The sequence below is a fragment of the Maylandia zebra genome, linkage group LG14, assembly GCF_041146795.1.
Source record: "Maylandia zebra isolate NMK-2024a linkage group LG14, Mzebra_GT3a, whole genome shotgun sequence".
Lineage (NCBI taxonomy): Eukaryota > Metazoa > Chordata > Actinopteri > Cichliformes > Cichlidae > Maylandia > Maylandia zebra.
Genome location: NC_135180.1, coordinates 25,164,403 through 25,292,293, shown reverse-complemented (window position 1 = coordinate 25,292,293; position 127,891 = coordinate 25,164,403). Strand labels below are relative to the sequence as shown.

Here is a 127,891-nt window from a genome sequence, read left to right as displayed (position 1 = left end):
GCAGGAACACTCCTAACATGAATCGTTCCTAAAAGACTGTTAATGGCTCTACCACTTTTGTCCTATTCCTGAAATGAGGTCAGTGCAATTGTTGAACAAAAATGCATAAAAGGCAAATGGGATCTGTTTTTTGTCCTATTCTCCCCGCATGAGATAATTGAAGAACGTATGCAGTTCAAGTAGTGACTTAATGGTTTGATTAGTAAGTGCAATATGATCACTGAATATCATACGACAATGCATTATAGTACTGCCTTACACATGAGAGATGTGATTATAGTAATGGGTTACTTTAGAACATGTTGAAGCCAATGCTGGTTACCACAATACATATTTTTATGCGTGGGTTGTTAACTAATGACATCATGGCCCCAGCCCTTACCCCAACACTAACAATCTTTTTTCATGATTTTGCAGCAACAAAACAGCTAAAAATGTTTGTCCCTGGACACAAACCTTGAACAATGCTTGAGTAAATGAATAATTCCACAAAGTTAAAAAATAAAAGTCAGATTTATTCATTCATTCAGTATGACTTGAAGCAACTGAGCCTATAAACTCATACTGAAACATTTTTACAGAGAACATATTGGAGCCAATGGCTGTTTTTTTTACAAACAAAGCTTTTCTGCAACCACAGAAGTCACCTCCTGCTGGTAATTGCAGAGAATAGCAGTATAAAGCACTTGGGCTTGGTTTAGGTTCTTAGGATAAATTTTCACACCCAGAGGCTATGTACATCTTTACATTCAGTCTGGATGTGGATGTGTGCTTATCCTCCACATCCTCCTCCTGTTTCTGACCTGGAAACCGAACTACAAAGGCAACGGCTCTACATACATCCACCACGTGATTCCAAGCAGAAAAAAAAACAAGTATTTCTGACAGCTGCAGAAATTATGGGTTCACATTTATGTTTATTTTGCAACAGCCTTGTTTATCTGAATCTACTGATGATGACATTTACATCATATGCACACCAGTGCATGACTTGCAGATGCAGAAAGTATGACACTGATGCAAGATAGGCTGCTTACTGCACAAAGTCATTAATAGATTCCTATTTCAGTTTTAACTGAAACTAACACTGAAACTCAGTAATTGAGGTTTCAGCTGATGCACTATGGAGGTTATAAATCTCTACTTTTCAAAGATTCATCAATATCTGAGTTGTTCAATTGTGATTACAGGTCCAGATCAATCTGTCTCCTGCTTCATAAAACAGAAGAGTGAAAGTGTGTTCTTGATCTAATAGTTTGACAAAAAATAATAAAACATTAACCTCGGCTTTTCTCTAAATATATCAAACATGTACTTAGCAAAGTTTAGCAGCTTGACACTGACTTTTCCCAAAGTTTATAAACAGGTGTTCACACTGATTGGATGTTCCTACAGAATACTGGGTCCAGGCTTTTGGAGACAGCTTTTGCATTTTTTTTGACAACATGTCTTTTCATCTGATCAATATCACTGATTGATGCTAGAAGTGCTGTGGTCAGTGTAGAACCTGTATTTTACAGTATTTTAACAGAATTTTTTGAAGTTGTCTTGGTTTTTGATTTATTTTTGTTGAAATTATAAATGTCTGTTCTGCACTTTCCATCAACAGTTTTGTTTTAATATAAATCTGGGAAAACAGCGTAAACGACACTCAGCGTAAACGCTACTCAGTTGAAACAAGACTGGGCTGTAATTCTTAACCCTTACAATTTTGCAAATTTGTTCCATATCTATTCAGATGGATTTTAGACCCACAAATGTGGGAAAATGATAGTTTTAGAGAATCTTGAAACCGTAAAAGTGTGTGCAAAGTTCAAAGGGGACCTTGACACTGTCACAATAATTGTCTGTGTTCCCACCACCTTTCCCAGGTTCTCACATACAGGCTGTTGCTGGACTTTGACGGATCAGTGTAACAGGGTAAGAGTCGTATATGGTGCACAGAGGTCAGAGGAAGCCGTGGCACAGACACAAGATGTGTAATAGAGCAGCATGGTGCTTAGCACTGTCACCTAACAGACACAAGGTTTCTGCTTCAAATCTGGGTGCTCCAGCTTCCTCATTCAGTACAAAGACATTCCTGTTGGGTTCAATTTTTACCCTTAACCAGTGAGAGAGATAAAATAATTGAAGTGTACAGAATAAAATGTTGTATGAATGTGTATAGGACTTGTGTGTATGACTTGTAATTAAACACATGTTGAGTAGTCAGTAAGACTTGAAAAACACTATATAAATGTGAATACATTATGTTTTTATCCACAGCGTTAGAAAATAATCTTGTGTTATAAGTTTTAATTAAAGGTGAATTAATATTGGTAATCAAAGATGATTTTAGATTGTAGTTTACATAATAAATACCAGCAATTCCAGAAAGTTGTTTCCATTTTAATTTTCATTTAAATTATTACATTATTAAATCAATAAAAAATCTTTAAATAAAAACATTGAAATTATCATGGTTGTTATGTTTTTGTTATTTAACTAATATGCACTTATTATGGGTGTATTATGGTATTATTATGGGTCAAAACTGACCTGCACCACACTGTGAAGGCATTAAAAGTGAGTAGTATGTAAAGGTTAAATGAAAACCAAAAATACTTTTCCTTAAAGAGTCGTTAGCTCAAAAGCTATGAATAGATGGACCAGAGGATCAGTCTGTCTTACTATTCTGCATTGGCATGCATTATCCAGTGGAGGGCAGCAGACCTACATCCATCCATGTTGATGTGGTGACATTTTGTACATTGAATTAAATGCAGACAAGGAGGAAACCCTCAGATGAGTTATTTGTGAAATTTTAAGTTATTTTACACAAAAAGGAAAAAAAATGCCCAGGAAAATGTGTGGGAGTTGACATGTTACTGTTATATGATTTGTTGTGATCTGCTATATGATTTTTCTTTTCTTTTTTTTTTTCTCTTTTTTTTTTTAATGCAAAGATTCTGAAACAGGGGCATATAAAATTCACAAATATACCACAAAAGAAGATTTAAATTTAATATTACTGGATAAGAATTCAGTATTGTCCAGAGGAAATGGAGACAAACGGCTGTTGTGTTCTGTGAAATGCCACTATTGTCACCAGCAATGCCAGAATAGTCTGGAGAAACTGATGGGGCCATTCAATCTGTGACATACAACTTTATAGCTGATCAAAAAAATTAATCAGAAGAGCGCATGAGGATATGTAATCCAGGACAAGGCAGAGGGCAAAAAACAGAGAGGACTGGTAAGCAGAAAGAAGCAGGGTGACAAAGAGAGGGGAGACACAGGGTCTTTCATGCAGACCACAAAGCCGCCCTTTCATGTGTGGAATTTGGCCATCATTAATAATACATACAACTCTATCCAGTTCAGTACAGCTGAGTGCTGGGGGTTAAAGTTTAGGGATGAGAGTCACAGAAGCCATCATCATCACAGTGAAGAGTCTGACATTCCCACTTCCTCAGTGAAGCTGATGGGGGAAGTTCGTTAATAATGAGAAATGCTGTAAGCGAGTGTGTTCGCTTCATGGTTTGGAGTTTGAAGGTTGCCTCGAGAGACTGCAGCAGCATTGCAAGTATTCTTGTCATAAACAGATGTCATTCGGGAGAATGTGAAGTCTAAGGTTCAGTGTTGTGGTCAAAAGGAAGCTACTGAATCGCAACAGCGATGCCATTACTGCTGCTGCAAACACAAAGGGAGTAATTCATCTGTTAAAATAAGAGGCACTGTTCCTCTAACCTACTCCAAGCACACAGACACACACACACACACAGTGGAAACGGCTTCGAATAAGCACCAATAAAGTACTTCATATATCTTTGCCTTCCGCCAGTGCAGGATGTGCTCGAACAACATTCAAGTTCATACTATGAGAAAATATTTGTGTGTCAAAGGATGCCTGCACTTCAGGATCTTCTTTTTCCTTTTTTTTTTTTTTTTTTAACAATTTCATCTCTAATAGCCAAATAATAGCCTATTTTGGAGCATGGCACAATTTTTGGAATTACATCTTCGAGCAGTACGTTTGCTTTCTTGAGAATCAAAGAAAAGTCAGGACCCCCACCGAACAATGGATATGAAACATACAGTATTTATAAAAACATCACAGCTGAGTGAGCATGGGACATGTTTAACTGTATTTGTCTAGAGATGGACTGAACAATAATAAAAAACCAATGTGGTGTCTAAAAAAAGCAGCTGGTTAAACTTTGGAAATTTAGTTAACCAAGTGATTTCTCACAGATGTTAATCTGGAAATGTTGTTGGACCTTAAATCTGTGGTTCACATTTAGGGTCTGTGGTTCAAGGTGGTTTAAAGGAAAAAAAAAAACATCTGTTATGATGACAAATGAGAATGCTCGTTTGTTTGCTAATGGTAGCTCTATTTCCACACAGATGGTAACTGATTTCAGAGAAGTGAAAGCAGAGCCAGCAGCAGCTTGTCTAGTACATTATTCTCCAATCAGTCTCCTGTCAAAGACCAGAGGTTTATCCACAGTGTGCATTAGCAAACAACCTGCTGCAAGCTGCTGGCCTCTCAGCTTGACAAGCTCTAGCCAACAAGGACATAGACCTACCCCATACAGATTTTAGCATCTCTGTTTGTCAAGCTGCATTAATTCAGGTTCCAGAGGCAAGAGCCAACTGCAGCCACAGGATGGGAGATATATAACGGATGGATGCAAACAGATAAGAGACTTTATGACAGAACGCTGTCTGAAATGAAAGAAGAGAGACGATTTTACTTTGATATGTTACAATGGATATTCATTTTTAGATTTCACTTCACAAGCCCTGCCTGATTCCTTGCCCTCAAGGAACACCACTGCTTTGGATGGACTGTTTCTTGACCTGACATTATGACTCCATGCAGTCTTTTCTAATCTTTACTCAAGCCAGAGTTTAAACTTTTCCACTAGACAGACTGTGTGAAATGAATATATTAGAACTGTGATCTTTTTTTTTTTTTTTTTTTTTGCCTGTCCCGTTTGGCTCTTTTGCCATCAGAATTATTGTCTAAAGGCAAAGAAAGATGCCCAACGGATTTACTTTACCAAATTGACCATCCCAGCCTTGCCATAATGGTCCATTTGATTCACCTCTTATTGTTTATTTTATTTTCACTTACTGAATACGGGACAGACTTGACTGGGGGAAAGAAGGGGAGAAAGAAAGAGGGAAAGAGAAACAGCTGAGAAGAGGGACGGGGAGAAGGGCAAAAAACAAAAACCAACAGAATGGGCAGAAGAAAAAAAAAGAAAAAGAAAAAAAAATGCATATATCGATCACCTGGATCACCTGCTGAGAAAGAAAAAAGAAAACAAGCAGAAGAGAACAAGAGTAACAGAATAAACAGCATCACAATGATATATGGGAATATGACAGTAAATACTAAATGTTAAACATTATTGTGCAGCACATAAGATCAACAGAACACAGTGTGCTTTGAGGTAGGAGCCAAAAAGGGTGTAGTTTGTGGGTGTGATCACCCGTGTGTACACCTGTGAGCATGGACGCGCTTGTTTTTTTAAAAGGTTCCTTCATGTAATGATCTGCTAGAGGGTGTGGGGGAGCCACTGCCCCGTCCTCCAGGGCATGAAGCAGGTATGGAGGAGATCAAAACTCCAGACATCCAGAGGCCCCCAGAACACAAGAGACCAAGGAAGACCAACAGAGGGGCAGCTGCGCCACTATCCCAGAGAGAGCTGAGGAGAGTCCCAGATGAGGGCTCACTCAGCAGCCGCGGAGCAGAAGCCAGGGGGAGTTGCAGTGACGCGCCCGTGAGCTCCGCCGGCAGCCAGCCGTGCCTGAGTGACCGAGCCCCAGGCCGAGAGGCTGGGGGCACCCCACCTCCGAAGTGGCCCGAGCGAGCCCCAGGCTCCAGGCCCCGATAAGCGGCCGCCAAGGAGTGAGCCGGTGTGTACCTGGACGCCCATCCCCAAACACAAAGAACCACCAACGCACTGATGTCTGAGGGAGTCCGCCACTGGCAGGGGAAGTGGTGGTGGGGGGGAGCTAGGCCTCCAAACCTCTGCACCCTGGTGACATACCCCTACTCCAAGGCCCTGCATGTGTGGGTGGTTGTGGTGAAGCGGGAAGAGGGAGGCAGCTGGAGATGGGGAGGGAAGGAAGGGAGGGGCAAGTGACCCCTCCCTGGGGCCAGCTCCCCCGCTGACCCCAGTAGGCACCCCCATACTCCGCGACCCGCCAGGGAAAGGGGGCCCAGGCCCATCCAGACCGGGGCCCAGTGCAGCAGCGCCCCCCGGGCCCACAGAGCCCGGGACAGTCCACCCAACCCCACCACAGAGAAAACTGCACCCACCCCACCATCCACTCATCTTCCAGACTACATGAGACAATAGACGCCCAGGCTGAGATCTTCCTCCACCTCTCCTGTATCTCCCCCTCCTGCAGAGAGAGTTCCTGAAGAGCGGAAAGCTCCTGCAAGATGTGATAATCTCGCCCACCAGTTGAAGAGCCCCCCAGGTGGCTCGACGCACCGGCGGCACCCTGCTCCAGGGCTGGGCCCCCATGCACCCACCCGCCCACAACCCCGGCAACACACCAACCAGGACCCAAGCCCCCGAGGCCCGGCCAGGGCCCCAGCCCAGAGACGGAGCGCCCCCAGAACCTCACGCCCATCCCGGACCCACCCAGGGGCAGCCAGGCTACCAGGTCAGTAACCCACGTCCGTCAGCACAACCCTGACGGACGTAGCCCCGCTGCACGCAGACATGAGGAAACCGTCACCTGAGAGCCAACAGAGCCCCTAACCGGACATGACCGCTACCCCGGAATGAGCCCCCCAAGGAAGATGCCTCCGGGGAACCCCCCGACGCCCTAAGCCTGTCCCTACCCCCACACCAATCACAACAGTGAAGGCGGGACCAAACTATGACCCCCCACCCCCACTAGGTGATGGAGCTGATCAAAGGAGCCCAGAGCAATTGATCTGATGTGGTGGCAGAGGCTGTATCAAGACTGATGTAATCTAATAGATAATTTCTATATTGGTTAGAATTAAGATTATTTTTATTTTTCCAGTTCATGAGGACTGTTTTCTTGGCTATGCATAGGGCAGTGAAAACCATATGGGCTATATTCTTTTCTGAAGCGACATTATCTAAGCTGCCCAACAAACACACTAAGGGGGAAGTTGGAATGTTACATTTCAGACACTTTGATAAGTCTTCACATATCTCGCGCCAAAACTTCTGAACTGGTGGACAGAACCAAAGAGCGTGGATATAATTGTCCGGTGAATTGGTTTGGCAATGTGAGCAGTTGTTGGTAGACGTAAAGCCCATCTTGAACATCCGATGACCTGTATAGTGTACTCTATGTAATATTTTGTATTGAATTAATTGAAGACTGGGATTTCTAATTAGATGAAAGGTTTTTAAGCAAATCTGAGACCAGAAGTTTAGGTCTAAGTTAACTGATAAATCCGCTTCCCATTTTGCAATAGGAAGTGATATTGATTCATCTGTTTTAGAAAGCATTCTGTATATTTTGGATAGTAATTTGGGGGTTTTAAGAGTAAGAAATTGAACCACACTTGGTGGTGTTTGTAGTTCAACTTGACCCGGTTTAAATTTCTTTTTTACAATGGATTTAATTTGTTGATATTCTAAAAATCTTTTCTTGTTGATCCCATATTGTGTAACTAGTCCGTCAAATGAAATAAATTCTGTTCCTTCTAGTATATGTTCTAAATATTTGATTCCTTTACCACTCCAATCTGAAAAGTTTATCATATTATTGTTTTGTAATATGTCAGGGTTGTTCCAGATAGGTGTACGTTTGCATGGGATTAATGAAGACGCCGTCAATTTTAGAAACTCCCACCATGCTGTCAGAGAAGAGCTGATGTTGATGCTTTTAAAGCATTCATGTCGTTGGATGTTTGAGCTGATAAATGGTAGGTCTGAGATCTCTAGATTATTGCAGAGTGCTTGTTCTACATCTAGCCAAGGTTCATCTAAGAGGGTGTGTTTTAGCCATCCTGAGATAAACTGAAGCCTGTTGGCTAAGAAGTAGTGCTGAAAGTTAGGCAGTTCTAGTCCTCCTTTATCCTTGGTCTTTTGTAGTGTTTTTAAGCTGATACGTGGGGGTTTATTTTTCCAAAGGAATTTGGACATACATGAATCTAGAGATCTGAACCAATCTTGTGGCGGTTTAGTTGGGATCATTGAGAATAAATAATTTATTTTTGGTAAGACCATCATTTTTATAGCGGCAACCCTTCCCATGAGTGATATGGGTAGACATTTCCATCTAGCCAGATCATCTTCTACCTTCTTTAAAAGTGGGATATGGTTTAATTTAGTTAGATCTGCAAGCTTGGGAGAAACATTAATACCTAAATATTTTATATTTCCCGATTGCAGTGGTGTAGAAGAGGAATTATGGAGGGAGCAATTAATCGGTAGGACTGTAGATTTTGACCAGTTAATTGAGTAATCTGATATTCTTGCAAAAGAGTTTATCAATTCAATCACCCCAGAGATATTGGTTTGTGAATTTTGGAGAAAGAGTAACACATCATCCGCATAAAGGCTGATTTTATGTTCCACGTTCTTGCATTTTATGCCCTTAATTACTGAATTCTGTCTAATTGCTGCTCCTAGTGGTTCAATAAAAATTGCAAACAGTGAAGGGGAGAGTGGGCATCCCTGCCTGGTGCCCCTCAAGAGACAGAAGCTGGAGGATGTCTGGTCATTTGTTCTGACACAAGCTGTTGGGGAATTATATAATATTTTTAACCAGTTGATGAAAGAGGATTCAAAACCAAATTTGTGTAAAGTTGCAAATAGAAATTTCCAGTTAACTCTTTCAAATGCTTTTTCTGCATCTAAAGAGAATATTGTAGTTTCTAGGTTTTTACTGTATGAGTAGTCTATCAAATTAAGTAATCTGCATGTATTTGTTGATGAGTGCCTACATTTTATGAAACCAGTTTGGTCAGGATGAATTAAGAGGGGGGTTATTTTCTCCAGCCTCTTTGAGAGAGCTTTGCAGATTATTTTAAGGTCTACATTTATAAGGGATATTGGACGATAGCTTGAGGGATATACAGGGTCTTTGCCTGGTTTTAGCAGGAGATTAATGTTTGCAGAATTCATATTTGATGGAAGTCTGCCCTTTTCTTTGATTTCCAACAACGTTCTGTAGAAAACTGGTGCTAGAATCGACCAGAATTCTTTGTAGAATTCTGCAGGAAAGCCGTCTGGACCTGGAGCCTTATCATTGTGCATACTTATCAGGGCTTCCTGGAGTTCACCTGGTGTCAGTGGTGAATCCAGTGCCATTGCTTGAGCATCCAATAATTTTGGAAGAGTTATGTTGTCCAAAAACTGATCAATTTCTTTTTTAGATGGGTTTATTTGTGGTGAACACAATGTTTTATAGAAATCCCTGAAAATGTTGTTTATTTGTATCGGTTCATATACTGTGTTCCCAGATGGATCTTGAACAGCACATATAGTTGTTTTTTCTTTATTTATTTTTAGCTGGTTTGCTAGAAATTGACCGGATTTATTACCATGTTCATAATTTTGTAAGCGTAGTCTTTGTACTAAGAATTTTGTTTTTTATTAATTATCTCATTTAATTCTAGTTTTGTTTTGCGTATTTTGTTCAATGTTTCCTGATCTTTCCTGATCTAGAACTGTGATCTAAATGAAAGACTAAAATCAGTGGTCCCCAGCAATGACTTGATTATCTTACCCCACTCATTTATTTTATAAACCATTCATTTTATAAGCCATCAACCTGCCAGGGACTGCTGATAAAGAAAATAGCCCATGAGGCTAAATCTGGCACATTTCCATAATGGATCCAAGTTCTCATGATAATTAATGGGTATTTACCCCTTAACCAATCAACGTAAAGACTTCATCTATGGGCTTATGGAGTTAAAACCAGTGCTTTTCATTAGCAATCATAACTGTGTAATCACCAAGCCTAACTGCAAAAATCATGGATATCGTGGATTCAGTAGCAACATAGAAGATTAAATTACTTTGTTAAAGGCTTGGACTCATTCAGCCTTTGAGTAAAACTAAAACCTATTTTAGTCTTTTCAGTAAAAAGATAAGTGACCATGAGCCATCATTCACAATGCCAGTACTCTGAAAGTGAAGGCACTAACTGAAAGTCAGCCTTCACTGATTTTATTATCTTCTTCTGTGTTCTTCCTGCTTTCTCATGTTGAAATTTCCTTCTGTAGAAAGGGCAACAGAAATACAAATATCCACAATAAAGCCAGAAAAAAAAGGATATATACAATCAGAAACATAGATATCATGCTGTAATCAATGTTCTAATAAGACCAGTGTCTCAAAAAGGAATAAACCAATTTTGAAGAGACAATCCCAGCTTTATTCGTTTATTCGTCTGCCTACATGTGGATATGAGGGAAAATGTCTATATTTAATATGTATCAGTACGTATATGACCTTAAACCCACTGCCTGCCTGCAAACCTCAGAGTCCAGCAGAAGTGACTCACACAGCAGCCACCCACTGCTATCCTCAGCTAGATCAATATTCATTTGATCAGCTAGTTTGTGTGTCCCGAGGCTAAAACTACATGCAGGTGCACGGCAATTTTTAGTGAGACAAAGGTTTCTGTTCAAACTAGCCTCTGAATAAATCATATCGATGATCATTCAGTCATTGCTGCAGTACCTTAGCTAAGTTTAGCAGGGAATCCAGGACAAGTAGATCACCTTACACACACACACACATTAGTACAGAGAGAATCACAGACATAGGAAACAAAAGTTTGTACAGGAAACTGTGGTATGGTGCACTTTTGTCTTGACGGTCATTTTAAGCAATCGTAGTTTCACTGAAAAATGCACAACTCCTTTTTTTAATGCTTATCACTTCCACTTCATTTTCACTACATCCCCCTTTCACTTCCCTCTGTGAACCAGTGCACTGAGACACTATTTTGTTTTTGAATCTGTTTTTGTCCAGAGAGGCAACTACCCCAGACAAGACATTAACAGGACACCTGTAAAGTGTGTGTGTGTGTGTGTGTGTGTGTGTGTGTGTGTGTGTGTGTGTGTGTGTGTGCGTGTGTGTGTGAAGTATGTGCATGTCCGTGTACCTGCATGTGTGTGTGTGTGTTAGTTGCCATTCTTCACCTCGCCTAAACCCAGACCATTAATCATTTGAAGACATTCGATGGCCACTACACTCTCATACTGGCACCACATGAAGCCTACACAGACATCTGTGAACACAAACAAACACACACACTGAACTGCTAGGATTAATAGGGTGAGGCAGCCAAGCAGCACAGGATAATAGAATCTCAACAACAAGGCTGGAGGGAAAGAAAAAAGAGGAAAGGAGAAATAGGGGGAGGCATCTGGAGACAGAGTGACTAATCACTGTACGACATTGAGAATGGAAAGGGGAGAATATAGGCAAGTTAGAGAGGTCATGGGTGAAACGGGGAATATGAAAGCAGGTGTTGTATATAAAAACTGTACGTTTTATTGCAATTTTGTGCCTTTCTTCGATTAACGTTTGCCCCTTTAAGATGTGGGCAGGTGCTGATGCTTCAGTTTTAGAGGGCAGAATGTTTCATCAGCTGTTTTCTTGAGAGGAGAATGCACTTGAAGCTGATTGTTTCTTTCAGCTAATGGAGAATGGGTACAGAGTGCAGATGCAGAGAGTGGATGCATCTGTGCATGGGCTTGTTCATATTTGAGTGTGTGTGTGTGTGTGTGTGTGTGTGTGTGTGTGTGTGTGTGTGTGTGTGTGTGTGTGTGCGTGTGCGTGTGTGTGTGTGTGTGTGTGTACCTAGAGCTGAAAGAAAGTATGTTACAAATCAAAAGTAAAATAGGTGGTGCGAGAAGACCAAAAAAAACCATTACACACTATTTTATTTTCTTAATTTCTAGCTAGCTGCTGAAGCCTTATCTTCATGTGGGTTTAATGGGGAATGACAGGACCTTCCCTTAGTACATTTTACACTATAAACACACCTAAACCAATAGTGCTGTAGTAATAAAAGCACAACGCACCCAAGAGTCACCTGCTAAGCACGCAAGGAAAGACACTCCTCCCTTGGGAGACTTCATATCTGTGGTTGATCAGTAATAGGCCAAGATATGCTACACATGGTGACTGGGTACAAAAGTACTGTCAGTGTGCACGTTTCTGAGAAACAGCTACACATACCATAAGTATGTGTTAAATGAATGAGGCGCTAAATTAAAAGAACTCTGAACTCATTAAGTCGGAAGAAGCTAAATCAAAAATACAAAGGCAAAGTAAAATACCAATTAACACTATGTGTCAGGCTCAGAAGGGATCTGCAGTCGCTGCTTTTTCATGAGTGTTTTCAAAGCTGCCGTTGCTAATTAGATTCTAAAGAACTTTGCAATGTTTAAAACTATATTTATTCAAAATTTGATGAATTGTCATTGGACTTTTTTTTTGTTTTGCTTTGCTGAAGCTGAAATTTGCAGGATATAGTATTGTCCCACCTACCCTTTGGTAAAATTAAGGTCAGAGAAAGGAAGGGAGGAAAGGGATATAAAATAAAACAGGAAGTACAGTGCTGGCATGTACACGAATTCAAACACACAGTCTTCATGTGATTCACACATCAGGAAACACAGAAGATAAAGAGATAGGGAAACATCAGAAAAGAACCAGAAACAAATTATGGAGCACAGCAAAGTAAAGGGTGTAAATTAGAGCATATCAATGACTTGCTCTAAAATCCAGTTTTTCCATACACAGAAGCTTTTTTCCATTTCTGCTAATACACACACTAGCCCACTGTAAATATGGAAGTGTGAATGTAATCTGCTGGAACATAAACTTTGATTTTGAGAGATTTATCATCCATCCTTCAGCAGGGCAATGAGCAGACTGATAGGCTGCCAGCTAATAAAAGCATAGACTCTCAGTAGAGTGCATATCTCAACATCCTTTAGAGGAGTTTCACAACTTACGGACAAGCTGCAGGCAAAAGGAAGCCAGTTTTATATTCTTCCTTTATTACAGCAGGCCGTAGCTGTAGCTAAGTTAGCTGTAACTCTTAATTTTATTCCTTTTTTCTTCTTTTACATGTGAATATTCAGTGATTCCATTAAAAGTAGCTATTGCTGAAGGCTTTGCTATCTTTTTCACGTTATAAAAAGCTCTTGGCTTTCTATAATTCATAGTAATTTCAGGGTGTATTTAGGAAAACACATCCTATCTTTCAAGAAAAGGGCACCAGACATTAAACAACAGACAAATGCTGTGAATGGAAGACCAGAGCAGCAGAACATGCACGAGCCTCTTCGGTTATTAATCTAATATGTTATTAAGCAAGCCTTTGTTTCTTCTGTTTGTAGCCCTCCCCTGCCTCATCCTTAAGTAATATCCTGTATGTATACTGTTATATGGAGTTAATAAAGTGCCTTCAGGTACCCTTTTCTATCTTGTGTTTCTTGCCTGTTTTTCTCCTTATGTTTTTATGTCTCCACAACACATTTTGTATCTCCTCAGTTCTCACCTTCTTGTTCTAACACCTTACCTTATCTTTTCTCGTCCCTATATTCCCAAGCAGTAGAAGCCCTTTAATTTAACCTCAGTTCATTTTGCAAGGATACTTCCTATCTCATAACTCTTATCAGACAGTCCAGCCTTTCTCTGCACTGTCTGACAGCGCTATCATCACCCAGCGCTACTAGGCCCTCAGCAAAACTGCATCTTTTGATATCGGTTAAAAGGGAGCTGACTTTCCTTCTTAGGGTTTCTCTTATTTGGGAATAAACTGCTTGATGGGCTAGTTTTTACCCCACTGTACAGAATCAAAGGCGCGGGTTTGTGGATGTTAGCCAGTGAGACAATCGTTCAAGCTGAATGATGACGATGCCAAGAAGCGGCAGAAAATCAACAAGAAGCGAGACAAGAGTGGCTGCAGAGATATTGATCATAAACCTTATGACAGCAAAAATATGACAGCCCTTCCTCTGCCTCACACACCCCCTCACACACTTGCTGCTCCAGCCTGATCTAATTTTTCCACATCTTATATGCAATAACACACTTCTATGAATGGTACTGGCTGCAGTCCAAGCCATACGCATTTGTGGTAAGTGTTTAGAAAAACACTGAGCTACCACAGAGTATAAAATTCTGAAAGTCCCCATTCATTGCTGTGCATATTCCATATGCTTATTCCAATATGCTCACTTCAGCTGCATTTCTCCACCTATTCCAGGAGGAGATAGGCTGAGATCTGACAGGGAGAGAGAAAGAGAGAAGGACAGAACCCAGCAGCTGGAAACACAACACTATGTCACGTAACAATCATATTATGCGATAATTACTGGTGCATTCTTATCTAAGCGGCAGTTTAATCTTTCAGCCATGTATGGAGGAGCAAATTTTTCCAATATTTTATGCACTGTTGGCTGGTTTAATTTGCTGGATAATTTTACATACTCCATATCAGTCTGTAATTTTAGCATCCAAAAGATAGCTGTGGACTTTTGGTACTTAATGTAGTTGGTTTATTTCACTGTTTACAAATGCTTATAATATGTGGACTGTAACACAGCTTATTTCTCTAGCTGACTTTCCCAGGTAAAAAAAACAACAAAAAACAACAACAAAAAAACATGGATCCATGATGCAAACCTCCTGTTCTGCCGCATCCCAAACGCGCTCTATTGGACCAAGAATTTTCAGATGATTTGAGCTTCGTGACATAGTGTGTTATCATTCTGGAAGCAGCCATTAGAAGATGGGTACATTGTGATGAGAAAGGAATAGTCATAGTCAGCCACAACACTCAAGTAAGCTTTGGGGCGAGGTGAATGATGATAAACTCGTACTGAGGGGTCCAAAGAGAGCTAACAAAATATCCCTCACACTATTACACCCACTCCAGCAGCTGAACCACTGATACAAAGCAGGATGGATCCATGCTTTCATATTGTTTGTGCCACATTGTCACTTTACCATTTAACGGTGCAGTACCAGGCAATGTTTTTCCCAACCTTCTGTTGACTAATTTTAGTGATCTTGTGTAAATTGTAGCTTCAATTTCATGTTGTTTAGAGGGACTCTTCTTCATTGTACCAAGTGCTTACTTGCCTTCCTTATCAGCACAAAACAGTCAGGCCATTGTCTTCTGACCTCTGACATCAACAAGGCCTTTTCACCCAGAGAACGGGATATTTTCGGATCATTCTGTGGAAATCATGGCACTATCACTCTGCCTGACGTACAAGTAAACACTTATACCTGTAATACTTCTAATCTTTTTTCAACAGTAGCAAAGCAAGTTCAGGTTGATACCCGACCTCCAAAGTGTCATCTTAGTTGGGATATCATAAATACACACACGCATTGGCAAAAGGCATGCTGGTTTGCATTTGGGCATGCAACAACAGCTTCAGTCCTTTCACAGGTATGCTGATTGCCAATGAGGTGTGAACTTTCCCTACCTGTCCAGCAGTGTTTTGTCTGGTGTTAGAGTGAGGGTTCTTCTTTCTCAAGCACGCTGCTGGCTCATATGGGTGTGGTTAATGGGAAATTTTCCATGAATTGTTTTCTTTTCTTTTTGTTTGTTTGAAGTCTAGGATAATATCCAAAATGTGTCAACGCAGTCTGACTTTACCAAATAAGTGCAATAAATTTTACCACTGTTCTGCTGTGTGGTAGGTCGATGACTGATAGGAGCAAGTAAACACATGTTAATATCAAAGCACATCAGTATCAGCACTGCAGCGCTGTAACCAAGAGTCACATAACGAAATGTTTTTATAACATATTTACTTGGCTGCAGGAGCAGGAAAACGCATAACTGGTTGCGTGACTTTTCTTGCAAACTGCTCCATGTTCTGCACAAACAAACAGTTTCATGCTTGTAAAAAGCACTTGAAGCTTTCCAGAGCACTTAAATCGTCCCAGAAGTGCAGTGTTTTCTATAAGGTTTTGTGCACGTGTCTTGTAATATGTTACTATTCAATATCATGAGGCTTTTTTAGAGTTCACTGATAACACAGAAAAAATTGGAAACTTATGTAAACAGAAGTTCATATTGCCTTGTGGTTATTACAGCACTGTCACATGACGTGAATGCAGCCACTACAATTTGTAACCTAACCACAGCCTTCTCCTGATTGTTTGTATCACAGGACCACACACTGACATTTTGATTGCATTTGTTGTTTTGCGGTTAGGGATAGTTTTTGGCTAAAGCGGACAGTGCCCCCTGTGATGGATATGGATCCTGTGCCAGGTCCCACTGTAAATCTGTGGAACAAAGTTGTGTGTTTTTGTTTGGCTGTCTTGACTGTGATTACTCTGTGGGCCCTGTACCACCAACAGGGTTCTCTAGAAAAACAAACACAAATTTTCTTTCTCCGCAACTCCCATTACTCTTTACACTTGATTCTTCCTTCTGTTGTCCTCCGTCTTCCCAACAATTATTCAACTAACATTCTGCCTCAGGGTAGTAAAGTAAAGAAAAGGTTATTTTTTTTCTGATTCTAAATTCAGAAACAAGAGAGGAAGATGTTGGAGAAAAAAGGTGAAAGGTGGCTAAGATGGGAGGGAAGAAGCACTGGCAAGCATCCCAACTGTTTGCAAGTCAAGATTTGACGCCCATGCGCAAAAGCACTGATGTTGGCAAGATATCCTGCTTTGGCTGAATTTAACCTTCCTTCCATGTGCATGCAAACAGTAGCTGCTTTTGAAAATTAAAACACCACTACCTAACAAACCAAAATAAAGGCAACAACAGCCACTCACTGGAATAAGGTCTTCATTGCCTTCAGGCTGTCTCATACAGACACACGCACAAACAGCGAATACATACACACACACATTTGCAAAGGCCAGATATGCAGTTTGCACCTCAAAGCCAGGAAATCAAAAGCCGTTTGTATTCACGGGCGCTGTGTGGAGGAAGAGGGTTGGTTGCTTTCCTGTGCCCGCAACACTGCACCGCCGCCGGGTCCTGGCGACAGCTTCACACCCCTGTCTGCTTCAATGGGTCTGTGGCATTGTGACGGACACAAAGGAAGTCTTAGGATAAGCCAGGAGGAAAAGGTGCCACTCTTTATTCCTGACTCGTCCCCTCATTTCCTCCTAGCTGTGCTAAAAGAGAAAGTCAAGAGCAGTGATGAAAACAAGGGGGAGCAGCGAGAACAGAGCTCTGCACGAATGTCTCCAAAACAAGTGGCGTTTGTTCTCTCACACCTCTGCGAACATTTAAGCGAGGGTGCATGCAGCTGGTACAAACATGGTGAAATTATACAAGTGCTTATAAATTGTCGACTGTAAATACAAAGATGTACTGACACAGATATGTGTGGCCCCGTATCTCCTGTATAACTAATTTACTTCCTTCCTTGACACTTATAAATGACCACATTACAGATTTACAAAGGAAGTACAGACAGCAAACATTTACACAGACCAGGGTAAAATATATACCGATAATTTCTCCAGAATGTTTACAACAGATACACAACAGAAGTGATTATCTGCCAAAACTCGGACACAGTGCACCAGTTACTTTGAGGTATCTCATACAAAAAAATCTTCAATATGCGGATTGAGTCACGAAGCAGGTTATAAAGTATGTGCGTTTATGCGTTTAGATCATTTAAAAGCTGATAGTCTTTATTTTGTAATATACACTCGAGTACTCAGAACCTGTTCTGGTGATTCAGTCTGATGATACTGATAATGGATTTTGATAGTAGGCTCATGTATGAAGATCTGCACTAAAAATAGCGACAGTTAAAAACACAAAACTAATCTGGAACATCACAATATTCTGCATAGTCCACCTAAGAGAAACAAAGATATTATTTTTAGTATCATATACACAAAATACTGTCATTATTTTAGTAGGTAAAAGGAGTGAAAGCTTGCGGTAACAGAGCCGTTGGAGACCTTCACCTCAGAGCTGTCAGAATGAAAAAGTAGTTGACCACATTTCACACCCCTTCAGTAATGGATGTAGAAAGAAAGGAGGAGGGATAGATAGCCCTCTAAAGGGAGAGGTCCCAATTTTAGTGCATTACAATGTCTGTATGGCACATCCATGCAGCAATCTCAGGTTCAGTGCATTTAGTTTTTTCCTCTAAAGGAAAAAAAACATCATCCCATGTCCACTTCCTTAGGCACAAGCTCTTAGGTGTTCAATAGCTATTGATTATTAAACATCAGCTTGTGAATAGAAAATGTGCTTCTAAGTCCTATTTTTACTGAACAAATAAATGAACAGGTTTTTAGTGCCTGTAGGAAAACCTATTTCCCCGAGCCTGGTTCATCACAATGATTACTAATGATAAGAAAGAAGAGTGATTGCTCTACCATTTAAAGTACAATACAAGTACAGGACGATACAGTACAGTAGCTTATCAATATCAACAGGCTGCAAGCAAGCGATATTTATCACAGGGTTAAAATGACTATTTATCCTAGTTTTATAAACTGTTGTCCAATGAATTCTACATACAGTGTTCAGGCCACACACACTGCATTTATTTCTGCCAAGTCCAAAATGTTTTCTAAAGCTAAAAGAGATCCACAACCTGGTACACACAGGTATCTCGTTACAGCCTCCGGCCCCCATTCTCCACATACTCAGTTAGGCTGTTAAGCACTGCTTCATCACTCTTTGATTGAAGGACATTCTCTCCTTTCCTCGAAGTCTTTTTAGTGGCCCGTGACAGCTTCCTCCTGAAGGTGTCTCCAGCCAGGAAGTACAGAATAGGATCCACACAGCTATTGAGGCTGGCCAGACCCCGCGTCACCTGATAGGTGGCATAGACGCGGTTATTAAACTCACACATGTCAGGGGTTTGGAAGTACAGCCTGGCCCTCATGTTGAGGTTCTTCATCACATGGAAAGGCAGGTAGGAGACGGCAAAGACTGCAAGCACTATGATAACTAGGTGAATGGATTTCTGCCGCAGAGGCGCATTGTTCATCTCATTGCAGATTAATGCTTTGACAATCATGCCATAGCAGCAAAAAATGACAATAAATGGGATGCAGAACCCAAACACCGTCAAAGTCATACTGTAGATGAAATACCCCGGCAACTCGTCCACTGTGGTGGTGTCGTAACAAGTGGTTGCATTACGCTTTAAGCCAGTCCGGGAATAGTAAAGGATGGGGGACATGCTGATAACAACCAAAACCCACACCAGTGCACTGGTAATAACTGCATTTTTCTTCTTCAGTCGACCCAGAGACTTGAGCGGGTGCACCACCCCAGTGTACCTGTGAACACTGATGCAGGTCAGAAACAGAATACTCCCATAAAGATTCACATGGAATATAAAGCGCTGCAGTCGGCACAGAACGTCCCCGAATATCCAGTCTGTTTTGTTGAAGTAGTAGAAGATGAGGAAAGGCAGTGAGAGGACGTAGCAAAAGTCAGCTAATGCCAGGTTGAACATGTAGACAGAGATGCTGCTCCAGGGTCTCATATGGCAAACAAACATCCAAATGGCCAAGCTGTTGCCCACCAGTCCAGTAATGAAAACTAGGATGTAAACAGTGGGCAGGTAATAGAACTGGAAACCTGTCTTGGTGAGGGAACATCCTCTTGTGTGGTTATGAAGCTCTGTCACATTCATTAGAGAGGTCAAGTTCAAGTCTGTGGTCATGGTGTCAGGGGCAGTGGAACGTCCTTTCACTGCATGAAAGCAAAAGACACATGAGTAAATATTTAGTATCAGTTGAACTAATCTGTTTTTCACACGCTATAGGCTGGCTGCTTTGTTTAAAGATGACCTACGCCTGAATTCAAAAAGCAGTTGTGCGCACACTTGGCATTCAATCGCTTAATTTAGCAGAATTCCTACAGTCCGACAACCACTTGTGACTGAACACACACGGAGCGAGCGGGGGAGTGACAGGCACATTACGGCACTCACCGTTGAGGCTGAGTTGTATTCCACATTCCTGAAGCCTTCACAGTTGGACAGATTTCAGTCAACACGCTGACGGGGCGTCACGAGCTGTCAGGTATTCCTTCCGTCTCCTTCCAGTAATGGAAATTGATTAAAAGTTGCGATTTCCTTCGGGCTGGCGCTGATACACTTTAAGGGAGTGGAAAATCTGCTGTCTGTTCGTCACGCGGGACGACGATTTCCCACAACAGCGGCAGTGGGACGCAACTGAGACAGCTGCAGGCTCTGGCATGAAGAGCAGAAAACAGGATCCGTAAAGAGAAAGGAGGCTCTTTACGCGCGAGAGGGGAGGTGCGCACACACAAAACCACCGCACGGTTCCCAAACGCATTTTCTGCTGCTCCCGCCTCCTCCTTAATCCGAAAGGCGTGCGACAATTCATTCTAAAGAAACATGCCTATAAATAATCGCCTTTGTTCACCTTTGTTAACAATTGATTGTTATGCTAGTTAAACTCACTTGCTTACAGTTGGAGTCCGTTTCAGTTGACGTCCCTGCTGTTAAAATATAACCTACGCAGATCTTAGATTTTATTTAGCTGTAGATTCGTCTAAGTCTAGACTCACAAAGCAAAAAGTTCCCTAAATAACAACACTGTTTTTCAATTTGACATCTAGTGGGAAATGTTAACTATAAGAAGATAAATCAAGGTGATTATCTATTCAAAATATTCCGAAAGTTATTATTGCTCGGCGGTAATCGAAGAAAAACAAATACTATTTAAGTGGGAAGTGGGCAGATTCCTCATTTACTATAGTGATTTGTCATATTTATGGGTTTGTCTTTGCAGCTCTTATTTTGCACGTTCCTGCACCATTACTGTCAAAGCTTAGACAAAATAAAGGCACTAAAAAATCTAATGTGTTTCGTATACATGGAGATCGATGATCAGTTCGTGTCTCCTGAAAAGCTGAGACAGACAGCTGGATGTGTGCAACATTGCCAAGGACAAACCAGACACTGGCAGAGACATGGAGAGGCTGGTGGAGAATAGTGAAGGCTGTGCAATGACGGAGCCAAAGGTTAAGTTAATTTAGCTGCGATGCCAAACATCTTAAAAATGGTGGAAAATGCAGCGAGCCAAGATTCAAACAATAATCTAATGGATGGTATTAATAAGACAGACAATAAATGGCCACCATTAACTTGGACGAAGATCTATCAGTGGATAAAAGATAAGGTAAAGTTCACCCCCCCCCCCCCCAAAAAACCCCCCCCCCAAATAAATAAAGAAATAAATTAATAAAATAAATAATAATAATAATACATTAATACACAATTACATATATTGAACTTAACAAAAATGCAAAAATGGACAAAAACAAATGGCAAAACTCCATCAAGGCAGCTCACTCCATGGGCAGTATTTACTTTCAGTATTGCATTTTGTATATATTCATTTTGTTTACTTTGTTGTTTTTAAAAATACTTTAATAAGTTTGTAGTTCTGTGAAATTACAGATTACCTTAACAGGAATAGGTAATGGAGGCTTGACAAGACTTTCTTTAAAGATATTTTGGGGTCAGGTTTAAAAAAGGCAAATGTGAATTGTAAAAGTGAGATCAGAGGTCAAAAGGAACATTACATTTTAATAAAATCTATAATATGGATAAATATATAGAGAGAGGGAGGGGCTCAGAGTAGAGCCGCTGCTGCTCCACATCGAAAGGAGCCAGCTGAGGTGGTTCGGGCATCTGACAAGGATGCCTCCTGGACGCCTCCTGGGTGAGGTGTTCCGGGCATCTCCCACTGGGAGGAGGCCCCGGGGCAGACCCAGGACACGCTGGAGAGATTATATCTCTCGGCTGGCATGGGAATGCCTTGGTGTTCCCCCGGATAAGCTGGAGGAGGTGGCTGGGGAGAGGGAGGTCTGGGCTTCTCTGCTTAGGCTGCTGCCCCCGCGACCCGGCCCCGGATAAAGTGGATGAAGATGGATGGATGTACAGGGAGTGCAGAATTATTAGGCAAATGAGTATTTTGTCCACATCATCCTCTTCATGCATGTTGTCTTACTCCAAGCTGTATAGTCTTGAAAGCCTACTACCAATTAACTCATTCACTGCAATTGACGTCTATAGCCGTCAATTGCAGTGAATGAGTCAATGGGTTTAACTCATTCACTGCCAATGGCTGGCAGTGAATGAGTTAAGCATATTAGGTCATGTGCATCTCTGTAATGAGAAGGGGTGTGGTCTAATGACATCAACACCCTATATCAGGTGTGCATAATTATTAGGCAACGTCCTTTCCTTTGGCAAAATGGGTCAAAAGAAGGACTTGACAGGCTCAGAAAAGTCAAAAATAGTGAGATATCTTGCAGAGGGATGCAGCAGTCTCAAAATTGCAAAGCTTCTGAAGCGTGATCATCGAACAATCAAGCGTTTCATTTAAAATAGTCAACAGGGTCGCAAGAAGCGTGTGGAAAAACCAAGGCACAAAATAAGTGCCCATGAACTGAGAAAAGTCAAGCGTGCAGCTGCCAAGATGCCACTTGCCACCAGTTTGGCCATATTTCAGAGCTGCAACATCACTGGAGTGCCCAAAAGCACAAGGTGTGCAATACTCAGAGACATGGCCATGGTAAGAAAGGCTGAAAGACGACCACCACTGAACAAGACACACAAGCTGAAACGTCAAGACTGGGCCAAGAAATATCTCAAGACTGGTTTTTCTAAGGTTTTATGAAGAACATAAAACAATATGAAACATACACTCCCACCTCATAATTATAGGAGTATCAGTGGGTGTACAAAAAGAAAAAAGAAAGGGTCCAATCTAATAATACGAGTAGCAAACCCTGGAGTACAAGATAACAGTTCTTGAGTGTACAAGAGATATGTGGAGAGTTTCAAAGCCCACACCCCCACACAGACACAGAAAAAACAAAACACACAAACCAAGAAAAACAAAAACAAAAAAAAAACACAAATAAAACACAAACATAATGAGTGGTCAGCTTAGTTGTAGAGATAAGTCAATTCTGTAAGAGAAAAGAAATATGTATAAAGTAGGTAAGTAAGCCATCATAAGGCGCAGGCACAATAGAGTCCATATACTTAAACTTAAACATCTTACTTAAACATAAGATAAAATAAAATCTAATAAAGTCTAAGCTGGCTAATTGGGAGCGTTGCGAGACCGCAAAGTCTGAACATGGTCAAAAAAGGGTTGCCAGGTCTTAAAAAATTTGGCCATAGACCCACGCAGGGTGAATTTAATCTTTTCGAGTTTGCTAAAATGCAAAGCGTCTCTGATCCAGATTTCCCAGGATGGGGGAGAAGGGGACTTCCAACATAACAATATTCTGCGTCTTGCCAATAAGGTGAGAAATGCTACCAGATCCGCTTGGGGCGTCGGCAAGGCAACTGTATCAGGAAGAACCCCAAACAAAACAGTTAAGGGCACAGGTTGGAGGGTTAGCTGGATGGTCTTTGATAAAGTCAGAAAAATATTAATCCAGTATTGTTTGAGGGATGGACATGACCAAAACATATGTATTAGAGAGGCAGGTGTTTGATGACAACGGTCGCAATCAGGGCTAAGGTTGGGGTATATTTGAGCTAGTCTGGCTTTAGTCCATTGTACACGGTGCAAAATCTTACATTGAATCAGCCCGTGTTTGGCACATAATGAGGAACCATGGACCCGGTAAAGAATTTTATCCCAAGAGTCATCCTGAATCACACACCCCAAATCCTGCTCCCATGCCATTTTAGACTTACGAAGTCTAAAATGATCTGAAATTTTTAGGTATGTTTCTTGTAAAAACACAACCTGGGCGCCCAAAAATTGCAAATGATGGAGGACCTTGCTCCTTTTAATAGGTTGGTTCAGACCTTTACAATTCCAGCTACAGAACTTAAATGAGTGACCTGCTTGTTGATTATTAATATTTAATTGCGATACCATGTTAGAACATAGGTTGAAAAAAACCAAAGCTGACCGATGAAAAACACAGAAAAAACAAAGTCAGTGTACAGAACAGTACAACATAAAAAACAAAGAGCACCCAAACTTCCCCCTAAATGCTGAAGCATCTTCCCTAACAAGCTGCGCGCACCCCCACCAAACACACCCCTGAGCACTTTCTCCCAACCATTCGAAGTCCCAGTTGAGTTTGAGCTCCTTGCATTACAAGGCAGAGACAAATCAAGGATTGTATGAAAATGTATTAGAACAAGACACATCCTATAAATCAAGCTCACCTCTAATGAACATAGATATGTTATTTTAAAAATTTTTTCACAGAAATTAACCAAGATGGACATATTAGCCCATGGGCTAAGACACTTATGTGCCCTGAGAGGCAGGGCCCCCCAGGATCTTATTGGCAAAGTCCGTGGCAGATGCAGGATCAGTAAACTTACGTACAACTCCATCTGGAAGTGTCACCCTCAGATAGAACAGGCCGAACTTGATCCCAGGACAAGAGTGCAGAAGGCGCTTGACACCAGTAAACTGTGAACGTTTTTTAGCCACTGCAGGTGTGAAGTCTGGAAAGATGGAGATCCTTCTGCCCTGGTAAAGTAGAGGAGAGTTTGCCCCTGCAAGACGTAGCAGCTGTTCCTTGACATGGAAGTAGTGGACTCTAATGAGGAGTGGGCGAGGAGGCGCTCCCTCTCTGGGCTTTGGTCCAAGGGACCTGTGAACCCGATCTAACAAAGGTGCTTCATTCAGTTTCAGAAGATCTTGCAGGAGATGGGAAATAAACTCCCTAGGGTTAGAAGTCTCCAAACCCTCGGGGATGCCAATAAGGCAAATATTATTACGCCTTGATCTTCCTTCTAGATCCTCACATTTATCTTGCAGTTGTCTGACCTCCTCCGTTAGGACACTTACAGCAGATTGAAGAGAAGTCAGGTCGTCACTGCAGGTTGTAGCTGAAAGCTCCAAATCTTTAATGGTAGTCCCTTGTGCATTAACGGTGGCCTGTAGGGTGGTTATAGCAGCTTTAAACTCAGCCTTCACAGATGATATTTCTGACCGCAGTGTATGGGTAACCGTATCAATCTTGCATTCAAGCTTGTCGCAGATGTCCCGTTTCAGAACCTCCAATGCTCTGGTAAATGTGACTTCGCCGAGCGGTGCGCCCGCACCCTGCTCGTAGTTGCTCTCTGTGATAGCCGCGTCACGTTGAGATTCGCGACCCAGCTCCGGGCTCTGTGAACCACCTGCGCCGGCCTGACCCCGTTTTCGACGTTGCTCCCTCTTATCTGCCATTGTGCAGAAAAAGAATAAAGAGCAAATGGTGAGACTTTTAGTGAGAGAACTTGATTGTCCGGACGCAGCCGCTACGGTCACCACAGCCAACCAGGAAAGAAACTCCTGCGGCCTTTCCCAGAAGTTGTCAAAAGTAGGTTTCCCGACCTCAGAGAGTGAAAAAGTGAAAATAAATAAACAAGCGGGTGCTCAACGGCAAAAAGGGTTATTTAGAGCCCACAGGGCTGATATAGAAAGTGCGGATGCGTCTTAAAACAATATTTTTGTCACTGCTTTGCAGAGCCCCGGGAGACACGTCTTCACACCGTAGTGTCTAACAGCGCCCCCAATATGTTTCATATTGTTTTATGTTCTTCAAAAAGAAAATGGCATATAGTTCAATTTGTCTTTTGTAAAAATGGATGCAGAAACTTTAATAAAAATATCTGAGGAAAGGTTTTATGGACTGATGAAATGAGAGTGAGTCTTGATGGGCCAGATGGATGGGCCTGTGGCTGGATTGGTAAAGGGCAGAGAGCTCCAGTCCGACTCAGATGCCAGCAAGGTGGAGGTGGAGTACTGGTTTGGGCTGGTATCATCAAAGATGAGCTTGTGGGGCCTTTTCGGGTTGAGGATGGAGTCAAGCTCAACTCCCAGTCCTACTGCCAGTTTCTGGAAGACACCTTCTTCAAGCAGTGGTACAGGAAGAAGTCTGCATCCTTCAAGAAAAACATGATTTTCATGCAGGACAATGCTCCATCACACGCGTCCAAGTACTCCACAGCGTGGCTGGCAAGAAAGGGTATAAAAGAAGAACAACTAATGACATGGCCTCCTTGTTCACCTGATCTGAACCCCATTGAGAACCTGTGGTCCATCATCAGATGTGAGATTTACAAGGAGGGAAAACAGTACACCTCTCTGAACAGTGTCTGGGAGGCTGTGGTTGCTGCTGCACGCAATGTTGATGGTGAACAGATCAAAACACTGACAGAATCCATGGATGGCAGGCTTTTGAGTGTCCTTGCAAAGAAAGGTGGCTATATTGGTCGCTGATTTGTTTTTGTTTTGTTTTTGAATGTCAGAAATGTGTATTTGTGAATGTGGAGATGTTATATTGGTTTCACTGGTAAAAATAAATAATTGAAATGGGTATATATTAGTTTTTTGTTAAGTTGCCTAATAATTATGCACAGTAATAGTCACCTGCACACACAGATATCCCCCTAAAATAGCTAAAACTAAAAACAAACTAAAAACGACTTCCAAAAACATTCGGCTTTGATATTAATGAGTGTTTTGGGTTCATTGAGAACATGGTTGTTATTCAATAATAAAATTATTCCTCAAAAATACAACTTGCCTAATAATTCTGCACTCCCTATATATATAGAGAGAGAATAGATGTTTAGAATCCACATTTACCAGCATAATTTCCTAAATGCTGCCAATACAAACAAAAGCAGTAGAATTTAAAGCATAGTTTCAAAGATAAGACTTTTTGTGAAAGTTTGACCTTATTTGACCTTGAAGAGGTGATATCAGTATAATTCCATATATGCCTATATGTTGTCAATATAAATAATTACAGTAAGAAACCATTTTAAATGGTTCTATATAGCATAATTGTCACTTTGACCTTGAATTCAATCTGTTGGCTTTGGAGGAGAGGTCAGAGGTCAACTGTGACATGATATTTTAAATCTTTACATGGTACTTTTTATCCTGACAATACACACAACACTTCAGATCAGGATCATAGCTTCTACGTTGTACGGCTTTTTGTCAATTTTGACCAATAAATCATTTAGTTGACATTGAAGATTTTGGTGGATGTAAGACACATTTTAATGGATCGTTAACGTGACCCTGCTCTACACTCTACAAAGTTTTATCAGAAATGACACCAGTCTTTTTGAGCTATCGTGTTCACAGGCAGAGAGAAACACACGCACGCAAACACTAAAAAAAAGATAACTACTTCATTGGAGGTAATAACATTGTGCAAAGGTTACTGACAAGAAAAACTGGTATGACCCCCTAGTCTTGTAATTAATGATTACAACTAATTAGCATACTTTTTCCAAGCAACTGCTTCAAGGTTAAACTAGAAAAGTGCTTTCCTGGTTCGTTCTTCAAAGCACCAAAGATATATGCTTAACAAGCACAGTAGGTTTAGCTTCTTCCATACCAGCCTGAGGTTTTGTGTAATGCTGTGAGTATGCTATAGTTAGGAAAAAGTGCATGATTATGATGTGTAATAAAATAATTAAACTGAAACTACTGAACTCAAGTCACAGCTTGGCAGTCAACATGAAGATCAGCTATTAGCTACTGTACAGAGATGCTTAACAGTCACATATCAAAGTAACTCTCCCGTGAAACTGTATCATTCACATGAATGAAGCCATCACATGAATAGACGGGAGAATGCGATAGAAAACCATTAATGGAAAAAACGGTTAAAAGGTTTAACTGTGTGTAAACATTAAGATTAGGAAATGACAAAATGAAGTACTAAGCAGAGAACATATAGGGCAAATTTGGTCACAACTATGCTTCTTCCACACTATTTGAACATTTGTGGCCCCATACACAGTAATAAAGAGTCGTTTAAGCATCTGTTTTGGAAACCTGCAGCATGGTAACTCTCTTTAGGTATATAATCAGTTTAAGATATGAGATATGAGATATGATAGGTTTTGCATCGGCCAAAAGTGAAGCATGCTGGTTGTAGTTTATCCTGTCGGTGCACTACAAACACAGCAAGTATGCGCTGTTGGGAAAGAGTCAGTCAAAACAGATTTCTTCAGGCTTTCAGCAGAGCAAAGATTGGCATGTGACATTTAGACTTAGAGTGTATCTGGTTCTTCTGTTCTGTCTAACGTATGTCCACGCCAAGCACTTGTCTTATAAGACCGAAGTTAATGAAAATATGTAAATCCAAGGTTTTAGGGAGGATTAGCAAAGTCAAAAAAATGCTGTCTGCACTTGCCATTACGTTTCCTGCCAAGGACTCTATACTATTTGGCTCTGGCCTCCATTTTCTTCCCCAGAGGCTGACAGGGACAGAGACATAATGGGCATGGCTGGATGCTCACAGTAAGAGGAATTTAAATCTAGAAACCACCGACACTGGCAAGGTCAGTGGACCACAGCCTGTCACAAGAGCGACTATGCTTGGTTAAGATTTTCACCACCTTTGTAAAGTTTGTAAAAAAAAAAAAAAAATTGTTGCGATTCACCCATTTAGCAAAGACCACAAATAATAAAGAGTATGTCTAAGGGGCTTGGACTTCTTTTTTTTCTTTTTTTTTTTGATTTTATTGATTAGCATTCAAATTCAAATCTCAGTGAAAACAGTGAAAAAACAAACAAACAGTGAAAACAGAACAAAAATCTACCATAAAGAAAGAAAGCATGAGACAAGGCTAATCATAAGGTATTGGCTGAAGCATTTGCTTATTACGCCAACCCTTTTCACAAAATATCTTTTTGTATGCAGCTCCTGTACACAGGGCTTGAAGAAAATAATAAAACAAAGCAAAAACCAAACAAAACAAACAAACAAACAAACAAACAAACAAAAAAAACAAAGAAAAAAAAACTTTCCACCTTAGATAAGTAACTACATCAAAGCAAAAGAATCAAGAGGTTGTTTTTTTTTTCTCCTTTTTGCTCTTTTCATTCTTGATTTATATATTTTTCTAATACTCTATTTTTAAACATGTTTTTAAACAAGGAAAATGAACTACACCTTTTTAAATCACTGTCATAACTATTCCACGGGTTAACTCCTCTAACAGAAACACATCTCTGCTTTATATTTGTCCTTTTCTTGTTTTTTTTAAAGAAATCTGTTCCCCTTAAGTCATATTGACTCTCTCTGACTTTGAACAGCTTCTGAGTACTGGGGCAAAGCAAGTTATTTTGTGCTTTATACATTATCTGTGCCATTTTATATTCAACTAAATCATAAAATTTCAGGGTATTCAAATTAATAAACAAAATGTTAGTTGGTTCTATATAGTTTGATTGGTTTATAATTCTTATAGCTCTTTTTTGTAACTTGAAAATAGGAAGAGTGTTCGTTTTATATGCATTACCCCATATCTCCAGACAGTAAGTCATATATGGAAGCAACAGAGTACAATAAAGTGTGTATAATGATTTTTTGTTCAGGACATGCTTTGTTTTATAGAGAATAGCAATGGTTTTTGACATTTTTGTTTTCACGTGGTTTATATGAGACTTCCAACTCAGCTTATCATCAATTATCACTCCAAGAAATTTATTTTCGTACACTCTTTCAATTTCAATTCCATTAACCCTTATTTTAGATACATTTTTCATTTGTCTAGTGCCAAAAATAATCAATTTTGTTTTCTTTATATTTAATGATAACTTATTTACATCAAACCAGTTTTTTAATATATTTAACTCCTTTTCCGCTGTAGTCAGAAGCTGTTCTAAGTTTTTACCTGAGCAGTACAGAGTGGTATCATCAGTAAACAATACACATTTTAACAGTTTGGAAACACTACATATGTCATCTTTAAGTTACCTGAAGACGTTTCACCTCTCATTCGAGAAGCTTTTTCAGTTCTAAGAGCAATTGGTGGAGAGTCCCATTTTAAGCCCCATGGGAGTGTCCCCAAGAGGCTCATGGACCGCCTGTTGATCCTCTACCTAATCACATGAGCCAAGGAGTGAAAACGCGTGTAGGTCACAATCAGCCAAGGTTTCAGGTGAACCTGCTGTGAAACCTAGCCCAACACTATCATGTGATGTCCTGAGGTCAAAAGACCCAGGATGTGAGTGGGTGTTAAAGCGTCTAGGAAGGGATCTCAAAACTGGATTATACATGGCAGACAGTTAATGTTGTAAATAGAGATGGCACGATACCACTTTTTTATGTCCGATACCGATACCGATATCATAAATTTGGATATCTGCCGATACCGATATTAATCCGATATAGTGTGTTTTAATCAACAAAACTGTTTTTTAAATATCTTGCTGCATTTTGTATAAGTTCATACTCAAGTTTAAAACAACAACTACACTAAAGCTATTCTGTTATACCTGTATGCAAAAAAATATATTTCATAGTTCAGCAATACTGATCAATCTAATAAACTTAAACCTACACCATCCTCCCTATTCTGGTATTTTAAAGAGTACTTAGCGTAAATATTAAGCAACCTAACTAATAGGGTTCCAACTCCCAGCAACAACAAAAATAAATAAATAAAAAATAGGGAACCACCCCTCACGCTCCACCTCATGATGCTTAATCGACGTAATCAACCTTAATTTGATGCAGTGTGAAAAAAAATGAACAGAAATCAATTATTTTTCAAGAAATATTAAATAGATTCAACATCTTTCTTCAACAAAATTGCAGACTGCACAGATGGTACCTTCCCAAAGGAAAAAGTACTATAGCTTACTAGGATATATACAGTGGGGCAAAAAAGTATTTAGTCAGCCACCGATTGTGCAAGTTCCCCCACCTAAAATGATGACAGAGGTCAGTAATTTGCACCAGAGGTACACTTCAACTGTGAGAGACAGAATGTGAAAAAAAAAATCCATGAATCCACATGGTAGGATTTGTAAAGAATTTATTCGTAAATCAGGGTGGAAAATAAGTATTTGGTCAATAACAAAAATACAACTCAATACTTTGTAACATAACCTTTGTTGGCAATAACAGAGGTCAAACGTTTACTATAGGTCTTTACCAGGTTTGCACACACAGTAGCTGGTATTTTGGCCCATTCCTCCATGCAGATCTTCTCGAGAGCAGTGATGTTTTGGGGCTGTCGCCGAGCAACATGGACTTTCAACTCCCGCCACAGATTTTCTATGGGGTTGAGGTCTGGAGACTGGCTAGGTCACTCCAGGACTTTCAAATGCTTCTTACGGAGCCACTCCGTTGTTGCCCGGGCGGTGTGTTTTGGATCATTGTCATGTTGGAAGACCCAGCCTCGTTTCATCTTCAAAGTTCTCACTGATGGAAGGAGGTTTTGGCTCAAAATCTCACGATACATGGCCCCATTCATTCTGTCCTTAACACGGATCAGTCGTCCTGTCCCCTTGGCAGAAAAACAGCCCCATAGCATGATGTTTCCACCCCCATGCTTCACAGTAGGTATGGTGTTCTTGGGATGCTACTCAGTATTCTTCTTCCTCCAAACACGACGAGTTGAGTTTATATCAAAAAGTTCTACTTTGGTTTCATCTGACCACATGACATTCTCCCAATCCTCTGCTGTATCATCCATGTGCTCTCTGGCAAACTTCAGACGGGCCTGGACATGCACTGGCTTCAGCAGCGGAACACGTCTGGCACTGCGGGATTTGATTCCCTGCCGTTGTAGTGTGTTACTGATGGTGACCTTTGTTACTTTGGTCCCAGCTCTCTGCAGGTCATTCACCAGGTCCCCCCGTGTGGTTCTGGGATCTTTGCTCACCGTTCTCATGATCATTTTGACCCCACGGGATGAGATCTTGCGTGGAGCCCCAGATCGAGGGAGCTTATCAGTGGTCTTGTATGTCTTCCATTTTCTGATGATTGCTCCCACAGTTGATTTTTTCACACCAAGCTGCTTGCCTATTGTAGATTCACTCTTCCCAGTCTGGTGCAGGTCTACAATACTTTTCCTGGTGTCCTTCGAAAGCTCTTTGGTCTTGGCCATGGCAGAGTTTGGAGTCTGACTGTTTGAGGCTGTGGACAGGTGTCTTTTATACAGATGATGAGTTCAAACAGGTGCCATTCATACAGGTAACGAGTGGGGGACAGAAAAGCTTCTTACAGAAGACGTTACAGGTCTGTGAGAGCCAGAGATTTTCCTTGTTTGAGGTGACCAAATACTTATTTTCCACCCTGATTTACCAATAAATTCTTTACAAATCCTACCATGTGAATTCATGGATTTTTTTTTCACATTCTGTCTCTCACAGTTGAAGTGTACCTCTGGTGCAAATTACTGACCTCTGTCATCATTTTAAGTGGGGGAACTTGCACAATCGGTGGCTGACTAAATACTTTTTTGCCCCACTGTATATATTAGACTTAATAGTCACTATATACAGTAATGGACTTCTATTCATTTTGCATCAAATTAAAACTTTGGGTGCCAGATAATTATTTATTAAAAGCTAGACATTTTAAATGAGAATAAGAAAGAAAAGTATGTCTTTGTGCCCCCTTTTCCCTGTTAATGCCCTATCGGCCCCCCTGGCTAAACTTTGCTAGATCCGCCCCTGCACAGTTACCAGCGTCAGCTACGTAGAAAAAGATCCTCGAGTAGAAAGTAATATTAAATAAATTCTAACAACAGCTTATCAAGCTTAAACGTGCTGCTGTTGTTCAGCCACTGGTTTCCTCTTTCTGGTGCAAAGTGGGCCAAAAGCAAACTAGAGACACAGACTCGCACAGAAAAGCCGATCAGCTGATCGTTAAGCAGTTTCATGATTGAAGTAGCAGCAAGAAGACGCAGTCGTTTGTTAAGCTTAACGCAGGAATGCTTTACAAACATTCAGAGATGGACTTACACACTTGCTTTACTTCTCTCGGGATAACTTTGTCGGAGATGAAATGCCGGGTTGCTAGCGAAGCTCCAAATGCTATCCAGACCACCGACAGGTCCCGCATGCCACAGCCGCTCTATCACGTGATGCATACTGCTCCGATGTGCTAACGTTCTGAGGTGAGTTACGGCGTGTTGCAAGTTTTGTGAGGTGCTTTCGTGATATTTAATGGATCGGATTACATTTTTTATTTTTCTCCGATATCCGATCCAGTAATTTAGGTCAGTATCGGACCGATACCGATACGTAATATCAGATCGGTCCATCTCTAGTTGTAAACCACAGTTTACGACATCAACTGTCTGCCTCCTTAGACTACAATGACCTGGATGACTTTGCACACAGACAAAGAGTGGGAGTTTCTACAAGTCATTAATACACACACACACACACACACACACACACACACACACACACACACACACACACACATACATATATCTATCTATATATATATATATATATATATATATATATATATATATATATAACACCCAGCACGCCCCTGCGGGCAGTTTATCCTTCAAGCTCGGGTCCTCTACCAGAGGCCTGGGAGCTTGAGGGTCCTGCGCAGTATCTTAGCTGTTCCCAGGACTGCGCTCTTCTGGACAGAGATCTCCGATGTTGTTCCCGGGATCTGCTGGAGCCACTCGCCTAGCTTGGGAGTCACCGCACCTAGTGCTCCAATTACCACGGGGACCATCGTTACCTTCACCCTCCACATCCTCTCGAGCTCTTCTCTGAGCCCTTGGTATTTCTCCAGCTTCTCGTGTTCCTTCTTCCTGATATTGCTGTCATTCGGAACCGCTGCATCGATCACTACGGCCGTCTTCTTCTGTTTGTCTACCACCACTATGTCCGGTTGGTTAGCCACCACCATTTTGTCCGTCTGTATCTGGAAGTCCCACAGGATCTTAGCTCGGTCATTCTCCACCACCCTTGGGGGCATCTCCCATTTTGACCTCGGGACTTCCAGATTATACTCGGCACAGATGTTCCTGTACACTATGCCGGCCACTTGGTTATGGCGTTCCATGTATGCCTTGCCTGCTAGCATCTTGCACCCTGCTGTTATGTGCTGGATTGTCTCTGGGGCATCTTTACACAGCCTGCACCTGGGGTCTTGCCTGGTGTGATAGACCCCAGCCTCTATGGATCTTGTGCTCAGAGCTTGTTCTTGTGCTGCCATGATTAGTGCCTCTGTGCTGTCTTTCAGTCCAGCTTTGTCCAGCCACTGGTAGGATTTCTGGATATCAGCCACCTCCTCTATCTGCCGGTGGTACATACCGTGCAGGGGCCTGTCCTTCCATGATGGTTCCTCGTCTCCCTCCTCTTTCTTGGGTTTCTGCTGCCTGAGGTATTCACTGAGCACTCGGTCAGTTGGGGCCATCTTCCCAATGTATTCTTGGATGTTCGTTGTCTCATCCTGGACTGTGGTGCTGACACTCACCAGTCCCCGGCCCCCTTCCTTGCGCTTAGCGTACAGCCTCAGGGTGCTGGACTTGGGGTGAAACCCTCCATGCACGGTAAGGAGCTTTCTTGTCTTTATGTCAGTGGCTTCTATCTCCTCCTTTGGCCAGCCTATTACCCCAGCAGGGTACCTGATCACGGGCAGGGCGTACGTGTTGATGGCCCGGATCTTGTTCTTACCATTCAGCTGACTCCTCAGGACTTGCCTGACCCTCTGCAGGTACTTGGTGGTTGCAGCTTTTCTAGCGGCCTCTTCATGGTTCCCATTCGCCTGCGGAATCCCCAGGTACTTGTACCTGTCCTCTATGTCTGCAATGTTGCCTTCTGGTAGTTCAATCCCCTCAGTTCTGACTAACTTCCCTCTCTTTGTTACCATCCGACTACACTTCTCCAGTCCGAATGACATGTTATGTCATGACATGACATGACATGACATATATATATATATATATATATATATATATATATATATATATATTTATTTATTTATTTTTATTTATTTTTTTTTTTTTTGAAGGCATGCCGGCTCGGACGTCGCCCGGATCAACAAGGTCCACGTCAGGTGTTGAGGAACCAGGGCACCCTGATGAAAAGTGGGCTACTGGAACAAGAAGGCATCGGTGGGCAAGAGACGAAAACAGGGCGTTGTTGGAATGCTACTACGCAAGTAACCCCGGCAGAAGGGGCTACATGAATAGGATGAGGGACCTATGGATTCTTCGATACCCAACATCCACAATGACGGCGAAACAACTAGTAGCTCAGTGTTCCAACATTCGAAGGAAGGGACTGCTCACACAGCTAGAGATTGACGAGGTACAACACAAATGCTACGGCAAGGAGGAGTCAGGATGGCAGGTCAGGGGGGAGATATCATCACCCCCACCCGAGATTGGGTACATAGCCCCAAGTGCGATAGGAGAAGGATCGTTGAGTGCGAGAGGAACTGACCTGAAAAATAGGATCATGGCCAAGCTTGAAACCTGGATCCCTCCTAGCCGGTTACCAAGATTATGTGAAGTACCCTCAGAAGGTCTGCTAGATGATGTTAATGCAGCACTACGGACAATACCTACAACCACGATTACCGACACTAACAAGCTGATCTACAATACGGCAGCAGTGATCAGTGAGATTCTTGGCTATAAGTTGAACAGCCACAAGGGGCAGTACCCTGGAGAAGGAGGCTAGAGGGCAAGATCAAAGTAGCACGGAGGGAGGTTAGCCAACTAACGGAGTTGCAGAAAGGTGCGACAAATAAGGTGCATAAGAAATACAGCAAGCTGTCCATACCTGAGGCCTTGGAAACTGCCAAGCAAAGAGTCACAGCCTTGGCCAGCCGCTTGAGGAGGTACACCAGAGAGATAGAAGGCAGGAGAATAAACCAGCTGTTCTCCACAGAACCAGCAAAGGTGTACTCTCAGTGGCAAGGGAACAATAAGAGAACAGCACCACCAAGGCTAGAGACGGAGCAATACTGGAAGAGCATATGGGAGAAGGACGCAACCCATAACGGCAATGCTCAGTGGCTAGTGGATCTGAGGGCAGACCACAGCGACCTCCCTGAACAGGGTCCAGTAACCATCACAGTGGCAGATATCCAAGAAAGGGTCTCCAGTATGAAGAGTTGGACAGCACCAGGGCCCGACATGGTTCACGCCTACTGGCTAAAGAAGCTGACTGCACTCCACGAGCGCCTGGCAGCACAAATGAACCAGTTGCTAGTTAACGAGAGACACCCGGAATGGCTAACCGAAGGTCGGACAGTCCTGATCCCCAAGGACCCCAAGAAGGGACCAGTCCCCTCCAACTACCGACCAATAACCTGCCTCAGTACTACATGGAAGCTCCTGTCAGGCATCATATCGGCTAAGATGAACAGGCACATGGGTCAATACATGAGCGGGACACAGAAAGGAATTGGCAAGAATACCAGAGGCGCAAAACACCAGCTACTGGTAGACAGAACAGTCAGCCGAGACTGCAAGACCAGACTGACCAACCTGTGCACTGCCTGGATTGATTACAAGAAGGCCTAAGACTCAATGCCCCACAGCTGGATACTGGAATGCCTAGAATTGTACAAGATCAATGGGACCCTAAGAGCCTTCATCAGGAACTCAATGGGGATGTGGCGTACAACACTAGAGGCCAACTCCAAGCCCATAGCACAAGTCACCATCAAGTGCGGGAACTACCAAGGAGATGCTCTGTCCCCACTGCTGTTCTGCATAGGCTTGAACCCCCTCAGTGAGATCATTAACAAGACTGGCTACGGATACCGACTACGGAACGGAGCAGTTGTCAGCCACCTCCTGTACATGGATGACATCAAGCTGTATGCCAAGAGTGAACGAGACATCGATTCACTGATCCACACTACCAGGCTATACAGCAATGACATTGGAATGTCGTTCGGACTGGAGAAGTGTAGTCGGATGGTAACAAAGAGAGGGAAGGTAGTCAGAACTGAGGGGATTGAACTACCAGAAGGCAACATTGCAGACATAGAGGACAGGTACAAGTACCTGGGGATCCCGCAGGTGAATGGGAACCATGAAGAGGCCGCTAGAAAAGCTGCAACCACCAAGTACCTGCAGAGGGTCAGGCAAGTCCTGAGGAGTCAGCTGAATGGTAAGAACAAGATCCGGGCCATCAACACGTACGCCCTGCCCGTGATCAGGTACCCTGCTGGGGTAATAGGCTGGCCAAAGGAGGAGATAGAAGCCACTGACATAAAGACAAGAAAGCTCCTTACCATGCATGGAGGGTTTCACCCCAAGTCCAGCACCCTGAGGCTGTACGCTAAGCGCAAGGAAGGGGGCCGGGGACTGGTGAGTGTCAGCACCACAGTCCAGGATGAGACAACGAACATCCAAGAATACATTGGGAAGATGGCCCCAACTGACCGAGTGCTCAGTGAATACCTCAGGCAGCAGAAACCCAAGAAAGAGGAGGGAGACGTGGAACCATCATGGAAGGACAGGCCTCTGCACGGTATGTACCACCGGCAGATAGAGGAGGTGGCTGATATCCAGAAATCCTACCAGTGGCTGGACAAAGCCGGACTGAAAGACAGCACAGAGGCACTAATCATGGCAGCACAAGAACAAGCTCTGAGTACAAGATCCATAGAGGCTGGGGTCTATCACACCAGGCAAGACCCCAGGTGCAGGCTGTGTAAAGATGCCCCAGAGACAATCCAGCACATAACAGCAGGGTGCAAGATGCTAGCAGGCAAGGCATACATGGAACGCCATAACCAAGTGGCCGGCATAGTGTACAGGAACATCTGTGCCGAGTATAACCTGGAAGTCCCGAGGTCAAAGTGGGAGATGCCCCCAAGGGTGGTGGAGAATGACCGAGGTAAGATCCTGTGGGACTTCCAGATACAGACGGACAAAATGGTGGTGGCTAACCAACCGGACATAGTGGTGGTAGACAAACAGAAGAAGACGGCCGTAGTGATCGATGCAGCGGTTCCGAATGACAGCAATATCAGGAAGAAGGAACACGAGAAGCTGGAGAAATACCAAGGGCTCAGAGAAGAGCTCGAGAGGATGTGGAGGGTGAAGGTAACGGTGGTCCCCGTGGTAATTGGAGCACTAGGTGCGGTGACTCCCAAGCTAGGCGAGTGGCTCCAGCAGATCCCGGGAATAACATTGGAGATCTCTGTCCAGAAGAGCGCAGTCCTGGGAACAGCTAAGATACTGCGCAGGACCCTCAAGCTCCCAGGCCTCTGGTAGAGGACCCGAGCTTGAAGGATAAACCGCCCGCAGGGGCGTGCTGGGTGTTTTTATTTATATATATATATATATATATATATATATATATATATATATATATATATATATATATATATATATATATATATATATGTATATATATATATATATATATATATATATATATATATATATATATCATAGTTACTTTTATATATTATATACATATATATATTTTACTTCCAACAACTGCTGACATTTTGATTAAACATACCTGAATTCAAGAATGAGGTCATCCAAAAGATAAGTTTGCCTCAATTCCAGGCTGTAACCTCCAATGAAAAAAGATGTCAAACACTTAGAACGATAAAACATATAATATACAAGATTTGGTAGTAACCTAGAACACTGCACAAAGGGATGGACCGTCAACAAAAATAAGTGATTTCTGGCTGCTCTGAAGCTTTCACTGATATCACGTTGGTTGTCCTTAGCAGACAGAGTTGGCAGTGTTTAGTATTGAGGTTTATATTGCCCTAAGTACAATGTTAAGGCTCCAGTCACACAGGCCTAGAGACCACTCCACCACCATCTAGCAACCACTGGAAAAAGACATACATATTGTGTGATTGGTTGGCAAGAGGCTGCTGATAATCACTGGGAAATTGATTGTTAAAACCCCAGATACACTGATATTGAGACCAGTAGGTGACGCCCTGGCAACCACTGGTTGCTAAGATAAAATATTGGCAAAAACCAGTTGGCGAAAACCTTGTGATTGTTGCTTGTGTTGTACTTTTCATGGAAAACTCCCACTTGTTTACAAGCAGTTGGCAGCTACTCTCTGAGGTGTTTTACTACCGTTCAGCTCATAATTAGATATTATTTACAGGCAGTTTGATGTCTTTTAGGCAAACTACAGGTGACCGCAGATATGTGCTAGCAACTAAACCAATCACAAGGAGGTTTTTGGTGCACCACATACTTCACAGCCAATTTCACTTAGTAACAGCCAGCAACCTCCAGTGACCGCTCGCCAACTGCTCGGGGGATACATATTTTTTTCCTTAAAGCTGGTGGTTGTATCACACCAAATATGACAGACAGCTCTCAAGCAATGTCTGCATGATGTGATGTGAGGAGGTCCTGAAGGTGATGACATTTTTCTCACCAAAGAATTTTCCCACAGTTGACATGGATTAAAAATGAAATAAAACGTATACACATCAATTTAAATATTTAAAGTTTATCCAAAAAAGCACGTTATGATTTGTTTGTTTTTGATGAAACATTATAATGTAAACTATAACTGCAAAGTTGAAGCCAAAAGCAATGAAACATGGCCTTGAACATCTCAGTGCGCTCGGGGGGTTTGTAGCTTTAATGGTTAGAAGCTAAAGGTGGCAATCACATAACAGACATTCTTGTCTTTTGAAAGGATCATTCATTTTTATATAGATTTCAATTATGAATGTATTTGTATAGTTAAATGATATTGATAAATCAAATATGAAAAAAAAACTGTAAGCCCAGTGGCAGAAATTCTGCACTCATTACAATGAAAAAACACTGAGCAGCATGATGAACATAATTTATGGATAAACCTGGCCTGACTTTCCCTTACTCTGCCCACACAGTCATGGATTTTGGTGAGTCAGCTGTTCCCAGTCAGAACCAATCCGTGTCTGAGGGAGCAGTGTTCCCTGCACATGCTTCCAGGTGTGAAGCTAGATAAGGACAATGCTTCCACTTCAAAATATCTCAGCTGTCAGTTTGATTTGTGTAAAGGCAAAAAGAGAGCAGCAAGAAGCACAACTTTAATTCAGGCTCTTTAAAATAGGTCACTGTTTGAGAGCTATAATTGAAGCCCATCCTTAACTTTGAAAAGCCCTTTGGATCCTATTGTTTCTCAGTGGTTTCATTCCCAGTGTGAAAATTCTCTAAACTATTCCGCATATCGCTGATATAATCAAGCACAGAAGGGGAATTCTATGTGTCTCCATCTCTGAGCTGTGTTCATTTACATCCTATTTCACTGGCGCCTCTCACAACCCATTTATTGCAAGTTGCGATGGCTATCAGTGTTTCCTGCTTATTTTAATTTCATTAGCTGTGGAGGAACTGTGCCCCTGAAAAAGAAGTAACAAAGATTAAACCCTAAGTTGCATTAGTATAGTTAGACCAACATGTATCTTCCTCAGAAGCAAAATCTAATTTGGCAAATTGACATATGTGTGAGACAATTATTTCCCACTGTATCTCCTAAGCTCCAACGACTGTACCCCAATTAGCTCTTTTATTCTTCTTCTGTCCTGTCTGTCACCTTTTTTTCTTTGACAGTCTTTTCCCCTATTTTTTTTCTGATAAATTAAAAATTTTCCAATTCCAGCCTCATCACATCCCCGCAAGAAAACCAAAACACGCATGACTGTGATGAGCATCTCAGCTGGTTCTGATCTTTCTTATCTATGTCCAACAGACTGGGGTGGAAAATAATGAATTTTTCTTTTGCAATTATTCTGCATCACTCATCCGTTCTGCTTTCTTTTGGGGGGCTCTTTTGTGTCCCGTGCTCTTTCTTTCATTCATCTTTACTTGTTTAAGATGAACGTGGCATTTTTTTCTTTTTCCTTGAGTGAAAAAAGCCTGCAGACGAGAAATGGCTGGAGTTTAAATGAGATTAAACACTGAAACTAATGGTAGCCTGTGTTTTCTCAAGCCAGTGAGTGGCTGTGTTCCCAGGCTAAACACCTACCAGCCTTCTTTGAGGGGTCTGCGAGAGCAAAACCTTTTGCCACATTTCCAGTAAGAGCACGTCTGATTGCCTGCTTTACTTTTCCCCGCGAGACTCTTGTTGTAATTATGCTACCAAACACAGTGTGACACAATCTCTGGCTCAGTTTTCAAAAATGCTAGTGCTGCGTTTAAAATAGCTATTAGCAGGGCAGCAGGGCTCAGATTTTGTTTTTAATCTTTTATATTTGGGATGATTTATTTTAAATTAAATTTTTTTAAGTTGGTGTTGAGAATGTGTTGTTTGAAAGAAGGTTCAAGTTGGCAGGATGAATAAACTGATTGCACAGCTCTAACTATGATGATTTGTGTAATCCCTGTGACTATATAAATCCATGCTGGGTCTCCAATTGCACACTTCTATACTTACACTCCTCATTTCAAGTGCCTTAAGTGTGTGTTCTCTAACAAATATAGCTACACCCATTTTGTGTTAAGGTCACAACAGCTAAAAAGTTGAGTTTGGAACCCTGCACAGTAAAAACAATGTATCCTCCAGTTCAAGGACAGTACATGTGTTGTTGATTTGGCATTCATGCATTTTAATCTGTCCAGGAAGACCACGCCTAACAAGAACATGTGTGGCCTGATGCTCGATAAGTTGTGTTACTATCGCCATTGTGTATTATCTGGTTATAAGTAACAGCTTTATAGAAGCGCACAGCAACAATGAAGCCTATAACAGCTAAAGAGCAAGATTATTTCTAAGTCATGGTTGGAAAGGCCACACCAAATCAATGCTAATTTTGCTTGCTTCTTAATATATGAATTCTGTGTTCACTGCACATATTGTTACTTGTAAACATATTATTTTAGTAACCGTGAAAAGTTGTTATTCATCTAAAGTGCCATGCTGATCTGCTCGTCTGCTATGATTGGCCAAGAGCAGGCGTTCTCACTGAATGGGCCTTGAAAGAAAGGTCAGTTAAGTCAGGAGCGCTCTTTAGTTTTTAGTAAACAGCTTGGTTGTGTTCGCACACACGAGCACACACATGCTCACACAAAGGTCAGCTGCACCCTAGGGCTCCTCTGCCTGCAACTGTGATCAACAGGCTAAACCTTTTGACCAAACCTACGTACAGCCTTCTCTCTCCATCTTTAATCTCTCATCTCTCTCCATTTTCATATCACTCTAAATGCATCCTCTTATCCACTGTGTGTCCAACTTAACCAATTGGCAATGCATCCATTTACATTTGTTGGCCCACATTTAGCAACTGACTTTTTAGAACCTGATCAATTCAGTTGAATGTCACAGAGGCTTCCTATCAAGTAGAGTGAAGGTCAGTGTGTCTGTTCTGTCTAAATACCACAGTAACATAGTGCCAGACTGTTTACAGTGGAGAGATTCAAAGGGTGGCTGATATTTGAGCTTTTGTAAGCTGCAATGTGAATAGAATTTTTTCATGTTCTTCTTCTTCATTGAGCTGCTCACTTTAGGGGTCGCAACAGCGGATCCTCTTCCTCCAACTCACACTATCCCTAGCATCCTCTTTTGCCCCACCAACCCTCTGCATGTCCTCCTTTGCTACATCCATGAATCTTCTCTGAGGTCTTCCTCTTTTCTACCTCCTGGCAGCTCCATCCCCAACAACCTTTGCCCACTATACCCACTATCCCTCCTCTGCACATGTGCAAACCAGCTCAGCTTTGTCTCTCTAACTTTGTCTCTGAACCGCTCAACCTGAGCTGTCCCTCTGGTGTGGTCATTTCAAATCCTGTCCCTCCTGCTCACTCCCACTGCAAATCTGAGCATCTTCAACTCCGATGTAAACTTTCACTTTCACTCTTGCTGCTAAACACCACCTCTGACACTCTCCATCTACTCCACCCTGCCTGCACTCTCTTCACACCTCTCGCGTCCACTTTCACCAGCTTTATATTGTTGACCCTATTTAAACTAATCTACTTTCACAGCTTGTACTTGCATCTAAGCAGTCTCCTACCTGTTGCCTACTCTACATATAGCTCACAATCTCATATGTGAAGATGAGCCCATGGTGACTTCTGGCTGACCTCACCTGTCCATCTTCAGAGCCACATGTATGGTCAGCACCATCTTCACATACTTGTCTGCCACTCCCAACTTCTCATTTGAACCTCTCCCCCCCTAAAATCTGAGCTGATTAACAAGTGAGGCAAAAGATTTTGAGTGAAAAGGCACACGTTAATAAAAGATGTTTTTTCTGCCTAAATACCTTCTTAAGTTGAATCTAAGGTGAGATGCAGTCAGAGACTGTTAACATAGAAGCTTCAGTGTCATGAACAAGTATGTACTTGTATGGACACCCACAACAGGCAGCAGTTGGGTATAAAGCAAAATACTTCCATGCTGGATAATTTAGTTCAACAAACTTGGTGAAAACATTTTAAAAAACACTTCAGGTAATCACAGTTTGGGGATTTGTCATCTCATCCAGTCATCAAGACATATACTATGTAAAAGGTGACTAATGCATTTTGAAAAGTTTTGTCAGGTGATATTTTGCTGACAGTGGGGTCAATCTGCTGATCCTCTTCTTATTCTCCCTTTTCAAAAAGTACAGAGACCTTTCAGCTGGTGGTATTCGTGGTTTCCAGTGAATGGGAGTAAGTCATCTGGCAATTAAGGATGTAAATGCTTTAATGGAGTGGACTGCTGCAGTACACTGAATAAAGCAAAAGGAAATTTTGAAACATCTTTGTGGATGCATTAATGTGCTAGGTAGTGTGATGACTGGCTTCCACAGTCTGACATTAGAAGTCTTTAAAAGGATATATTCTGACATGCATGGCACCATTTAAATAGACACTTAAAAAATCTGCCAAGTCAGACCATGAAATTCAATATTACCTTCTTTTTTTTCTTTTAAAGTAATATTAACTATAGCACCCTAAACAAGAAACAGAGCTTTCTAACGTCACAAGCCAAAGTGCACAGTATTTATTGTTTTTGCAAAATGTTCACCACACACACCAGGAACAAAGATACAGGAAATCTTTCTCACAATTTATTGTGCATATTATGAACTATTATTAAATTTACAGGGGATATTTGTACACATATGTTCGTTACATTTACATATTTTGTGGTTGATCATGGGTCTGTGTGCATGTACTTTGATGTCTTACAGTCTAAACAAGACCAGTTAAAGTCTATGACATGGCAGCTGGATCAGGAAATAGCTGACTAGACATTTCAGTTTTATACACTTTCATTTAATCCTTAACCAGTAAAATAAAATCTGTGCTGATGACAAATAGTTAAACTAAGTGTGACCCTTAGGCCATGAAAGATGCTTTTATCCAATCCCAGTTTTATTTGTTTACCTCATGGAAAACCATTTACAGGCCAAAATACATTTTTCAACAGCGAGCCTGTAAAAACAGACAGAGACAAAGGCACATAACCTGATATATGAGAGGAGCAGGGTCAAATGATCAACCATGCCCAAAGTGAGTTCAAAGTATCAAATGTAGAGTGGTGGGTAGGAAAGCTAGCAGTAAGGGTGAATAATGGAGAGAGCTTTCTGTTAATTTTGTTGTCCCAGTGACTGGAAACAAAAGGAAACTGAGATGTTTCAAGCAAAGTGGGAGTGAAAGAGGATAATGCTGCATTAGCGTAAAGCTTCTTGTGTGGCAATATAGTGGAGCTAATGCTGACTCACAAAGACTAAGGAGCTTAATTAAATATACAGGATGTACATTACTATGTTTTCAGGAGAGCCTCTATTGATCTGGGGATAGAACTAAGTGACATTATACTCAAATAGTTAAGGATCACTTTCATTTTTACAAATCTTATCAATAAATTTTGCATTAAAGAGTAAAAAATGTGTTGCTATTTCTGTGCATATTCACGTGACTTTATATTGTTTGATTAAATATCCTCTCTGGTATGACAGAAGAAAGGAACAGCCATCTGAATTCACAGACCTGTTGCAGCTTCACGTGTTTATTCTTAGATCATTTTAACTTCCTTCACTTTAAAGCCAGCCTTCCTTTAAGCCAACTTTCTTCCAATTTGCTCAAGTGGGAATTATCTAATGTCAGGAAAAAAGAAAAACAAAGTTAAGTAACACAATTTAAGGAATGCAAGTAAAAATGCATATATGTATCACTGAAGATGCAGTGTCGAGTATTTAGGAACAATTATCAATGCAGGACAATGCATTAGCATAGCAGAAAATCCAGCTTCATATTGTGCTCTGATGAAGTGCTTTGTCCCTGAAGAAGGTCAAACTATTGTAATATTCCCACAAATACAAAAGCATTGTTTAAAAATGAAATACTCCTATGAAGAGCTATGCCTTTTGCTTGCACGTGCACAGAGCTCTTTATTTGAAACTTTCGCTATGTTTGTCATCATGTTACAAATGTGATCACCCACCAGAGAAGCTCTGATTCACACAACTGGAATAAAGCAAGACCATTAAAGATGGCAGTGACAAACGGAGGGTAAAAGGGAGTAAAAAGAGAAGAGAAAACAAAGTGTCAAACTTTTTCCATTAATGATGCAAACTGGTGTAAAACTGCTTCCGAGTGTTTGATAAATGAGGTGTCGGATTTTTAAAAGCAATATGCACCGGTGAAAAATACCAAATTTATTATGTTTGAGACAAAGCATCAAATGTAAGAAGTAATTCATTTCTCTAGAGTCGGTACTGTACGGTGTGTAAACGAGCATGTCTAAACGTGCTTCATGGCTTTACAGCATAATCAGCAATAACAATGAAAGAGAGGGAAAGGAAGACTGAGTGAGCAGAGGAATAATGAGAGGGTAAAAATGGAACGGGCATGATGCAACAAGTTTATGTCCTTATTCACTCGCACGCCGTGTCTCGTTCTCACACACACGTGCCTTTAGCTGTGCAAGAAAATTAATGCAATTAAGTACTTTTTATCATGTTTCAAAATGGGATTAACCAAATTCCAATTCCCTCTTGATTCGATCATCATATCCATGGTTTACCACGAATCAGCTTGCCAATGTCTCACAAATAATGAGGTACATTATGTGTTATATGAAAAGGTTTTAGAAGGAGTTGCAGTTACGGGCCATCCCTGTTAGACTGTGAGTTATCAGTATTCAGCACCAGGAGAGGTAGGGAGATGGATGAATCCCAGGAGGGAAGAGGGCTTAAAAGGCAGGTGAAGGGACGACACATAGAGAGGAGAGAGATGTGACAACGGGAAACATTAGTACAGAGAAAGGGACCAAAGGGTGAATGAATAAAAGCGAAGAGGAGGACGACAAGAGGGAGACAGTCCAAATACAAAGCACCAAACAGAGAGGGAAACTGGTAGTTATGAAAGGAGAAAGGAAGCAACAGTGTGTTACATCTGGAGAGGAGGGAGCGCCAAGAAGTGAAACAATTCATCCTTTCTTATTATTGAAGGCAATGAAAGAACAGGAAGGCAGCAATGCACCATGGGAGTTCTGAGGCATATAATTGGAGATGAAGAGAAGCGGGCCAAGAGGCAGGTTCAAATTGAGTAGCCCCCCAAAAAATAATTACAGACTGAGAATGAATAACTTTTCTAAAAGTATCTAGCTTTTGGAGTGTGAAACGGTAACTGTGAAGTTTGGCTTCAAAGGTTAGAAAAACTATTTTAATATACCAATAAAAGCACAAACAGCTGAAGGTCTAACCTTTTAAACCAGTGTTTCCCAACCTTCTGGAGCCACGGCACATATTTCACATTAGAAAAATCAAACGGCACACATCCAAAAAAAAAGTCACAAAAAGCATATTGATAATTTTTCCCCGTGCACCAGGTATAGAGGAATTGTCCCTTGCCCCACAAGGGACATTGGAGGAAAAAAAACATGAAGATGAACTTTTGCGAAATCCCAAATTACCTTTGCGAGATCTCGCAAAATAGGCAGCATCATTTGGAGGCCGACAGCTCAAAGCTGACCAGGAGGTCGTGGTAGGATGTGCCGGGAATGCCAGCTCTAGTGTGCCTCAACCTCCCAGTCACCTGGTGGGTAACAGAAGTCTCCAAAAACCTCGGAGCACTTTTGCAAATATGTGATGTCTTGATAAACCAAGCAAATATTTGGACTTTACACAGCTACATTCTCGCCTGAAAATATCTGAAAAGTTTATTTTGTGACTCAGAAAGAGTAATATTAACACTAAGTAGCTGCCGCCATTGTTGGAAAGTGGAATTGGCTGGGCCGCGCTATGAATTCTGGGATAGAATGGGCCACGACTCCCGACTCATCCATCAAATTCGGGGAAATGAAGGACGCATTCGAAGCAGCCTTCGTCGCCTGGCTGTGACGTAATCGGCCTTCAAATGCGGCCTCCAAAGGATGCGGCCTAACTGTGAGATCTCGCAAAAGTTAATTTTCATTTATTTTTCTCGAATGTCCCGTGCGGGGATCTGTAGAATTGGCTGGGTTTGTCCCCAGTATATCGTTTTTGCTTTCTTCTGACTACTAATCATGCTAGGGCCTTCATCTGGGTCCTCTCGTAGCACGATTGTTATGTAATTTCTTCTTCATCTTCTTCTGTTTTCCTGGCAGTTGGCAACACATTTAATTAGAGCAGGTAGTTGTACTGCCCTCTAGTGGAAGATAATTTAATTGTTCTGCCGTTACTCACGCCGATCTCTTCAGTACTAATCATGTGGAACCAGATAAACTTCCACGGCACACCTGATCATGTCTCACGGCACACCACTGCGGCAGGTGTTTGGGAAACACTGCTTTAAACATGCAGTGCTGTGAAGTATTTGGCCCCTTGACAACTTTTACATATGTGACCCATTTAAATGTTTCAAATTGTCAAACAAATTTTAATTTTATATAAAAAAAATTAATTGCTTAATCACAAAGTGCAGTTTTTCAATAAACATTTCACTTATTTAGGGGAAAAAGTCTCCAAACTACCGGCCCAGTGGGGAAAATAAAACTGCCATATACGTGATTAGTAGCAGTGCCACCCTTGGCAGCAAGAACTGAACTAACAACTGAGTGTTTGCAATAACTGGCACTGAATCTTGCATATCACTGCGGAGGAATTTTGTCCCACTCTTCTTTGCAGAATTGCTTTAATTAGCTAGATCTGAGGGGTTTTTTAGTATGTTTGCAATCATGGCTAAGCATCTCAATAAGATTTACTTTCACTTTGCTTGGTTTTTTTCTTTGTTTTGTTTTGTTTTTTAGCCATTCAGAGGTAGACTTGCATAACCCAAGTATGCTTGGGCTTTGGGGCATGAAGTGATGACCAGACATTCTCCTTTTTCTGGTAGAGAGCAGAATAAATTTCCCACGTGTGGGACTAATAAAGGTTATCTTATCTTATCTTATCTTAATTCATTCATTTGGCAAATGTGGGATGATCCTTTGTCTTCTTTTTGGTCTGCAGTGGTTTTCTGGGCTGTAAGGACAGCAGTGGAGCTCTCCTAGATGCCATTTTTCTCATTGTTAATTCGTGAATCTTAACTGAAGCAAGTGAGATCTACAGTTCTTTAGATGATGTTCTGGATTCTTTAGTGACATTAATGAGTTAATAAGCTCTTAAAGTACTTATGATGGCCCAGCCACTCCCAAGAAGGTTCAGTATTGTTGCAAGTTTTCTTAATTTGCTGTCTCAGACACTTAGAAACAGCTTTGTAATCCTTTCCAGACAGACAGATGTCAGTGACTTTTTTTTCTCAGCTGTTTGTTTAGATTGTGGCATGATGTGTTGCTTCTTGAGCTCTTTTAGCCTACTTCTTTTTGTCAGACAGGTTTTATTTATATGGTTTTGTTTCTATTCAGCAGGTCTGTCTGTAATCAGGTGTGGGTGTGGCTACTGACATTGAACTCAGCTTCCCAAACAATGGAAGCTGAGTTCCATTGTTTCACAGTAATTCATGATTTAATAAGAATTCCTTTCTTACATAGGGACAGATAAGTTTAGATAACTTTTTTAGATAAATAAAATCATTATTTAAGAACTGCAGTTTGATTTACTTGGGTTATCTTTGTCTAATATTTAAATTTATTTGATGATGTCTTTAAAGTGCAAAAAGAAGAAGAAGAAATTAGGAAGGGCAAATATTTTTTCACAGCTTTGCAGCTGTATGAGATGATGATGTCGGAGACTTCAAGGCATTAGAGTTGGTGGACATTAGGGATGTTAAAGAAAGCAATTTTTAAAATCATGTAGAAGGACATGAGTGGTCCTGAAAACTGTGATTTAATGGCCTTAAGTAGCAGATACTATAGATGTTAATTTGTCTCAATATGGAAAGCAAATCTGTGCTCCAGTGGTACTGAAGTTTCCTGAACAGCAGCTTACTTACAGATGAAGTTATGATTTTAAACTTGCTCTCCAGTCAATCATTCTGTGATGCCCTTATTCATTTACTGCAACTATTGCTTTCCCCTTCCCTCACATTCTCCAGTCTTTTTTCCTTCCAGCGTATCTCACAAATTAAACCAAAGGAAAGTTATGCTACATTTTTCACTTCACATTAGATAGCCGTATGGTCTGGTGAGCACCATTTTTCCGTGCCTAATAAGGTAACAGAAAGGATTATGAGAGCGTGTCGGTCCAACTTCAAAATACGCCTTCATTTCATCCACTGGAACCTGGTGATTTTTTGCTAATTATTAATAATAGATCTGCAGATATACAGATTATTTGATTTCACAATCATACAATCCAACAGTGACCCAGATAAAAACTGTGGCCTGGGTTTGGGGGAGGGTTCAGGGGATGCTTGTTTTTTTTGGTGTCTCTGACTGTCATTCTGGTTTTAAAAATTATTCACAACCAGGTTCATAAGAAGCTGCGTGCCTTATGTTTGGCTGTCTACGTGAATACAGTCAGGCCAAGGTCACATCAAGGAACACAGTGGTGGGATGGGCTGGGGAACAGGAAATAGCAGAGAGATTATACACACAGCAAAGCACTATTTTTCTCCTCCCTGGTGGGTTTTTAAAAATACTAACATAATGTACAAAGATTGTGTTTAATGTGCCTTTTGATGTACTCTACTGTGTGAGTTCAAGGGACGAAAAAAAATAGAAACAAATGTAGGAAACCAGAGGAAATGAAACATGTTCTGTGATAGCTGTCTTTTATATACATGGCAATAAATGCTTCCTGTTTCCTGTTGGTGCCAAATAATTAAAGCTAAAACAGGAACAAAAACAAACGAGGAGGAGGTGCATGAGTCCCAAAATCTGATGTGGCATGACACGCTAGAAAAGAGTTAACTGATAAAATTCACTTTTTTCTTTCTTCATTTTCAAAGTGTTACATGAGAAAGTAAAGACCGCTCTCCCATCTGGCCGTTAATCATATGATTATGCAGACTGATCTCATTTATGTTTTTTCATTGACGATGAAAAAACTAGTCACTACTAATGACTTGTTTACAGTAGACGCAATGGAATGTGCAGTAACAGAAGGCTACTAGGTTGTTTGTTCACTTGTTTGCGAGTAAGAAATGAGCTTAGATTTCAGTTATTGGAGATAAAGTATCGGAATTTCAGGAGCGGGACCACACATCCAAACACGGTCCTTCCGGTTCTCATCTATATATGTCCCCCCAGCTCTACAAGCTGTTCATTCTCGTTGATGTGCCCCACCCACCTTTCCCTTTCAATTCTTTAACTCCTTCACTTCTGTTTAGTACATGAGCGGTTTGGGGACCCTTCAAGGCTTTCCCCAAACCGCAGCTCAACTCATGTCCAAGCCATTCACCTTTACCTACTAAAACGCTGTCAAACCTAAAATGAGGGTGGATGGGTCCAGCCAGTGAATATAGACCTAGACCTCCTTGGCAACCACGGGTCACAAGGGGAAAATGGACACTTTAAGACCAGCTTGTGAGTAGTTGCTGGAAGTTGCTGTGAAATTGGAGTTTCTTTGTGATTCTGTGAATTGACTGCAAATACGGTGCTGTACCGCAACCCCCCCTTTGTGATTGACTTGAATGCTACCAGACTGCTACGATTGTCCCTAGTATACTTGCAGGACACCAAAACATGTGCCAACTACGGACTGAGCAATAGTGAAACTGTGAAAAGTATAACACAAATTGAAAATGCCTTCAAAATCTAAGTTGCACATTTTGAAACATGTGGATTGCAGCATGTTTCCTTTTTGAATCTCACTTTTTCCAATTTCACTTCTGCTTATAGTGAGCGTTTGCAGACAAGTCAACTATAGGCAAGTGCAGCAATACGCTAGCAACCAAAGTAATCACAAAGAGGTTTTTTGCCAAGGCACCCTTTTTGCGACTGATTTCACCTAGCGACAGCCAGCAACCAGTCAGGGAATACAGATTTTTCCCAAGTGACCTGTGGTTGCCAGGGGTCTCTATGCCTTTTTGACCAAGGCTTTAGGGAAACAGCTTGTCTTGCTCTGCTCAAAGGTAGGTAATGCACTGCCTAGAATTCAGAGTAGTAGTGCACTCAATTCCTAAAATGTAAAAAGACATATAGGTTTTAAGGATTTGGGGGGGGGGGGGAAAAGATAGTCACATTTCTGCACTAAGCCATGCTCAGCATATGATGGCTTATGTCACCATTAGAGCACTGGACCACTCTAGTTTCATTTGTACATTCCCAGAATCAGAGTCAATCAATCTTTTCTTTCCACTCACAGCAAGAAAGTATATACTTGTACAACGTCAAACTCTGGTTTTTAGAAGACCTGTATGTAGCCCAGTGAGTAATGAAAAAGCATTTTATTGGATATTTTTGGGATTCAGAAAAGTGTCAGCTGCAGAACCAGAAGTAGATAAATGAAGCTGAACCTGATGAAACACAGTGAGCATTCTAATGCATGCATATATCTGCCATATCATGTGCCTTACAATAAACTGCCTTTGTGACTCTTCCTAAATCAGAGTGAATTAATTAAACCACCTGTGATTTAGCTGCCAAGTGTCGCTGTGCTGATAGCCTCAGTGAACAGGCTGCTTTATGAGCTCAACAAGAACCACACAGATGGACTACAGAAGAAAGAGTGAGGGGTAAAAGAAAAGAATAAGCTGTTGAGGAAACCCATTAATCAGAGTAATGGTTTAAGGGTAATACACACACACACACAAAACATGAGCAGCATACTGATTTCCGCTCTGTCTTTACATTCAAGGCCTGTGAAAGGGCGATCCCGACCATCCTTTTCCCATTTCTGCCCTCGCAGACTGCATGCAGGGTGACACTGTGAAAGAGTTGACTTGAATCCATTCTGGCCTCTCACTCATGACTCCTCATTTCATCCTCTAGCAGTCCACAGTCCTGTCATAAAGCTGAAGTTTGGCCGACATAGCAGCTGTTGTAACAGATTTTTGTTTTCTCTCATTCTTCCTGTGGGCTCTGGTATCACTGTGAGATTTTTCTTTTGGGGTTAGGATTAGGGTTTGTCTGTCTCAGTGCAGCTCTTACTCTCCATCAGGTCCTCCCAAGTGCAGTCTCACATTTCCCCAAATAGCAGTGCAGCTCTACAAGGAGAAACGTCCGGCTAATTAACTCACAATAAGGGATATCATACAGTGTGCCAATACTACAGCATGCCTCTTGTGACCTTCAGTCTCTCTCATTTATTCCCGTCTTTGTGCGCTACACGTAATGCCGAGGGACATCCTGTCACCAAGTGAATAGTGGCTGTTCATCTCTGGGTACAGCTGTGCCCTCACTACCCTCTTTGTGTGACCCATATTCTGTCAACAAAAAGCTCTGCCTGTTGTTATGTACCCCCTTCTTCTTACATTATCTAACAGCTAAAATATTCAGTCAACTACATTCTATTCGGTATCGGCTAAAGGACACACTATATACGTAAAAGTTGATTTGATTGTTTTTTGTCTCATTGTATTGCCATATAAATTATGAAATGGGACAGATGTGCCCACTTTCTTGCTTTGATTTTAGAAATTAAGATAAAAAAAAATGAAATGAGAAGGTGTCCAAACTTTTGACTCCTGACCTGGGAAATGCAGGGGTTGGATGCAAAATGTGTTGCACATCGTCTCTTTATAACTAGCTCCAGCCAGCTGTCATCTGTCTGTTACTGTCCCCGGCATAGATGGCTGTTGAGAAGTCCAGGGGACTTCCATCCATCGGTGGTACGCTCAACACACTGGTGCAAGATACAGTAGGTTACAGGCTTACCAACAACTTGTGATTTGTGGCTAAGCTGGTAAAGCATAATCCCAATAGAAGTTTGTCTTGCTTGGAGAGTTGAGTTCCAGTTGGTGGTGTTGTATGGCAGACTGGTGTCCAGCAGGGGTGGGGAAGTCCATGTGTGTGCTGCACCTTGAGGGGCCCATATGTAGCCATGTGAATCCTCTGCAGGACAACTACTTATGAAGAGACTAGTATGTTGGCAGGGAAGGCTTTCTTAAAAGTTGCTAACCTTTTCACTGCACAAATGTAGCAAGCAAGCAAGACTCAAACCTTGTTAGTACCAACACCAGGATAGTGTTACCGAGGGAACAACATCCCATCATACTCCCTAAAAGGTTCCTATAATATTTGATTTGAGATATTTGCAGGTAATTTTTGGTCAATTTATGGGACAGAATAGATTATTTACTTAAAAGGTTACAAGACCTATGGTCCCCTCTTATAGCCTGAGTGCTACTGGCCAATCACATTTAAACTGGCTTTGATTTGTTGCTGTTAAACAGTCCACATGGAGACGAAAGAACAGATTGCGTCTGGTGAAATTCAATCTGAGAAAGATTTTGTTTTTTATGACGTCTATTTGCAAAAAGTAACTCGCACTCCAAACATTAAGTCTTGGCCTGGAAATGGTTTATTGTATTTACTAGGACATGATCCATAAACATTTTTTGGAAACAACATTTAATAGTTTATAATATCAAAAGACACCATAGCTTTACTGCAGATTAAACTAATGCAAAATCATGTAGTTGTCAAGACGTTGCTTTGAAATCAACACATAAGTGAGAAGTTTGATCTCACTCTAATTTACAGCTTAAAATGTTCAAGGTTTTTAGCCAGGCCTAAATTGCAGCTATGCTTTCAGCATCTTTGGACAGGCTTCGGTTACACGATATCAAAACACAACCAAACACATGCGTGTTACTGGCAGAGCAACAGAGAGCTGCAGAGATTCTGCAATGGACTTGAGCTGGTCGGATCGATACCTCCCTTCTTGCTGGAGGAGATGCGATTAGCTTAACATGCGGCAACTCTTCCACACTCTCTCTGTTCCACCAACACAAGAAAATATTCACAGACACTTACTGTAAGCAGACACAGCACATTTCTGTAAACAAACACCTGGTTGCTGACAGACACACACACACAACATCCCACTTACACCCTAGAGAAGATCAGGCATTTGAGCTGTGCTCCACGTAGCAGTCAGTGAAAGTCGTAGTGACTCAGCAGTCAGACAGCAGTGAGGGAGAGACAGCGACATCACTCAAGTGACGGTGGGGACATCGGACAACAGAGCAAAGTAATAAAACCATTCCGTTAAAGTAAAGGTGACAGTGATAATCTATGCTGTCTGTCTTTGTGATCATTGTCTATCAGCCTTGGAATTACCTGCCACAAATCCCTTTATGATGCCTGTTTTCTAAGATTTATTATTTACCTCTGGACCTAAATGAAAAACACGTGCGCTCCCTTTAATGCCATTGTGCATTTTGTTTTTCCTCTCTTCCTTTATTTAGCTCTCTTCCCCTTTCTCTATCTCCTATTCCTTTCACGATTGCCTTCATAATGAGGTCAGAGCATTAGTCCATTACTGGGTCACTTTTAACTGCTTTTCTAACCCCTTACTAGAGCAAACACACTGCTCTTTACACTGTATCTATAATTTAAAAATAGAAGGACTCTTTTTTTTTCATTACACTTCTCAACATTTTTCTCCCCTGAGAGGAAAGTCATTAAATGACATTTATTGTGTTTTAATGCACACTTATGGCTGAGTGCTCAGAGTGCAACTCATCTGCTTTTTGTCCACATGGCAACTTGTCTGGAGGTTTCAGTCTTGTATTCACACAAACAATGCACACACACACACACACACACACACACACACACACACACACACACACACACACACACACACACACACACACACACACACACACACACATTCAGCTTTATATATTGTTTTAAATGGAACCTAATTGAAAAAAACGACGACATGTTGAGGGGGTAGTAGTAAGTGAGATTCATGATGTGTTGAGGACATGAGGTCATATATCATACTTTGTGCAGCAGGCGACAGAAGTTGCCATTATTGGATCAGCACTGCTTCATTAAACCTTCACATGCCGTTGGACAGAGAGATGAAGGGAGGGGGAAGGAGAGCGAGAGAGACTTGAGAAGGAAAAGTGAGGACAAGGCAATAGAAGGCGGCTTATCACTGAGTGAAGGAAGGGAGAGAGGTAAAATAGTTTTATTAAAAGACAGAAGGGGGGCTAACGTGGAAAAGAAACAATGTAAAGAAACCTCAACCATCCAAAATGCTCTCTAATGATTTTCTTGTTTGTTTCAAGCAGATAATCTGCCTTTGCCTGACAGTTTCCTTTCAGTGCTGTCAACATTTCCCCAGAAATTGATGCGTTAGGTCAGCAGCCCACCAGATCTTACAAGTTCCACAGGTTGATTTCCCAACATTTTTCTATCAGTCTAATCACAATGTAATTTCCCTGACATCTCTCACTGTCATTCTGTTTGATTTAGTCAAGATTCAGAGCAAATGGCATCAACAGAAAGTTATGGAACCTAAAAACTGTCACAACTTTCAAAAGTGCACATTGAACTGAGCAGCACTTTTTTGGGGATGAATGGAGATCCGTTTGGATGCCATAAAAATAATTATCTAAAAGATAAGATTGAAAATTAGTATGACCACCTTGCGGTCTGACCAAGAGTTGCAAGTAACTGAAAAGAAACTAGCAAGGAACAACCATTCAACTAAGAGAACCATCCTTTATGATGTCTACATTACCTTATCTTTTAGTTGTGGGCATATCAAATATTTATATAGGTTATTAATAATAGCTCAGGCTTTGTTGAATAGAAAAAAGATTTGACATCTAAAATAGATTAGGCACTCCTTTACTTGATATAGGTATGGCCAAAGGAAGGGACAGCGTCAGAAGCAATCATTGCAGTCTATATATAGACTTGTTACTAATTTTAAAAAAAGAACTGTTCAGAAGCCTTAATTCACAAAGACAGGGTGCCATCTGGTGGGTGTTATTTGAATCGTACTTTTGAATCAACATAATGGTCCAGCATACGTGTTGGGTCTCTGAAAGAAAAAAACTCGACACCAAAAAGCTGAAAACTGAAGTTATACATTTTTATGAGTGTGTAATAAAAAAAAAAAAAGAGGAAGAAGACGGCTGAGTGTGAACATGCACGTGGTCCGTCCTGTGGCTCTTGAGCACTGGAAATACAACTTGCTGACAGCAAAGATGGTGTAATCCCGCGGCAACTTGAGCTTTACTGTCTCATCAACATCTTCTGTTTTGGCTGATTAAAGATCCTTTCGGATTATATGGGATAAGGAAACATTACCAGTGTTAGAGAACTCTGGGGTCATTTTAAGGACTAAAATGCCGACATAAAACTTTACAAAATCTTCCTTTAATTAAAGTATTGTGCCAACAAATCACACAATTCCTCATTCTAATTAGATAGCTTGCTTTTTAAAAGACTGCAGCCAAGTCACGTTTAGATTCTATCAGTTATTGCATCTCTATCTCAATTAAAATCTTTCCTCGTAATTGGAAATTTCGGCAGGCAGGACAAACTGATCCATCATATATAGAGAGAGATAAAACAAGATTTTAATCAATGCTACAGTATAAATGTAGCGAATTGCTGGCTGGATGGGGGGGGGGGGGGGGGGGGGGGTACATAAAAATTACACATATTTTATTTGAAGACAAAAATCTTTAACTGTACACGATAAAGACCTATCATGTTTGTAATGTGAGTTTAGAATACTGCATTAAATTCCTACTGTTTTTGTGTGGTGGCTGCCATGTATCTTTACATCATCCTTTGTGTGGTTGTAGTCAGCTATGACTGCTGAAACAGAAGCGCTTAAATTAACTAAAAGGTGAAGCCTGCAGCTCATTAGCGTTAGCTTGGCAGAGAGAGTGGAAACAGCTAGGCTTTGTCTTTTAAAGAAAAACAGGTCGCAGGCAGAAATTTTATTTGTCTGCAATGAAAGAGAATTTCAAGGCATTTTATTTTCTTTTTTTTTCTTTTTTTTGCCTGTCCCGTTTGGCTCTTTTGCCATCAGAATTGTTGTCTAAAGGCAAAGAAAGATGCCCAACGGATTTACTTTACCAAACTGACCATCCCAGCCTTGCCGTAATGGTCCATTTGATTCACCTTTTATTGTTTATTTTATTTTCACTTACTGAATACGGGACAGACTTGACTGGGGGAAAGAAGGGGAGAAAGAAAGAGGGAAAGAGAAACAGCTGAGAAGAGGGACGGGGGAGAAGGGCAAAAAACAAAAACCAACAGAACGGGCAGAGAAAAAAAAAATGCATATATCAATCACCTGGATCACCTGCTGAGAAAGAAAAAAGAAAACAAGCAGAAGAGAACAAGAGTAATAGAATAAACAACATCACAATGATATATGGGAATATGACAGTAAATACTAAATGTTAAACATTATTGTGCAGCACATAAGATCAACAGAACACAGTGTGCTTTGAGGTAGGAGCCAAAAAGGGTGTAGTTTGTGGGTGTGATCACCCGTGTGTACACCTGTGAGCATGGACGCGCTTGTTTTTTGTTTTTTTAAAAGGTTCCTTCATGTAATAATCTGCTAGAGGGTGTGGGGGGGCCACAGCCCCGTCCTCCAGGGCATGAAGCAGGTGTGGAGGAGATCAAAACTCCAGACATCCAGAGGCCCCCAGAACACAAGAGACCAAGGAAGACCAACAGAGGGGCAGCTGCGCCACTGTCCCGGAAAGAGCTGAGGAGAGTCCCAGATGAGGGCTCACTCAGCAGCCGCGGAGCAGAAGCCAGGGGGAGTTGCAGTGACGCGCCCGTGAGCTCCGCCGGCAGCCAGCTGCGCCTGAGTGACCGAGCCCCAGGCCGAGAGGCCGGGGGCACCCCACCTCCGAAGTGGCCCGAGCGAGCCCCAGGCTCCAGGCCCCGATAAGCGGCCGCCAAGGAGTGAGCCGGTGTGTACCTGGACGCCCATCCCCGGACACAAAGAACCACCAACGCACCGATGTCTGAGGGGGTCCGCCACTGGCAGGGGAAGTGGTGGTAGGGGGAGATAGGCCTCCAAACCTTGGAGGGCCTGAGATGTCCCCAGAGAGGTGGCGCCTGACACCCAACCTGACATATAGACACAGACATACAGGCACACACAGATACAAACATCCATTCCCACCCTCATGCTCTCATATGCACTTACTCCACACTCAACCAACGTGGAGACAGACATAAAGAGACGCTGTACACACGATCACACTCCCCAAGCGTACTCTACAAACCGGGTCTAGGTGCCCCCGCCCCTGGAGGGGGGAACTGCACCCAGACCCAGGTGGTGTTTCCCTTTTCCCTGCGGTGGGGGGAGGCAGACCGCCCCGACTCCGCAGCAGCAGGAAGGCTCCACACTCCAGACCGCAGTCGGACGGCCAACTCCTCCTCCTAGCCCCCCTGCTCCAGCAGGTCGCAGAGAACGGGGGTGAGAGAAGACTCCAAACCTCCCTCCACCCGCTCATTGTAATGTTGATGCATGTGTGTTCTAAGGTGCATTTAAAACCCAGGAGGGCATGGAGCTACCTGCCAGAGAGCAGCAGGTAAGCGCATGGTCCCTCCTGCTAGCCCTCAATGTCTACGTGTATTTAAAATTGAGAGGTGGGCAACGATGCCAGAGGTGGGGTGTACACCCTGATGGTACTTTGGACTCCGTGTATCGTGCCCACCCCCAAGATCCTATATGTATGTGTAATGAGAGTGTGAGTAATGTGAATGTCTAAGTTGTGGGATAAAATTGAGGCAGAGGCAGCCAGAAGGGGACAGGGGGGGGGGGGGGGGGGGGGGTAGCCTCCTCTGCACCCTGGTGACATACCCCTACTCCAAGGCCCTGCATGTGTGGGTGGTTGTGGTGGAGCGGGAAGAGGGAGGCAGCTGGAGATGGGGAGGGAAGGAAGGGAGGGGCAAGTGACCCCTCCCTGGGGCCAGCTCCCCCGCTGACCCCAGTAGGCACCCCCATACTCCGCGACCCGCCAGGGAAAGGGGGCCCAGGCCCATCCAGACCGGGCCCAGTGCAGCAGCGCCGCCCGGCCCCACAGAGCCCGGGACAGTCCACCCAACCCCACCACAGAGAAAACTGCACCCACCCCACCATCCACTCATCTTCCAGACTACATAAGACAATAAACACCCAGGCTGAGATCTTCCTCCACCTCTCCTGTATCTCCCCCTCCTGCAGAGGGAGCTCCTGAGGAGAGGAAAGCTCCTGCAAGATGTGACAATCTCCCCCACCAGTTGAAGAGCCCCCCAGGTGGCTCGACGCACCGGCGGCACCCTGCTCCAGGGCTGGGCCCCCATGCACCCACCCGCCCACAACCCCGGCAACACACCAACCAGGACCCAAGCCCCCGAGGCCCGGTCCGGGTCCCAGCCCAGAGACGGAGCACCCCCAGAACCTCACGCCCATCCCGGACCCACCCAGGGCCAGCCAGGCTACCAGGTCAGTAACCAGGTCAGCATTTTATTTTCAATTACAATGTAAATGAAAATAAAATGCTACAGCCTCATAAAGGGAGAATAAGAGGGTAACAAGTTAGGTTTCCACGGGAAACAACGACATAATTATATTGTAAGTAAATTTAAGTACCGTGTAAGCAATTTTAAGTAGTGTGCAATTTTATGGTAATTTTGCAGTAAAACAATATTTACACATTTCAGATACCAAATTTACTGTATTGTACTTGTTTACCTTTTAATACTGCTCTTTCATTATCTGGATACGAACAGAATGTGTTGGCCTACCTGTCAGGCAGGTTGGCAGATTACAGATGCCTCAAACACAACACACTCACGCTCCTCTCTCGAATCAGGCAAGGTTTTAATGCTGCCACTTTTAACCACGACTTCTAAGAGAGGGCGCCATTGAGCCAAAATATGTCGCAAATACATCGCTGTTATTATGGGAATCACAGTGGAATTAGATGCAACAGTAACACTGTTGCAAAGGTAACTTACAAGAGAAAAAATGTGGAGCCAATTGAGTTTTTCTTTCACAATCACTGTTGAAAAATACAGTTCAAAAGCAGAGTACAGGAAAGCAGTGTCCCCTTTCCTGAAAAAATCCCTGTTAGGCAAGGTTATGTAAAATGGGTAAAAATATCTTTTGTTTTGCTGCAAAATCACCCCAAAACTATTCAATGCTTCAGATTATAACAAACTACTTAAATTTACTTAGAGTATTATTATTTGCTTCCCATGGAAAAAAAGACTTGTCGTGCTCTAATTCTAGTGTAACAACATTTATGCATTTGTGGGTAAATATAAATAATTTCAAATAAAATTAAGTATTATGAAGTGTTACTGTGAAACATGTAAAGGTCACTTGTTTAACACTGAATATTCTGCTTAATACAGCATGTCAAACATCTGGCTCGGGGGCCACAATCACCCCACCAAAAACTCAAATCGGGCCCACTGGAAGGCTTTGGAAAATATGAACAAAGACAAACATTTTAGACTTTTAGCTGTATTTTTGTAAGTTTTGTAGTTTTTTAAATGATAAAAACTCCTGGGATCAATCATAATACACCAGACTATTGAAGTCATTTGATGTCAATAGATCAACATTTAAATAACATGTTTTTTATAGTTAGTTTCAACAAAAAAGAAAGAAAAAAATTAAAGTGAAAATTATTACTACTCACAATTCAGTCCCAAAGAGTCATTCTGACAGATTTCTTTATCGTTTACTGTAGAAAAACAGAGACATGTTGTTGAAATAGTGCTTATTTTTTCTTGAAGATATAACTGAGGGTTTCAGTGTGCGGTTAAACTTCTTAACAATGACAGAAAGGGAGGTTTCACTGGTGTGGCTCACAAAGGTCAAAGTGGCCTGTACGTGGCCAACAATGTAAAATAAGTTCGACATCCCTGGTTTAATACAAAAACAAAGATGAATATGTTGCGTTAAGCTTCATTTAACGCTTGTGCTACACACAGCCAGGACAGCCGCTCGCTGCTTGTTGTGCACAGAAACGAGCTCTAGCATTGTAATTTGTGTTCCCTTAAATTACCCAGAACATCCCAACCTTGAGCTCAAATGAAACGAGACATTTTAAACAAATTCTCCTTTACTTGAGTTCATTTGTAAATTTTTATTACATTTTTTTTATTCATAACAGCAAGAATCAAATATAGCAATGCAGGCCCCGTGAATAAAATGGGTCACGTACTTTTCTCTTAACTCCACACATCCATCAGTGTTGGCACAGCACACCACAAGCTATACTAACTACCTCCATGACTGGAATTATTGCATGATGCTATAGTTAATCAAAACCAAGGCAAACACAATCCTGTGAGATCCAGAACATACCACACCCCAACTCTTTATAATTTTTCTCATATTTCATTCAGATGATTGGATTTTATGGCTTTAGACTGTTGCAATCAGTAGTTTTCTCTACACACGCTTTCCAGACGAGGTGGCTGGTATGCAAACATGACGCATCCTTTCAGGGGGCCCGGAACAGTAAAACAAGCAGAAACAAACTGCAGCAGAAGACAGAATACATCATCTTAGCACTACAAGCAGAGAAAACAAACGACAAACCAAAAAAAGTTCAGTTTACATTATATCATAAATGTAAGCATGCGTGCTTGTAGAAGATGAGAGGTGACTAAGATGATCAGGACAAAATTTCAAACTAACTGGTTAATAACCAAACTACGAAGCAGTATATCATTCTGCAGTTATTCTTAAATTCTGACCTGATGTTGAACTACGATCGGGTTCGGTCAGTTTCATCTACTAGAAGCACAGCTTACATAAACATAAAGAACATACTTATAGCTATGGTGTTTGTGTTGCATGTATTTTAACTCTCCAAGTGGTGAAACTTTAGTGAGTATATTCTCAGGAATCTTTTTTTTTTAAATAAACCACTATTCTATTTTTATATTTTTTAATATATATTTTATTCCATTACATTGATAGAATATTGTATACTGTAAATACATCTTTCTGTGTAAATGTTTTCTTAATCAATAGTACTGTGTTGTGATTTCTTTTTTTAAACTGTATATGTATTTCCTTTAACATGCATTCCTCTCTGAGTACAGTAAAGAGACAGGACGTGTTGTGATTGGTTGGGCCTGGGCGGGCGTGGCCATGACACACACCTGTGCAGTACAGGCGGGTTGGGGGACCAGACAAACCCAGTCAGGCCCTTACCCTGGAGGGTAGTGGACGCCTCCTCCGGAAGGTTACCTGGCAAACTACAAGCTGCTGACAAAAAAGAAGAGCAACACTTGGCCTTTTCTGAAAGGGGTAGGAGAGTGAGAACTCGGTGCCCTTTTGATGCAAGCAATTTTGTTCAGCCTTTCATAAGATTTTTTTTTGTTATCCTAGCAAAATTCCTTGTCTTGATAGACATTATTTTTTTTATTCAAAATAAGATCTCAATATACATGATTCTTTCTTTTTTGACTATGTACAGAAGTGCAAAAAAGTCAACCATTATCACCTCAAGATTCCCCACCCCACCCTTGTTGTTTGCAGATGGCTGGGTAAGAAACGAGAGTTCAGACTCGGTTTCCTACTCGCCACATTCACCTGACCCCGCCAGCAACGCCCCCAAAAGTGATCAAATATGCAGCTTGTTTTCCAACATGGCCCAATTTCCAGGGAGAGTAAAAACATTAAAACAATAGTTACTATTTGAAATGGATACAGTAGAAAATAACATCTTTACTCTAAACATCTAAGAACTAGATTTTTATAATAGTCTTTTTTTTTTCTTATATGACTAGTTACAAACCTTACAATCATTAAAATATTACTCGTTTATTGGCGACGGTTGCCACAGCGACAACCTGGGCCTCTCTGTTCTATTATTTCATTACTGTTAGATACTCATATAAAACATCTTTGTTCAAAGAAGACAAAACAAAAAGACTAGCGAAATGAACAATATGCATACAGTTCAACAATATGCATAACATAGAAAATATTGAGTTTACAATTGTAATCATACGAAAATTAACATTACATGGAATTTTAGGGAACTGTGCATGAGGAACACGCAAACACACACACTGAACCTTATATTCATTATAAGAAAGATAAATATAATAAGCCAAACTGAAAATCTGAACTAATATCAAAAAAATCATCCAAACAAAACAATAAAACAATTGTTGTTGTCTAACAAAGAAAACCGCAAGAGAGTTAAGAAAACACAGACAAAAAAAAGTGACAGTTACATAGTGCTCTCTCTGTGTGTTAATATGGCGTGGATTAGGCAACTGGATGGTTCAAAATGGCATGTTGCATTGTGCTGACCCGATAATACATTCTAAGGCTTTGGATGAGTTATACAATCGTTTATATTCTTGCCACTTTCCCTGTACTATCCACCAATTGACTATGCCTGAAAAAACACCCAGAATATTAAAAAATAAAATAACATAAAGAGTTCTAGAGATCTACTCCAAACACTCGATCCTTCTTTGGGCTACATATTTTTAAGAATTTAGCCCCACTAGTCTATCCACAACACCTAACAACAGTGACACGAAAAGACTTTGGCTGACTATCTGAAAAACAGTTCTCAGGTAGACATAAGAACAAATACTCTTAAATATGTCTGACTTTATATACACTACACTGAATTTACTTTAACCTGTCTTAAAATATGAATAACGATACCAATGAAAAACAAAATCGGGTCGTACAGGTCGCGTATTTGCCAGTCGCACTGTCGATTTTGACTTCTGTCTCACAGCAGCGTGGACATCATCTGATCCTGACCCTGTGGTGTCATGATAACAGTTTCATCGCTGAGAGAGCTTCTTTGGTCTCTCACCCAGGCTGAGATCTCACAGTCTACTCGTCTGACGTTTAGAGTCAACAGACTTAATGGCCGCACAGAGCTCGGATTACGAGTCAAGTCATTTCACGTCTAAACAACTGACATCAACAACAAAGTTGAAGAAAATAAAATTAAAAGCTAATCAGTAGAAGATTTATGTAAAGCACACGGTCATCTAATCAATGGGGCGATGGTGCTCTTAGGGAATCACGGACAATGACGGGCTATGACATTGGACACTTCATGCTGTCCAAAAGAGAAAAGAGGCGTATTAAAGGGAGTCGTTGAGTTGCAACACTTTGTAACACTGTTTCTATACCATTCATGTAGTTTGAGATGTATGGCACTTTACAGGGATGCCTGCAACATTAAAGACATGTGCTTAAGAGATAGAAAGGTAGGCTACAAAGGTTTGAAAGACACCTCACAGACATTCAGTTGCTATTTTGCCTCTGAGTGCACTCATGTAATTTCCCTTATATCAGGTTTAACAAAATCAAATCATTAACAAAATCATCGTGCATGCATATGTGATTCAGTCAGATTATTTCGTTTTTCCTCAAATGAAATACAAGGTGCACCTTTGTGTAAACAAAAGACCAACAACCGATGAATAAACACACACAACGTAAGTCATGATTCTTGGTCAACAGACGTACCGATTCAGTCGACCTGTTCAGCGACTGCTCCACACATTTACCTTATGTTAACATTCAAAGTGTGTCTGGTGAATAAAGGTCAGTTGCCTCTACAGAACGCAAGGCAGTCTTTGATGCGATGTTGTTCTTTTCTCTTGTTGTGTAATAGTGTGCATGAAGTACACATGAAAACGCTTCTAACAAACTGTGCCTCCTATGTTAACATGCAGATTTATTCCAAACCAGTTCGGTCCTCCGTTTCGCTCCTGATGTTACGAGCATGGAGGGTGACCACTAATCTTGGACTTGACACCAGCACGCTCCAGCTCCATCTGAAAAGAAGTGCGTGAAGTACAGGAGGTCAGTTGTGAGCAACGGCAAAATGGCGAAGCAAAGCTAGTGAGTTTACTGCTGACTTAGAGTTCAATCAGACAAGAATGCTGATAATAAGCCTCAAAGTTTCTTTCTAAAATTTCTGTCTAAAACAAATGAATGTATGGTTTCCATAGTAACTGTGAATTACAAACTGTACTTGAACCACTCATTTGTTTTATTTATTTGTTTATATATACATATAAAGCACTGATTTTTTTAATGTGCAATCATATATAGAAATACAGCATGTAAGGCAAAAACTGATAATTTATCATTTTAACAACCTTGAAAGTCAATACTTGGTATGACCACCTTTATTCTTCAACGCTCTAAGGGAAGCTTACTTGCAGTTTCTTCAAGTAATAATAATAATAATAATAATAATAATAATAATAAATTTTATTTATAAAGCGCCTTTCAAGACACCCAAGGACACTGTACAATAGATAAAAACACATAATAAAGTAGTGTTCAGGAGTAGTTGTACAAGATTCCTGAAGGACAATAATGTGATCCAGGCTTTGGAAAACCACTGAATAACTGGAAAATGTTCCACTTGTTTTTCTATCTGTTGTTACTGCAGTGTGTTTGCGATCACTGCCCTGCTGAAAAGTGAGGCGGATGGTGTTGCACGGTGGATCAAAACGATGATAATTTCATCAGTTATGTTCTCCAACACCACAGGCTGAAATACACCTCTAAACTTTGACAGAGTCTCAACACTGTTTTACAGGTCCGTAGATGCTCACTGCTGTACTTGTCTTCTGACCTCCTCTTTGCATATTGATGATGATTTGAATCAAAAATTCAAATTTACTTTATAACAGCTTCTTGAAAACAATTCAGCAGATCCATTTATGATGGATCAGCTGAAGTGCAGCAGCTGTGTCAAACTCCTTGAAAACAAAATCTAATGAATGAGGGGTGGCTCGAAACTTTTGTACAATAATGTACGAAGTTATAGTTAGCGAAAATCAAGGCAAACAAAAAGGTTAAATGAAGATCTCTGAGGGGAGGCAGACTATTTCATGCACTGTTACTGAATATTAGAACCCATTCGCTGCACAATTGTCCAATATGAACATATTTCTTAGAAGCACAAGCTGCTTTAGAACAAGATGTGATATTTGACATTTTTGATGTTACTTATCTGTCATCAACATTATTAGTATTTTATTATTTCATATATTTTATTAACTATTTTTAGAGCTTTATATCGACACAGGTTATATCAATCAATTCTATAATACATTGTTTATGTTCTACTTTACTAAAACGCTTAAAGAGCTGAGATATTCACAGCTGTATTAAAAACAAAAGATTTTTTTTTTACGATTTTCATACTGATCTTAAAAAAATATGTAAAAGTATGCAAACACTGAGCGGCTGACATTAATTTGATCTAGTTCAGCTGTATGATGACTATCATATCGTAAATCTCATCAGCGGGGAATCAGGAGCGCAAGAAAATCTGATGGATCACTGTGAAAACTTCCACAGTGGCCAAGTCATATAAGACAAACAGGATATTAATTCATCTCTGTTGGCTTGTGCTGTTTGATAGTGTGGAAGCTTATTTGCTATTCCTGGCATGTTGTAGCTGCTGGCAGCTTACAAGCTAGTTAATGTTTCCAGCAACCATTTAGAATCACAACTTTAAATATTGGCAAACATTACTGTATAAATTTCAACATGCAGGGAGGGAATGTAAACAGATAAGCACTAGACGCTCTACTTGGCAGCTTTTAATATATTTATTTATTTATATTTCATTTAGTTTTTTTTAATTCTACCTGTTTTGCTGTGTTTCTGTTGATTATTCTAAGCTAAGTTAAGCAGCTCCTGACTCCAGCTTCATCTCTAACGTTCAAATATGAGCGGAGACGTAATCTTCTCTTCTAACTGCTACCAAGTAAGTGAACAATTTTATTTTGTAAAAAAACATTTCTCCCACAACTCCCCCAAAAAACAAACAAAAAAAAGCTTTTGTAACTCTGTCACATCGGAGGTTTGGAGGTCTTTTTCAGAGAAAAAAGATTTATTGTTCGAATGCATTGTGTGAGGTGCTGGAGGTGCAGTACATACTGTTCTGAGACGTCTACATCTGGGTCACATACTTGTGACTAGTCAGATGGTCTGCAGATATTATTGGAATCTGATTGGGAGGAGAAAAGACAAATAGGGGAGGAGGGGGGAATGGGAAGACAGAGGGAAATAAACAGAAGGGTCTACTGCAATGAGGACAAAACACACTGGAACCACAACCGCTAACAAGCATAAGCATAGCGATCATGTCTATAATCACAAATTGAGATATTTAGAAATAACTAGCAAAGACCAGAGGTGATCCTTGTGCACCACTCATGCACTTTTCATTTCATTCACATTGAAATCGTACGATTAGAGGAGAAAAAGTCAGAGGTGATAGCAGAGGTGAAAGACTGTGAAAGAAGGCAGGAGAGGAGCAAACCTGATTGGCTGTTGCTGTTGCAAAGGGAACACTTGTGGCAGATGTGGTGGCTGCAGACACAGTGGCTGGGGTAGCACCGTGCATCATGGGTACTTGGAGGGGGAAAGATCACACAGGCAGTTGAACCAGAGCAGATTTAAAGCTTTTAATGCTTGACACTTCATTTGTATGTCTGTGTATAGAATGCTGATAAACATGAGATCTAAACAGCTTCAGATTTATTGTCTGCTTTCTAGCAATCTTTAACGTTTTATCTACAAACATCCCAGCAATTTGCGTAAACTCATAGCAACTCACCTGCTGTGGAAAAAGAAAAGAAACGTCAGGGAAATTATTTAAATAGCGGCTAATTGAAAATTGGACGAGCATATCATATCAGGAGGCAGCGTGTTATTTTCTTGGCGGGGAGCATTCAAAACTGAATAAGAGACTTCACTGGGTTTTGCAAAAATTACAGTACAATCAGGATTGCATAAACTTCACACAACATCTCTATCCTTTCTTCTGCTACCACTGATAAATCCTCATGTTTATATGGCATTTATAACCAGACAGTATAATGAGGCGCTCAAGAGGTTAAAGAGCTTGAAATGTAAGTTAAACAAAGCAGGGGTCAGGGGATTTTGAACTGCAACAAGCATTAGGTGACAGACAGATCTGTGGTGAAGCAAAAAGGTCTACAGTACAGAATAGTAAAGCACATCATTTCCAATTGAAATTACACAAGTATGCTCACAATCAAAATTTGCAGTTTACATTTGAATAGCCTGTGTTGAAAAGACACTGAATATCATTTTGAGTACATTTCAAAGTCTAAATTAAAAAAAAACAACTGTGCTCACTTTATGTGGTGAGTTAAATGACAGTGACTACAATGGGTTCAAAGATCATCAATAAGGAAAGCTGGCACCTACCAACACTTGTTGCAGGTGTCATGCACAATATCGAGCCTGCCCATCATGCATTGCAACAGGGAGTGGAGTGAATAGGGGGGAGAAGAAATCAGCAAAATGCATTACAAGTGTTACAAAGTCAGACAATATTGGATTCATTCTGGATGTAAACATGTGAACTCTTTCATAGAGTGGCCACAGCTTATTATATGACAGCATTGGTTATTATTACTTTCATGGCTTGCAGTTGCTGTAACTGCACATACTGCATATTTAAGAAAACATATGCATGAAAGGTCTGAGTGGGAAGAGGTGGGAAAAACTGAAAAGAAAACAAAACTTGCTGGCCAACCCCAGTTTACTGTTCAACTTATCCATTAAACTGAAGGGCAAATTAAACGCTACCACTACCCCAATTTTCCTGTCAGGGCCATGGCAGCTGTTTGTACGGTGACAGGTTTGAATGGCTTGCTTTTTAAGCCCTCAAACAGTGTAGCTGTAGTGATCTGACAGTCCAATAGAGTGGGACATATGAAGATCTGAGGATCTGAATGTCTCACAGATGGGAATCGATGGCAGGCTATTCTTAGGCTGTCACAGGAGAATATGGGGCACAGTTAACGATGACTATGCAGTGCCCAAAGAAGAACATTTAAAAAAGCTGTCTGTGTGTGTGTGCATTTTGTGCATGCACATGTAGTGTACACCTTGGGTATAATTTAAACTGGCAGAGAGTGAAGAAGTGCCCCTCATGTTCCAGCAGTCGTGGATTGTCTTGCCCCATTTTTCAGAATTTCAGTTCAATTAAAGTCATATCTGTTTATGTTTATGTTTTTATACCACACAAAACATTTTGAGCCCAAAATGTTGATTTGTAACTAATTTAATTAAATGTATATTTCTCATGTAAATGTAACATCAAATGTTCAACTTAACGAACATTTTAATAAATACTTAAATAAATAAAAACTTTGATTTATTTATCTCAGTTGCATCTTATTCAAAATTACTGCTTCCTGTTTATTAGAATGATCTTTTGAGCATGGTTTATATGTAATACTAAGGGTGTTTTCACACCTGCAGTGCTTAGTTCATTTAAACTCTGGTTTGTTTTTTCCCTCAGTGCGATCATTTGGGCAGATGGGAAAACAGTAATTGGACTCGGGTGTAAAACAATCGCACCAAGACCCTTTGGTTCCAAATGGACTCCAGAGCAGTTCGTTTTTCATGTGAACATGATCCGACCCAACTGCGTTCCAAGTTTGAGCTCAAAAAGTTCCCGTTACCATGTATGCTTTGTATTCTGAATGCAGCAAGGTACTATAAATGTGCCAAAGTCTGTGCAGGCAAACAACTAACCGTGAAATGAATATAAACTCTCCACTAGTCTAGAATGCAGCACCTTCTTCCTGTATTTACTGTTGTTTGTCCAGCCCCAGACTCATCTGGCCAATAAGCAGCCAGAATATTTTCACGTGGTTTATAGTGAAACATTTTGGTTCACTTGGATTTCTCCGTGTGTGAAAACAAACCAAACCACCGGGAAAAGCTACAAGTTTACAAACTCATGAACTGACTCGGGCCAGAGAAAACAAATATAGGTGTGAAGACATCCTAGCACTGCCTGCCTGCCTATAAATGAAAAAAATAAACCTTCTGACTATTTCTCTTCCCACTTGTGACACCAAAGTTATGACCATGCAGTACATATATGTGCAAATAACACTGTGCAAGTTTTTCCCCCATCATTTCACACATTCAGCCAGACAGTGCAGATACCAAACCATAATCAAAGGAGTGTGGAATGTGAATAGGATAACTGCCACAAACACCAGTTAAAGAAGACTCGGACCTTACCTGATGGTATGAAGGCAGCCTGCTGCTGAAACTGCATGTTGGCCAGGGCCTGTTGGTACGGGAATACACCAGCATTGAACATAGTGGTGGCACCGTTGGCTTTTTCAAGTGCAGGTCTCTTTGGTAAAGGAGGCAAGACGGGAGGGAGCCCCTGAAGAGGGGACAACATCAAAACAAAAGGATGGGAGTGAGGGAAATCAAAGTATGGTAGCAGTGACATTCAGGACAGAGAGAAGAAAGAAATTCATTAGAAGATTAAATTGCCCATCAAAACAGCAATCAAATATATTGGCAAGCAAGCAGTGGACTACATTACTTCTGTCAGAGCAGGCGGACAGAGGTGCTAGCTGACAAAAAAATGTGTGACGTATATCTTACGACAAGCATAAAAGTACTCAAGATATTGTCATGAACCTTTTTACATGATTTTAGAATATTACAGTAGATACAGTCAATATTTTGCTGGCTGAGAACTCGAATTTTCCGTAAAGAGAACTTAGCAGCTGCTTAATATAAGCTGAAGCACAGATTGCTGGACCACCAATGGAAATGATGTAGTTAGGGAAAGTTGCGCTGTCAGCTCCATGATAATAGTAAACTATACGCCATGTTAAGACTGTCATGACACCTCTTTACCAGTTATGCATGCAGTATGGGAAATGACCAAGACATGCAAAGACTACCATAGCTTATACCACAATAAACTTTTGCATTTTCATGCTTTGAGATTCACTTAAGGTGATGAACTGACATTGGAAAATGTAGTGCATTTCCAGTTTTGAGCCACTGTCCTTATTCTTCACTAATGTGATTGGAATCTGTTTTTAATCTTAAAACGTCAAACCAAAGGTTACAATCAGTTCATCACCCTTAAGTGCTTTCTCATTTAGTTAGTTAAACACAGCTTCAAACTATATCTATCACACCACAGCTGCATGCCAAGCTAAAAGGTGAAAGGTCATAGTACCAGATCAAAAGTTGCGTCGAGGGGTCGCTTCATTGATTTGACAGCCGACTGAGTCTTAATTAGCAGGCAGCGAGCACATGATGGCAATGGGCCAATGGGGTTCAAGCGCATTAACAAAAACCAGCAAGCGAAGGTGCGTCATGGGGGCAGCAGTGCAGTGTGGGTTGGTGAGGAAAAAACAAAAACAAAAAAAACAAAAAAACAAACAAAAACAAATCATTGGAATGCAATATACAACAATTACAAGACTTGTGCATGCACATTAATGGCTTTAGGGTTACTGAAAAGAATTACAGCCCATAGCAAACTTTGCTGTCAGAAAAAAGTTTTTATTTTCATGAATGTGAAAATTCTATGCCAGAAAAGATTATTAGCCAATGAATGAGCTTTGATCAAATACATTCATTTGAAACAGATTATAAATATTATCTAATGTGATTCTGCCCTCTGCTCCAGATGCACTGCTTTCTTAAAGCCTGTGGTGGCTGGACCATGGCAACTGTACTGAAACTAATTTCCTAAAGTGGCACTTGACTTTTGGTCCTAGGCCCGTTTTAAGGGTCTTAAACGACTGCAGTTTCCAGTACTTGTGTGATTCTCCTCTTCCTGTGTTTTCTGTTTCATTCACATGATTTGAATATACCATAAAAAATCATTGAAATCTTCAGATGTGTTTGTTCCTAAATTGATCCTAGGGTACATGTATGTATCCTATGTCCTCTTTAACAGGTGGGCCAATCTGAACAAAACTTTTGTATCACATACACTGATTATGAAATTGTAGATACATTTTAAAATGTTTTATTACTAAATCCTTTGTCCTGTCTCTGTCCCATCACCCCCAGCCGATCATAGCAGATGGCTGCCCCAGATGCTGCTTCTGCTGGAGGTTTCTTCCTCTTCAAAAGGATTTTTTCCTTCCCACTGTCGCCAAGTGCTTGCTCATACAGGGTTATCTTATTGTTGGAGTTTTCTTTCTAATATTATAGGGTCTTTACCTTACAATATAAAGCTAGAAAACACCTTGAGGTGCTTGTTGTGTTCTCTGTTTGAGTTTGTTTCATGTGTCACAACTAAATACTCAATGAAGACTTTGAAAAAGCGTCACAGGTCTGGCTATTTGTAATAAAAGAAAAAAAGAGGACAATCATTTAGTCTAATTCTATAGATACACTCTAGTAATAATTATCATTGTGCCATTATATTCATACTAATTGCCATTTTATATCCCAGGAAGTTACTACATTTTATTTGGAAAAGATGAGATTGGACATGATAAATGGCAGGCCTGCTCAAATTGTGCTGAATCAATTGAAATAAACAGAAATGAAAGGTTAACTGATATAAAGCTGACCCATATTTTTGAATTCAGTGAAGCACAATATTATCTACTGTACAGCACTTGGCGGAGCACGACCTTTTTACTGTCTCTTTAGAGAAACCGATCGCTGCATTGCGGAAACAAGATCCAAAATATGCCGCAGTCTACACAATTGTCTTCTCAGCAAAAAATGTTACACATCTATCGACTGTGAAAAAGCAAAATGTAAAACTAACAAAGCAGCAAAACAAGGAGGAGCAGGCGAGGGGAGGCTCAGTCACATACTAGCACGATTACTGCTGCTGCTAACAAAGCACACATTGACACAAGCTACATCTGTATCATTTTAGGGCGTACTGAGTCAGAGCTGCAGAGGCACAACGGAGACTAAAGGTTGAGGTTAAAAGCAGGGTAAAATGTACTGGCTCAAGCAACGCTGTCGATACATAGAAAATTATCTCCAGATTAGAGTATTTGTGGTGCAATGCTTCTGCTCCAAACGAAAAAAGAAATTATTTTTGGAAAAACTATACATTTTAAACTTTAATGTACATTAAATGACATTTAGCTTTAATTGCTAACAGCAGGTTGTGAGATTGTAATACTTGAATGTTTCTTAGTTTGATTTGCTTTTGGAGGTGTAATGTAAACAGATACCTACCATGGCTGCAGCAGCTGCAGCTTGGTTGACTTGGTGTTGGGCGGCTTTGATTTTGGCCTGCAGGTGAGCCGGAGGGTGAAAGTACTTGCACTTCTCCCTCGAGCAGCGGCCCTTTATGTAGTCCATACACACGGTGACTGTGTTGTCGTTGGTGTCGATCATGGTGCTATCTGCAGGATGGGCAAAGCGACAGTCGTTCTCCCCACGCGTGCAGTTACCCCTCTGATATTCCCGGCATACCTGGGGCAATGGTAAGGATTTGATCATAAACCTAACACACATACACAGTTACACACATAAGTTACAAAGTTACTGGTGAGTCCACGTGATAAAGCAATCCATCTGCTCTGTCATTTCAGATGGTATCAGACAAGGTAACCGATCTTAATGATGGGTTCGGCCATTAATGTTGATTGATAAGCAGAACAGATCCTAACCAACGTTTACAGACTCATTAATCACACCGCATTCATCCATTATTTAAATGAGAACTGTTTTTGTTCTTCCTGAGTCTGACAGAAGGGGGCAGCACTTGCATGAACAATTGGGAAAATGCCTTCTTCATTCTGAACGTACAGACTCAATGAGGCTCATGGGAAATATGAAGCTGGTTACCCTCGAGGGAGGCTGTAGCTGACGTAATTGTCAGCCGCTGGCACACAATAGCAAACACACGCGCACACACACACACACACAAAAGGTGGGTGTATATATATTATAAGGCAGCACTGTTTTTTTTTTAAATTTAGGCACTCAAAGAGCCTTGCAATAACTTCAGATCTCTGCTCTCGGCGCTCCATCAGACCGTTGAGTCTGAACTGGATTCGAGATGCAATCCTCCACCAAAAGAAATGCAATTTCATGGTGCGTTGTATTGATCTATCAGTTACTGTGATGGAACAAGCCATTTACTAAGTCTGTTTACCAGTCTCCCTGTCTGCGTGCATAAAGGATTTGATTTGTGGTGGACCGGCTGCCAGACAAAAGGCCACCAGCACAGTTATCTGCAAACTGCTCTGTCTCCAGTCCTGACAGCTCATCATCTATGTTCACTGACTGCTGTGAGTGATAGCGTTTCTCTCTTTGCCTGTCCCTTGTTTCTCGTGGGTACCTCTCCCTTTCTCAGATATGTATGCCTACACGTGCACACCACCCCACCACTGCTAACCAGTAACTACTGCTACTTGTCTTATTTTTTTTTAAACGAGAGACTGCCTTGTTGTCAGGCAGATATTGTAGAGGCGGGTGAGGGAGGGAGGAAACTTGGAGAGAAGGGAAATGTAAGCGTGGTTGACGAATATAGAGTAAAAAGACAAGGATGGAGATGGAGGAGAAAGTGAGAGCCTTTGGTGATGAGGTGTATGTAGGCTGTCATAGGAAAAAAAAAACAGGGGAGGACTGAATGATAGGATTTGATGTTCTCGGGACCAGATGTCTAACTATCCCCCTGAGCTACTTGCATCACCATGGTTGCAGGTGACCAACATATGACTTTATGCATGCTGACATGTTGCAGCATACCGTATGTAAGGAAAAGACAGTAAGACTTCTGGAGCATATTTTCTCAGGAAAACTGTCTGGGGCATTGTCTTCTAAAATTGGAATTTCTCACAGCCTAAAGGAAACAGTCCGTAACACATCAACTAAGCGGTATGTGTGTCGCTCCACAGAATTCCAGCTATGTTTACTTTGAACGACACACACTGGAAACTGAAATATGACTGGCCCCTTTCTCTAAGATATTTTTAGCAAACCTAGTTCCTTTCAAATTAAGAAACTAGGATATGAAATCTCCTCATCAAAAAGTTTCACCCACACATGCAGCCTCACTACGTCTCCTGCAGCCTGACCACCACAGATGCCATTGACCAACAGGCCTCTCTATCTAAAAGGAAAACAGTGGAATGAGGAGAGTATTTCTGATTTGGTTGATAAATATTTCATATCCCTTTGCTATCGATCTTTTGCAGGACAAATCGTTTTAATCCTTAGTCTGAATCGAGAGGTGCATGCTCTCCTGCTCGCAGCGTCTTGCCTCCACTTATCCTTAACCTCTACAGCATGACTTGTACTAACGCCTCCATAAAATTCAGTCAGCGGCCTTTGCTTTGTTTCTGGTATCTCTGTCTCTGCCTGCTCCAACCCCTCCCCTGATGACCACAACAGGTCTACAAATTGATTTCCTATCTTCCGCCTCCATCTCTCTTTCCTGTCAGTAACCTGTTCTGTCGCTCTGCATGTTGTCCATTCATTCACTTGGTCCAAAGACTTACTCAGCCTCACCCCCATTAATTACCCAGCTACCCAACATTACATCTTAAATGTAACCTTCCTGCATTCTTGCACGCCTCCTGCCTGCCTCCAACGATTTCCCCATTATTCCGCTGCCACTGTTTCTCGGGTGGGGCTACATAATGGATGAGATTGACTTACTGTCCAATTAATGATTATCTGAACGCAGCTGGAGGAGGGGCGCTCATCAGGTTTCAAAGAACTAATTGCTTTCCGAGAAGAAGTAAAGATTTTTCTGAAAATGACATATGTACATTATAACCCGAGCTTGTGCCAGACAAAGTTATCCCCTTCGTATCGATAGTGTCAGCAATGGTAATGTTTGTGGATGCTTTCATTAACATCTTATTCTCTTGCTTAAGTCTGAGAAATAACTCTGTCTTGGTAATGGCATGTAGTTAGTGTAACAGAAATGGTGTAGATACACAGACGTACAAACAAGACTGTTAATATTGAATAGACAGATCCTACATCTGAAAAGCTTCTGTTAGAAAGGAGTGAAAAAGGTATTTCTCCCAATCGTTTTTTATAATCTGCGAGCGGCAAAGGAATCACAAAAAATTATGCAAATCCTCCCGATGTGCTTTCATATATTTTTTCCCCACTTTTTCTTGCGAATGTGTGTAAATGTTTGTGTTCCTCCTCACCTCCAGTCTGTCTGTCCTCATGAGTTTCTGTGCAGCAGCGGCGGCAGCAGCAGCAGCGGGTATGGGAACGCTGGGGTTGCTGGTGACCAGTACGGGGGCACTGGGCAAGATGTCAGCGGGCATCAGGCCGGGCGACACAGGGCCAAGGTAGGGGTTAAATGCAGCAGCCGCTGCTGCAGCAGCATTGGCATTGGTTGCAAGGCTGGGTGTGACTGAAAACATGGGCTGAGAGCACATGCAAAATAAGAGAGTTGGTCAAAATTGATCCACAATGATTTCTCACAGTCTATGTATAAAGATGCTACATATATAATCACATTGTTTCTTCCTCATATAATTATTACCTCTGGTGGATATACAGCATATGATGCAGAAGATTATCAGTAGCAAAGCAAAAAATAGGAACTCTGATTGTGGATGTGGAAGGAAAGATGCAAAAACAGATAATTAACAGGCTTACATCTGAGGAAAAAGAACATGGCTGCTCGTCTTTCATTTGCACTAACGCGCAGAGCAAGCGTCAGTATGTGGTGTCACCTTCTTCCATTGATCAGATTGAATCACATGCTTCATACCCCAGATATCACACAGTTAGCAGTACTGATGAAGGACGTCAAGCTGTGTGAGCATGTGAGTGGGGAGAGAGGCTTCACTGTAAGATAAAGTACTGCCTGTATGCGTTGTACTGGAGTTTGACAGAGAGAGGAGTATGCACTGCAAAGTTTTCCCTGCCTGATCCTGACCTCAGCCCCAGTCTAAGGATTGTCTTTTGAGCCCCTGCCAACAGGACACAGTGAGTAATAGAGGAGCGGTAGCCAGGGCTGTACTGATACATTCTTCCTAAAACCTCCTCACTGCTCAGCGATGACTCAGAAAATCAGAAATAATTCTTTCGGCACTGCCCTCTGGAATGTCTGAAGAGTTGTTTGCAATCATAAGGTGCTCTGGAAAAGCAGATGTGTCTCACTCCAGGTGCTCAGATATCAGTTTGAGATATTTGCAGCTTGGGGTTTGGATGGAATAAGCATGATGTCATCTAAAACATTTGCGGTCATGGGGTTTTAACTATGCAGTGATATCATCTTGCGAAGAGTTTGAAAGCTTACTAATAGGCCTTTTTTGGAACACGTCAAAGTTTCAGTATCGATATGAAATTGAATATTCGCATTAATTAACAAAAATGTTATAACAGAAACATCTATAATTGCATGCAGGGCTTAATTACAGTTCAGCAGTATTTGTTTTCACTATTCCCAGTAAAATGTGTTATCCTCTCTTTTTCAGGGCATGTTTGCTGTTGTTGTTTTTTGCATAACGGTGGAAAACCTAAAGTTAAGTTTTGCTGAAAAGTCCCCACTACAATTATAATGATCATGATGGTAAAATGTGACGTAACAGTCATTGCACAACTTTATTTATCTAAATTGCGGTTTTACCAATTAGCCACTGAACTGGTTATAATGGACTAAGAAACATACTATATAAAGACATTCAATACATATTGAAACTCTTTGTAAACAAGCTTAAATTCAGATTTGAATATTCTAAGATTTGTACGTCAGACGCACTGACCTAGTTTGACCTTTCTTTGTTGTAGTGCAAACACTTTGCCACATGAGCCATAACTTCAGCTCCTAAATATTTAAACACAGAGATGTGGCCAATTACACCCAGCCACTGGAATGTCATTGGATTGTGGCTTCATGCTTTGACTTATTTTATTTTCAAAGAGGATCTGTACTAAACAGGTCCTTTCCTACTGTGAGTGAGTGACAACCAGCTGTGACAGACCCTAACCACTTCACTGTGTTCATGGTCCAATGCATGAAATTAAAGTAGGTTACCTACATACACTGAGGAAGGATGGATAGCTGCAGATAAAAGAAAAAAAGGGAAATAAAATGTGGTAGAGATACTAAGGGTGGAAGAAGGAGACTGAGCTACAAACACAAGGTGAGGTTAGGAAGAATAAAGTCTGATTCTTAGAAAGGTAAGTACCTGGTTTTACCCTTTGATCCCTGTGCACAGAACATGCTCTATTTTCTTGACTTTTCTTTGTAGTGGAGGTCTAAAGCCATCTCTCCTCACTGCTGTCATCCTATCTCCTTCACTTTACCTACCTGTCTTACCCTGCCCATTTATCTATTTCGGCTGCATTCCCTTCTCCCTTTCTTCTTCTGCTGTGTCCTTCTTTGTCAGCTTGTCTTCCTGCTTCTTCTCTCGTCTTGCTTTCTCTCACCCCATGACATAAACAGAAAGGAAGGCTTTGCTGTTCCAGGGAGATCTATGCTTCTTTAAACCCCCATCCCTCCCAATGGGGCTCTCAACTCAGCCTCTCTTTTCTAGATAGGGTTGATAAGCCATCAGCTAAGTGTGCACTTGCAGATGTGCGTCAAAGCACACTGCATCTTTTGAACTCCTTTGAATAGTGTTAGACAAATTCACTCCAGTGCTCTCACTTAAACATAAAGGGACAGTGGAGATGACAGAGGAATTACTTCAAGCCTGACTGGCAGTTCTCATTGTTTCTGTAAGGTTTCTGGATCGGTCATGGAAGGATTCATTTGGCTGAACGGGGCTGTGGCTATCACCTTGAACATCCTTGGAGCATGCTGCGCATACATAGAGCAACATCTTAACTCAATTTTGTGTGTGTATGTTACATGGCTTTATGGATGTGCTGTTAATCATTTAAAATAATTCCCTTCATTGCCTTATACCAGGACTGGCTATCCATCCATCCATCCACCCATCCATAGTTAGAACCTAACCCAACTGCCTATTTAATCCATTCATCCATCCATTAGTTTTCTATATTATGCAATGTACAAACGAAAGGAAAAGTAAGAATAAACTTTCATCAAATTAACTAATTCTGTCAATTTTCTTTAAGCTAAACATTTTTTTCAAACTCAGTCACAGAACTGTTTTTCATGGCTTTCATGTTTTTCAAGTTCATTTAAAGAACACTGAACAGACAAACAACCCTACCCACCGGCAGTCCTATGATCGGCCCGAGTGCTGATCATATGATTGCCCTTATGATCGGTTTACATTGGACAAATGCTACAAATATTTTTAGGGGGGTTTAAAATCGGGAAAAAAACAATGTTTTCAATAACCCTTACACACTGTTTATACTTCATACCTTTGTAATATGGTCCTATTTGGAATGTATTTGTTTTATTGAATGTGAAACTGGCAAGAACATTCTGGAACTGCTGGGATTTATTATATAACCACTAAACCTATAAACACTGTCTTTATTGTTGTCATTAAGCAAATCCTAGGAAATTACCAAGTATAATTATGAATGTTAATTTAGCAATAATAAACCGTTAGATGACAAAGCACACAAAATTGCTTATTGCAAATTGGTCTGTGCATTCAAAGCAGTGGTAGGAAACTTTGTGTATGTGTCACACATGTATTCTACATGTGTGACTGTTTTTCCTATACTCACTGAAATGGCATGGATTCTGGTCCTTATGAGCGTCATGTCTGATCAATCTTGTGCTATTTCACATACAGTGCTTAACAAATTATCAGAACACCCAGTATAAAGTCTGTGTCACAGATGATCTTAATTACACAGCATAATTACCAAAATCACTGCTATCATGGTTTCTGTAGTGATTATTCCACCAGTAAACATCAGCTAATCAAAACTATGCTCCTAATGTTAAAATATAATTGCTGCTGTTATCCATAAATTTTCAAATGTAATGTTTTACAAAAGAGTTGAAAAAATAACTAGAATGTCATTAATTAAGATTAAGACGCAACATTTCAATTATTTACTTGCTGGACAAACAAAAATGTATGTTATGCTTGATTCATTTCTGACTTCTCAGAGAGAAGTCCAGTGTGCCAACTATTTGGGTCTAAAATGTGAATTCAGTTTGTTAGCTGTTCAATAAATACCAATAAAACAAGACAGCTTTCTGAAATATTTGTGTCTTTTTGTTGTTTTAATGACAAGTCGTCAAATAAATTTGTTAAGATCTGTAAAGTGGTAAGCAGTATGTGCTGCACTGACACTCGATCGAGCCAAAGTTTATATTGTGCTGGCTACTGTGCCAAATCTGTACTGTGTAATTTTTTTGTGCCTGCTCACTGTCTTCATATAGAGTATGTGTGTCTGCTTCCCATCATTCATTGTTTCTACTGGTCATGTCAATGCAGAAGCTTCCGAGACAGCATGTTTGCATTGCACCTTGCCAAACCATTCACGCACAGTACAAACCACAGGAAATAATGGTTTTCAGAGGGCAGCGGTGCTGATGCTGATGTTACATTTCGGGCCCTCTACAGGAACCTGGGCAAATATGGTGGGAACGCAGCTCTCGTGACAGTGTCAGGTCTCATTTGAGCTGTCACTACTGTCCCATAAAAAATTCACACTGACATCATGTGTGCAGTTACACAGTTTCAAAATTCACTAAAACCACCATATTGACTCAGACTAGTGGACATAAAATCCATCTAAATGGATATGGGCCAAACAGAGCCCTCAACTCATTACCACCAAAGGACTGACAAACACAAAACACCTTACAATACTCATCAAAAGACTCAAAAACAAAAAAACTTACACAAATCCACTACAAACTGTATCTGGGAACAATATGCTTATTTGCACACTCAGTCACATAGTTACTGAACACACATCTAAATTATACTATATTTGCAGATTTTGCATCTTGCACATCTTCGTCTTGTCTCGTCTACAATATCTTGACAATAACTTGAACCAAAGGAAAAAATGGAGTCAAGCTAAGTTCAATGGATATAACTTTTTAGGAAAATTTAAACAAGAGTTTGTGCTGGCCTTTAATTCACTAAAATCTAACTTCTATCCTTTTTTAAACCCTCATATAATTGTGAGTATTTTTCCGATATCAAGCAACATTTTAGACCCACTGCTATAAATGACTAAATTCAATTAACATTTCGCAGTTAAATATTTTTTACCTGTTGAAAACAGAACATTTTAGACATATGGTCATTGGTATGGGTATTTATTGTAATAATTATCCATAATTAAGCCCGGAATGTTCAAACCGTTATATTAATAGGTAAGTAACCGTAAGTACTCTGTCCACTGACAAGGTCCAGCAAATCAAGCCAACTTGCATATTAAAAATGGATGGCTATAGAGTGGTTATTCGTTTTTTAGACGTGTATTTCAATAGAATGTTTTATATGCAATGTGCAGTTAATTGCCACTTTATTAGGTACATAATTATTAATAGCTTTAGGCCCCATTTTGCCTTTAAAACATCTTTAATTCAACAAGGTCTTGCTCAGAGACTGTTTTGAAAAGTGCTTTGTTGGATTAAGATCTTGTGACTGAAGCCCATTGGAGTACTGTGGCACTTTAGTCTGTTTAAAGCGGGCATCAGCAGGTGGGTACACTGTGCTCATAAAAAGATATATTCAGGTAGGCTGTGGTATTTAAATGATGCTCAGTTAGTATGATGGGGCGCCAAGAAATTATTCGCTACATCATTAAATCACCACCACTGGCAGCTTGAAAGGTTGATAGAAGGCATAACGGATCTATGCTTTCTTGTTGTTTTCGCCAAATTCTGACCTTACTACCTGAAGGTCACACTAGATATTGAGATTCATCACACTGGGCAAAGTTTTTCCAATCTTCTGTTGCCCACAAGATTGGAAAAACTTGAACTTTGAAGCAGTACCCCATCTACTTCAAGGTTCAAAAGGTTGTGCATTCAGAGAAGCTCTTCTGCGTACTTTGGCTGTAGCAAGTGGTTAGTGGAGGTACTGCTGGATTCCTATCGGCTCAAAGAAGTCTGTCCATTCTCCTCCGACCTCAGGCATCAACAAGGCATTTTGCTGCTCAGTGGACATTTTTCACCCAGCACACAATGCACCCGACCCCTATGGCGCCTCCTGCGGGTGGTGGGCCTGCGGGAGGATGGGCCCATGTCTCCTCTTCGGGCTGTGCCCGGCCGGGCCCCATGGACTAAGGCCCGGCCACCAGACGCTCGCCCTCGGGCACCCTCCCCGGGCCTGGCTCCAGGGCGGGGCCCCGGTAACCCAGGGTAAACTGTTCCCTCAATATTCTTTTCATAAGGGTCTTCTGAATCGCTCTTTGTCTGGTCCCTCACCCAGGACCAATTTGCCATGGGAGACCCTACCAGGGGGCAAAAGTCCCCAGACAACATAGCCCTTGGGATCCCTGGGACACACAAACCCCTCCACCACGATAAGGTAGCGATTCAAGGAGGAGCCTCCTGGGTGAGGTGTTCCAGGCATGTCCCACCGGGAGGAGGCCCCGGGGCAGACCCAGGACATGCTGGAGAGATTATATCTCTCGGCTGGCCTGGGAACGCCTTGGTATTCCCCGGGATAAGCTGGAGGAGGTGGCTGGGGGGAGGGAGGTCTGGGCCTCTTTGCTTAGGCTGCTGCCCCCGCGACCCGGCCTCGGATAAAGCGGATGAAGATGGATGGATGGATGGATGGATGGATGGATGGATGGATGGATGGATGGATGGATGGATGGATGGATGGATGGACATTTTTCAGAGAATTCTCTACAAACCTCCAGGGTTTGTAGAGAGGTGTAGAAAGGTGGACAAGAATATACCTGCTGCTCGGTCTGTGGCTTTTTGTCTGACTCAGGGACCACGGCGTTGTTCTTTGTAGACATATTTTCCTCATTGCCTTGTTTAAACCGCCAAAAATGGTGGTTTAAATTTCGTGACTCACTGACGAACCATTTTGTGGCATGCAGTCTAACGACATCGTATTTTGGTGCCTGCTCGGATCACTTGGAACCTCAGGCGAGCAGGTACTAAAAAAGGTACCTGGTACCAGGCACTATGACCTAATGGAAAACCCTGAAAATGTGGCGAACCGTGCCAAGTCGATCTGAGTAGGTACTAATGGAAAACTGACTTTTGACCATGTCTACATGCCAAAATGCACTCAGTTGATGCTATGTGATTGGCTGATTAGACATTTTTGTTAATGGGCAGTTGAACAGGTGTACCTAATAAAGTGTCTGGTGAGTGACTACTCACCACTGGTTGTAGCTGTGTGCCGGGCATCATGGCGTTAGCGAGCTGCATCTGCTGGGCCAGCATGGCCATGTTTTTCTGTTGGATGAGGTTGTTTCTTCCATTGATCTCTAGCTGGGTCTTTAGGTGAGGAGGAGGATGCAGGTACTTACAGTTCTCTCTGGAACAGCGGCCCTGATGGGATGAGAGACGAAGAGAAAGGAGGAGACAAGGAGGGCAAAATCAAGGGAGGGGGGTGGGGAAGAAAGACACATGGGAAGTGGTGGATTAGAATCCTGTTCCCTTTAACCACAGCCTAATGTATAGAAGTAATGAGCCTTGAATTAAGTCGCTTCCCTATTTAACCGGTGCCGACCTCACATCCTTGACATCTGGGCCTGCCACTCTTTTTGCCATAAAGCAGACCAATCAGTTCTGCAGAAGATGTAGGCTTACTACCTTCTCTATTTTCTCAAGGTCCCATTGGGAGACAAATTAGCTCCAAGTCCAGAGATAAAGAGGATTAACTGTCTATCTGCTCCTTCTAAGAGATTGCTTTACACAAAGCAAACATTAAACAAACACAATGTTGCCGTGTGTCTGTGATAAAAGGAACACTTCATTGTCTGGAAATTATTTTTTTGGTTTCATTTGTTTATTATTTGATCAAAATCATGAACTTTGTGATCATAATTTATTCAATGCTGAAATAACATCTTTAAATTAAGTCTAATTTTAAAAGTAAAAACAATTGCGTTGAATTGATTCGGCATTGTTGGTCTAACCCCAAAGAAAATTTGTTTTGGGAATCTAAATTAGCAAAAGCTCCCCAGTCTCCTCCATCCTACCACCTAAGAAGCTGTTCAACTTGATGCTCGATGTTTTAAAAAGCCCTGTGAATCACCATTGATCTCCACTCAATTCAAACAAATGAGCCATGTGTCAATATGGGACATAATTTCAGTAAAGATGAGGCGGGAGAACTGATGTAGGATCGATACGTGATTGGAGACTCCTGTGACACGAAACATAAACACATTATGGCAATCTAATGCTGTATTATACTACTATGCTAGAGACTGTGGTCTGTGTCTGTGCGGACTCACTGCTGTGGGTGCTTATATTCATTCTGCAGCCAGCAGCCCAAAGGGAGGAGAGAATGTAATTTACACTCTCATAATGCCTGCTCCACTGAACACTCCCCTGGCTAGGTGTAATATCTTAGATATCTCCACCTCTCTTTCACTCCCCCTTTCTTCCTCATTCTCTGCCTTTCACATCAATCCCCATACATCCTGAGCCCCGTGCTGATATTTGCTCTCCTCATCATGAATACAGAGCAGCGCAAGTACCGACGTACTGCTGTGATCTGTGTATATATTCATGTATGTGTGCAGCATTTGTACTACTCCTTGCCTTTGTCAGCTTCTCTCTCTGTCTTCTTCTTGTGCCTCAACCACCTCATCAAAATGCATCCTCAATCCATCTATTCCCATTACTGCTTTATGTAAAAAAATTTTCAGGGGGATTGGGAAACCAGCCCTGCGACAACTCCACAGTGTCCCCTCCCATGGGGAATTAAAGGTTGGCTGTCATGCGACTGCTTATCTCAGTGAGATTACCTGCTGCTCACTGTGGCCTACTATGACACCTTCCTTCACAGCCTAACACATACACTCTCCCACTCTGGCTTTATGCTTAACACCTCCCTTCTTTCTCCTCCTTTCACTTCCTGGTCTTGCTCTGTCTCTGCCTCTTTCCCATTTATTCTGCCTAGCTACAGCATGAAAGGTACTTTGCATTGGAGAGCAGCAGAATGTCAAGACTTCATCCAGCATTTTGATTGGCTAAAAGCTGTGAGGACTAGCATTCCTAGCCTGACCATTGGCCCAAAGGCCCACATTGACAATGCTCCAAGTCATCCCTCCCGGTTCATCCCTATGTGGCTATAAACTATTGATCAGTGTTAATTGGTTAATGTCTTTTGATTTTCAGGGTACATTCCCTCTGGACTCAAGCATGTCAAATCCAGCCGTGTGTGTGTGTGTGTGTGTGTGTGTGTGTGTGTGTGCGCGTGTGTGTGTGTGTGTGTGTGTGTGCAATCAACTGTGACAATGCAGCCCCTCAATTACATAAATTACAGCTCTATCTGAGGGCTGTAATTTATTTAAGCTCTTTTTCAGCGGGGTTCCCTGCATCAGTTTTCAGTGGTCAAAGCTCAAAAGGTTTTAAACACTTACACATTTTAACAAGCCATACTGGGAATAAGCTGCAAAATAATTACTTCAAGAATAAGAAACTTTTGTAAAGGTTTTTAAAGAAGAAAAGGTTTAAGCTTCTGGTAAACAGGTGGTGGAAGTGCTTTTCTATGACGAGCAAGAATGTAGATGATCTCATGTTGCCAGTTTTTTATCAAAATATTTATATAAAAAACAACTACCTGACATTCTGGTGCTTTTAACTGGCACCACTCAATCGTTCACTGCAGTCAAACAGTGTTATTTTCAAAATAACATGGACAAAATTCTTAGGTTATGTTTTCGAAAAAGGTATTTTCTTTCTCGAAGATGAACAATATCAGCAAATTACGTGGATCCTGATAAAGACAGAATCTGAATTATCGTTTATTGGCTACATTCAGAAAGGTCAGCGCCCTAATATATTCATCCCCCTCTATTTTCACCAGCAGGGCCATTATCTATAGCAGCGTTGTTGTTCTCCAAACAATGCCATGCATGAGCCCGTGGTCCTTGCCAATCATTGTCTGTGATGTTAATGTTTTGGCTTCTCTCTTGTGCCTTTTCACCTGTCTGCCTGTCCTCCATGGAGACGTTAATATGCTAACAGACTACCAGCATCTGTCTCTCAAGCACTCTCCCTACTGTTCCATCTTCTTCTCCTCTCATCTTATTTTTGTCTCTTCTGTCTTTTTCCAATTCTTCAGGTCCAGTTCTCTGCAACTCCCTGCCCCATTCTTTCTTCTTAAGAATTAAGCAAGTTTCACACGTTTGGTTCACTCTCCAAATAATGGAGGTAGCTATTCCTCAAATCCAGATTCTAACACTTGAACCAATTTACCTTCCCAATATTTTAGTTGAAGCAAAGAATAGTTAAATGGTTAGCACTTTAAAGACAGGAAATCACTTTTCACTATTAAGGTGTATGGAGAATAGAGCAATCTGTTGTTAAAAATCACCTTAGCCTCATTAAACCAGATTTCTCCCATGTTTATTATAGTTCCACACATGCAGGTTATTCTGGTTCGGCACCCAGTACCAACTTTCCAGCTGGTCTCCAGCTTGACTATATAAAGGGGAGAAATCGCATTAGCTTTATCATGCACACCTGTCCGTTGAACCTCCCTGACACTGCCCCTTGAGCTCACAGTACCAAACCTCCCCTGCAGCTGAGCCAGCGACCGAACCTCCGCCACAGTAAGTAACAAGGAAGTCTTGGCCAAGATGTTCGACAGCTACACTGAGAGTTTCTGAAACCCACAGAGGCAATAAGTCATAAGTAATAATAAGTTATAAGTCAGTAGATAAACTGATTGATTTCCAGATTGTGAGTTTAACCCAGAAAATTGGAGTTTTGGTCGAGAGTGCAACATCCTCGACGTCTGGGCAACCACCTTCGGTTGCAAGGTGCAATCGGAATCCTTGTAGAAACTGCAGTTCCTCTCACACAGATTGGAAAATGTTTACAAATAATTGCTTACTAAAATGCTTGCTGACTTAATAAATACAACAAATTGTTACCAGATTCCAATCAATCTGCCCAAATGAGCAAAACTCGCCTGTGATGAGTCTCTTTCGAACAGTGGACTTAATTCATTTAAATGCAAGGTTCTGGTTATATTCCTATATAATAGCATGGCTGCCAAGTACCTATGTAGTTTCAGAGCAACAGAGACAGTCAGCAGACTGACTGTCTCTGTTGTTTTATCACCATCTTGACGTACCAAATTCTCTCTGAAAACGGCACATGACTGTGAGTCGTCATACACCAGGTCCCTAACTTTAACATGGCCATTTCAAGATCGCAAGTTTATTGCACACCGTTGTAATAATTCTGTGACTGAAGCCGGTACAAAGATTAACATATCAATTTGTGTCAGCATACAGTGATAGATAAGTGAGTGGATATAAAAAGATTTTATTCTGAAATCTTTAATCTTAAGGAGACCCTTGGTTGTGACTTGTGGGGCACAGAATTGGTAATTATCTGCTTTTTGTTTTTTCCTAATAAGTGTGTCATGTATTTATAAGAAGGAATAAAACAATTTAATTTCAGGAATTATACAAACTATTACTGCTGTAGTAGTAGTAGTTGTTGTTGTTGTTGTTGTTGTTGTTGTTGTTGTTGTTGTATTATTAATACCACTATTCCATAGCAGTAATTACTGTCAATATGTTTTTTTAACTGCTGCTTTATTTTGTCATCAAATGTAAGTGTATTTTTTGTCATGTCTCGCTCCCATCATCCCCTGGTTCTGAGGTTTCTTCCTGTTAAAGGGAAGATTTTTCTCCCCTTTGTTGCCAAGTGTTTGCTCAAAGTGAATCATTTGATCATTTTATTGTAGAGGATTTACCTTCAAATATAAAGTGTCTTGAGGCGACAGCTGTTGTGATTTGGCACTATATAAATAAAATTTAATTGAACTTAAAATGTATTATATACATAAAGGGATCAAGGGTCAAGACACTGACCCACATGTTTACGAAGTCATCGAATCACTATTTTTGCGTACATGTAAATGTTTCGGGGCGCTGTGATCTGAAACTCGCAATGTCGGTCTTACTTGTTGCCTGCGGTGCTTTGACAGCTCTCTGAAAGATGTGCCTGAGGAATTCCAGTGAATAAAACCTGTGGCAGAACTCCTCTCAGAGATTGGCAACAGAGGCAAAGACAAGAACAGAAGAAGTAGAAGGCAGACAGTCAGAGAGAGCTACAGAAAAGCAAAAGGGAGTGAGACAGACAGAGACACAGATGCAGAGTGTGCTTTTCATATTAATATTAATCAAAGTGGTCTGTGCAAGTGATTTCGGCTGTGCCTTTGTTGGCATGTATCTACAGTATATCCTCCAAAGGGCTGAATGGCACATTGCTTTCCACAAAGTCCTTCTGCGCGTTCACTCCTGTAATCACACACTGATTCTGAATGATCTTTTAATCTACCCATCCAGAATGACTCATTCCAACTTAACCACACATAATCCAACAGCATCTGATCTTTTCCGCATTTTCACTCTGTCTCTCCTCTCGGTGTGCCTGAGCTCCCCTCAAACCACGGCTGCACAGTGAACACCGTGACCAGTGTGACAACTGTAGAGCTTAAGTCTGGACGGCCACCGTTCCAAGTCCCTTTGCATTATTAATTCTCTCTCAGTGGAACTGCCTTTCCCTCCTGCTCCCAAAGACATGCATCAATCAAGAAAGTGCCGTCTGGTTGAGGGCTGTGGTGAGAATACACAAGCTCACATGCACACGCAGACACGCACTCTGGGGCATGTGCTTTCCTGACCAAAGGGTCCTGTTGGCAAGCATACGTCAGACAAAATATGACATCAGATACGGTACAAAGAACAGCCTGTCTGAGGACTCAGAGTGCTGCCAGACAAGCCAATGTTGTTAGTACGCACACACATACACCCCGCGCACACAGACACACGTACACACTCTAAAACAGAATTTTTATTAAGCAATACAGCTCAGCTGCAAACCACTGGCAAATCAGGCAGTATGTTAGTAGGTAAACCCGATGAGAAACATGTTTTTCGGAGACAAAAAACATCCTGTTTTCATTGCCTTCCCTTTTTCCACCTCTCCCTGTTCCATAGCTAATACCAGCCGGCTATATAAGTCTCATTATCTCGATCCAATCATTTATTAAATCTGGAACACCCCAGGTGCATTAGTATATTAGCCTGGATCAGTTAATGACCTTAAAATCTCATTTAACTGGGCAGAGGGATAAGCCGTTGAGACAACGACAAAGATAGACGTGTGGACAAAAGAATCACAGACAATGATAGACGAGGTGACGCAACACACCTGGTAGAAACTAGTAATGGAACATTACAGCGGACGAATACCGCCGAACGTCACGGCTGACGTAGAATCCGAGGAAAGCTTTTAGCTGCAGTGCTCAATTAGCCAAAACACCAATTACATTGCCCAATAGCACACAGAGTGTTAGCATGTTTTGGGTGGACGTTGGTACAAAATCATTAGCACAGGAAGTTAATGACGGGGCAAAATCATTAGCCCCCGTGGCTAATGACAACACTCTGCTGCTGCTGAGCTGAACTGCTCTTGTGATCTATTACCATACACGACGGACACATCTAACTCAAGCAGCTCATGTCAAAGGAGCATTTGACATTTTGATTCTTTTATTACTGGCTATCATTCTCCTTTTTTTAAAAAAAATTAATATTATGCTCTGCATTAATCAGTCCTTTTTCAAGGTAAGATACAGAGAGAGCTCACAAATCCCAGTGCTTCTTTTATTTGCTCTGAATACACTGGCTAAATCACATCAATCAAAATATCAAAAAATAATGATAAAAGCCTAGAATTAGAATTTGGTAGGATTTTTTTGTTAAGATTGTCTGGATTTAATCGTGAAAAAAAACCCAGATCCCATGCAGGACAGATTTTGAAATTCTTTCCATTTTGCTGTGAGGAAATGAATGAAAGCCTCCAAACAGATGATCAAGAAACAGGTACTTGCTGAAATCACATGAAGTGGACAGAAATGTCTGAGGAATTACAGTGGCATTGCTATTTTACCACCAGTACTGACTTATTTCACAGTGGGCCACCCGACAACTAAAGGAGTGCACTGGAATTGGTTCAGAGAGTGTATACCATGTAATCATTAGACTGGGCAAATGAGGATAAGGCATACCTTCTGTATCTGCTGCTGACCGGTCTGAAAGTGAACACCAGCATGGTTAAAAAAAGTCAGCATTAGCACCCAAGAAATAAAAAAAAGGATTAAATGAAACGTCAAAGTGACCAAGTCAGCAGCAGAGCCTTTTTTCATCTTTGCTCACTATGCTCCTTTACTAAAGTCACACAGCTCAGACTTCTTCATTTTATTTTTCACTTGCTTATAGGGCTGTTCGATATAACCATATATATCAGATGACGATATGAAAACGTCTATCGTTTCATTTTACGCTATCGTTTGTTTCGTGGTATCGCAAAATAAACTGTTTACGGCTATATTTTTTCATTATTTTGATGGTCACTGTAGTGGCTATATTAATTTCTTAAAGTTCTCTCTTTCTCTTATATTTAATATAACCACACTACAGACAAGCGCTTGTTTTTATGCGTTGTTGTTATTTCCACATAAACCTTTCACAATAAAGCTCAAGATCCTGTTGAGACTTTTCAAAATACACAGAATCACGTGAAAGATCTAGAGCAGGGGTCCCCAATCTCAGTCCACGAGGGCCGGTGTGCATGCAGGTTTTAGATCTCACCCTGGGTCAACACACCTGAATCACATGATTAGTTCATTACCGGGCCTCTGGAGAACTTCAAGACACGTTGAAAAGGTAATTTATCCATTTAAATCAGCTGTGATGCATCAAGGACACATCTAAAACCTGCAGGGACACCAGCCCTCGTGGACTGAGATTGGGGACCCCTGATCTAGAGTATTTGCGGATAAGAAGCAAAAAAGAGCCGTCAGGTGCTAAAAAGTAAACCTTAGACTCAAACAGAACAGGCTTTCCCCCGCAGCACGCTGTGTAATAAATACTCACAAAGAAAATGGCGGCCGTTACAATCTATGTCTAAAAATGTATAATTTCATGCATCGGTTAAAACACTCGACGCCCAGCTGGAAACACTTCCCGCAAGACGAGCTGCCCGAGATTCACAGAATTTACAGAAAATGTTACATTTTTGTGATTTATATCGTTATCGGACGATATATGTCTTAATATCGGGATATGAGATTTTGGTCATATCGCACAGCCCTACTTGCTTATAGAATCTGCTTTAAAATGCGGGATGAAAACGTTCAAATAAAAAAAAGTCTCTGTGGCGTCTGACCCTCTCGGCTGCATTATAGGTGGGAAGTGTTATCTTGGCTCCAGCGGGAACGTCATTGTAGAGTTGGGTAAGGCAAAGTCCCTAATTAGCTTTGTTCTCATTTAGTCTACAACGCTATCTCCCCTCAGACAGACAAATACACACATTTTCAAACACATATACACACATATAGACAGCAATGCAGAGAGAGGCGAGAGAGACCACCCCACAGCCCCTGAGATCTGGCCCTTCTTCTCTATTCCTCTTTCAATTAACCCTCTTCCTCCATCCTCTATCCGTTCATCTTTTTCTCTCGGCCTTTATCTCTCCTTCACTCTCTGTCTGAGCGTTCCCTATTCACAATCTTTAAAGTTTAGTCTAATTCAGTTTTATCTCCCATTCACTCTGTCAAAAAGGCAGGCAAAGAGCAGACCCATTAAAACAAGCTTAATGGAAGACTGTTGAACAGGCAGACAGGATTCAACAGCTTTTAGACCTAATTATTTCCTGCCCATCGTTGTAACGCTCGTTCTGCAGTTATACTGTATGGGCGTCACTGGCTGCTGGGGACAGACCTCTGTTCTTTTTTTGGATTTTCTTCATCTAAACCTTCCCCCTCTTTTCATATCTTGCTCTCCATCAATTTTCACTCTGCTTAAATTGCTTTACACTTATTGTCATTAAGTGTTCATTAAGAGGTGGGCTAAAGAGTTTTTGTTTTGTTTTTTTAATTGTTTGCTTATGACTATTTCAAGGCGGGGCGAAAAAGATGGAGTTGTCCTTGTAAATGAACAAAAGATGCTTGCTGACAAAGAATGGCAGCTGCCTTTGGTTTGTGCTGTGATCTTTAGCAGCTACATAAAGTGGCTCCGAAGTGAAAACAAAAGATGCTGTTGGCAACAGGAGACGGGCAACAGAGAGCGCTGCTCTCAGCCAGTGAAAACTGCATTTGACCTGGTCGCTGGAGAGCAAGAAAAACAGTTCGATGCCTTCTCTGCATAATGACCTGAAGAAGGCCTTAATATCAAATGACTGTTCTTTTTTTATGAGTCAAGATCAGATGCAGTAAAGTCAGCTGGCTGGAATGTTTTATTCAGCTCTTCTGATGAGTCATGGGGGACATGGCAGATAATCACAAGACCACAACCTAAAGCTTCAGAGTGTGAAAAACTGAGGGCAAGTTGTCAAATGCTAGTAGAGACATCTCTTCTTACATCCATGTGTGGCACATCTTCATTCACGCTCACACATACTCCTTCAACAAAGGGTGTCACTGTACTGGCATCAGCAGCTAGTGTCATTGCCTTGAGGTTAAAGCTGATAAGAGAGGATTAGCATTCATTACTCCACGGAGTGATGATACACCCACTGCAAGCACACACAAAATGATGCACAGGCATTCTTAAAGCACACACACTCGAGGAGCGTAGCCAAATGCTTTTCTCCAAAGATTATATTAATAATAGAAGGGAAGTACAAAGGAAACAACAGTAATACAGCATGTAATCCTTTGTATCATCAACAACTGCAGAGCTGGAAATCCTTAAACTGAAGCCTTTGGGATACATGACGAGTTTTGGCATTGTTGGGGGAAAAGAAAAAGAAAATAAGCACAACAGTAAAAAGGAATTAGCTATTCAGTGCAAGATTCTTCTATTTCCATGATGGTTTCATGATGAAGTTACCCGTTTCCCATGTGCACTACCCAAGAGCACTCAGAACAAAAGTAAGAATTGTTTAAAAAAACAGATAGATAGGCGTCTTTCCCCCCCTCAGAATCTTGTCTTCTCTACAGGAAAGGAGCATTCAGCACAGAGTGTCTTTTTCCTGTAAAGAGCCAAAAGGGAGCAAAAGTAAAAGACGGACAGAAAGAATAGAAACAAAGACTGAGATGGAGTCACGGGTTAAGGATGTATTCTGTTGGGGTGATATATCATGTAGAAAAGCATGACACAATGTGTCTTAATTCTCTCCCTCACACACTGTGCACAGCAGAGCAAAGGGCCATCACCCCCCTCCGTCTTCACATAGCGCCTTCCGGCTGCACACTCATCCACATCGATCCACATTGATCAAAGTCGGCTTGTACCACTTCAGCAAAGAGCGGGGAAATGCTGGACAGGGTGATCACCTTCTCTAAGCCTCTCTCACAATGGACTCATCTTGTCAGAGCTGCCACTGCCACGTATTGTATCCCGCTGTAGTCGCAACACGTAATGTTGTCCATCCACAAAGCCAATTAGAAAGAAAAAAGTATGAACAAATTCTAAAACTGAACAGAATTTATAGAGGAGCTTACATGAAAAAGCTTGCTTGAGAAAATAAGGATCTGACTGCACTCTAGATGTCATTCAGATCAAATATTTGTGAGGACATGTAGTCCAGTCTAGACTTAAAATACCAGCAGGGAAGCTGCGGTGGTAGACACTGCGGTGACAGACAGCAAGCTGTCGGCAGACCCAACACAACACAGCTGCTGTAGCCCTTCTGATGGCTGAGCCTGATACCGATGTAATCCAGTTAAAGCCTCCTGAAGAATCACAATGTCTAACAGCAAGCCCTGCAACATGCACTATAACAATAAAGGGATATTACAGACATTCTTCAATATTGCACATGCCGAAGAACTGGCTGGCACCACTCCCGTTCACTTCCGCACTCCCTTTCTCTGTTATTACTTTCCTTCCATCTACACACCATCTTCCTGCACTTCCCTTTTCTCGACCTGTCCATCATTGTCCATGTGACATAATTTGATTTCTGTCCATCACTCTTTCATTGTCTTTCACTTTATTTCGTTGCTACACAGTCTCTTTTCCTTTCTGACGCCACCCTCGTGCCTCATCTGTGTCTCTGCAGGGATTACACTCTCGGTGTCTTTTATGTCACGATGATGCAACTGGTGATGCAGACATTTTCTGCAAATGACACCGTCTCATTGCGTCATCTCACCTTGTTCTATTTGTCACTGTTTACTTGTTTTATTTCATTTCATGTGTTCATTTGCTCAGGTTTGCATGAGTTGCATGTTTCCGGGTGGGTTTTACAGGTAGTCTTTGTAGGAAGAAAAGGAGAGAAGAGCCGTGCTGAAAGCAGCCAAACATCCGCTCCATAATGGTCATGAAGGATCAATACTGCATGGCGACAAAGTGCTGATAAACAGTGTGGTTTCTGTTAATTAGCACTTCTCTAACGATCTCTCTCTCTCTCACACATTTTCTCCTCCTCTTTTCCCTACTCTTTCACTTTCTGTACTTCCCTCCCACCCTCTTCATTCCCTTCCATTAAAACCCTTTGTTTCTCTGACTTGATCGCTTGGTCACTCCTCTAAGTCTGCTGACGCTGTCCTCCCAACCAACACTCTATCTCCGAGCAAAGAAAACAAAGTGAGGGGAGGAATCCGAGTTCTTTTCACAAGCGTGATGAATATCCCACTCCTGTGTTTGTGGCTGACGGCTCTCAAGGATGAGATTTAATGAAGCTCTCATCCAACTCTGATTATTTTCTAATTAAAGGAAGGAGTGATGAGGGCAATGAGTAAATTCATGAATGCATGTTTATAAATGCGAGGCAAAAAAACCCCAAAAAACAAAACGACAAATACGCCAATGACAGATGCCAAAGACAGTAATCACACTCAGCTGAATCTTGTTTACTGCGCTCCATTGGGAATGGAGGTCATTTGGCAGGAATACATGATCGTAGCACTTAAACAAATTACAAATCTAGCACAGAAGTATGTTTAACATGTTCAGCAAAATGCGCATGCAGCTGCTGTAAATATTTTTTCTTACTTGCATTAATCCGGCTGGACTTCATGGCTAAGAAACTGGATATCTGCAAACATTTTTTTTAGGATGCTCGGGAGTTAGGAAACTTTAGAGGCAGTTTTTCATACCTCTTGTATTTTGCCATTCAGTGCTTATAGTTATTTGTCAAATGTGTTGCTTAGTTGGCCTTTTCAGAAGGTGAAAAAATAAAACCCTAATTAATATCTATGCTGTTTAATGTAAATGTGTTTAAAAGTCATTGTTGTATTTCAGAACTGAAGGTTGTACAGAGAGCGCAGCTAAGGTTTGGTTCTGCTAAGAGTAGTCACCAAGCGTAGCTGGTCAGTAAATCCCTTCAAAATATCAGGCTTAACCATTTCTAATTTAATATGTCTTCACATTAAGGATGTTAACCATTAGGGTTTTTTTGTCAAATGTTTGTGAAGATAATAATAATATGAATAACAATCAAAAAATACCTTTTTAATGAGTAATGCATATGTTGTTTTTATAAGTTATTTTTTTGATATCAATACTGATTGTTAGGATCTGAGGTTTGCTTACACAAATACATTTCTTGTCTTTCAGCGAGGCTTTGAAGTTTTTAGCAATTAGCCTAATTAGCCAAGACACTGTTTTGTTTTCATCCTGTAATCAAATGAGTCTATACTCCCTAAGCGTAACAATAAGAGAGCAACAGTATGCAGTATGGGCTCGATGTTAACACCAGCTGTTTAGAAGTAAAATGTTAATAATGACAATGATCCCAAACATAATGCCATGCATGCATGTTTGCAAACCTTGATAGAAAAACATATAACGGAACACTATGAGTTACGGATTGGCCTCCCCAGAACCTCAACATTATTGAAGCACTGTGGGATCATCTTGACCCTAGAATGAAATAAGAGGCAGCCAACATCCAAAGAGGAGTTTTGAATGTCCTTCAAGAAGCCTGGAAAATGAGAAAGCTTTGCTAAAAGAGTTCAGGATGTGTTAACTACTACACAACTGGAGAATAAAACTGTTCACACCAAATATTGACTTGTTAAAATTGTATAACCTCTGTTTTTGCCTTATATACTATGTCTTAATCTGTGTTTTTACATGTTTCATGTGACCCGGGAGCAGCTAAAAGCAGTTTGTTTCAATCACTGCACCTATTTCTCATTGTCCTGGAAAATGCACAGTACTGTAGATGAAAAACAATTTTCAAAGACACAACAGTTTGTCGTGTGGAGACATTCATTTCAATCCAGTTTGGTTTCACACAACACCACAACTATCAGCCTCTTATTGGAAGCAGTGCTGCAGACTGCCCGCACAACACGTCTGCCTTTGTTTCCACTTTGATCATCCATGATTCTAATTTCTCTGTTCCAATGCGTTGTGATTTGCGAGCTATCCTGCCGTGGCTTCCATGACGACACATAATCGCTTCAAAATGTCCAATGACACAACAGCGTGCGACTTGCCCAGCCTCCAGTTTCCTGCCTGCTCTAGCCTGCAATATCATTAACCAGGCACCAAAGCCACTCTATCGTGATCACCTACCTGAGGTGAATACTTATTATTTTTCAGGACCCTTTGTGCTTTACTGAGATCAGCGAGTGTGCTAGTGTCATTGTGTGAGTGGGTGTCTGCAGGCGAGAGTAAGTCTTTGTTGCTCATGTCAGTTTGTGTGTTTATGTGTTGGAACCTGAAAGTGAATGATTACACTTCAGAAGAGCTACTGCACGATGCCCGCACTGGTGCGATCGGATGAAGAGTGCGGGGTCAGTGACGGATAGAGAGAAGCGGAGATGGAGCAAAGACGGGGGTAGGCAGAATTACGGTGCAGCCAATCGACAGAAGCAGGAAAACAAGTTGGCAGATGACTCTCTGTCCTGGGGTGAATTAATGTTCTGTTGCTTCCACTCTCCATTTACTTCACCCTCCACCCCCGTACACCTTACTTGTCTGCAGTCTAATTTAAATGTTTGTTTTATTACATTAACCTGAAAGAATTACAAATGGAGAGCTTTGAAAGGAGCCCGAAGATAGCGAGAGGTGAGGTCAAAAAAGGGGAGGAGGTGGAGGCGGAGGAGGGACAGCGATCAGCACACGCGGAGAAAGGCGATGAGTTAGTTTGGTGAGACGGGGGACGGGGATGGGGGGAGTCGAGACAGGCTAACAGGAATGGATCGCGCCATAACTGATTAGATATTCTATCCACAACAGCACTAGCAGCAGGAGCAGCAATAGCAATGGGACATCACGACTCAGCATGCAGATATCCTGATATTACCTTCAGACTCTCTAAATGTCCAGGGCCCTCCAGTTTGTTAAGAAAACACATGCAGAAGTAAGCATACGCAAGAATGACACACATATTTGTAGAGAAATACGCACAGAAAGCTCACAAGTTGAAAAATGAAGGGTACCAAAAGGTGAAAGAGGGAAGTTTCCATGAGCTGGGAGGCTATCCCTGAATGCCCTTGTATATATTTTGGCTCTGGTGTTGTTGTGTCATGTCTCCATGCTGATGCAGCATGTTTAAAGATGGATGTGTGTGTGTGCGTACGTGCGTCTATGCTGATGCAGTGTATCCACAGATGGATGTAATGGTGGCCTCTCTGAGGACAGAGAGACATTTAGAGGAGACGTTTCAAGGGAGGACCTGCTCATGAATATAGCCAGACAAAGTTAATAGCTGCTGGCTGCGTGTTTTCACTCCTCAGTTCATGGCAATGTGCTAATAAAAGTCTCTCTTAGGCCAATATGTGTGAAAGATTATATATAGTATATCCTGCTTAGGAAGACCAGACAATATAAAAATGGATCTACAGAAATCATAAGAAACAAACAGAAGTATAAAAGTACTGATCCCACAGTGAGCAAAAGGGGACTTTGGGGTCAAACTGAAATATGTATCAGCTAGAAAATTAGCAAATACTCTCTGGTATGTAACTTGTTCTGCACACTTACTTGGTAAAAAAATAAATAAATACAGTCTAATTTATTTCACTCTAATTTTCTGCAGTGAAGCAGCCCTTGACATAAGTGTTTTTGCCACAGAGTGTAAAGTCTAATGGGAATCACTGCTAATTTTAGCAATCTAGGCTAACTAGCTTTCACTTCCTTAATTTTTCAAAGTGTAATGGGAGCTCCCAAATGCCAGGACACAGCATCTGCTAACAATGCTCACCTGTGACTGCCCAGCAACTGATTACTCAAAAAAAGAAGCTCATTTACTAAAATATGTTAAATATGCAAAAAAGCATAATGATTGTAGACTACTGAAGTAATTACAGTGAAATGAGCAAACAGCCTGGAAACGAACTAAAAACTGCACTCTAATTAAAAAAATATATATAAAATGAATAAAACTTGTGTAAAAATATTACACCATAACTCTGGTCCCCGGAAGGCCAAAGATAACATTACAAAGACGCTTAAATTTTGTCCATCGTCTAACTAATAAAGCCCCAGACAAACAAATGTCTCACCAAAATATGATGAAAAGTGATAAAAGATAAAATCGCTGAGTGTGAAATGGAAATGAAAGTGTCTGGGATGCCTGTAAGGTAAAAAAAAAAAAAGAAGAAGAAGAAAGGGGAGAAAGAGGGACGGAGGGCGGGATGGGTTGAGTAGAGACAGATTAACAGAGGTAATGAGAGGAGAGGATGAGAGCGAAGAGCATGGCAGGAGAATACAGATACAGAGCAGATTAACTCTGTCGGAGTACGTTTCCTTTTCAAAGAGTTCTTATTCAATATACTGCATCCCTCTGTGGACTACACACTAACACACACTCACAGCTCTACTTCTGTTTTCTGCCAGGCTCTGATCTCAATATATATTGCCTAGCCTATTCTGCTGTTATCTGTTCTCGGTGCTTTCCTCTCGCCCGCTCTTGCTCACCCCTTACATTTTTGAAAACGTTTTCAAGGACTTTGCGGTATACAGTATAGCTATGTAGGTCACTATACCTTCCCAATGCTGCTGGCTTGTGTGTCTCCGCAATGTGGCGATGTATGTGTGACTGTTGAGTGTAGCTTTTAAACACTGATCACTGCGACAGGGACACCAGGTGATCATTGCGTAAATATATTTGTATATCGCAAACTAAGCATACAGTATTGATTCAAACACTTTACAACACAAATACATCAGCGTTGTTGGTTCAGAGGATAATGAGTTTACCAAAGCTGAAAAGTGGGGGTTTTTTTTCCCTCTGACTATCTTGCATGAATTATTAAGGTCCTTTGGGCAACTTTAAACAAACATAATAATACTCCATCTTATTTGATTAGAATGTGCCTCTTAGTCCCCACCAGTTGGTACATCAAAGTCTGTTTTTTTAAGTAAGGATTCAGCAGAAATAAGACCTTGTTGTAGACTACAGCCACATCCCAGAGACTCTGATAACAGCTGACCTTTTTTTAATTTTAACATGAGCTTCTGTGGGGGTTTTTCAGTGCCTACGAAGCTTTTGCTTTTTACAAGAAAATATTGTAATAACCTCACTTGTTGCTTGCGCCACTCTATCACTTCCTTAATGCACTTGAACAGGCACTCTGGTGTTTATGGCGGTAATAACACACATCACCATTGGTGTGATGATTGCAAGGGATTCTCTGTGTTATTGCAATAATACAGTCACCATATCTCAAGTACACGTGGAATCACTGGTATAATCTTGAATGCAAAATGTGTGCGTGGAACATTTAATTTGCTTAAACAGTGGCAGGACTTTATTAAGCTCAGACAATAACAGCACATTTACAGGCCAAACTTTCAGTTAAGAACTTGGCTGCGTTGGGTCTGACAAACAGCATCTTGGAAAATATACTTCATGCTCTGCTGAATGAAAAGATCCAGGAAGGAACGGCACTTGTATGCTCAGCTGTAGGCCGTCCGGTTCTCCGGTGCTTTATGTGACACATCACTGGGGTTTGGCTCGAGTGTGAAATGAACATCCCCTGGATTGCCAAATCTAAATATGTCCTTACCTAATAAAAGTCAGACCCCACACTGGCCATAAAACTTGGGACAAAGGGATTGCAGGACTTCAAACAGTGTTTGATCTTTCATTGCTGAACTTTCTCTTTGTCTATGTTAGTTTTCTTTTGCCTTTTTCTTTCTGGCAACTATAGTTTTGAACACAATGAGCAAGTCAAATTAAATCAAACCAGCGCCCCTCTATAAACACATTCTTTATAAGATGTTTTTTCTGGCTTTGTACAAAGAGGCAGAATTGAAACCCCTGCTGCCTGATTGGTTAATTACCATAAATCCTCTAACAGCCCATTATTCAACATTACATCAGAACAAAATTGCTGACAGACTGTTAAAATTGTGATATACTATATTTACACCATACGTTTGACCAACTTGAATGTAGGCCACCAAAATACTTGTAGCTCAGTGTAACATGCAAGTATTTTTACTTAACCAAAACTATTAATAATAAAAAGAAAAATATTAAATTGTGCAAGAAAGAGAGAACAACTTGACAGCACGCACTGTGCTGTTTTTCACATTTATTCACCACATTCAGGACACAATGCCCTTGAAATTTACTCAGTGAAAAGGTGAGGAACAATTACAAATACACTCAATATAAATATAACTTTTTCTCTTCATAATCTTTCATGTAACATTTTTTTTCTGCCAAACCTCAAGTTCCACCAGCATAAATAAGAGAAGGGCAGAGAAAATGCATTACTTATACAACATTTAATGCTCCCTTCTTATCACAGAATTTCCTTTAAAAACTACTAATATATGTCTGTGAGGACTTTGAAGTTTGTGTGTGTGTTTGTGTAATGTTGTTTTCTTTGAAACAAATAATTTGATCATCCTCAGCGGGCTTGTTAGAATTCATGTTAATACGGAATAACAATATATTCCGTACAAGATGAAAAAAATCTTCGTAGTGAAATTGTGATTATAAAAACTCCCGCTCCCCAAAGAGCAAAACTAAACTTCCTCATGTTTCCTGTTAAAATAATGTATTTTTAAGAATAGAACACATTTTCAACAATGTATCATTTTGTAACTTTGAAAGTAGCTATTCAACACACACAAGCTTTAAAGGGTTCTAAACTTCTTATAGAAAAAAGAAGTTTCAATGAGAAAAAATTGCTGAGGAAGTCAACTCGCTGTCAGATAATTTTAGCACAGTCATCAGTAGCCAGTCGGAACCCCTTTGGCTTTTTTGGCTCACTCTCACCTGTTTCCCATCACAGTCCAATGGTAAGTTTATTGTATTTCGTCAGCTTAAATGCCCCCAGATTTGCTTTTTATTCACTTGCAGTGAAACCAGCTTTCTGTCCAGCTGCTAATAGCAACAAGCTGTTGAATTCCTTCAGCAGGAGACAAAAGGAAGAGCATATCCCACTGTTTTCCATTCTCTCAAACAGTTACAAAAATACATTGTTTGTTCAAATCTTCTGAAACGGACTCTTTAGCACACGTGAGTACATCCTGATCTGGCATCTCTTTCTGTTTAAATGTAAATAATTTTAAGAGTAGAGATTATACAAGGTCACTCCAATGCCATGACATCTAAAGGGGAATTTCTGCACCAGGACATGGCATCAAGCTACTTCTGTGCTTGGCAGGCTGAACGGAGAAATTTTTCAATACGACACAACTGCACGCAAAGTCAAAAGTGAACACCAACTCACAGAAACTCACTGTTAAAAATGAGAACTCGGGTTGTAGACACGTCTGGTTCATTTGGAAAAACTTGAAAAAAATGACCTACGTATTAGAGAAGAGTTTTGAGTATTTGAACAAAGTGGTAGATGCTGTTTGATTTATTATCGTAGACAACCTCTAAACAGAATGACGGCTGAAAACATTTGAAGACTGGTAAAGAAGCAATGCATTACATTATCAGTACTTCTTCCAATGGCAAATTAAAACTAAATAAAATCATTTTGAAGTTGTGCTGTGTACCTAGACAGATTCCTCATGTCTTTGTAAACATCGTATTCTTCGTTACTTGAGTCCAGGCCATGAGGGTCAGTCTCACTGTAATATTGGCCAATCATAAAGAGCCTCTGCCTCATTTCCTGTCTGCTTTTATCAGTCCATCCTCTGTTATACGCCCCGTAAATGGAACTTTCCACCATATTCACCACTGACAAAAACCTATTTTTGTGACATTGCTGAATGGCTGAACGAAGTTTGGGTATAAATATGTATAAATAAAGGTATTATCATAAGAGACCAACTGGTAAGAATTCACAAGGCTCTGATGTGAAAATAAAATGTGCATTTACGGAATGTGAGAAAGACTTGATTCAATACATAAAGAAGATAAAATTAAGGAAGCTATCCATGCGTCTTTCTATTTCTCCTGCTACAAGTCCTCCTTTCCTTTGCTAGCCTGCATTGTAAAAGCACCGAAGGGCAGGTGGTGTGAAAAATTATCCAGGGGTGGGAAGCCACGTTTAGCACCATCCATCCCTTTACTCCTATTTTTCTATCCACATTCTCCTGCCTGTCCTTCCCTTATCCCCTTGCCCCTTCTCCATGCCTGGCTATGTATTATGAATTCATCTGCAGATAAAGCAGATCTATCATTCTGTCATGAAGGCAGGAAAGGGAGGTAGACTGTGGAATGCCCTGGCACTGAGAGCAGGGAAGGGCTGTGTGCATAGTGCTATGCTTCCTTGCGCATTCCCTGCTGCGCCTGCTCTTGCCCTCTCCAGCTCTGTCTGTCTGTCTGTTCTCATGATCCATACAAGGCCCCAGCTGCCCCCCTTATCCATTCTTGCCTTACCTGTACCAACTAAACCCACACAAGCCACCTTAGCTTCAGCCAAACAGCCCATAACTGTAATAACACAGTGCCTGGCTTAACAAGAAATCCATCCCCAGGTATAAACCAAGGCCTGCACTGCTTGACTAACTCTCAGCTCAAGTCTCCAGTTACACAGAATAACACCCTGCTTGCCAATCAGATAGGGGACAAATTACAAGACGTGCACAAGAGAGTACACAGAGCTCTAGGATCCAGAACGATTGTGCCCACTGGAGCCAAAATATAGAGATGTATCTCACCGATAGCTCTGCATTCAGCACATATAAAACATATGAAGTAATGAGAAAGCAGTTAGAGGCATGTGTGTGCATGTTGTACATTTGTCTTGTGTTTATCCCGTGTACGTTCACTTTTATGATCTTTCGATGCAAAACCTCTCAGCCATCATGTTTGGCTCTCAGCCACTGGACAGCCTTTACACCCAATCTCGTTAATGTTGATCAAATAAAAAATGAACTGCATATTCGATGTGTATGAGTGTTTATAACATTTTGCAGCATCAAATTTAAGAATACATCCATCCAATTTTCTTAACCAATTGAATTCCTATCCCAGCTGTCATTGGGGTAGAGCGTGGATAGAAACAATCATTCGCTCTCACAGTCACACTTAGAATCATATTTAACCTAACATGTTTTTTGACTGCAAGAGGAAGAACCCAGCAAACCGGCAGAACCAAACCCAGGACGTTCTTGCTTTGAGACGGTGCTAATCACTGCACTGCTGTTCCACCTACATATGTGTGTTATCAAAATTTACCTCCTTGACTGTCTTATTTTCTCTTCTTTTTCTTTAACTAAGTTCACACCTGACTTTGTCTCCTTTATATCAAAAGAAAAATGCCTGAATTAAATTACGTCAGCATCTCCTTATCAAATTAATAACATCTGAGATATCAAAATGTTTATGTTGGCATTTGTTCCCCTAGAGTATCTGCATTTCAGTATACAGAGTATAATGTCAGGATGAGGTGTTTATTCTTTAACTATGCTAACACTATGGTGGTAGGGTAAGTTTTGTGTCTTCTTAGTGATTTCCTCCAGAATCACCAAGAAGCAGATGTTTCTAGTTTGGACTGAACATTGTTTAGACTGATTTTGTTCTATTTGTAAAAGTATTAACATTCCCATCAGTCTCAGCTAAACTTTGTGTTTAGCTGGCAAACATTTGTATGCTAACATGCTAAACAATGATGGGGGCAGCTGTAAAGCAGACACATTAAACATTATCACTAATCTTAGCATGGCTCTAGATTCAGTTCTGCTCAAAACTGGCTCAAAATCAGAAAACTCTCCAACCACAGTGGTTAGCTGCCGTGAGCTAACACTCATGAGTCAAGATGCAAAACCTCTCCAATGTCTCCAGTCGCCAGAATCAAACCTTTGTCCTCTGTCCACCTTTCGTACCACTTACACTGACAACAAAAGCAGTTAAGCTTATTGCAAAATGTATTAAATAAAATTGGTTGAAAGCCTATAAACAGATTTGGTGACAAGCTACACTGCGACATAAATATCTGTGTCATTTCTTCTGGAAGTTTTAATCAAAACTTTACTCGCGCCTAGGGCGTTTTAATCTCTTTTAAGCATTGGATAAATAATTCTCGCCCCATTTATTATACCTTAATATATGTATTTGTGTTTTCTTCACAACATCTCAGCTCAGTCCATTTTCCTCCCTCTTTCCATCCACTCTGCCGTTTGATTTTTCTTCCCCTGTCTCGGAGAGAGGAGTTGCATAGTGGGAGTGTGTTGTCTCAGTGCCAGGGCAAAAATAGACAGTAAATTACAGAGCCTTCTGAGAACACCCCACTGTGCTGCATGACCTCAAAATAACACACACAGACATATACCCACAGACTTACATACAAACGTGAATTACACAGTATGCTGTCCTACTTCTCTATTTCCCATGCAGCCCGTTGATGTGACGATCACACAAAATCCTTTGCAACTTTGTGCCAACCAACAGTCCTGCACCAGAGTTATGTGCCTGCAAAGGAAACTCTGAGTCTGATTCACAGATGTTAATGCGATTATGGCCTCATCTCAGCTTACCCTGACACACAAACATACTTTTAAAAGTATTTATGCAGATCTATATACATTCTATTGCCAAAGTATAACCAAATGTAGTCATAAGAAGCACAGCAATAAAATAATATTTTGTGTCGATTTTGTAGACGAGTTAAACAAACTGATAAATTCTCAGACCACCCTTGTCAGCAGCATAAGCTCAAAAGTAAAAATAAAAACTCCACAAAAACAAAAAAACAGGGCAGTGCTGATTGAACATCACAGGTGTTTGTCATACTCACCTTGAGAGAGTCAAAACAGGCAATGACTCTGCCATTTTCCACTTGACAGCTCTTGGCAGGGTGGGCGAACTTGCACTCACTGTCTGGTCGTGAACAAGTTCCTCTCTGGAATTCCCGACAAACCTCCAGTGTCAGCCACTTTGTGTCCCGGATCGGTGTCACATTCACCGCCATTTTAAACCAGGAAGGAGGGGTCGATTAAGAGTAACAGATATCCAGCAAATGCAGTTATGTCTATTTCTGTATGTTTCTAATAACACTGAGGCAAATGATGAGAAAGTACAAATAAAGGACATGGGAAAAAGGCAGACTTTACAGGTTTTCTCCCCAGGGTCTGACTCTGAATTTAAGCCTAAGAGGCCTTGCTGTCGTCTACCACCTGTGGCCCATCCTAAGAGTTTGTTTGGGGCTCCTTCAGCACCTGTCACCCAGGGCTTAGGCTGCTGACAGCCAGAGAGACCTGCTTTGTAATCGCTCTCTTTCAAACACCCACACCATGCACACCAGTTCTCCCTGTGCCTTGCTTGCTCCTCAGCTGAACTGTCAGGTGAGATGAATGGCAAAACACATTATCGATCGAGTTGGCCCATGATGAAAAGATGCATGGCTGGAGGAGAGAAGAAAGCAGGAGAGGAGGAGGAGGGGGAGAGGGGCCGGTGGTGGGGAGAGCAAAGAGACAATCTTCTTCTGCTAAAACGAGCCGATAAAAACGCTGTGTCTTCAGTATCGGCCTCTGTCTGCGGAGAAAGGTGGCGTGTTTGACTTCCACAGAGGAGGGCTGAGTGGCATGGGTGGAGAGAGGTCTGGCTGGCAGACAGAGGAAGGGATGGAGGGGAGGAGGGAGGTGTCAGTGATGTGGAGACAGCCTCAGCGGACGAGGCTGGCAATCATGGCAGTCCTGGTGCTCGTGGTGTGGCTGGCAGCTCCAGCAGACATGGACAGGCGCAGAGGCACAGGCGGCTTCAGCGGAGCCAAACAGCCACAGGGGTCAGCGAATGAAGGCACTTCTCTCTGTGGAGAAGGAGGGAAGAGTATCAGGGTAACAGCGCTTATTGCACATACATGCTCACAAACACAAGGCTAATACTCTTCCTCTCAAACACACACAATTGGATTCAGACACAAAGCCTCATTTGAACTTGCCTCCCATTCATTTTGTCGCGCACGCTCTCCCACAGTAGCTCTCGCAGACACTACCAGGCTCTCAGCTGGAAAATCAAACACCACATTGCTAACAGGAAAGCTCAGCAAAGCTCAAGCATTCAGGCACAGACAATTTATTTCAAAAGTCGACCATGAAGAAGAGAGAGGGGGGAGACAGAAAGTGGAAGAGGGACAATTATGTTATGCATCTTCGTCTGCATCAGTATTAATTAACATTTAGAATTAGCACCGTAAACAAACAGAAAATAATGAATGACAAGTGAACAATAACAAGACAATACAAAGAAAAAAAGAAACACAATAAACAAAAATCAAGTAACTATACTCTAAAATACTGCAGCCAGTATTTACACGCACCTAATGGCGAGCACTCAAGTATCAAAGTATTGATTTGTGATTTAACAATCGGCCCATCCCCAGTAAGATTAAAAGTAGCCTATCAGCAAGCTAGACGGTCCCAGCGTCACTGCTGGAAGGTTGCCGGGTAGGACAAATGAGGCAATGACTTGATAAAGGTCGCTACAGAAGAGGGAAATATTTGGGACGTGCTTCTTTGTTTTACTTTTGTTAGACTCTTTTCTGCGATAGTTAAAGCATTTCATCTGAGAAAAAGTGGTTGCTGAAAGAACATGACTGTCCCTCAAATCTCCAACAGCTTACAGGAAGTGCCCAAAAACCGACATCCCACCAGTGATTACATCACTTCTAAGTCTCCCACACTTTAAGAGATGAAATATTTCTGTGACAGTGCTATCATGAAACAGTGGTATGATGTTTATATAAAGCATCCAACTCGATAGGAGTCCTCTGGTAACTTCAAAATGACCTTATTTAGAGTGACCTCTCAGTCAATCTCACCGTGGCCTGTGATTCACACAGAGGCTCTATTCCTAAATATGTATTCCTGGTATTAGGTAACGCCTCTTTAACTCCAAAACATGGTATAGTTTCAGTGGGGTTAAATTAGCATTTAAAGTGTGTAGAGGAAGAAAACTAAGTCAGAAAAAAACCAAGCAAATCAACTCACCAAAGTCTGTGTGGATAGATATCAAGTCTTAAGCATGACTTTAAAACTTGCTCTCAGGTGGTTGTATTAAATCAAAGCATTTATCTCACTGGGCTGTCACAAAAAAACCCTTAATGATGCCAGATATTTAACAGTAGAGGAGCATCAAGGACCAACTTTTTTCAGATTTTTAATCAGTAGTCTAGCAATGTGGCCAAGAGTTAAAAATGACAGTTTGAAGAAAAATGAAGAGGTACATGACTTAGGAAGGGAAAAAGCATAATAAAATGAAAGTACTTGGTCAAGCATTGATTGCTCCTATTTGGGCCAGTCACTTCGTGAACTACTTTTTCAGCCCAAAGCTGATATTTTGGGCAGCGCGGATATGTGCAAGTGGCAGCAGAGTGAATAGAGAGATGACTACTGCTTGCCAAAATTAGTCTTCTACATCACCCACTCTTTCTTCCTGACCTTTCTGGTATCAACATATATTCAAACATTGTTTTTATTTATGCTGAAATCTCTAAGACACACATGTCAAGATGTGAGTCAACACTTCCTGTATGCAGACAGAAGTACAGGAAGTACAAATTAAGCATCAACAACTAACAAGTCAGGAAAACCACCGGTTACATTCAGGAACAGGAAGCCGTGCACCGAAAAAAGAAAAACAACTCTTTGGACAGATGAAATCAAGATTAACTGTTAACAGAGCGATGGGAGAAGAAAAGCTCAGAGATGGAGAGAAACGGTTTATGACCTGAAGCATACTGTAACATCTGTCAAACACAGTGGAGGCACTGTTATGGATGCTACTGGAATCGAGTCACTAGTGTTTATAGATCATGTGATTGCTGATAAAAGCAGCAGGATGAGCAGTGAAGTGTACAGGGATATACTCTCTGCTCAGATTCAGCCAAATGCTGCAAAACTAGTCAGATAGTGCTTCACAGTGCAAATGGATAACCCTTAACAAGAGTTTTCCAAGAGTTTTCCCAAGAAACCCAAGAGTTTCTTAAGGCAAAGACATGATATATTCCTTGGTGTCCTAATCAGTCACCTGATTTCAGTACATCAGAGCATGTTTTTCAATTATTAAAAGTAAAACTAAATGCAGAAACCCACAAGCAAACAGCATCTGAAGGTGGGTGCAGTAAAGGCCTGCAAAGCATCTCCAGAGAGGAAACACAGCAATTACTGATGTCCATGGGTTCAAGACTGGACATTCATTGACAGCAAAGGATTTTCTTTGAAATGATATAAAATGATGTCCGCCCAGTTACTTTTGATCATCTAAATATGTGATATAAATGTATAAAATGGCTCTAATTCCTAAGCATTTATTGCAAAACTTTTGTTAAACCCCTTAAATTAAAACAGAAAGTCTGCACTTCCATCACATCTTGACTGCTTGATTTAAAATTCAAAGCATCATGAGGTCAAGCAAAGGCTTGAAAGAGAATTCGTAACGACTTTGGAAAAAAGAACCAGAAAATCGAAGGACCCAACTAAATGGTACTTACTGACTTGGCAGCAAATGTCGTGGGTACGTTGTAGCTGCTGGAGCTGAAACGAAAATATTGTGAAGATGAACTAGAAAAAGCACATCCATGATACTTTAACTTGTTGTTTGTCTTTGTTTGTTTGTTGTTTTGCAGGCTATATAAATGTGGACATCTGAAAAAGATTACCTCATTACCACCGTTGTAATTTTAAAACGCTGAATCTAAAACATTTAAAATAGAAGAAAATGCTTGTCACACTGAGATTAGTTGCTCATCCTGTAGATTTATATTTCCCCTTCCCGCTATGGAGATGATCCAGTGTACCTCAAGTCTTTATTAAGGCATTCGGCATCTGTGACTGAATTAAAATTAATTAATGATAATCCTGAAGTCTGGCAATACAGCAATGCTGAAACTGATGGTAAACCTTAAATTTATTGTACTGATGTATGTATTCACGCTATTTATTTATAGCACACTCTCTAAACCTGTCATGGTCCCTGTGCCTCACCATGTGTTTTTGTTGTTTTTGCTCTGTCTCTCTCTCTCTCTCTCCTGCCGGGGCGGTGCTCATTATGGGCTCCCGCCCCTGGCCCACGCACCTGCTATCTCCACACCTGCTGCCTATCGTCGCAATCCCGAGCCCTACTTAAGATGGCAGCACGGTGCTACTCGTCGCTGTATCGTTGAGCAATCAGTCTGTTTCTAACCGGAGTTTCTGTGTACAGATCTTTCCCGGACCCGGGAAAGTAAATAAATTCACTGTCTTCCTTGCAAGGATCCCTGGTCTGCGCGTGAGTCCGTTTACACCCCGTGACAAAACCTATTAAACCTTGGTATTAACTAATGCAGATTCTAATAAAACAGCATGATATCCATAGCTCACCCACGAGAATAACAAACTGTTGTATGTCTAAAACATATCATCAAATCTACAAGTTATAGTAGGAAATGCACCGGTAATTAACATTTACACGATTTGTGTAATTATTTTTTTCCTCGAACAGCTTCGAATTCTCCGAACTAAAGCCATTATCTTCTTTCCTCTTATTAAAGATGCACTAGTGCATCTGATGGTAAGCAGTGTGACAAAGTAGGCACCAAAGTACCTTTCCTTAGTATTTACAGAAGTCATCTGTCTCGTGTTATGGCTGCCATACAGACGCTTTCAGTTTGAACCTTTGCAGAGCAAAACCTTCACTTTCATACAAAGCAGCATACGTTTCTCCGAAAACATGTATTATATAACATGTATGTGCCTGTGCCAGCTATCCCATGTGCTCTGATTATATTTGAACTGTGAGCCAAGTGGCTATGATGTCATATTTAAACTTGATTTGCCAGACTACAGGACAGTGTTCTTCATAGGACAGTTCCTAAGCCTTGCAAACATTTCCATTGCAGAATCATACCCTATGAGTTAACCACCATAGCTGTGCAGCATTCCTACCACCATTTTTAAAGGACACATAACATTTTTGTTTTTCATAATCCACATTAAAAATTCAAAGTTTCAACATTTTTTATTGTTTTCATTTATTAAAAGTAGTTTCAAAAGTGTAAATGTCTCACATGCACTATATTATGTTTATAATTTTTCAAAGTGTTGATCAGCATGACCAGAAAATGGACAACAGTTGTACTTTTCTGTAACCTAAGTAAACAATGTAACACAAAACAATGGAATCATAACTGAAGTGCATCAAAAACTATATTCCCACGTGGGGGATGATCCTGGGTCTCCTGGTTAAAAGTCTTGTTTTATTTGGTCTAAGCACAAAGGACATGAGACATCAGAGCATAACCCCACAGTTCAGTTGCACTGAACTCTCGCATATGCTCATATAAAAGGGAATATGCCTCATTTGCAAGGCTGCATGGTTAAAAAGAAAACAAACAGAGAATGTACATGGATTTGATTAGACAAACTTACCCTTGAGTCCTAAGGCAATGGCATGCTAGTTTTCTGTTAAGAGTTATGCTTTCTGCGGGTTCTGGAATATCCTAAATGAAACAGCTATGACAAAATAATATAGATGTAATGGGGCTCCACGTTTACATGCATTATTAGTGCCAGTTCCACATGGGGGAGGGAGTGAGGCACCTTAGTCGACTCTCACCTCAAAGCAGGATTAAAACTAAGAGGTAACAAATGTGAGAAATGACTCTGGCACAGAGGAAATATATAAATAAAGAAGTCATCAATAAACATCTTACCACGTGTGAATAATGCATGTGGCCATTTCCCATAGCCTGAGGCAGAAGATATTATTACACCATCAGATCAACTAGCCAAAGTAATAAGTTGGAGTGCAGAAACCTGGGGATGTTACACTCCCACAAAACACCCCGATTTCTTCAAACCCCAAACAGACACACGCACCCCTACACACACACACACACACACACACACACACACACACACACACACACACACACACACACACACACACACTTCATTAAAAAGAATAAAATATTGGCTGAATATTCTGTCTCATTCCAGGCCAACCCCAGCTGTTGACATGTGGTCAGCACAAAGCAGACTGTAATGCCGAGTGTCACCAGGGTTCACGTATCTCCTCGTTTAAAGAGAGCCATCTGATCTTGTGTTAATCTGTCTGGTAAAACGGTGCCATTCATTTGGCCCAACTCTACATTATTTCATGCATATGACAACTGACCAGGAAAAACACACTGATTTAGCTCAGAGTGACACCCCTGCTGTGGAAGTACTGACTACTAAGACCCTCTTACTAACATATCTGCAACACCTTTATAATATTGCAAAGGTAACACTGATTTGGCAACTTCTTTGAACAAAAATAAGACTCAACAAAAATAATATCATGTTATGTCTGTGAGAAGCTGCATGTAATGCTCAAAATTGAGAAATCTGTGACCCCATGAGCGACTCAGCCTAATTTGCCTCTGGGGACAACAGCCAATGTTTTTGTGGCTTTCTGTTATCCAAATATTTGAGTCAAGATTTCCATTTTTGTCCTCTGGTCATTGTTTCCACATCCAGATAAAGAACAAGAAGGTAATAAAAAGTTACAGCTCATGGTTTCTGGACGCTATATCCAATTTGCTTGCCACACGCAGCTTTTATCTGCATGCAACCACAGCCTGCTCACACATGAAAAACTCAAGGTAGGCTACAAAAACCTGAAAATATTCATGTAGCAAAAAGATTAATTTGTTAAGTAGCTATTGGTAGTAGTAGAGACTTATCCACTATTAGCTAGAATTGAATGAAAAGATCACCAAATTTTTTGTAAGTCATTCTGAGCTGCACACCAATATCAACTAGCAGTTGTGGCATTTCACATAAAAATGCAAATGTCACACTGCAGGTGGCACCACTGAAAAAGTCAGCAGGGTTCATCCTCTGGGCACCATGAATGTCCACGTAAAATGTCATGAGACTTAAATCAGGAGTTGGTCAGGATGTCTGAGCCAAAATGGCAAGCCAGCCAATAAAACAGAAAGACAGGCCAAACAGAAAAACAACACTGCCATTTGTAGCATAGATATAATTAATTATACATTAGTTGCTCAGAATGATGTCAGTGTTATTTTTTATATAGTTGCATACCATAATATTAATTTGGACTGTTGAGCATAACACACATGAAACTGAGCTGTTAACTAAAGCAACATGCAGCCCTGCATCTGAGAGTAAAGAACAGACAAAAAGAGGAAGAATGAGGAAGATTTTTGTGAACGCAGGCCAGAGATCTGAGTCATTTATTCACTTTGAATGACTTCCAGAAAAGGGGAAAAAAAATAAAACCAAAGGTGAAGAAAAGAAAGCTAGAAAGCAGGTTCCTTCATGTTTGATTTCCTACGGATGATCTACCAAACACAGTTCACTGAGAAACAGAAGCTTGCTGGAAACTAAGAGAAAATAATATGCTTGAAAACATAACTCCCCAAGAGAGTCACAGGATAAACTCTGATCTATTAAAGTGCCTTCGGAGTTGCTGTCTAGCATTTGAAAAGTCTTGTGTGTTCATGCAGTATAAGTTGATGGTTCAGCCACTCTCTAAGTGTTACAAATTCAGCCAAGAGTTCAGAATCTGTTTTTTATGCTCTTTCTCTCTGGATTTTGGGAATACAGCAGGTTAGAAACAGGGATTTTTATCTTCTGGCTCCAATTTAATTGTTCAGTAAGTTTACACTGCAGGTATTAAGGAAGAAGTTGGTGGCGTAAGAGGCGAGGACTGGGAAAAAAGAGAAGGGGAAATTCAGTAATGTGAGAGGTTAAAGGGCGCTGACTGCAGCAGCAGCAAAAAGCAGATGCTGGACGCTTCATATTACACCGCATCACCGGCTGACCAGGATATCATCTATAAACGACCTGAGCTGCCCTTTATACTGATAGGCACATCAGGGAGAGCCTGTATGGGGTGGGGAGGCTGCGAGAGACAAATAGAGTAAAGGAGACCAAAGGTGGTGACAGGAAAAGGCTAGAAGCTGGAAAGGGATTGATAAGAGGCAAACAGGAGCAATTAGTACAAGTCTGTAAGAGACAGAGGTCGGTGTCTGGTAGTAAGACAGGAAAATCAAGGTGTGAACTGGCAGGTACGCAAGAGGAGGAATCAAAGGGGAAAGCTGGGAGGGCAAAAAGCAGAGTTTTAAAAAGCACGCCTGGCATTCTGCTGTGATATCATTTCAACATTTCTCATCTCTCTTCATTTCTCGTACCCTAATCTCCACCTGTTCTCCTTTTCTGTTTCTTTACACATGCATGCTTCAGTGTTTCACTTATTTTTCTCTCCCCAAGTCTTTATTCTTCAAACAAATCTGCTCGCCTTCTGCTAAGTTGCACTCGCAGTATCATGTGACATAAACAACTCTGTGAACGTGGCTAGTCTTTTAATAGTAGCTGTCCTCGTTTTATTCGCCCACTGTCTCAGCCCCCTCTATCTCTCCTTCTCGCTGTCTCTATACTCATTCCTTGTTCACACAACACCTTATGCTGCAGTACCACCAGTAATGTGCTGCAAGGTCACCATCGCCACGGCAACTAGATAAACCATGCTTAAAGCAAGGACAAAGTGGTTAATGGTGTCAGGTCCAGCCTCATATCATAGCAATATAAGGGAAACCACAGAGTTTTCAAATGACACTGTGACATCGGGAACAGCCACTGGGCTGTCCATTAATGAGGCTGCAGTGGTTAGGAGCAGGGGTAGCGCAGGACTGGGACAATGTGTACAAAGAAGACAACGGCAGGAGACAACGCCTGTATATATGCATATAGCTTTGCCGCAGGAGTGTCAAGCATAAGGTCCGGGAGCCAGAATCGGCCCGGCAAAGACTCCAATAAGGACCATTGGATGTGAAGGACATCGATTTTGGACTGGTAACTGCAACTTTTTGATATAAAAGTTTTAGACAAAGTTATTAACTTACAGATTTCTGTCATTTTACTTCTTACGATACATGTTGACAGAGTTCTTTAATTTAATACAACAGCATTTCAGCATCCATACATTCTCTTCCGCTTATCCTTTTTAGGGAGCCAATCCCAGCTACCATATGGCAAGAGGCAGTGTACACCCTGGACAAGTTGCCAGTTTGTCATAAGTCTAACAACCACTCGCACTCAGATTCCCACCTCACATTCACACCTAATTTGGAATGACCACTAACTGCATGTCCGTGGACTGTGGGAGGAGGCCATAGTTTCCGGAAAGAACCCAAACAAACAAAGGGAGAACATGCAAACTCCACACAGAAAGGCCAGGTGGTGGAACCGAACTCAGGACCTTCTTGCAGTGAGGCAACACTGGTCTGGTCTTTAAACCACACATCTATTCAAGCAGTTTCAAAAGTTGGTTTGGTTATTTCCTCCCCCAGAATGGTGCATACTATTTAAATACATTTTAATAATGGAAATAACAGATACACTGTGCTGCAAAATTGAAATTTAATGTGCTATGACTTAACACACTTGATTAATGGTGTCGTTTCTGACCTGTTTTGAAATATTGCATGAAGGATTTTGTTTTCTGAATACAGGTTATATTGAAGGTTTACATGCAGTCCTAATTAGAGAGGAAACTAATTTCCTCTATATGAAAACATCAAATGTCACAGTGACAACAAAAAAATGGATTGTTGCCTTCAGATGATCTGCAGTTCTGCAGTGAGAATGCTGACAGGGAATGGAAAGAGAGAGTATATTTTTCCCATATTAGCTTCTCTTCATCGCCTCTATATAAGGTCTTGAATAATTTTTTTTAATATATATACATATATGTTTCTATCTATCCATACATACGTATATACACATACGCACATATACACATTTTCAATAACCCCATTAACACCTCAAGGATACACAACCTACAAATATATACATATACCCATACCAACATACCCGTGCACCCGCACACACATGAAAATATTAGACAAGAACACCCTATCAAATCTCTACCTTTTCCCTGTACCCTGTAAAAACCATATCCTTAAACCGCTTTTTAAACTGCGCCATGCTTGGACATTGCTTCATATCTTTACTTAGTCTGTTCCACAGCTTCACTCCACACACAGAGATGCAAAAACTTTTTAATGTTGTACGGATACGAGGATGTTTTAAATTTAATTCCTCCCTCAAATTGTATCCCCGTTCCCTTTTAGAAAACATTTTTAGAATATTGTCAGGAAGCAGGTTATTTATTGCTTTATATATAATTTGTGCTGTGAGAAAATGAACCAGATCTGTGAATTTTAGAATTTTTGATTTTAAGAATAGTGGATTTGTATGATCTCTGTAACCAGTTTTATGGATTATCCTTATGGCCCTTTTTTGTAATATAAAGATTGATGATAGCGAACATTTGTAAGTATTGCCCCAAACCTCTGCACAGTAATTCAAATACGGTGCAATCAGGGAACAATAGAGAATGTGGAGTGATTTGTGGTCCAGAATGTGTTTTACTTTACTCAAGATTGAGACACTTCTTGAAATTTTGTTATGTATATGATTTATATGAGACTTCCAGTTTAATTTATCATCTATAATCACGCCAAGAAACTTATGCTCAAGTACTCTTTCAATTTCCACAGCATCTAAATGAATCTGCACTTCTGCATTTCTAAGGGAATTCCCAAATAAGATTATTTTAGTTTTACTTAGATTTAGTGATAGTTTGTTCCTGTTAAACCATTTTTTAAATTTTGCACATTTCTGAAGTAATTGTATCCAGCAGCTCCTTTAGATTCCCCCCAGAACAAAAAATATTTGTGTCATCTGCAAATAATACTAATTTTAATATATCAGATGCCTTACAAATATCATTTATATAAATAATAAATAATTTTGGACCCAGTACAGAGCCTTGTGGAACACCACAAGCAATGTCCAAGCATGATGAGGAACGGACACCCAGCTTCACAAATTGTTTCCGGTCACTTAAATAATTTTTCACCCATTGCAGTACAACCCCCTTGATCCCATACCGTTCCAGTTTATTAATTAATATGTCATGATTGATTGTGTCGAATGCTTTCTTGAGATCCAGAAATACTCCAGCTGCATACTGTTTCTGATCTATAGCATTCGTAATCTCCTCAATTGATTCGATTAATGCCAGAGATGTTGATCTTTTTGATCTGAATCCATATTGACTGTCAGAGAGTAATTTATATTTATCTAAGAATTTGTCTAATCGTTTATTAAACAGGTTTTCTAGGATTTTGGAGAATTGTGGTGGTAAAGAAACAGGCCTGTAATTTGTGAAGTGGCGTCTATCCCCAGTTTTATGCAGCGGCACAACTTTAGCTATTTTCCTTTTGTATGCCACTTTTCCCGTCTGAAATGATAAGTTCCAAATATATGTTAGAGGTCCTACAATTCCTTCAATGACCTTCTTGACGATTTTCATGTCAATATCATTACAATCAGTAGATGTTTTATATTTACACATGTGTACAATGTCAATTATTTCTTTTTCCTCCACTGATGTGAGGAACATTGAGTTAGGGTTCCTATCAATCAGGTTTTCACTACAGTCTACTGATGGCAGTGACTCAGGAATTTGTTCTGCCAGTTTTGGTCCAATATTTACAAAATAATGATTAAAGCTGTTGACCTTATCAGCAGTGTTTTCCATAATATTGACATTGTCGATAAAGTATTGAGGATAACTTTGTTGTCCAGAATTATTTTTAATGATACAGTTTAAAACATCCCATATTCCCTTCATATTATGTTTATTGTTGTTCAATATTTTACTATAATACTCCTTTCTACATACACGTATAATATTGGTCAACTTATTTTTGTATTTTTTCTATTTATTTTCAGCATCTTTTGTTCTTTGTTTTTGGAATTCCCTATAGAGTGTATTTTTCTTTTTACATGCATTTTGTAAACCCTTGGTGATCCATGGTCTATCTGAATATTTGTGCTTTCTGTTGTATTTTATTGTTGGACAGTTTTTATCGTACAACTCCATGAATATTCTTAAAAATATGCCATATGCAATATCAATATCAGTTTCTTTGTACACATTGTCCCAGTCCTGATTTAATAGATCGTTCTTAAATGCATTCATAGTTTCTTCTGTCCTTACGTCTGTATCTCAGTTGTTCTTCATGCTGATTTTTCTTATAATTAGTGTCATAAACTGCAAAAACTGGTAGGTGATCACTGATGTCAGTAATTAATATTCCGCTCACAATGTTGTTTTCCATATTGTTAGTGAAAACATTGTCAAGTAAGGTGGCACAATGTGGTGTAATTCTGCTAGGCCTGGTTATTTTAGGATGTAAACTCAAACTGTACATAGTGTTTAGGAATTCGTCGGTCATTTTATGCTTTTTCGGATTCAACAGGTCAATATTAAAATCACCACAGATAAACATAACTTTTTGATTTGTTTTAGAGAATATTTCCTCTATGAAGTCATTAAATACTATATTAATGTCTGGTTCTCTTCCACACTGTGTCTTCTGTCCTCTGTCCCTCCCCTCGCTGCCCCTCCCTGCGCCTGGTTCTTGAGGTTTCTTAAACCTCAAAGGAAGTTTTTTCTTCCCAACTTTTGCCAAGTGCTTGTTTTGGATCGTTTAATGGTTTGGGTTTTCTCTGTATTATTTTAGGGTCTTTACCTTACAATATGAAGTGTCTTGAGGCTACTGTTGTTTTGATTTGGTGCTATATAAATAAAACTGAAAACTGTGCATTAGTTTGATTTTAGGCAATTTTCTCTTGAATCTACAGTACCTCAGGAAAAATAAAGCCTTTGCTTGGTTTCCTCCCTCTCAAGCTGCTAGAGGAACAGTGATGGGCATCTTAGTCATGGCACAAGTTAACTCAAATACCTTGCCGGGGTTTAACTGAAATTATAGAGCTCACACATGAACCCTGTCAAACAAACGCAAGCTGGAGATTTGATCCGACAGTCTTCAGCTGAGTGTTAGTCATTGTGGAATGATACTCCATTATGATGACGGTTAGACAGATTGTACCATCAGGGTAATCTTATACCTCATTCTGATGCTGAGTTTGCGACACTCATACACACACACACATATTAGCACTGCGACAGCAGGCCTGCATCAGCTAGAGGAAACACAATTGTAGTGATAAACGTAAGGTCACCAAGTGCTTTTATAATCAGGATACTACCATATGAGTGATACGTATGCATATGCACATCAACGATCTCTCGTGCACTCTCTCTAATTCACACACACACACATTAACCACACAGTCTGTGACTCCCTCCTTTAGCTGTAAGACAAACAGAGGGGAGGGGAGATGACAAGGGGCAGTCAAGTGGCACGTGTGCAAGCTGTCGTCTGCACTGTGGTATCAGCACAAGTGTTTAAAGAGCCTGACATGCACATAGACAGAAGGGGTGAGGCACTTGTAGCACACTCATATGACTTGGGATGTGTGAGATCATATAGATTTCATGGTTAAGATATGTGGTTTGATATGCTACACAGGGAGAGGGGATTACATGCAGTCCCCATGTACACATACATTGTGTGGATGTACACATTGTCTTCCTCCTTTACTGCAGTACGGCTACTTTGCTGTGGTGATGCCAGCCTGGTGTAATGCAGCGGCAGCAAGGGTGTCACTGAGTTCATGGACATAAACCAACCCACTGCCAGACCAGTCTGCTCCTCTCAGGAATAGCAATGGAGGTGGTGCGTGTGTGAGTATATGTGTGCAAAAAAGTGTGGGTGGGAGGGTAGATTTTGAAAGATTGGAAAACGCTGAGAATGAGAGGAAGAGTCACAGACCGAAAGACTGATAGAGACAGTGAGTGATAGAAGAAGATGTCCAGGGGATATAGATTTAATGGCTGGAAAGGTGGAAGACAGATGCTCATGAAAAAGGAAAAAACACCTAAATTGTAAATTCACTTGGCATCTCAGCATGTGTCATTTCAAGCACAGGGCCATTTTCAGCAAATGCACAAACACAATTGATGTCACTGACATGACTGTTCAGTTTAACAATGTCTGTTTCGCTTTGAGACATGTCAGCCTCGAAAGACAATACAGGCAGACAAGTGAATGCAAAAGTTATAATAAAGAAAAGCAGCACAGTTAAAGTGACAGACAGATGGAAAGACAGGGAAGGGAAAGGTGGCATGGCCTGAGAAACAGAACAGATATTTTGCAAATAATGAGAGGAGGAAAATAAGCAAAAGGTAGAAAAGGTAGAGCAAAATGAGAATTATTTATGAGCTACTTGGCTGTGGAATTCCTTTACAGAAAAAAAAAAAAAAAGATTAGTAACTGTGAGATGATCCCCGATTAGGAATGGAGGTCTGAAAAAGCTTAATAACATAACGTAAAGTTCAGTAGATGAAGATTATTAATGCTAATGATTTGACCTTCTGGGACTTTTTTCCACATCCAAGAGTCTGGCATTTTTGATCAAATGAGGAAATACCAAAGAAGTGCCCCTCTCAGAAGAAAATATCACCACCACACCCACATGCGAAATGCAGGATCCATGGCTTGTCATCAGATCTATATAAAGATCTAGTAAAGCGCTATATAAATACAGGCCATTTACCATTTACCAGATCAGCAAATCGGCCAAACATGGGGATAATCTGTACTCTTCAGCTGTCTCTGACCAGTGATTCTGTTTGACACCTTAATCTGTAGAAACCACAGAGGGCTGCTCTATGGAGCCAACTGTATTTACTATAGATTACATCTTCCACTAGTGTGCATTAGTCCGGTGACAGCTTTGCAGACTGCAGGGAAAACAGCAATCATACACCATTGACTGACTCACTGTGACTTTGCCACTCGCCAAATGGCCTTGTAGGACTTCCCCAACCATTTGTCTGAGTGGCTGTCTATCTGCCACTTACACGCTCTGTGTCGAATTTCTGAGGCTTGGAATTCAAAGTCGTGTCCGCTCACGTTCTTTTGCTTTCACCTTGATCAAAGCATCCACACTATTTTCTTATTTTCTGGTAACTGAATAATGCAAATCAGAGTAAGGGTGAGTTCATGTTGTTATGCACATACACTTTAGCTTTTTCAAACAAACACACTGCTCATCTGCATTCAACAGACTGCCCCGTGGCTGCTGAAGACAGCAGGGAGATGACATCACTTCGAAAGGACAGAAGAGGTGGTGGATGAAACTAGAAGGTGGGGGAGGATGAGAAATGAGGACAGACCTTTTCTACATTTTTTTTTTTAAATTGCAAAGAAATTCACAAACGCAGGTAATCAAGCATTCTCTCACTCTCCCTATTAGAGCATCTTCTTGTCTTACACACTCCTAGTTGATCAGTCAGAGTTATGCGTGCTGTGAAATTCAGTATGTATCTGAGTGCCTCCACACGCCGCTGTTCTATACCCTAATGACCTTGTAGATCTGCAGAGAAGTTCTTTCAACCGACTCAGACACTGAAAGAGAAGCAAAGCGAGAGCCACAAAAAAAGCAGGCAGACAGAATAAAACTGAAAGCTGCAGGGAGAGACAGAGACAGAGATGTGCAATATGAGAAAGTAGAACTGTGAAAGAGAGTGGCAGGTGTGGAGATAATGATTGATAACAAGCAGCAAGGAGTGTGAGTTTGGTAAATAACAAAAATGTGCATGTGAGCTCAAATATGGTACTCGTTTTACTTCTACCACTATACATAGCGGTAGGTGTGCCGCCCACAAACAATCAACATTCAGGCATCATTGCATTTTTTCTTCTTCTAAATTTTAAACCTGTATTTTCAATTCTGTGAGTCACTATCAATTGCCATGACACCGGAGCAAGATACCATTAAGGGAAAATCACCTCGCAGCATCAAAATAAGTCTTTTACCGGTAAACCACCGCAATGCTTTTATTGTGTTTTTATTGCTCTGGAAAGTGAAGGTATAGTTCTAAATGTGAGCAGCTATAAGCTGTGCCTTTGATAAATTAATATTTTACCTTCTTTTTGATAAGTGGGTTGGTGTTTAAAAAAAAAAATCAGAAAGTTCAAAAGATTTCACAGAGAATTTTAGGTGCGAGGCACTCATGAAGCTTAAAATGAAACCCTCCATTCTGTCATCGAAGAGACATCATGCACCACAACCCCTTTTTGTGCAGTGTGGAAAATGTATGTAGATGAGTGGCAAATGAGATGTGCATGAAGATAAACTGGGAATCACATTTTTTAACAGAAATTATGCACATGTAATAATCATAATTTCATCACATGATTGCTCCTCGTTTCCTAACCAATCCTGGTGCAAAGATAACAGCATTTAATGTACTTTTCTTAACGGATATTGTGAATATTTTACATTACACACAATATTCAACAGATTTTTTTTTTTCTTTTTTGCACGTGCGTTTGTGTGTCAGTCTGAGTAACGTTCAGGTCATTTCCTGAGGGCAGCTGCACTGTAAACACCAGTAGCCTTGCTTTTGTACAGAAGTGCAGGACTGTTCTCGAGTCAGAGATTGAGTTGGTGTGCGTGTGCGCGTGTATTTATGTTTCTCATTCAGGTATCCATCAGGGTGAGAGCATATTTAGCATTAGTGTTACCAGCAGTTTTCACACAACAGGGACTTTATTGCAGTCCAAAAATAAGACAGACACAGTGTAAACGAAAAGGGAATGTGTGTCAGTGTGAGTGTGTGTGTCTTTGTGTGTGAGTGTGTGCTAACTACTCTGCGAAACATTAAACACCAACCTTACCCATTCTTTTTTGTCTGCTCAGCTCTTTTCCACATTTATGCTCTCGCAAATCAAAACTACCACACATTAGCAGTGAGGCGCAGTGTCAATCTGCACATGTACACACATAATTAGAAACACTCATAAAACTCACTCAAACACCCATCAACACATCAACACACTCAACGTCCAGATGGCGAATAAAAATTTTCAAAAGCGAGTCACGGCAGAACAAAGGAGAAAAAGTAAGAATGGACAACTCGGTCTTGTTAACGCAGAGTAGCACGCAACCCACACAAACACACACACTCACACAGACACACACACACATATAAACTGAGTAAACAGCAAGACTTACTGTATCTCTGCATGGACTCATCTGACTGCTGCTGAGGGGAGAATGGAAAGCGAAAACCTCATGCTTGCTTCGCGGCACTCCTCTCTTTCACTCCCTCTGCCACCGCCCCCTCCTCCTTCCTTTTTCCTTCGCTTTCTCTCTCCCTTGCCTCTTTTCCTTCCTCCTCCTCCTCCTCCTTTTCTTCTTTCCCTCTCTCCCTCCTTCCTTCTTGGCAGAGCCTTACAGTATTCAGATACACCAGTCTCCATATAAGGCAGCACAGCTAAACATGTCACACATAATTTATCCACAGCAGGCTGCAAGTTCACCTTTCACAGCCCGTGCTTGGATCGTATGCAATGGAGGGAGGGAAGGAGAGAGGGAGGGCAACGCAGGGGAACAGACAAACTTCTGCTGTCAACAGCCACGTTCCTACGATTTGGCAGCGCGAGGGAGAGTGCACGCATCCATGTGCACGTGTGTATGTTAACAAATGCTGACAATCAGACCGTGAAAGTGCTACCGGAGACCGAAATGCAATTCACCTGCACTGTTCCGACACCTCCCTCTCTGTCTCTCCACCATCTGTATCTGCAGTCAGTTAATCTTATAAAGATGATGTTTGCGAGACCTGTCCACCCGCACGCCCCCTCCTCCACCACCACCCTGCTCTCAGGAAAAGAGAGAGAACTGCAAAGGAGGAATACACAGAGACTTGGAAAAAAAAGACAGGAAGAGTTATAGTCTGAAAGAGGGAGAGGCAGCAAGTGAGAAGGGTGAGATAAAAATAATATGTCAACAAATAAGATGCTATCCGGAATGCTGTCTGGTTGCAGCAGGGAGAATCAGCGCAATTCCCTCTGATGATGTGTCAGGTTTTGCAATCGATGGCTTCAAAAATACATAGTTCCTGACCTCTCTTCTGCCTCTCTCGGTTGAGTTTTTCTCTTTTTTTTCTTTTTTGAACCTCATAGTCTTTCTAACGGTCTTGAAGAAAAACAAAAGCACCATAAAGATAGCTGCTGTGAAAGGCAAGAAGAGGAAAAAGCAAGGAATAAGAGAATGGGAATAATAATAGCTGCACTTGAGAAGCCGTGTTGGCTGTTAGCTTTTTCCTCCCTCCTCCACAGCTTCAGTCCACTCACAGGACAGCAAGAGTCACAGCTCTGTTGCCATGGCTTCTAACTCCATCAAACACTACGTCAGGTGCATGTGTGTATGTGTGTGAGCATGTGTGAATATCTGGCTTTGTTATTGCAGAGGTGCGTGTGTGTGCGTTCATGCATGTGTGTGTGCGTGTGAGGTGGGTGTTACCGAGTGACTCAGAGCCACATCACTGACTTATAGCAGCAGTATTTCATCCTGTATATTATTTATTTGTGCATGTGTGTTGGTGTGTGCGTGTAAGACAGTAAGTGAAAGGTGTTGACTGAACAGCAAGCTAAAGCCCACCTTCAAAGGCACCTATGATGGATCTCTGCACTGCTCTAAGTGTTTAGCTCCAGCTTCTATAAATATTTATCGGTTCGTTCATAGAGTCAAAGCAACACAATACAGACACCAGCAATATGGAATTTCGATTTTAGAGATGGCAAGTCATTGTTCTGTGCCCAAAAAAGGTCCTGTAGTTGGCTTAGAGGACTATGCTCAACTGTGTCTCCAAATGTGTACATGTTGCACTGTGATCTTTTATAAATCAGGTGAACTCTAAAACACTAGGAGTTTTAGAGTTCACCATTTTTGCACTGGAAAAAGCATCATCTGTAGTCGGACTATGCATGCTGGAATAGTGTACTTATGATAACAGTGAGGAAGTTCAGTTTGGAATGATGCGCACTTCTTGCCCTTAATTATGAAGCAGCATGGGAAGGACAACCAACCCTGATCAGCAATTACATCACTGCTAGTCAGCTAATATTAACAGCCGCTGATGTTGTGGCTGCGTTTGGTGTTAATGTGCATAAAACAGTCATTTTCATCACAGAAGAATTTAGTACTTGATGTGTTTCAGAGGCTCGGCGAGTTGTAAATGTCCAATAAATGCAACAGTTAATGTGACACATTCAAATGCAGCGGTGTTACTTCAAATGAGTGCACAACTTGCCATATTTGATTTGAAACTATCCTGTCAAAATTACGCAAGTGTACATAGTGTAACTACTCATCTACCTCATTCAGAACACTCATCAACACTTCTGCAGGCAACATGGCAAATATTACAATGTTAAAATGATCCTTTCAAATGGAAGAAGAGTATTGTAGTTAGAATTGCTGCTTCACAGCAAGAAGGTTCATGAGTTCAAATCCAGGCTGGGGCCTTTCTGTGTTCTCCCCATGTCTGCGTGAGATCTCCTCCCACAGTTTAAACACATCTATGGGGTTAGGTTAAGTGCATGTGTGCACTTGTGTGTTAATGTGTTTCTGAAGTAACCGTGGGTATGGATGTTTGTTTGTCTCTATATATTAGCCCTGCATGAGATTAGCGACCTGTCTAGGGTGTACCTAGATGGATGGATGGATGGATGGACGGATGAATGAATGGATGGTTAATATTCATCTCGGTAAATTAGAGACACATAAAATAACTTAATATGTATACTTTGTCTACTCCCACATGCTCAAAAAATATTTGTCTCCTTAACAGCAAAATATTCTGTGTTCATTAGTCTTCAACTAGGATCTCACTGCCCCTTGCTGTTGGCTGGGTAGTGTAGCAATAGCTCTTGAAACAGCTTCCCAGTGCAGTGTGTTCAGTGTCAACCCAAGCAGTAACACAAGCTTCAGTGGAAGGCAGAGCTAAGTCTGTAACTGCAGGTTGAGGTGATAATGTTTTGTGGATATGTCATTAGGGGTGACATGTTTTACACTATTTTTGCAGCTTGTCTCTTTGCTAACAGAAAACTATTGATTAGTCTTATAAAAAGCTACTCAAACTTCAAATGTAAAACTGCATTTCTTACTTCAGAAAATCAACGGCTGTGCGAGTGTTACAGTGCAGCTATTTTATTTGTTCTTTAAAATGCAAGATGTCTGACTGAACCCTATTTGTAAGGAGCTGATGTACTCTGATTACCAGCTCCAAGGTATGAATCTCAACTGCATATGTTCCATCTGAGACAAAGTGTAAGTAGTATGAAATGGAAATAATCAAGTAAAACGCCGTTCTTTTAGAATTGTTTGAGTAAAAGGACTTTGCACAAGCAGCCTTCTAGTCAAAAGAGATAAATACAGTGATGAAAAAACAAGGCAGAGTGAAAGGTCTTGGACTTGCAGATAATTGCTGCAATTGCAGTCTGTTGTTAACCATTCCAGGTCCAATCGCAAATACTTAACCTTCCAGAAGTTCATCCTCAATCCGAACAGCTCTGTGTACAGGTACCAACATATTTCGGGGCCCTGCTAGTGTGACTGTACTGAAAATGAGGGAATCTTTCAACACAGAGCTTTATAACAGACCAGTAGTAGAATATTTGAATATCATTTGTTTTAAAACCTCTTAAACTCACCACTGAAATAGTTCTGGTATAACCACTGTTATTCAGAGAAATTTTGGATTTACTCTCACGATCTGAAACCACTATTCTTCAAGCCCCCCCGCAAACTTTTAACGAAGCAGCTACGCAGATACATACATGAACAAACCTGGAAATAATCAAGTACATCTTTAAGCACCAACACAGCTACAGAGAAGATTAAGAGGTAAAGAGGATACAGTCAGCAACAGATAACATGGAGGGAGACAATTAATGAAAGCAACCATTATGAAAAAGAGAATCAACTCCATTTTGAATGTGACAGGTGGATTTTTTGCAGTGGCACAGCAAAGAGACTGGTTTTTGGCCAGTGCTAAATGGAGACAAGCTGAATATTCACAAGACATTTTTGTGCGATCTGCATTGTAGTTTCTTTTTTTCTGTTCTTTTTCCTTTTTTTAAATTTTATTTGCAAAATCTCTTTGCATAGCCTGTTAATGTTGAGCAAAAACAGATCCCATACCTACATAATTGTTTCCAAAAGGTGCAAGATACACAAATATAGTTCCTCGTGTCATAGCTCCTTTGAGGGCTCTTTTGTGATAAAGAGCACTATAAATAAAACTACTTTCAGCCATATTTCATTTAAACACAGAATTTGTATTTCTTCAGAAAACACATTCAAAAGTCTTTCTGAAATTATGATTTAATCCAAAATAACCAGTTTTACTGACTGATTTGGGGTTTTTTTGTCTTTCTACTTAACATTGTTGAAACATGATTTTACACTTGAGTCCCAGAGGGGAGACTTCCCAGTTGAGTCTGGAGGTAATAAAGTTTAAGAGTGTGTGCGCTAAGCTGATGCAATTGCGCTTTTCAGGTTGCCTCAGTCTCTGGCGCAAGAGATACGGTCACAAGCCTCTGTGACAGTTAAACCGCAAAATGAATACAAAAGCTACCCTTTTACCTGTCAGCTTACACCAGTGTCATTTAGGGCATGTATAGTAGACTACCTTAAAAACGTATACGTTTTACAACGTTGTATAATTGTTGTCTTTTTTATAGATAAATATATTTTTTGTCCAATAAAAAGATATGTTTTAGTATAAAATAAACATGTTACGCTGTTTCTGATGAATTTAACTGTCCAGAATGACAGTGCTTTACAATTTGTAATTTCCTGAAAGTTTCATCATGTTAACCAGCACTATCTGAACAGAAGCGTGCACAAAAATCGCATCCAGTGTATTGAAACTGGCTACAGTTAAACAAACCTGCTAGATCAAAGGAAAAAAGCATGCAAATACCAAGCCAAGTAACAACCAAAAACTGACATGAATATATCACAGGCATATCAACTATTTTGATTCCGCTCTATTTAATATACTCTTCCTCTTGAATAATCCAAGTTTCAGGTTTTTTTGAGACAGAATTTAGCAGCAGTCACAAGCAACAGGTAAAGAAGTTGTCGGGATCATAACATGTCAAATATTAATCACACCCTGGCATCTGTATAGAGCCACTCTTCTCTTCTCACTTGGCAGGGGCGAACAGAGAAACAGACGATCTCGAAAAACTCGGCGCTATCTGTGCGGTCAGAGCAAAGCTGTCTTACCTGCCTGGACGTCCGTGTATTTTCTTGCTTCGGTCTGGGTGTATGAGTGCGTGTGCGCTCACAGACAACCCCTCGAACAGGAACTGATGAATCTGCACGACTTCAGCCCTGCAGCGTGCGGTGCATTATGGGGTTTCAGTCAGGCTCTCTCTCTGCTCTCGCTCGCTCTCTCTCTTCCTCTCTGGCACAGTGTTAGAGGGGGATGTCCTCGCCTCCTGCCTGAAGAGAGGAGGGTGAACTCACACACGCTGTGTCCATACACACACACGCAAACACACACACACACAATGCAGAAGAAGCCTCGTGATGACGATTGCCGCGGCTTTGGTTGCCATGGCAACAGCTCCCCCCCCCCCCTTTGCTGTTGTAGTTCGGACTGAATATTCTGATAAAATACTGATAAAGAGTCAAACAAGAAAATACTTCACATGCTGAAATCTCCCTACATGCCTCGATTTCACATCTGCTTGGAGCCAGCTGACGCTGAAATGAGGAAAGACTCTTGTGGTCATGTGACCACTAACTGTTGCTTCTGCCTTCTTACGTTAAGAAAGAGTTGTGGAAATGAGTGTCTGCCTCGCTGTGTGTGTGTCTGTGTTCTGAGCATGCGGGTTGATGTAATGGTTACTGGAAGCAGGCTTCCTGTTTGCGGTCTCTTTCCTTTTCTTCATTGCTACTGCCAGTCCACTGAGGCCTGCTGCCCTTTGATAACACATTTCAGTCACATTATAAACAAGGGAAGTACAGC

The 127,891-nt window shown here is 41.1% G+C and overlaps 2 protein-coding genes across 10 annotated transcripts; both read right to left on the bottom strand.

Annotated features, from left to right (window-relative positions):
• Positions 1–16,768: 16,768 nt before the first annotated feature.
• Positions 16,769–20,547, bottom strand: p2ry1 (purinergic receptor P2Y1). The gene is made up of 2 exons (XM_004543555.5): positions 19,922–20,547; positions 16,769–19,680 (listed from the first exon to the last, which is right to left on the bottom strand). The coding sequence occupies exon 2, from the start codon at positions 19,649–19,651 to the stop codon at positions 18,590–18,592; it is 1,062 nt and encodes a 353-aa protein (XP_004543612.1). The 5' UTR covers positions 19,652–19,680; positions 19,922–20,547; the 3' UTR covers positions 16,769–18,589.
• A 40,498-nt stretch (positions 20,548–61,045) lies between these two features.
• On the bottom strand, positions 61,046–127,267 carry LOC101466097 (muscleblind-like protein 1). Of its 9 annotated transcripts, none has more exons than XM_076873250.1 (11): positions 127,144–127,267; positions 104,886–105,896; positions 82,952–83,122; positions 75,900–76,124; positions 72,961–73,200; positions 70,979–71,032; positions 70,012–70,162; positions 68,176–68,211; positions 67,262–67,353; positions 66,877–66,946; positions 61,046–64,748 (listed from the first exon to the last, which is right to left on the bottom strand). In XM_076873250.1, the coding sequence occupies exons 2-10, from the start codon at positions 105,057–105,059 to the stop codon at positions 66,890–66,892; spliced, it is 1,200 nt and encodes a 399-aa protein (XP_076729365.1). In that variant the 5' UTR covers positions 105,060–105,896; positions 127,144–127,267; the 3' UTR covers positions 61,046–64,748; positions 66,877–66,889. The 9 variants fall into 9 exon arrangements, with proteins under 9 accessions (XP_076729365.1, XP_012772622.1, XP_076729367.1 ...); XM_012917168.5 differs by lacking the exon at positions 127,144–127,267 and adding an exon at positions 122,077–122,325; XM_076873252.1 differs by lacking the exon at positions 127,144–127,267 and adding an exon at positions 104,190–104,283 and having other exon boundaries at positions 104,886–105,041.
• Positions 127,268–127,891: the final 624 nt, after the last annotated feature.

Bases quoted from the DNA above. Each gene is read 5' to 3' on its own strand.
- p2ry1 (XM_004543555.5), bottom strand. From the start codon at position 19,651: ATGACCACAGACTTGAACTTGACCTCTCTAATGAATGTGACAGAGCTT.
- LOC101466097 (XM_076873250.1), bottom strand. From the start codon at position 105,059: ATGGCGGTGAATGTGACACCGATCCGGGACACAAAGTGGCTGACACTG. The intron at 76,125-82,951 runs GTGAGTAGTCAC...ATGTGCTCTCAG, and splicing joins GCACACAGCTACAACCAGTG to CCCATGTTTTCAGTCACACC. The intron at 67,354-68,175 runs GTAGGTGCCAGC...TCCCCCTCCAAG, and splicing joins GACACCTGCAACAAGTGTTG to TACCCATGATGCACGGTGCT.